The 111839-nt window shown below is 36.6% G+C and overlaps 5 protein-coding genes and 2 long non-coding RNA genes across 8 annotated transcripts; 3 read left to right on the top strand and 4 right to left on the bottom strand.

Annotated features, from left to right (window-relative positions):
- The first annotated feature begins 4092 nt into the window (after nt 1–4092).
- On the top strand, nt 4093–10386 carry LOC120339510 (coiled-coil domain-containing protein 6-like). Its single transcript, XM_039407654.2, has 6 exons — nt 4093–4416; nt 4938–5093; nt 5772–5906; nt 6653–6751; nt 7219–7365; nt 7880–10386. Exons 1-6 carry the CDS (start codon nt 4198–4200, stop codon nt 8387–8389), a joined length of 1266 nt encoding a protein of 421 aa, XP_039263588.1. The 5' UTR covers nt 4093–4197; the 3' UTR covers nt 8390–10386.
- A 1184-nt stretch (nt 10387–11570) lies between these two features.
- LOC120339567 (cytosolic 10-formyltetrahydrofolate dehydrogenase-like) lies at nt 11571–37024 on the top strand. The gene is made up of 21 exons (XM_039407723.2): nt 11571–11717; nt 16356–16500; nt 17050–17126; nt 17779–17936; nt 18992–19059; nt 19898–19995; nt 20272–20463; nt 21087–21221; nt 21571–21782; nt 22569–22659; nt 23756–23929; nt 24838–24965; nt 25279–25398; nt 25817–25918; nt 27146–27275; nt 28105–28262; nt 28716–28815; nt 30172–30344; nt 31655–31852; nt 32299–32498; nt 34132–37024. The coding sequence occupies exons 1-21, from the start codon at nt 11670–11672 to the stop codon at nt 34185–34187; spliced, it is 2763 nt and encodes a 920-aa protein (XP_039263657.2). The 5' UTR covers nt 11571–11669; the 3' UTR covers nt 34188–37024.
- A 357-nt stretch (nt 37025–37381) lies between these two features.
- On the bottom strand, nt 37382–43733 carry LOC120340095 (uncharacterized). The gene is made up of 6 exons (XM_078116133.1): nt 43539–43733; nt 42479–42552; nt 42380–42395; nt 41164–41499; nt 40578–40786; nt 37382–39960 (listed from the first exon to the last, which is right to left on the bottom strand). The coding sequence occupies exons 1-6, from the start codon at nt 43585–43587 to the stop codon at nt 39763–39765; spliced, it is 882 nt and encodes a 293-aa protein (XP_077972259.1). The 5' UTR covers nt 43588–43733; the 3' UTR covers nt 37382–39762.
- Nucleotides 43734–45755: 2022 nt separating this feature from the next.
- On the bottom strand, nt 45756–70004 carry LOC120338785 (uncharacterized). Its single transcript, XM_039406734.2, has 19 exons — nt 69737–70004; nt 66432–66492; nt 63971–64093; nt 60897–63699; nt 58631–60646; nt 58474–58535; nt 58092–58244; nt 56535–56642; nt 55498–55583; nt 54926–55057; nt 53814–53987; nt 52527–52623; nt 51820–52001; nt 50840–50921; nt 49737–49910; nt 48820–49014; nt 47857–48030; nt 46800–46952; nt 45756–46238 (listed from the first exon to the last, which is right to left on the bottom strand). Exons 1-19 carry the CDS (start codon nt 69817–69819, stop codon nt 46005–46007), a joined length of 7092 nt encoding a protein of 2363 aa, XP_039262668.2. The 5' UTR covers nt 69820–70004; the 3' UTR covers nt 45756–46004.
- Nucleotides 70005–81985: 11981 nt separating this feature from the next.
- On the bottom strand, nt 81986–84549 carry LOC120339623 (dehydrogenase/reductase SDR family member 13-like). The gene has a single exon (XM_039407790.2). It carries the CDS (start codon nt 84463–84465, stop codon nt 83497–83499), a length of 969 nt encoding a protein of 322 aa, XP_039263724.2. The 5' UTR covers nt 84466–84549; the 3' UTR covers nt 81986–83496.
- Nucleotides 84550–87611: 3062 nt separating this feature from the next.
- Nucleotides 87612–91516, bottom strand: LOC144427331 (uncharacterized). 2 transcript variants are annotated; one of them, XR_013477890.1, is made up of 3 exons: nt 90881–91516; nt 89207–89434; nt 87612–88753 (listed from the first exon to the last, which is right to left on the bottom strand). It is a non-coding gene; the product is annotated as an uncharacterized LOC144427331 (long non-coding RNA). The 2 variants fall into 2 exon arrangements; XR_013477889.1 differs by having other exon boundaries at nt 90719–91516.
- Nucleotides 91517–98830: 7314 nt separating this feature from the next.
- Nucleotides 98831–107619, top strand: LOC144427275 (uncharacterized). The gene is made up of 3 exons (XR_013477839.1): nt 98831–98983; nt 99621–99832; nt 104051–107619. It is a non-coding gene; the product is annotated as an uncharacterized LOC144427275 (long non-coding RNA).
- The last annotated feature ends 4220 nt before the right edge of the window (nt 107620–111839 follow it).

Genomic DNA, 111839 nt, shown 5'->3' on the forward strand with positions numbered 1-111839 from the left:
ACAACTAATTAAGACACAATTTGCTGAGGACGCCTAAACCATCTCGACTAAGTTAAAATACACGATAAGAAAATATTTTCAATCAAAAACGTCCTCAAAGTCTTAGAAGTTCTTCAAGTCGGCGTTTATCGAAATTCTTTCATGTCAGCTGTAATATATTGCCGAACCACACATGGACGACGACGCTAGGATATGTGCGCCATATCCGGGATTAATATAAACGCGAAATATATTTGAAGTTTGCGATATTTGAATTCGATTTGGATATCCCTGCATTAAATTAGTCAGTTTTTAGTTTTTTTCCCCAAAATTAGTTGTAAATCAATTATTTTAATTGTCATTATGTCTTCCGGTGAGCTTCAGTTTAGTTTAGAATTTTTCTGGGGTTAGGGTCGGTAAAAGGTCCATTCGCAAGAAGTGCATTTTGTTTTTAGTCTTGACAAATTCACCCAACGAGCAAGGCGCGGCACGAGGGAAACACTGGAATTTAATAAAGCCATGTTTCACTATCCACGAGGCGCAAAGCGAGGGAAACGTTGAAAATAATTAACAGCTTTTCGTTAGCAATTCGCTGGAATGTAATGAACGGCGTTTTGCTACCCACGAGGTGCAAGACATAGCGAAGCGGCGTTAATGAACGAGGGCAAGGTAAGGGAAAGGCTGTGATTTAATCGATTGCGTCTCCCTTTTAACCACGAGCAATTTATCGTGTTTCAGCGGGGCGACACCTAGTGGCGTTGCAACTTACGTCGTGGTTGCACTGTGTAAATTCCGGTCGGACCCCCCCCGTTGAAAACTGCCTGGTTGCGCCACTGGGCACACTATACAAATCGGGTGACATTGTCCAGTTTTAGAGAAACCATTTTCAGGGTTGTCCAAAACGAATCGAATATTCGAATGTATTCGAATATCAAAGTATTCGAAAACCTTTTCGGCTGATTTTCGAATAATTCCGAATAGTAGCCACTTTTCGCCGTAAACGTGGTGTTTCATTTTACGGGAATATTCAAACGACTTTTTACGCTGTCTCGCGTATTGTAATGACGATGAAATAGAATCGGCATTTTGATTGTTTATATCCTGTGCGACCGTACGTCGCATAGTGTTGCGACATATTTGCACGTTTGCGGGGGTGGACATTGCCGACATTCGTCTACGAGGCTTTTAATTTACAAATTCATTTCCATTACGTCAAAAATTCGTCTAATGAGTGGCTTTTCTAGGCGGGGTGGGGGCGTCTAATTGTGAAAGTATGTTTATTTTATTTCGATGTGGCCTGCTTATTATTCGCATGAGTCTTCTCAAACATGATTTGTGTAACCTTATATTTGGGTCTTAGGGTCTGACAATCATGATATTTAATCGCAGGCCGGTTATCGTTACTTTAAAGAGTAACACGGCCACCGAGATAAAGTGATTTATGACCCTTTCGTTTTGCCGATTCAGCAGAACACGAAAAGGACAGGAAAACACAGCTGTGAAATAACCCGTGGACGTACAGTGTATTACTTATCACAGTTCAAAATTATTTCAACATTCGGGTTAATAGGTTGTCCAAAATGATTGCCGCTTTACAACTTAAATTTACCGCTCAATTGTTAAATATAGTTAAATGATCTGGTTCTAAACATATAAAATTATTAGCGCATATTAGCATAACTGAACAACAGGAACACAATTTTTTTACCCGTCTTATTGGAGGCATATATGGAAAAACCCCTTTTTTGAGTGCTAAAAATAGACATCTTCCTATTTGCCATGTGGACTTATTAGCCGGGAAATACGGTATTTATAGCCGTAATTGTTACGTATCCAATAAATCGTCACAAGTTGGAAAAACAAGTCGATTTATTAGAAAATAATTTCTGGCAAATAATTTTGATAACGATAGTTAAAAGTATCGATCCTTTACCAAGATGATTTTTGTTGCGCAAAATAATCCAATCCATGACTGGTAACAGCATTTATTAAAATGTCATGCTGTATTAATTTGATTCTGTTCAACGTAACTCATGGTTGTATCGACAATCTGTGGACATAAAATGTGTGGTGAACTGACCGATATTATTAAATATTGATTCCTATTTTCATATTGATAAAATAATGAAAGTATTAATACCAAATACCACGGGTATTTGTGGACATGAAATATGTAGTAAACTGCCCAATTATAATTAATTTCTGATTCGTATTTACAAAATAATAAAACTATATTTCTAAAATGCAACGGCGATCTGTGGCCTTAAAATGTGTGGTAAACTGCCCGATTTACCAACATTTGAGTTATGATAATAGAATTAAATTAACACGATAAGGCATTTCAAATAGAGGTATCGGTCATGGATTCGAATATTTTGCGCAGCACAAATTCATTCTAGTGAAAAAATCCATACTTTTAAATACAAACCAATGGCAACTATTATCCAAATTAGTTCCCAAAATGCGGGATAAAGTATAAATTATTTTCAGACGTGTGACTATTTTTTCGTGAGTACGAAAATAAGAATCAAAAACTAATTATATTCGGTACAATATCATGGCAATCTGTGGACATAAATTGTGTGGCAAACTCGCGATTAATATTAATTTTTTGATCCTTTTTTTCGTATTTACAAAATACAACGGCGATCTGTGAACTTAGAATGTGTGATAAACTACCCGATTATAATAGTTTTTGATTCCTATTTATAAAATAATAAAAGTATTATTACTCAAACATACAACGGCGATCTGCGGACTTAAAATGTGTGGTAAAGTTCCCGAATATAATTAATTTTTGATTCGCATTTTTGTACTCACAAAAAAATTGTCACAAGTCAGAAAAATAACTCATACTTTATCCCGCTTATCGGCAAATAATTTGGATAATGGTTGGTGTTTAATTAAAAGTATGGGCGTTTTACTAGGATGATTTTGTGTTGCGCAAATATTCAAATCCATCACCGATACCACTATTGCCGTATTAATTTAATTCTGTTAACATGACTCATGGTATATGAAATATATACTGCAATAATCTGCAAATATGAAATGCCTGGTAATAAAGCTAGGTTGTAACTTCTAGATAGCAGTTATTCCATTGCTTATTGTATGGAAATTCCTATGTACATTTAGATAAGCTTCAATTAGTGGATTTTATTTTCGAAGTATTCGAAATTTCATATTCGAAAAAAATAATTTCGAATGTATTCGAAATAGTGAACTATTCGGTATTGGCCATCCCTGACCATTTTACAGATGATCAGACACCCCCTTCTTTGGGAGACGTCTGGACATTGTTGTCCCTCAATATCTGTAATAATACAGTATATTGAAGTTGCGCAAAATACTACATCATTGATTTCCTTGGGAAAAATAATCCGATTTACAGAGAAAAAAAAATTTACCGTAGCATTTGAGAGTTTTCAGCTAAAAACGGCAATTTTGGTCATGTGACAGCCGCGATTGAGTCAGATTGTTATTGAGACAAGCATGGCGCGATATGAAGCATATGACGTAGTCCCAGACGCTCCTCGTTTGTGAGACACATAGATTGTTTGTTTTATTGAGCCGAATAGAGGGAAATATTTGGAATTTGGATAGTGTGCTGTACTGAAATATGGATTCAAACTCTCTTGAGTCTGGCTGCTTTGGCCCCCCATGAAAAATTGGCAAATTTTATCTGTCGAATCACAGATGCACATCTCAAAATGTCAGTTGAATTCTCTTGGAAAAAAAGGTTTGACAATTAAGTACTGACTTTTTTTTAAATTGGTGTATTCGCTAAGAACTCTGGCCTGACCGAAATGTTTGGTGTGAAAGCGAATAAAAAAATTCAAATTTCGAGTTTCCTACTTTTCTTTCCAACATTTTGCTTTGATACTTCCCTCGTATACAATTACTATCTCAAATTTACTTATACCATTTTAAATTTAATCTAATTAGTAACATTAACTAGAAAATGAAATTAGCTACTTCTAGTTTTTCTTGAAAAAAACACGCGACCCAAGGAAATATCCTGGCGATCCAGTTTAGAGTTGAGGTCCATAGGTTGAAAAACACTAATCTATAACAAAACTTCGGAACCATGGTTTTTCAAATATTTGTGTTTCGAGTTTCTAACTTTTTGTTGTTTTCAAGGTGTGGTCATTCTGACCCAGTTTACTCAATTTGTTTATAATTTAACAACTGAAACCTTGAAATCAAGTCGACCACAAGATGTCAGAGTCTGAATCTGACACAGATGGGGGGAACCATGCGATCCTCGTTGCGAGAGTTGGTGCCATGACGAAAAAATGCGATGAGTTAAGCGTTCGAGTCTCGTCTCTGCAGCAAGAAAATCGAGTTTTAAAAATGGAGTTGGAAACGTACAAACTACGATGCAAAGCTCTGCAAGAAGAGAATAAAGCTTTGAGACAAGAAAGTGTTAACATTCAGGTGAGATTTGGTTCACGGTTCCTTTAAATCAGGGGTGTTCAACCTATCATGCAGGAGGGCCAGATACGAATAACTGGGTGAAACCGTGCGCCGCACCTTTATTTATTGGAATTACTCGTGCGTGACAGCCTGAATTAAATTAAAAACTTGTTTCACAGGCCACACTATTCAAAATTGGCACTTTTCTGCGGGTCGCTCAATTTTTCTCTGTGGGGCGCATTCGGGCCACAGGTTGCACACCCCTGCCCAAAATGAATAAAATACAAATTTCTGGGTTTTTTTACGGCCGCCCTGAGCCTTCAATTGGAAAAAAGACAAATTTGGAAAATCTAAGCAGGCTAAATACCCACCGAGCTATAACACAACATTTGTATATTGCTTTCGATTGGAGATCACTGAATAATCAGTAACTGGAACGAATACTAATCCTATACTTGACATAGAATGGTAACAGAATATGAGAGCATGGTTCGCCATCTCCTCTCCCTCCAGCGTATTTATGAAAATCCTCACTTTTCCAGGCGAGAGCCGAGCAAGAGGAAGAATTCATTTCCAACACATTGATGAAGAAGATTCATGAATTAAAGAAAGAGAAGGAAACATTGGTGAATAAGTATGAAACTGAGGAAGAATTCCTGACTAATGAATTACAGAAACAACTGAACCAACTCAGACAGGTGAGTGCTTGAGTAGGGAGAATCGATCACTGAATAGAGTGCATTCCTGAATGACTGGGGTCGTAACCGTACTAGAGTGTAAATCAAAGAGATTGAAAATAAGTGTAAACTGGGATTAGATAAAAGTTGATACTTTATACTGTATTTATTTTTCATGACGTTTACTCACACGCTTCAAGCTAAACATGGACCTGCACAAGAACATAATATGATATAGGCTACAAGGGGGTTTTATAAAAGGCAGAGATCTTTTGGCATCGCCTACCCAGTTTCTTTACACCCTGGGTGAATTGGCGGACATGGTACATTCTGGAATGATAATTTTGAAAATGAATCAAAAATTTATCTTGAAACAAAATCTCAAAATGTCACTTTTGGATTCCTTAGATAAAATTTTTTTTTTTTTCACTTTTATTTTAAGAAAGTTGATTTTAAGAAACATTCTTCAGTCACCCCAAGCCTTCCCCGTAACCCTGACCTGACCAAATTCTTCGGAGTGTGAGGCGCATAAAATTAGGTTCCAAGTTTCTGATTTCTCCTTTTCACACCAACTAGGGTGGTCATCCTGTTTATAAGCTAATTCTGCTTATAACTTTCAATTAAAAACTCATCATCAACATAAATTTACCGACCAGTAATTGAAAAAGTAAAAAATTTCCTTTTTTATTTCCTCCTCAGGACAAAGTAGAACTTGAGCAAACGCTGGAAAAAGAGCAAGAGAAGCAAGTTAATTCACTGATGAGAAAAATTGATAAATTAAAACGAGAAACGCAGAACAAACAATACAAACTCGAAGAATTAAGAAGAGAGAAGGTCAGTCATGATTTTATTTCTTGGTATACTTCGCTAGAAAGTCTGGGGGGGGGGGGGGGGGGTCGGCCATGCCAGAGATCTTTATTAACAACCTGTTTCCTATGGAATGTAAACTATGCAAAGTATTCAATAAACTAACACCTAATAGGCTTGTATAAACCACACACATAGGGCATTAAATCGTAGTGAAATGAAACTACGTTGGCTTGAAGTAATTTGGGTGTGGTCCACATTTTCGACATAAATTTGCTGAAAACAAGGTTTCGTACACTCACTCAGAAGTAAATAAGACTCATCTCACAAAGTTATAGGAGACCCAACTTTGAAATGGCAAGATTAACTCCCGCATTTGTATAGCTTAAGTAGTTTAAATGCCCCCCAAGAAGTATGTGTATTATTATGGAGAGAACTAATTTTGTTTGCCTACTTTACATCAAGTTGTGTAAAGGGACTGAAACCTATGGGCAGGGGATATATTCACTTGGCTAACATAGACAATCCCCAAACTCGTAATAGAACTAAAATGAGGAAAATTGGACTGAAATTATGGCCTAACCCTAACCTGCTACACACACTATCGTTTATATTGTGTTCATAAATAATTATTCTAATAACACTACAGAAAAATAGTTTTCAACGATAAAATACGTTTCCGCTTAAAAACATGGATTTAGGGCTTGGGCTTCAGGGCCTTCAGGGCTTCAATCTAGAGCACGTTTCTAACAAGGTTCCACTTTTCCTTACAGGTTGAACTTGAAAACACACTTGAGAAGGAGCAAGAGGGTTTAGTGAACAGACTCTGGAAGAAAATGGACAAATTGGAAACAGAGAAAAGACTTCTGCAGGTAAGTTGCAGCCCCTTTCATCGGCTCCTAAAATTAGTCTCTTGTGCCTCCTGCTCTTCTATGTAAAAAGTTTTTTTCTGCGTCTCTATGAGTCATTTTATGCGGTATGTTCAATAATAATAAGTCAAAAAATGAATGAGTTGCAGTTAAAGAATAAACAAATCACATTCAGTTTACTTTAAATTAATGTGATCGTCACAAATAGAACCTAGTGGAGACCTTTGCTCGTGGCCCTTGGGTAACTGCCCCTGGCCCAACAGTGCACTAGAGAACTGCCCCGTGGTCCCTCACTTATGGCCCCTGAGAGGAGCACTCTGCAGTTTCACCTGAAAACCACCCCATGGCCCCACAGCTAACCTTCCTGTGTCACCCTGATACCTGCATTGTGTCCCTCGAGTAATCCTGGTACAGACCCTCATTAAATTTCCAACTTTTGTTAAAACTTGAATTTTTCTCCACTTTTTCAGGAGAAACTGAACCAACCAATCAGTGCTCCTCCCTCACCTCGAGACTCAACCGTAGTTGACGAAGAGTTGAGTGAGAACCTTGCTGCTCACGTTCGATATTTGAAAAAAGAAGTTGAATGGCTGAGAAGACAACTCAAGTCCATGCAAGTAAGTTTGCAAGACAATTTTTTTAGGGGGCTTGGAGCTGAATCAAAAATAAAAATATTTGATAGATTTGATCTTGTCCGACTCATTTTGGATATTTACATTTTTTTATTGTTCAGATATTTACCTTCCATCCACGTACTTTCATCGTGTTTTTTTTTGAATAAAACATACTTTCGCCTTACTATCTGTTATTTGTAGCTTATTGTTAGCTAGTTATTTTTGAGGTGGGGTGCTTGAAAAATTGACAAAAGAAGTATTAGAAAGAAATGAAAGTGCAAAACTGTTGAATCACTCAATATAACTCAATTTTTGTTCAACTGTAAAAAAATAATTAATTTATTTTACAAGGGAAGACTTGTGTAAAAAAAGAAAAAACTACTATTAGTGTAATAAATATTGTAGGCAAAACCGGACTGGAAAAATTCGGGCCTCGAAATAGAATAGCCTCGCAGTGGCTGCTTACACAGAGCCTTGTTCTGAGTGAAACATGTAAAAATTCCTTCAAATTTTTTAGGAAGAGAAAAACTGCGCAACCAACATGCTTTTGACTGAAGAATTTAAACTACGGGAGGAAAACATCCGACTACAGAAGCAACTTGCGCTCGAACGGGAACGCAGAGAAGCATTATCGCGTCAACTTTCAGAGTCCGAGTCTAGTCTTGAAATGGATGAAGAGTCTAGATTGAGTCTCGATACACCGGGGGCATCGTTCATGGGGGGTGGGCTCGTACCCCCCGGTTCGGGAGGAGCATCAAGCTCATCAGCTGTTCGTCCACGAACTGTTTCGAGTCCGATTCCGTACTCGATGCAGACAGCTCGGCCGATATCGCCCGGCCTTGGTGCAATAGCGACATCAAGTGGTCAAGGAATGTTGGCGTTCACACCGCCATCTCCACTCAGTCGTAGCTCGACCATGAGCGCTGCGGTCCAATCATCATCAAAATCCCACTCGGGACAAGTTGCGAACAGATTTGTGAAACCGTCCCCCCCTCCCTCCCCAAAATCAAAAATGCATGAAGGATGAAAAATATTTGAAAACGGGATTCCCCTAGCGGGGGTACAAAGTATGAACTGTTTTCAAATGAAAAAAACATTTAAAGATACAAGTGTGAAATCCGTATGTTTGGTCCTCCCTCACAAAAATAAAAATCATGACCGAAAATGGGAAATCCCCCACCCAACATAGGTATTTACAATGATATTTTTTCCTCCTGTAGTGAATGGGTTGGCAATGTCAAACTGAAAAAATTTCTCTCCAAATTACCCAATTTTTTTCAAATCACCATATATGGTCGTTTCAAAATATTTTTGGGAAAAGTAATTTTTTTTGGCGTTTTTTGATTTGGTGTAAATAAATGTACATATTATTTTCTTTTGCCACTGTATACTGCATGGCTCGCGTTATGTATTATTTTTTTTTGATTGCTTAATTAATTGAAGCTCTTGTTAATTCATCAACATGTTCTTGACGAAATCGTTTCCTACACTCTGTGGCGTAACAAGGTGAGACATTTCAAATGCTTGTATCAGCCATGGATTGAAGATTTTGCAGAAAATAACATTATCAGCTTAATAAGAAGTCTGCTCTTTTAAAGAGCCGTGTGACCGTGGTGTCAAAATCGGTTGCACAGAAATTTCAGATTTTAAAAACTCCCTCCTAAAAATCCACTCTAAAACTGAAATCATAACATCTGGTAAATAAATGGAAGTTCCCATGACAAGTTACCATTCTAAGATTGGTATTATATATTCCATATCTTTGCTTTCATTTTCTAAATGTTCTATTTCCATTATTTCATTGGCATCTGTCGAGGATTGATGTGTTTTTGGTTCCCAAACCGCAGCCAACTATGGCCTGCTCAACGATCGAATATGGCCTGTCGAACTTGAGTGAGATATTCAACACTTGTTACTTCACCAATTGTTACATCATTATCACAGTTTAAGCACGTGTATATTCATAACAATCCATTTATATCGGTAACTTAATTATATGGTATCGGCCTCCTTCAGGTACTCCTCTCTCCTGACCCGTGAATGTCCTCTCGCTTCTAATTTTGGCCCTCGGTGTATCAACTTTGGGAACCTCTGGTTTAACTTGATAACTAAGGCTAGCAGACTCCGAGCTAGGACTAAAATAAAGGATAAAAATAAAGGACTAGTTTATGATATAGAAAGTTCTTGTATCAGTGATTATTTGCAGGCCAATCTGTACTGTGTGACTTTGGGCACGCAAAGAACAGGGTGCGCTTTCAATAGACTACCAGTCGAAAAAAATTTCCTCCCGAATCTCGAGAGGGAATCATATCAATGACATTTCTCAATAAGGCTGCTATAAAATTTTTCTCTTCTTTTTAAATTGTTTTAGTAATTTCCTATAAAAATTTTGGAGACGAAAAATGCAAAACCCTGATTTCACAGTCCAAGTTTGTCTCAGTCAACTTAATGTTTTCTGCAACAATTTTTTTTACTTTGCTATTTCCATGGGGGGTCTGACATTCAGATTTTGGGGAGTGGACCCTGGTGTTAGGAAGTCCTCGATAGAAAGTTTTTGTTACTTGATTATTTGCGGGCCGATTTGGAACATCAAACAAATCACGGGGTATGATTTCAACCAGCCAAAATTTTTTTTATTGCAAATCTGTTCTCACCTTTTCCAATAGGCTGCTATGGACTTAGCTGTATTTAATTGTCATTTATTCTTCTTGGGAGTATTTTATAAAAAAAATTGACATACTGGGAGGAAAAAATATGAATTTGATAGAAACATGCAAAACCCAAATTCCACAGTCCAATTTTGTCAACTTAATTTGTTTTCCGAGTTTCTGCATTTAATTTTTTTTACTTTGCTCACCACCATGGAGTCTGAAATTAAGATTTTGGAGACCCAGGTGTTAGGACGTCCTCGATGGAGCATTATGTTATTATTTGTTGTTTCCCGAAGTTTCACTTTTTCTTTTGTTTCTAATTCTTACTATTTTCTCTGCAACGGGATGTCAATAAAACGTGTTAAATTACTGATCTTTGTGAATCTTGGTTGCAAGTTGCCCTATCAGGAGATCTTTGTGCAGAGACTTGTTTTGAGGGGAAAAGCATATTTATAAACATGTTTGAGAAAACATCCAGACCTCCTGAAGTATGCTCACCAGGTTAGGGTTCAGGTTATGCGACATCTTGGTGCGCATACTCCAGTAGTACCAAAAATCCTGGTAGAGTTGAAAATTTAAGAGAATTCGGGTAGTCCAGTAGTATGTGTACCAGGGTTAAGCCATAATTTATTTCCGATTTTCGTTATTTTGGTTCTATTACGAGTTCAAGAACCGTCTGTGTTAGCCAAGTGAATATCCTATAGGTTCAAGTCCCTTTACACAACTTGATGTAAAAATATTGGTACATACACTTCTGGAGCGCCGAATTTGGATGGGAATGTGCTGACCCTACCTGGATTGGACTTTTCATGAGGAAAGCTGATTCACAATAGCTTAATCATATTGCGGACAAGTCTTTTAGTAGCCAAGCACAGGTTAAGGAATCAAGACAGGTGTTCAGTCTCTAACCCTACCTTAGCTCCCCAAGTTGAATCCCTCTCGCTACTCCTACCTGACCATATCGCCCCACCCCCCCGCGTCTTATTCCTCCCAGGATCCCTAAACTGACCATGTGTTCTCTCTCTGCTAACTTTTTCTAAATTCCTGACGTCTTTTCTCCCAAGTACACCGCCCCTAAACCTGCCACCATCCCACACACTAAGCCTACCTAAACCCTCCCGCCAACCCTACGTCTCACTCCTCCATCTATCCCTGCCCGAATTCTTCCTCCTTTCCAAACTATCCCATTTGTATCTATGGGCCACGCTCGGTCGCGGATAATTTCTGCGCTTGTTATGACCGATAGTAACCTCACACACCTCTATTTGTCGTCCTCGAGACCGGCCGAGGTGAAAGAGCAGGGTTAAAAATGAGACACTTTTTTATTCAAAAATTTGTATTCCAAACAATATAAGACATAAATTTGTCTAAGACTTATTTTGTGTGGAAAAAATAAAAATTACGCCAAAATTATTATTTTTGCCAAAAAAAATGAAGATTTCAATTTGGAGTAAAAATTTCTCATTTTAAACTCTGTACTACCCTTGAAATCTATTATTAGAAATGTATTCCGGTTTATCCACGAAAATATGTAATCATTGTCTTATCGCGACTTCTCAAAGTCTTGAAAGGTTCATTTATTGAATTTAACAAATAAAAGCGTTTTTGTTTATAGAGAATTTTAGTTTTATAATAAATTTAAATTTTATAAAAAAAATGCTTGGAGTTAGCCATATTTGCAAGCGATTCTTCTCCGGAAGTTCGGTGAGTACAAATTTTGTTTCAAAATTTAGGTTTTCGTCTTAATATTTGATCATTTTTCGTTAAATTTACCATTTTTGAAGTGTACTTTTACGGTACCTGTTGGTTTATTTCGTTAATGGTTTGTTTACATTGGTGTAGTGCGTTGTTTAATCAGAAAACTGCGTGTTGAGTTGAGAGTGTTGTTTTAGCCCGGGGGTATTGTAAGTAACTGGTGTTGCATATTCAATTAGTATTATTTAGAAAGATGTTGTCTTTGGGTTTGCTATTCTTGTAAGTTGGATGAGATTGACAATTTCTGAATTTGGAAGTCTTTGGGTTGTAATGTTAAGAATTAATATGCAATACTGCAGGAAATTTTATTTTCTTATTCTTTAAAATGCAAGTTTGCCAAAATATGATTCAGTGCCTGTAATTATAACTCTAGAAGTAGAGAGTACGGATAAGAGTTGAAAACAGTCACTGAGACTAGTTATATCAGTATATATAGTTCCCTTATACACGTTTTCTCAGCGCAAGGTCCCTGACTCTAATATGAAAGTATAAAGCGGTCTTTCGGTGGTGTGGCACATAACGCTACGCGTTAGAAATACGCTTGTCACCGCACTTCTGATGAATCTGCAGGGGTTTCTTCATCTTCGACTGGCTAACGAATCCCATACCCGATATGAAGTGGTAAACGGACAAGAGGCCGTGGTTCACCATTTATGATTAAAACTGATAGACGATTAAGCTGTTTAACAGTTTCAAGTTTGCTCAAGGAAGATCCTGAGCCATCAACTAAAAGTATAAAGAATACTAATAGAATACTAATAGTTAAAAAGTCCAGCAACCTTCTCTCACATAATCATCTCCTGCTAGTCAAGATATGTCTGTATGTGGTGTGAGGACCAGCCTATTTCTAGTGTTTTACACGATGCACCAACTGTCATTTCTCATCTTTTATTCTAATGTCTTTTTTACGTATTTATTTTATTTATTTTTTGGTTACCATATACTTTATCTGAAGCTTCTCTCTTTTTTTCTAATTTTATTAATGCCCTATGGTTGTGTGAGTGCGAGAGTGAATGATTTGATACAATAGTTTTAGGTGAGTGAACACGTACCACTTCCTTTTAGCAATACCTTCCATCTTATATTCTGTACATTTTAAACCTTATCCAATTTCTTTCCAAATAGCTCCCATGTAGTCTAGAACTCTCTTCTGCAATTAATTCAAAATATTCTAAACAGTGTTTGTCAAACTTTTCTCATCTCGACCCACTTGACTTGGCCGTATTTTTTTGAGTGATGTAGAAAAAAAAAATACTAAAAACCGACAATACATTTAATGAGACCAATGTGCTTGCATACTCTCACACAAAAGATCAAATCTCGGGTCTATTTCGGTGATGGTGGGTCTCAGTACTGGTTCCGAGACTTTCACATTTGATTGATATTTTTTTTCAACATACGTTTGATTTACTGCGACCCCCATTGAGCCTTTTCACGCCCCACCAGGGGGTCGGGACCCCCAGTTTGAAGAACCCTAGTCTAAAATATACACTTGGTTATATTCAGTGAATATGAGTCATAGTTATAAATTGTTAAACCAAATTTTTGGCTAACTTTGCTTCCAAACAAAAACTCACAATTCCTAAAATACACTTCAATCACAGAAGAGTGTTCGAGTCTGCAAACAGTTTTTATTTCAGATTCAATGTCTAAAATTACTCATTTTTCGCTAATATATGGGGTTCGCTTTGCAATTTTTTTTTTAATAATTGAAATAATATTAATAAAAAGGCGACATGAGTAAGCTAAAGAACATACAATCAAAATATCAGATAATCAAATCGCAGTCTATTTTTGTTAAATTATATGTGAATTGTACAACATTACCTCTACACATATTGCCTCTCTCTCCTTTTTCTGCTTTTTGAGGACTGCTCTGTTGCCGGCTATTGGGCACTTTGAGACCAGTGACATCATTATGTCTACGCATCCTATCTTTCTGTATTTTTTCGACCCCCTGAGGGCCACTCTGTGGCCCACTTGGTGGCCTTTTAGGCCCAGTTTGGGAAACCATGTTTTTATCTGACATCATTATCTTTACACAACGTATCTTCCTGTACTTTTTATTGCATTGTTTGCAGAGCAAACAGAAAGTCAGAGAAACAACCTTTATGCAAACATTGATTTCTAAAAATAAAGCAGTATCAGATATGTATTCACTCATGTTTTTGAGTGTTCTATTGAGTGTATTACAGTGAGTATAGGACATGCATTGAGCATGTGATGAGTGCATGGCTTATCATTTGATTGAGTTCTGAGTATGTTTAACTTGTCTGTTCATCGCTGAGTGTTTTATTGTGTGTATGGAGCCATGCCTTGAGCATGCGATGAGTGAATGTTTCTTATATGTTATAAGTTTTGAGTAACTTTTGTTTAACTTGGTATTTTTGAGTGTCTACTGCTGAGTGTATTGTCGGAGTAAAAGTCTGTATGTAGCCATACCTTGAGCATGTTGTGAGTGCATGGCTGATGATCTTTTAATAAGCTCTGAGTATGTCTGACTCACTTATTCTTCAGTGTATATCATTGAGAGTTAGTGATTGAAAATGTGTGCAAGGTCATGCGTTCAACATTTATTATAAGTTCTAAGTAACTCTCTTATTTAGTGTATTATTGTTGTTATTTTCTTAACTGAGATTTCATCATAGTTTGAAGCAATAATAATTTTAATAATAAGTAACGAAAAATCTCATTTACGCATAACATCTTTCCCAATTTTCACTCCTAATTTTGATCAACTTTTCTGAAGTATTTTTCTTAGCATTTCTTAGTATGCCTATGATATTTTTAATTCTCCTGTTTTAGTTTAGTGTATTGTGGTTGTCTCTATGCAATCAAGCTTTCAAGAGGATATAGGCGTGCTACGTATGGCTCCATTTAGTATAAGATAGCTATGTACAAAGTCGATTTTAAATTTCAAAGTCGAGTTTTTACTTTCATTTAGTAGGCTAGTACAAAGGTTGAGTGCAATTATGCTTGACTCTCTCATGGTTAAGTGTTTCTCTCAGATTCTGAGAGCACATTGAGTAAGTAGTGAGTCACTCAGTGCAAAGGTTAAGTGTGACCATGCATTGAGCATGTGATGAGTGCATGTTCTTTGTGAGTTTGGAACGTTTATCTACAACATTTGAGTGTTTTTCTCATATTCTTGACTGAGTGTATAGTGAGTGACTTAGTCCAAAGGTTTGTGATCATCTATTGAACATGTGCTTAGTGCATGTTATTTGTGACATTAGTTCATTCCTCTCTTATATTTGAGTGTTTACTCTTGTATTCTGAGAGCATTTTGAGTATAAATTTAGTCACTCAGCCCAAAGGTTTTATTTGAATGTGTGTTCAAGCTATGAAATGCTGAGAATAATAATCTCTTACTAAGTATAACATTAGGCATCATGTGTGGAGTGCATTCAGCATGTAAGGGCACTTGTCAAGCCCTTGTTTTGACGCTGTAACGTTTTGTGTAAAACTAAAATTTTGGCAAATGTTTTCTGCTGAAACATTTGTTTGGAGTTGCAATCTACGGCACTTAGGAAGTCATCAATCAATCAAAACAGTGTTTATTTTTAGCCCCGCGTATCGATTATACCGTGACCTAACAAGGCATGTATGATTAGTATACACATTCCATGCTCGATGGTTATGTACATAAACTGTGCTCTTATCAATGTGGATTTAGTCAAGTCATTCCCGTGTTGTTTTTGTGATCGCTCGGCTGTATCAGACGGAATATCGTTGCAGTAAAACCAAAGTAACTTATGTTACATTTCAAAGAAAAGAATTTTTTTGATCTACTGTTATTATGGATGGTCTGGGCTTTGAAGATGTACCTTTTTTAAATTTGATTTTAAGTAATTCAAGAGTGCACACTAACACAAATGTATTTCTATAATGTATCATCCGATCAAAAATCAAAATCAGACTTCCCCAGACAGAAATACACTCGTGTTGATGTGCAGCAGGACTCTTGAAGTGCATAGTATTGTGGTTTTATTCCTGCTACAGCTTCCTTGCATTAGGATGCACTAGCGCAAAGGCATTGAGGAAGGATTGGGATTTAGTCTCGCGTAATTAAGTAGTTTAAAGTTTCACTTATGTTCGTTTGGCTGTACATTTCTATAACGTCGAAGGTGTCATTAACTAATTTGTTTACTGCAACGATATAGTTTTAGAGTTATGTCAGTTTTAGTTTTGATTCTAGGTATTGTCTTTATATTCATTCTTATATTGGGTGTTAGAACCAAACCATCACAAAAATGTGATTTTTCCAATATCTTGAAATGTTATCTGAGCTTATTTTTCACATTCAGGATTTGTGTGCGACATTCGATGTTCTTGTAAACGCGAAAAACAATATTTAAAGGTCGCTATATTCGAATATTAAATTTAAATTGGACATCCCTGACCAAACCATTACAAAAATGCAATTTTTTTGAAGCCTTAAAATGTGAAGTGAGCTAATTTTTCATTTTCAGGATTTGTGCGTGACTTTCAATATCCTTATAAACACCTGAACCAGACCAAACCCTTACAAAATTCCAATTTTCTTGAAACGTTAAAATGTGACATCGGCTTATTTTCTTTTTCCAGCATTACTGGGCCAATAAGATGAAAATAGCTATTATCGGACAGTCCTTGTTTGGAGCGGAGACTTATTCTCTGCTGAGGAGTAACGGACACAAAGTAGTGGGAGTCTTCACAGTGCCTGATGTGGAAGGAAAAGCTGATCCGTTAGGTAAGTGCGACCTGCTAGTGCTGACATGAGCAATGTGACATAGACTGGGTAATTCAATCTGGCCGCCTGATGCTGCAACAACTGGACTAAAACTTTGATGTTTTAGCTTAAAAATAGCTCAAGGAATTTGTTGAAATTGTGATGAAATCTGGTTCTGTTTTCCACTTTCGCTTTTGTAACACTGTAAATATTGTTTATAAAATGTAACTTCACATTGAATGTGACGTAATTTAAATCTTACATCACACTTACATGGCCCGCTGTCTAGGTGGGCAAAATTTTTGGCCCCTGCTCCAAAAACCTTGCCTACCCCTGCTGGGGGAGAGGGGGTTAATTTTTTCCTTGACAAGAATAAATGAAGTAATTAGTAGGACTGGGCATTTCGATCAAAATTGATAATAATAAATTATTTGAATTGGTTCAGACCAAAATTCCATATTGCTTCATCTTATTTTTTTTGTCTGCTGAAGCTCGAATTCTCAATTTTTTTATTAGAACCCTATTTTTACTATGCAGTTCTGACATATATTCTGACGTTATTTCTTACAGCCTCAGCAGCTGAGAAAGACGGAGTTCCAGTTTTCAAATTCAAAAGGTGGAGATTAAAAGGCCAACCTATACCCGAGGTGAGCTTTGCATTAGATTTGAATTTATGTTGCCAAAAGTGATGATACATTTTCACTAACCCAATAGTACTAAATTATTCCACACACATACACACACATACATACAACCACAGAGATATGCCTTAAAATACCCTCTTAGCCTCAAAGCAGGCCGCATGTTTTTTACATGTTATTTGTATTGCACGATGTTGGTTACTTGACCACATTTATCATTCTCTGTGGTTTGACTACCAAAGCCCCACTCATCAATAATAACAGTACTCTGATAATCAAAATGCTAGAACTTTAAATGTATAATTAGTACATAACTATCACTCACACACAAATAGAATCAATAGTCATGGGACATTTACTGTACATTTATTAAACAGCAATGCTCATAATAACTGTGAACAGAAAGAAACGAATGTTAATATATGCATGTAATGGGGATAATTATATAATTGGATACTATAGCTGCTTGATAACCAGCTTTGGTTCCCTGCGGCAACCCTGCTCCTGTGAAATTTTTAATATTTCTTTGAACTTTGCTTGTTATTTTTTTAATGGATGGAAAAAATAAACTTGACTTTGATAAAATAAAATAACACAAGAAATGAAATTATTTGTCACACCATACTAATTGTTGCCAAATTGGTCTCTTGTTACCTAGGTTGTTGAAAAATACAGTGCAGTCGGTGCAGAGTTGAACGTTTTGCCTTTCTGCAGCCAATTCATTCCAATGAATGTCATAGATCACCCAAAGCATGGCTCGATCATATATCATCCTTCCATTCTACCAAGGCACAGAGGTGCATCAGCTATAAATTGGTGAGTGATGTCCTAGTGCAGGCTTTTTCCACCAAGTAACATGAGGTGCATATCATGCTTTGCAGCCAATTTAATTACGAAGGCGAATTTCTAAGACACAAGCCTATTCAACCTAATCAATTTGAGTTCGAGTTAACTGGTAAACTATTGCCTCAAAGCAGTTCTCAAACTTTTATAAATTGTTCTTCCCTTCCAAAGACTCTCAACACTTGTGATCCGCGCTCTTCTAAACCAGGCGTTCGCAATAGGAGGACCACGAGTCACAACCTGGTAGTGTGGCCACATTCAAGTTTTTCCCCATCAAGCATAAAATTCTAATCTGACAGTTTATGTTTGAAAAGTTGCTCACTTGGGTAAAAATACATCATTTTTTTGTCGCTCTTTTCGCTGCGGTAAATCTATCGTTTTTGCACAGTGCCTTTATTACCGTAAGGCTAAGCAATAGCCACACTCTCCTCTCTCTTTTTTACCGCATGGATAAACTAAATTTTTTGTGTGGTCTGGCTAGATGTCTAAAGTTGGTTATATGGCCCACTGACAAAAAATGTTGCACCCCCCTGATTTGAACCCTTTATGGGTCATCCGTCCCTCGGGTCCAAACTCAATCAATGAGTTATTTTCATCAGTTGTTAGTTGGTGACAAGTTGGGGTGTTTTTTTTTAGACTTGAGTCCTCCATAAGTGTTGGCTAAAGTAAAGTCAGCCAATGATCCAAGTTTGCTCATCCTCCGGCGGTCTGTAATTTTTCCAAGATATGATTTTCCTTTACTTACAAGCAAGTGCAGCTGATACACCATCTCGATTCTATAAGGTATCTGTAGATCTGTGCTCACCTGTAATTCACCTCAGAGAGTGAGTGCTCAGCTCAGATGAATCACCTTTACTTCTGAGTGAATGCCCCTAAATTTTCTAAGATATGAGTGTCATTTATTTCTTGAGCATGATGCACAACATGTCTCAGCAGCTTATAACTTCTGAGTGCTGATCACTTTGCATTGAGAAGATTCCCCTAAAAATATGATTGATTCTTATATTCCCATGTTATATGCTTTACAGGACACTGATGTCTGGAGACAAGAAAGCTGGTTTCACCATATTCTGGGCAGATGATGGACTTGATACAGGTATGGGATTACTGACTGGGCTATTTGAATAAGCATTTATTTTGAAGGTTCAACACAAACATACAAAGCTTTGGGCATCACCAAAATGAACTTTTATATCTGAGTGATTAATATTCGCAATTGTTCTCAACTGACTGTTAGTTCATCCATATGCACTGATTGTAAGAATAATCAAAACGGCCATATTGAGTGTTTTTTGAAGTAATCGCGTGCCAAACTACTATTTCCTTCTGCTTTTTTGTCAATAGATGTGTATACACCGACGGTAAGGGATGCGTAGCAAGAGCTAAAACCCCTATATTGAGTTATTGATCGGTGTAGCATGGGTACTCCCGAAGTATGTGTACCAGGTTACAATCGGTCATAATTTCATTTCGATTTTCCTTATTTTGTTCTATTACGAGTTCGAGACTGTCTGTGTTAGCCAAGTGAATATACCCCCTGCCTATAGGATTCAGTCCGTTTACACAATTTGATGTAAAGTAGGCGAACAATAGTGAGACACACACTTTGCCGTAGCTAACTGTATCTAACCACCGCTTTTTTCTCTCCGACTTTGTCTCATATTCAATGACTGCAAATTATATTGTAGCAAGAATCGAAATGGCTATATTGTGTTGCCATTAAAGTAAGCCTAAATACCGCTGCTCTATTTCTCTGTCTTAGTGTTGGTGGATTCTTATGCACAAACTGCAAGGATGTTGTAGCAAGAATCGTAATTGCTATAATGGAGCATTTCAAAAGCCTTGAATCACGATTTCTCAGATTTTATTCTGTAACATTGTTGTAAACTGCCGAGACCCAAGACCAAGTTCATAATATCTCTCATTTCATTCAGGTCCGATTCTACTCCAACGAGAATGCGACGTCAAAACAAACGACACATTAGACGACGTTTACAATAGATTCCTGTACCCCGAAGGAATAAAAGCCATGGTATGTTGCGCTCAGCTCTAAAATAAGTTTTTGATTAAACTACCCTGTTTCCGTATGTTTGATGATTCAATCAACATTTCTCTTTAACTTGGCCTTTAATTTATTCATTCTCATGTATAACAACATATAATTTGTTTATCCCCTAAATTAATTTTGAAGTCAAGTATAAGTTGCATCATTATCAGAAACTCGCCCCGGGCAGCTGAAAAGTTTGGCACGCCCCCTTGTAGGGGGCGGGGATGTTTTATCCAATAAAAACTTAAATTTCTTTTTCAGTCCGAAGCAGTCCAACTCATAGCAGATGACAAAGCTCCAAGAATCACTCAACCGGAAGAAGGGGCTACTTATGAGGGAATAATGCGAAAAAGTAATGCTCAAATTAAATTTGACCAATCAGCAGTCGATATTCATAACTTCATCAGAGGAAATGATAAAGTACCGGGAGCATGGGCGATGGTGGAAGGGCAGGTTTGTGGTCAAATAAGCTATTGATATGTAGCAACGTATGACGATAGTATTTTGCAACATTTTCTGTGTTTATTCTCAATTTTTGGACGTTCTGAACTCTGTTCAAAGTTCTCAGGAGAGAGCCTGCTTGAGCAAAGATGTAGGACAGATACTATTTTTGCGCCATTTTTTATTAGTGTTTTATGTTTGCTTTAAACCCATGGTGTGCAACATTTTTTGTGGGTGGGCCATATAACCAACTTCACGCCAAAAAATTTAGTTTTTCTATGTACGCAACGAATAGATGAAAATTTGCACAATGCAAAGGCTTATTACACACAGCAAAACTGTGAACGATATAACGAAGCGCCGAAAAAAAAATTATTATGTACCTTTACCCATGTGAGTGCCTCTTCAAACATAAACTGTTGGATTATGATTTATGCTTGATTGGGAAAATATTTTGATGTTGACAAAAGCCATTCTAAATGACTTGACAGGCCAGGTTATGGCCTGCCGGCCACCTGTTGCACATCCTGGCTTTGAACGAAAGCAAGGATGCACTCTTATATGCTTCTATACTGTAGTTTGGGAGAGGATATTTCTGGTCCATCAGAGACCTTTGACATGACAATTTTTTTCAGAAAATCACATTCTATGGTTCAACGCTCCACCGTAGCAAACTTCCTACTGGTCAAGAGGTCAAAGTTGAGGGAATGGAGCGACCCGCGATCATTCATAAGAACGGAATGATATTGTTCGGAAGTGACAGAAAGAAGGTTGGTACCATGCATCTAAAAGAAATAACTGGCTAAATAAATCTCATACACGACATGGTTTGGTATGTGTATGAGAGGCCGTGGTTTGTTGTATGATTGAGCCATCTTATCACCTTCCTGACTTCCAGAGATAAATGTGTTAACCGTATCCATATGGTGGTTTAGTTATTGCTGGTCGGTTACGGCTTCCTCCACCATCAAGTCCATGCTTCCGAAAACAAATAACTAACTAATCCCATACCCGATCTGGAATGGTAACCGGACGAGAGGCCGTGGTTCGCCATATGATTAAGCCGTCTTATCGACTTTCCTCCCCCCTGGATAAATATGTAAATCCTATCCTTGTCAGGTCAATGTGAAAAACCTTCAATACGAAGATGGTCATATGAGACCGGCGTCAAAGTTTGGCCACGACGACATTTCCGAGACTCTTGCTCTTACTGGTGAAGAAGAGACCATGGCAGCTACAGTTAAAGATTCATGGCATGGCATTTTAAACCGTGACATTACTAATGATACTGATTTCTTCAAGTGTGGTGCCGGATCTATGGATGTTGTCAGGTATATATGTGGCATGGCATATAATAGTTGCGACATCATAATTAAATGTGTGATATTTTGACATGTTTTGTGGCACCAGTTCGAGTTAATAATTGTTGAATCATAATTATAAATGTGACATTCTGATATATTTTGTGGCACCAGTTAGAGTAAATAGTTGTGGAATCATAAATAAAGATGTGACATTTTGATTGAAAATGTGGCACCAGCTAGAGTTAATAGTTGTGGAATCATAAATAAAGATGTGACATTTTGATAGAATTTGTGGCACCAGCTAGGGATCTTTAATTTTCCTCCTCAGATTTATGCATCATGCAATTATCATCTATTGCCATCTTTCTCTCAGAATTACGTACGAGAGGATTGATGAACGCCTCAACGCCATAAGGTGGCTCACATAACCATACTTGACATGGACTAGTAACCAGACGAAAGACGGTGGTTTGCCATATAGGACAGGATTTAAATATTCATCCTGAGGAGAGGAAAGCCTATAAGACGGCTTAATCATATCGCGAACCACGACCTCTTGTTCGGTTATCAGTCCATCTCGGGTACAGGGTTAGTTAGTGAACACTCGAACCCACGCAGGGTAATCAGAGGTGCGGTGGCGAGCATATTCTTAAGGCTTAGCACAATGCGCCACACTGTATAACTTGTCTTATTGGCTTTACGCACAAGGTATATTTATGAATATTTAAACCTATGATTAAGTCGTCTTTTCAGCTTTTCCCTTTTCCGGTATAAATATAAAAACCCCGTTTTTATTTTTATATTTTTTTCCAGGCTCGTAGAAGATGTCCGACAGAAAACCGGGGTTGTTATGAAGAATGAAGACGTTTACATGGCAACTACGTTCGGGGAGTTTGTTCAAAAGGTGAATCATCATACATAATTTTACCAATGGTTCTCAAACTTTTCAAGCCGCGCCTCCTTTTTGAAACTTGTCTTGCAACCATCTCAAAAATAACTAGCTAACAATGAGCTACAAATAACGGATAGTAAGGCGAAAGTATGTTTTAATCAAAAAACACGTTAAAAATATGTGGATGGAATCCCAATCTCAGAACAATAAAGAAATAGGGTGCTCCCGAAGTATGCGAACCAAGATGGCGGACATCGGAACGTAACAGGTTAGGGTTAGGCGATAATTTTTTTCCAATTTTCTTTATTTTAGTCCTATTATCAGTTCGAAGACTAGCCAAGAGCCTCCCGTAGAATTTATACCTAAAATTATGGCCTAACCCTAACCTATTACACATATTACGTTCCGATGTCCGCCATCTTGGTTCGCATACTTCGGGAGTCCCAGAAATAGCTTCAAGCCTCCTTAAAAAATTGTCTTTATCCCCCTTGTGCCCCACATTTGAGAACCACTGATGCATACAGCTTCAGTACATGTGAGATGAGTGTGTGAAGCTCGCATTGAGAAAAATGATTCGCATTTTTGAAAATAATCCAGTGATGTATGTTGGATAGGAGATCTATTCATCTCACGGGGAAACTGCTTAATCTCATATGGCAACCACGGCCTCACCACCAGTCCATGTCGGGTATTGTATTAGTTGGACAGTTATTTGTTCCAGATGCATGGTGGACGAAGATAGAGACGATAATCACCCAGCAAGGCCACTATAAGGCAAGGAGTACAGCACTCCTCTTTGCATATATTTATGCCCCAGAGTTTTTGAACTTGCGAACCCGCGCAGTGTTATCAGAGATAGGAGGGCAGTCGTACTCCAAATGCTTAATATAAGGACTGTTGAAATTTTTCATCAACCTATGATAGTATTTTGCGGTTCCAAGATGCAACATCTTACATGCTGACATGACGAACAGCTTGTCACATGACACTGAGAAAAAAAACATAAGAAGAAAATCATTGCATTTTTACAGACTTTGTGATATTTGAGCATTTGCTCTCACGTTTCACTGTGCCTATTTATTTGTACGTACCTATTTTTATTTTGCAGATGGTTCGAGTCTTCAGAGGTCTAGAAGAAGAAGAAGCGTTAGAAGTTGATTATGCAATCGCCAAAGCTCACGGGATGGAACTGAAGATGCCTCATCAGCTGTTCATCCACAACCAGTTCTTGGATTCCTCAGATGGAGTTGAATATGACACTATCAACCCTGCTGATGAATCAGTAAGTTAAGCCTATACTATGCTGATGAATCAGTAAGTTGAGCCTAGACTATGCTGATGAATCAGTAAGTTGAGCCTATACTATGCTGATGAATCAGTAAGTTGAGCCTAGACTATGGTGATGAATCAGTAAGTTGAGCCTAGACTATGCTGATAAATCAGTAAGTTGAGCCTATACTATGCTGATGAATCAGTAAGTTGAGCTTAGGCCTGCTGATAAATCAGTAAGTTGAGCCTGTCCTGCTGATGAATCAGTAAGTTAAGCCTATACTATGCTGATGAATCAGTAAGTTAAGCCTATACTATGCTGATGAATCAGTAAGTTGAGCCTAGGCCTGCTGATGAATCAGTAAGTTAAGCCTATACTATGCTGATGAATCTGTGAGTTATGCCTGGCCTATTGATAAATCAGTATGCTAAGCCTAGGCCTGCTGATGAATCACTATGCAAAGCCTAGGCTTGCTGATGAATCAGTAAGTTAAGTCTAGATCTGCTGATCAGTAAGTGAGGGTCTAGACCAGAGGTGTAATAAAAAGTTGCGTGCTGACCAGACTAGACAAACGCACAAGGCGAAAGAAAGTGCCTTAATTATGTAGTGCATGTAAGATTGGTTGAAAATCAGAAATTTATGGCAGCAGCAGGCTGGCTAGATTGAATCACCCAATGGGCCAGATAAGGCCTGCGAGCCGTAGTTTGCATATGCCAAGCCTGGACCATGCTGAAGAATTAGTAAGTTAGGCCCTAGACGCTGCTGAATAGTAGGTCAAGCCAGCAATCCTCTCGCACATAATTGTCAGGATATGCCTGCGAACCCCCGCAAGGTAATCAATGATGCGATGGCAAACGTATTCTCATCGCTCATCATGATACTATTACATGAATTCTGAAAACTAAATTTATATCATCCAGGTTATCTGCAAAGTATCGAAAGCTACTGTAGAAGATGTTGATGACGCAGTAGAAGCTGCTAAGGAGGCTTTCTATAACGGACCTTGGTCTACGATGAATCCGAGGGATAAAGGAACGCTAATGTTTAGGTGAGTTGGTCTGTTTCTATCAATCTAAACAGAGGGTACTCCCGTAGTATGTGTACCAAGTCAGGATTAAACCATAATTTTTATTCCGATTTTCCTTATTTTAGTTCTATCACGAGTTTGGGACTATCTGTGTTAGCCTCTTGTCCATAGTCATCCCTTTACAAAACTTGATGTAAAGTAGGCGAACAAAATTAGTGATATTGGTACACACACTTCTGGAGCACCGAACACAGATGATTCTCCTTTACTTCTGAGTAAGTGCATATGACATTACTTCAAGCCCTACTAAAATATAAATTTTTCTCACCCCCAGGCTGGCAGACTTGATGGAGAAACACCAGGAAGAATTGGCTGCTATAGAATCACTAGACTCGGGTGCGGTATATACTCTGGCACTGAAAACACACGTTGGGATGTCTATACAGACGTTCAGGTAAGGGGATTGGTAAACGAACTGGTGGAAAGGAGAGTTGATATGATGATGCATTACCATGGTGCCTGGTTCAATGTGGAAATTTATGTTCATCTCGGGAAATTGTGTGTCTATATCACACAGAAAAATGTTGGGTTAATTGTATTCAAACTTTAGGAGATGACTTATTTCTTAATCAGCTGTGTTGCTGATAAAGTGATGAATCTGCTCTTATCAGTAACCAATAAAAAAACATCATCTGTATCTTCTTGTCAGTTCAATTGTATTTTTTCTAGATAACAGACCATCAGTGCACAGATAATTAAGGGATACTTGCTGGTTGTATGATAAAATAATCTTTCTTGTAACAACTTTCGCTTTTCTGATCAGTAATCCAATTTTTATCAGTAAAATAACAGACTGATAATCTTCATTTCAGATATTTTGCTGGTTGGTGTGATAAGATCCATGGCAAAACCATTCCAATCAACCACGCCCATCCCAACAGGAATCTCACATATACAAAGAGAGAACCAATAGGGTAAGTAGATGATAGATTCTCACCCCCCTTTTTCAAGGATGAGAAAATTGCTAGCGTCATCCAACCCTTATTGTGCGGTGGGCACGTATACGTACCAATGACAAAACTCGCTAGATCGCGGCGGGTACTTTAAATTAGCCATTGTTTTATGTAGCAATCGGTCGCAAACTGTTGGTCTAGTTTTTCTGGGTTTTAGTTTATTGATAAGAAGTCTTCTTCGAGATTAACATAATCAACGATAAATCTCGCTTTCGTTTACGATAAGTCTCGCGGCGGAACGAGGGAGTGTTTTTGAAATTTATGCAAATTTTAGTGTTTTTTGGGGGGTAATAGAAGACATATTATCCTTTCCATCTACCAAAGTATTTCGAGTTAGATCACGAAATTGCTACAGCAACATTATTCTATTGTTTGCCAACCACGAAGCGGTAACAGTAAAGGATTTAGCAAATATTTCTATTTTTTATCACGGTTTGAAGTTTCAACTCCCATGAAAAAAAAATGTCCTTTTTCTATCCGGTTTGTGACTCAGAACACCACTTTTAAAAAAACTTTTTTTATTAATCGCCAATTGCAAGCTCTTTAAATAAGCTTTCCAACGAGCCGTCAGTGGGCAGCAGAGGATCATTAGTTTTTCGTTAGTCGATCAATTAGTTGTGGGGGTACAAATGCATAAAATCGGCGTAGCAAATACGATTATTTAATAAAATATAAAAATCGCATGGAAAGGTTAAGTAGGCCTAATTATAAAATAGGATTTTTGGGCTCTCCAGAAGTGTGTGTGCCAATATGAGTTACCAATCAAGTTGGGTAATGGGACTAAAACCTATGGCAGGGGGTGTATTCACTTGGCTAACACAGACAGTCCCCCGTAATGTAACTAAAATATGGAAAATCGGAATGAAATTATGGCCTAATCCCAACCTGGTACACATACTACCGGATTAACGACTTTTGTATCAACCCCAGGGAGAGAAAAGAAAAAGGTGATGAGATAGGGTGATAATTGTGCGATAGAAATTTCAGCTTCTCCTGCTCTATTTATCTGCCTACTCAACATCGAGTTTGCACTCAGAACAAGTCTCCAAACAAAGTTTCATTTATTCAATTTTCTGTTTTTTGAAGTCTGTGCAATTGTCATATTCCAGTAGTTGCCATAGCGGCCACTTAATTCTCCTTGTTTTCTCTCAGAACAAGTCTACTCAAACAAATACCTTCATTTTTCAGAGTGTGTGCGATAGTCATACCATGGAACTACCCTCTTATGATGTTGGCTTGGAAAATGGCTTCATGTCTGGCTGCAGGCAACACCATGGTTCTCAAGCCGGCTCAAGTCACTCCTCTCACTGCATTGAAGGTTTGAACATCTTTTATTACTTTTCATTAAGTACAAAATAACGATTAAAGTAACCTTACTTTAAGAAACTTGCGTATATTGCTGACATATACATCGAGGCTTTCAAAACTTGGGGTCTTGACGCCGCAGAGGGCATTCAACAAATTTTAGGGGTCACAAAGAAAACACCAATTTCACACAAAGTACTTTATCTGTTCCTTTTTAGACTTATTCGAAACACAATTATTAAAACTTGTGCAAAACATAAATCTCACGATTTCGAGAAAATACATAGGATCAGAGAAGCGGTGCGCTTGCATAAAAATGCAAACTTTGATAGTAGGATCCGATAAGTTGCACGATACTTGGAACAAGGGAGTCGCGAGTTAACAATTTGGCGAGCCCTGATATACATGATCATAACAGGGATATTCAATTTGGAATTGAAAATAATATTATTTTATTAATCATTTAAATGGCATCTTCAATATCATTATGAAAAATAGTAATTATTTTGAAAAAATAATATTTTTAATTGCGTAATAAATATATCTAAAAATTATAAGTGTCCAGTCTTCACAAACACAATTGTTAAATTTAACAACTCACATCTGGGCAGGCCCGGAAGGGAGTTGCATTGGTTGCAGTGATGTAAGGCCGGTCCCATTGTTACATGCGTCTGAAACGAATAACAACTGGTGAACTATTTTTATACCCGACATGGACTGGTGGCCTGATGAGAGTTTGTGGTTCAGGATTAAGCTATCTTATCAGTTTTTCTTTCCTCTGAAAAAGGCATGACAATCCAACTTTTTCCTTAAAATTTCCTTACTTTATTTTCTCCTTACAGTTTGCAGAGCTCGTAGTCGAGGCAGGATTTCCTCCTGGTGTCATCAACATCCTACCGGGAGCCGGGAGCAATATTGGACAAAGAATGGCCGATCATCCTGATATTAGGAAACTTGGTTTCACTGGCTCAACTCCTATCGGGAAACAGATAATGAAAAGGTAGATTAGATAAGGTTTTATCTGTACTGGTTGATGGGAAAGATGATAAGACCAGTTGAATTTTACAGCAAACAATGTTGTATGGATAATTAGGATATTTTACTACATTTTTCCCAAACTTTTTGGGCCGCGGAACCCTGTGTTAGAATTTTATTTTTGACAGCCTCTTATTCTATGCCACATCAATTCTTGTACTTAACAAGCGAGAAAGATTAATTTTCCATTTGCAACACAAATGATATATGACTTGTATTTTGTCATCATATTGGTAATAGATAAAAATACTATCTCACACATCTTTCTGATTGGCCTTTCTGACAGCAAATTTCGTCTGCAACGTTCTCACAAAAAGATGCAATGGCTTTGAATTAAAGATTAAGATCGACCAGACTCCGCGTCTCACCGCTCTAGAGCATCTCTTTCCATTTGCTAACGCTGTGTATTTTCATTCAGTGCTGCCCTCAGTAACCTGAAAAAAGTTTCACTTGAACTTGGGGGGAAATCCCCTCTGATTATTTTCAACGATTGTGATTTGGACAAAGCTGTCAGATCGGTGAGTGGGTTTTATGGTTGTACGATAGGATAGAAATACCTGAAATAAAGAAGAAGATGATTTTTTTTTATCTTTATCAGGCTTTGATGGTGGATTGAGATATACCATATTTGCTCGTTTTGTAGCCCGGGCCCATATTTTTTTAACCAACTCACTAACCGGGCCCTTATTCAAGCACGGGCGCTTGTTATTTTTGAAGTAAAATTATACACAAAATATATTGTCATTTCCAGTTCTCAAGTATGATTTAAACGAGAATAACAAAAATTTTGACTTTTAGACGCCTAAGGCGTGAGTGTTATCTACCAGCGCTTGAAATTCAACAAAAGCGCTTGATATTTCCTATTGTTCTCTACCACTGAAAAATCAGCTTTTACATCGGGCGGGTATTCAAGCACCGGCCCTTATTTATTTTTATGTTCTGTTCACACGTGCGGCTATTCAAACGGGCCCTTAATCAAGATCGGGCGGTAAAACTAGTTATACGGTAATTGATTAGCGTAAAGTTTCCCAATTGGGTAGGGATTCATCTCAAGAAGGAATATGTAAGGGGCTACAGCATACACTTGTTCTGTATTGCCTTTTCAATCTAATACACCACGGTGAAGTGGAGACATGGGATATGAAACAGAGATGTGTAGTAAATAAGCCTAAGGTTTTAAACCAGTGGTTCCTAACCTCTTCTCTAGTTTTATTCCTTTCGTTTATTTTCCTCTCTCACTGGGCATGGAAACTATGTACTTTATTTATTCAATCTTTAATGGATCCTTATCTAGTGCAAGTCGCACTTCAGATTTTGTACAGTCTAGACCAGTGGTTTCCAAACTTTTAGAGTTGGGACCCACTATTTTTTACCACAGCTTATGGCGACTTATTTAACTTTAATAAATTAATAAAACATTGATGGAGGAAACAATTTTTGTTCTCAAATTGAATTTTCAGTGAAGCTAGTGAGAAAGATGAGATTGTTTCTTGTTATTTTCCATTATAGACTTGACATTTATTTCAATTTCAGATAGTTTTAGACGTGAAAAATTGAAAAGTTGCAGTTTATTTTGAAATTTGCTTTGCCACCGATCCTAATAACCAGTATAATTAATCAAAGCTTTCCACATCTTGTCACGACCCACTGAGATTTCTCTTGCTACCCATAGTTTGGGAACCGCTGGTTTAGATAGTTTATAATGTATGCACAAATAAGTTTTATAGAAACAATATAAAACCGAAGAATATCAGAAATACCACAGCAAATACAAAAAAAATATCTTTAAAAACTGAAAAATTTCTCATTGGGGAGGGAATCCCGCATGGTTGGAAATGTTTAAGAGTAATATTGTATTTTCAATTTATTTCCAGGGCATGAGTTCCGTTTTCTTCAACAAAGGTGAAAATTGTATCGCAGCGGGACGTTTGTTTGTCGAAGAATCGATTCACGATGAATTCATTCGCAGAATTATCGAAGAAATAAAGAAAATGAAAATCGGTGATCCACTAGATGCCAGCACAGACCACGGACCTCAGAACCATAAGTACGTTTTCTACAAATAATTCAAAGACTAAATTTTTTTCTATGCAATTCCCCATTCCAAGCTATTTTTTACTAAACTGGGGAGTGAAATATCAGTGTTGGCTGGGGGATTACCCATTCCAAGCTATTTTTTACTAAACTGGGGAGTGAAATATCAGTGTTGGCTGGGGGATTACCCATTCCAAGCTATTTTTTACTAAACTGGGGAGTGAAATATCGGTGTTGGCTGGGGATTACCCATTCCAAGCTATTTTTTACTAAACTGGGGAGTGAAATTTGATGTTGGCTGGGGGATTACCCATTCCAAGCTATTTTTTACTAAACTGGGGAGTGAAATATTGATGTTGGCTGGGGGATTACCCATTCCAAGCTATTTTTTACTAAACTGGGGAGTGAAATATCGGTGTTGGCTGGGGGATTACCCATTCCAAGCTATTTTTTACTAAACTGGGGAGTGAAATATCAGTGTTGGCTGGGGGATTACCCATTCCAAGCTATTTTTTACTAAACTGGGGAGTGAAATATTGATGTTGGCTGGGGGATTACCCATTCCAAGCTATTTTTTACTAAACTGGGGAGGGAAATATCGGTGTTGGCTGGGGGATTACCCATTCCAAGCTATTTTTTACTAAACTGGGGAGGGAAAATTCAATTCAAATGACAATTCTTGCGAGGTGATTCCCATTTTGAGTCATGTTTTTTATTTAGTTCAGAGAAAAAGAGCAAATATACATATTCCTCCCAAGCACTGCCAGGCCAGTAGTTTGTCAGCCATTATTTGTTTGTTCGTAACCCTAATGCAATATTCCAGAGACTTGTGGAACCCGTGCAATAGTTTAATTGTCTTTTATTGCCTGAAATTTTTTAATTTATACAAAAGGAAACCTTATACTGACCAATAATGATCAATAATAGTAAACTTGATAAGTATTCGATTATGTTTGAACAACATACATATATCGGATTTTAATAGGAGCTTGTGAACCCCTGAACTATACTGGTAGTATCGAAGGGGGCCGCAAGCCCCTGGTTGAAATTCACTGCGTTAGAATTTTTATGCTTTAACTATGCTGCTATTGCTGATTGAATATCTCTGGATCTAATCCTCAAAAATCCCTCTTTTCAGGGCCCATTTCATCAAAAGCCCTGCAAATTTTTCTGACTTTGCTAACCTAAATATCCCTCGTTCCAGTGATATATAGACTTGGTACCCTAAATATCCCTCGATCCAGGGGTATATAGACTTGTAACATAAGTATCCCTCGATCCAGGGGTACATAACCTCGTTAATCTAAAAGTTCCTTTTTCCAGGGCCCACCTTCTCAAACTTGTAGAGTATTGCGATACAGGAGTGAAGGAGGGGGCTGAACTCGTCTACGGAGGGAAACGTTGTGATCGACCTGGTCTGTTCATGGAGCCGTCTGTTCTAATCAACGTTCACGACCATATGTACGTCGCGAAAGAGGAATCGTTTGGTCCTGTCATGGTTGTCTCAAAGTTTAAAGATGGGTGAGTTGTTAGTTTTGAGGGTGATTGTGTCTCCATATGCAGTAGAACAGCCTTGTTCGGGGTGAAAAATGGTCACTCTCGAAGTATGTGAACCAAGATGACAGACACCGGAACGTAGTATGTGTACCAGGTTAGGGTTAGGCCATAATTTCAGGTACAAATACTACGGGAGTCACTTGCCTAGTCTCTGAACTCGTAATAGAACTAAATGAGGGAAAATTGGAATACAATTATGGTGAAGCTATGATAAATGCCGGCAAAAGCTGACATGCAAATTTCTGAGATTGTTGCGTGTTGTTGTGAAAAATCGCACAGAACTGGTTTTTCATGTATGACAGTTTGAGAAGGTGAAAGGAGTAGCTTGTCCGGGACCTTGTTCTGATCTACTAACACTCAATTCATTTGCGTGATATTTGGCTGAAGTTTTATCGATTTATTCTATTCAGTGACATCGAGGGCGTCCTAAAAAGTGCCAACGACTCGGAGTACGGTCTCGCATCGGGCGTTTTCACCAACGATATTTCTAAAGCAATGTACGTCAGCGATAAACTTGACGCGGGAACGGTCTTCATCAACACTTATAATAAAACTGATGTTGCAGCGCCCTTCGGTGGATTCAAACAATCTGGTTTTGGAAAAGATTTGGGTGAGTTATTTTCTTTTATCTATCACATGGCGAACCACGGCCTCTGTCTGGTTACCAGTCGATGTCGAGTATGAGATTAGTTAGCCAGATATTTGTTTTAGAAGCATGACTTGATGGTGAAGGAAGTTGTGACCGACCAACGATTACGTAAACCACCTTACAACAGCGAGGAGTCCGGCAATCCTCTCTCACATATTATTCCCTCACAAGGTTTAGACTTGCCAATGGCAATTAGAATGTATCCAACGCTTCAGCACAGAGGTTTCCAAAATCCTAAAATACCTCCCTTTCAGAGACTCTTGCGTCTTCTCGCTCTTGAATTTAAAACACCTAGATTTCCCATTTCCACCAGTTATTTCGTATCACACTTGAAAAAATATTAAAAAGACAAACTGAGGCAAATAAATAAATGCATTACAGTTGAAGAATCAAACAAATTGAACTCAATTTACTTTAAATTATTGCTGCCCTTGTAAATGCTTGTGGCCTAGTGCAGGGCTACTCAACTGGCGGACCGCGGTCCAAATCCGGGCCTTTCGACCATTTAATTTGGGACGCGTCTGCTCATATCGACACCTCAAAACCAAACAGTGCTAAGTCCAATTTTCCAAAAAATGACATTTTTCAATAGCTGATTTTCCTGGACTTAGCTCTACATTTTGGTCTATTTGCCTTATCTCTAGATCTCAAGACAGCTATGGACATAACCCTCCTTTGCTGTGTCTACTATAGTGGACTTAGCTCTGGATAACTGCATTGTAAGTTGGGGCTAAGTCCGTTTTTTGGACATAGCTCCTCTCAAAAAATATGATACAAAGCGCTAAGTCCATACCAGCCTCTATAATAACATAATAAAGGGGCCCTAAGTCCAACAAAATTGTTCCTGGTCCAGAAAATTGAGAGCCAAAAAGGGTTGAGTCCAAAAAAAAAAAAACCAAAAAAAAATTGGGCGGAGCACAAATTTTTTTATACCATCTAAATATGGCCTTCATTGTAACTTTGGTGGACCATAAAAACTAGACATCCTCGATATAAGGTATTAGAGAAATAAAAAAAAGAAACAAAAAAAACACGTTTTTTGCGTTTTTCTCAAAACTAGAAAAATGGACTTAGCCCAATTTGGATTTCATGCGTCGATATATTTTGGCAATATAAGTTTTAAAGTTTTCAGATGACTTTGATACGATTTAAATACGCAGCTACCGATGTGCAACATTTGTGTCCATATTTGTGAGCCATTCATTGCTCTTGTATTTAATTTAATATTGCATTTGAAGTCTCGTTTATTCAATGAAATAAATTTTCTGCAATGTCCGGACCCCAGTAATTTTAAAGTTTTTTAAAACGGACTTTTGGTGAAAATAGTTGAGTAGCCCTGGCCTAGTGAATCAGCCTGTGTTCCCCTTATTCGGCCTAGTTTGATGAAACCTGGTACATTCGAATCTTGTAGGAATTGCTGGACTTCTCACTGCCGCTGGTTGGTTACAGCTTCCCCGTCATGGACTGGTAATCGGAGGCTGTGGTATGCCATATGAATAAGCTGTCTTATCACCTGGAATAAAAAAATGATAACTTGTCCTTATTTATCTTTGGAATAAAAAAATGATAACTTGTCCTTATTTATTCATTTCAGGTGAAGAGGCTCTCAATGAATATTTGAAGACCAAAGCTGTCACTGTTGAATATTAGCAGACATTCAGCCATTTTTAGTCCAATTCCAAATACCTTTGAAACCGTTAATCATAAAAGTTGAGCAATATTTTCCAACTTTGCTGGACTCTGTAGAGACTTGTAGTGGAGACTATATAAAGAAGAGAGTGTAGCCGCCATTTTGAGTCTATTTTTTCTACTTCAATTAACTCTGCGGCCATTTATAGTCCATTTCGTCTTCCGGTTCTGACCACCCAATGCAGAGCAGGGGTTTTCAACCTTTATTTTTTCGAGTAATCTTTGAAACATTTCTAACATAAAATTAACTTCTCTATTGTCCATCCCAGTGGGCTGTTGTAAGTCAGTGGTTTTCAAACTTTTCAAGACGAGACCCCATTTCAAAAAATTATTACGTATAAGCACTCGCAACCCCAAGGTATATATGTACACTACAGACAAGAAAACAACATCTAATAAATTGGAAAAAGTATTAAAAAAAACAAAATCGAATCTCATATTTAATCAGTAAGAAGAATGCTTCTCTCGCCGATTGGTAATACATCACACCCACAATAGAATATTAACATAGGAAGACAACACCGGACACATGGTGACCCCACTTGGGGTCGTGACCCTCGCATTGGTGACCACTGCTGTGAGTGATATACTAAATGATGGACCAGTCTACCCAGTGGTTTTCAACCGGTGGTTCTGTGAAACCCTAAGACAGGGTGGTTCAAACCTAGGCCCGCTTTATTATCGGTGTCCCGCGTGACATTCGGAGAGTAATCAAAAGATCGCATTTTGTGTTGTTTCGTAATAAAATTAATCAGAAAAATCTTTTGACATATTGTTACATCAATAATGTCACTGAATTGACTAGTGTTATGGCTAGCTGAGGCAACTAGCAAAGTTGAATGATGTGCTTGGCAGTCTAAATTATTATCTGGCTTTCTATCTTTTTGGTCTGGAATATATGCTAACAATATAGGCATTATAGAAAACTAAAAATCGAATGCGGATTCTATTAGCCTGGGATGGCTATGGTTGATAACTATGTGTTCGCACAATAAAAGTGTTTGTTTTGTATTGCACTGTTTACCTATTCTTAGCACTATTGTGGCCCGCGAACGGTGCAAAAATAATTTTGTGGCCCGCGAAGCCGACAACCTTTGACCACCCTGCCCTAAGATCTGTTAGTACAGTCCAGGGGACCTGTGAGTTTGTATTCAAATCTGAGAGCCTATTATATGGATATTGATTAAATGCAATCAACTGCACGGGAATGATGAAATAATGAGTGTGTATCACTCATCTTCAAGTATTTAGCGTCGAATTGTTTCACTTTTTTGCATATTTTATGGTGACAAATATATATAATAATTAGTTGCACAGGGGATCCTCAAGCCTCTGGATCGTTTCATTGGGTTATTCTCCACCAAAATGGTTGAAAATCACTGAGCTAAGGCATTCTCCCGCAGTGGAAGCTTTCGAATTTCACAACTAAGGACATAGTAATAGGCTATGTGGCCATGTTTGGTCTCGTCAGAGGTGGTCAAAGTATTTTTTCAAAGACTGCATTCAGGAAATCTTTTCTGCAAACGGACACATTGTTAAAAGGACTTACCGTAATTCTAGAAGTCTATATCATGTAGTTGCCTTTGTTCAAAAAGTATTTATGAAGTATGACATGAATGATCTAGATATGATAAACATAATTAGATGTTTTAAATAGTTTGAAAATAAATCTTAATGTAGTTTAAAATTTTTCACTAAGAGCCTGCACAAAAATGGTTTGGCCTTAGTTTGCCATCCCTAAGCCAAGTACTTTCTTGCTCCCAAAATTTACATTCACTTAATAGTTAACTAAATTATGTGAAATTTTCTCAATTTTGTAGGGAACAGTAATAAAACTAAGCTCAATTAATTTGAATATGATCTCGGGGGAGGGGAAAGCTGATATGACAACTCAATCATGACTTTCCGCATAACTGGATGAATGTGACGTGATTGAGCCTTCTTATCGTCTCCACTCTACCCGAGATAAATGCAAAAATTCTATGTTTGAGCTGTCTTATCAGATTTCATATTCCCAGGGATAAATACCAAGTCCTTTCCGATTTATGAGCAAAGCCATGCTTTCAATGAGTTCTGTCAAACTTTATTATTATTCCTAGTCTTGGTTGTGCCTTTGCCTACTTTCACTGTTTAATTATTGCTTAAGCCGCTCAGTTTTCTTTTTTGTGTGAAAAGTAGTAAAGTGGAATTGTCTAAATCAGTGTTCTTCAAACTTTTCTTTCATCGCACACCCACTTGGCACGGCCCAATTTTTTGTGACTTTAATAAACTAAAATAATGAAAAATTCAATGATTTCAAAGATATAAAAAAATAATAAAACTAATGAGACCGATATGATTGGATCTTGGGTCGATTTCGGTGTAGTGGGTATTAGCACTGGTTTCAAATCTGGTTAATATTTTGTTCTAACACAAATCAGAGTCAAAAAAAAGATTTTACCACAGACTTTTTGAGCCCTTTTGTTTCTCTTTTAATATAACATTCTAGATATTGTAGTTTCATTATAGTATGTAGCAATTTATTAGTTGTACCTAGAGCTCGGCATTTTGAATCAATCAGTGAATTATTCGAATCGATTAGAACCAAAATTTTGAATATTCAACAAATTATTTGACTAAAATGTGACAGGAGTTTGAAAATCAAAAATATTTGTAATATGTACTCAAAACACGCTTTATAATAATATATATAACATTAGCAGTATATCATGGCGGTACTTTGTCATATTTGCTATTTCTTATTAGCTTTGTTGTGTGTTTTCTGATGCCTCGTGGAAATATTATGCGACATGACAACATTGCAGTTTATTTGTCTTAAGGGAAAATGGTTCAAAAATTTAGACCAAACCCCCTCAACTCAACAAATCGTGAAAGGCATGAGGGGTCACAACCTTATTTCAAAATCTTCTCTTTGCTTATTTTGAAACTTATTTGTTCAGATTTTAATGAATCTATGCGCACTCCTGTTTTTTTTTTTGTACAGGTTAAGCGGCAAGTCGGACCCCCCCGTTTTTGATTTTGTACAGTTCGAGTAGTAGTTATAAAATGTGCATGAATAAGTATTATAGTAATACTACACAGAATACAAAGAACCCCCCCCCCAAAAAAAAAAAAACGGCTAAAATCCTCGCTGGTTGGGGAACGTCAGTGTAGCTTCTTTTTTAGAAATAGCTTTCCTTATTCGAGATGAAATGTGTGTCATCAGCGAAAAATTAACTTTCTTCCTAAAACAAGCGAAAACCTTAAAAGTTACCAAAAAAGCTAGAGTGCTGGCTTTTACCACGGCCTGAGTTTACTTTTTTAAAGCTCCCAGAATACACCGGTAGGTAAGGTTTTGAAATACAATTTTATTGTCGAAAAATATTAATAATTAGAAACACAACTAACAAATAAAATACCTGATAATGGAAATCACAATAATTCACACACAATAGGAATAAAATGTAAATGGAAAGACAATTTTATTCACACAATGAAAAAATAATATTCCTGCACTGATAAAGTTTAAACTATTTTGCACAAATTAAATTTGTTCCGATAGTGGGGGTGATTAGAAAAATGAAAAACTTGCTTATTTCGGAGCAAACAATGCTGTAATTGGGTTCATAAAAAGTTAAAAGATTGAATTGTCATATTTTGACAGCCAAGGGCGTCTACGGATAAATATAAAACTTGCGTATTCCAAACAAGCACAATGCTGTAACCGAGTTCAACTTGAATGTGTTTTATTTTTATTAGAAACAAAATTTCTAATTTCATGAAAATCAAAAATACGCCAAAATGAAAACAAAAGTATCAAATCAGACCCAAAAGTTGAGTTGGATATTCGTGAAAGATATCGCAGCAAAAAAACAAAATTAATGCGGTTATTTTATCTGGGAGAAATATCCATCCAAATATATGGGCTCAACACCTGATATGGAGCCTAAAACATTGATAATGGGGCTCTTAGACTTAATGAAATAAATGTGAAAACAATGCTCGAAATATATCAGTGAAGAACAGTTATCATTTGTACTGCTGTTACTGGAAGTGATCTGGAAACGTTCGGTTCGTTAAAAACGTGAAACAATATATTTCCATCCCAGCCAAAGATGTTTACTTTGTAATTTTTTTAATTTGTTTTATAGTAATTTTGGTTTCGAGTTTTATGAATGAATCTAATTTGCATAAAATGAGTAAAATGACGAACTTTACTAAGTCCAGGGCTGCGGAGTCGGACATGTTCCAACTAGAGCCGGAGTCTAAGATCTGAATTTGTCATGATTGCAGACTTTCAATAGTTATATAATAAGTCTAAACTTACATATTAGTTCCAAAAGTATCAAATTTACTGATAGATAGATAGATGGATAAACAGAGGTTTATTCATCATCCAGTCATAGCCAACAAATCAAACACAAATAACAAAATTTAATAAGTAGAAGAAGGATAATAATCGACTAACAACGGAATTGATAGGAGGTTGGAAGGATCATACGGTCACTAAATCAAAACAACTCTCCTGGCATAGAAAAAGGTTGACAGATTACATTTTATATTATACCAATTATAAAACATTTTATCTTGTTGTAACTAATAATCAAGCAACAAAAGTAGTGTGACACATATTGAAACGAATTTGAAACAGAAGCGGCAAGAAAAAGCGTTTAATTTTATATCACACAAAATAAAAACTTACAAACAGAAAAATTATGAATCAGTACTTATTCAGAAAAGACTGGAAATTTCTTTTAGGTTTTCGTTAATATCGTTCCAAATTCTCACACCCTGGTACTTTATGGAATTTTGGGCCAGCGAGGATGAAAATCGTGGTACAAATAATCCTCCCTTTCGAGATGAGCGAGTACCATATGTATGTGCATTTTTTGTTGTAACAAAATATTGTTGTATTATGCAAGGGGCAGTGCTATTTACCGCTTGATACATGAGCCTTCCCCGAAAGTTTGTTCAAAAACTGCTGTTGTGGATTCACATCGCTGAGCAAAACGAATGTTGTCTTCACTTTTAGCCACATTCATCATGAAGTAAATTACAAAATAGTATATGAATTATTAAAACTATTCTAATAGTAATCTGTAAACCTTAAACAGTGACTGAACTTTCAAAACTTGGAATTAGAAACAGCTTACATTCGCTAAAGTGTTCGTTTGGTCAAAATTTGAGTTTTTCGGAACTTAAGTCTAAATTTTCATCACGGGGAATCGGGAGTCGATTGTGGATTTGCTCAACTTCACTGTCCAGACAAAATAGGACGAATATCTGAAGGATTTTCATACTTGAAATTTTTAAAATGTTTATGAAGTTACTGATTCTAAGCCATTATTTTATGAAGTATCAAACCATTTTACACTTCATAAAATGAAGCAAATCACAAACATTTCAATATACTTCATCATCCACTCGGTTTTATTGAAATTTCTACCCAAGAAAAGTCAGACAAACGGCAAGAAAGATTTGAATGGCCAAAAATTACTTTTAAATTCAAGTAGTTTCACAGTTTTTTGGTTTATCAATCATTCAATGGACAGAGTTACTATTCATTTTCACAGATGGCTCCGTTATATCCCCAGGAAGGAAGATAATTAAAAATCCCTTGACGTTTGTTTTCTGGGTCTCGGTCGACACCAACAACAACAGTTGTCAGCAATGAATAGGGATTCGGATAATCAGGAAACCAAACCTCAGTTGGCAGAGATATAGCTTGACCCGTCGTTGAATACAGCTGACCGTTCTGTCGAGATAAAATATATATTTTCAGAAATGTAGCAATACCAAATGTGAATTCAAGAATAAGTGTGCTCGCCATCTGTAAATTATGACGTCACTGTAAATTATGACGTCACTGATAATACCCAGTCATCTATAAATGGTGACGTCACTGATCATACTCAGTCATCTGTAAATGATGACGTCAGATGACGTCACTGATCTTACTCAGTCATCTGTAAATGATGACGTCACTGATCATGCTTTGCCGTATATAAATGATGACGTCACTGATCATACTTAACCATTTATAAATGATGACGTCACTGATCATACTTAGCCATATATAAATGATGACGTCACTGATCATACTTAGCCAACTGTAAATGATGACGTCACTGATCATACTTAGCCTTTTATAAATAATGACTCACTGATCATACTTAGCCAACTGTAAATGATGACGTCACTGATCATACTTAGCCAACTGTAAATGATGACGTCACTGATCATGCTCAGCCATCTTTAAATGATTTCATCATTTATCATACTAAGTAATTTTGGAAACACCAGTTGTCAGAAACACAATAAAAATATATTTAATTCATGTAAGGCCACATAAGCAACCCAGACTCCGCCCACCTTGTAAGTCATTCCCGTACGAACCCAAATCCATGACCATTCATCAGGAATCATTGATCGTAAATAATCTCGAAGCAGGTTGTAGTGTGTGATGTCATAAATATTAGCCAGTTTGTTTTCGCAAAGAGATTTAGCGACGCTGAATGTGACGTTCTTCGTGTTATAAACGATAGCTCGAAAACATTTTGAATTGTAAACCACGCCACAGTCTAAAAACAAATTGGTAAGTGACTTAGAACTATTTTTTATTCATTTTTATACATGTTATTCGCCTCAACTCAAACGAATTTTCCAATCAGCAATATATTTACAGTTATACTGGGCAAGGGGAATCGCGCGGAACCAAGACTTGTTATCGAGCAGCGACACCCAAGGTTCTAATATCTAATTCACGAGGTTAGGTGCTGCTAAATTTCAAAAAGTTCGGAATCTCTTTTGCTTGACATTTCATGGGAGAGGTGGAGGATATAAAACTAGAAATGTGAGAACAACACACGCCCGTGCTTAACACAGACCGCCTAACTCGTAGTGTCGCTAAACAAACTACTAAGCTTTCCTCTCATTCAGGGTGAACAAAAAATCTAACCTGTGGTCGTAGTCGACTCCTGGAACGATCTAGTGGAAGCAATAGAAGTGATTGATCGAGTTGTGAACACGTTTTCAATCACAGTCGTTGTTGTGACGTCAAGATCTTTCTCTGTGCGGTAGCTAGATGACGTAACGGCTTTCGTGATGTCATCACCTTTAGTAGTGGCAACGAAAGTCGTGCCATCCAGATCATTTGGAGTTGTTGCGTCAAACTTGGCGACTTGGGTTGAATAAACCTCGTTGCCATGGGAAACTTCGGTTGTTATGGTAACCTCATCGATCTGTTTGTCCAGTAACGCGTTTTCCAGCTTTTCAACCAATTTTTCTCTCAACTCTGTGCAAAATAAAAATTACGTGTTTTTCAATTTTTACTTTACTGTTGAGTACAGTATTCCACGAACCATAAGGCACACAGCCAATAAATCGCTTAGATTTGTGTTTTATCCTCACATAAGTCGCTGATCGAAATAGCTCATTCGCTATATATATATACTCATTATTGACAACTTTTAAATTCCGGTTTTTAAAAACTAAATCCCAATCGTGAATATGAGATAAATGTTTTATGAAATCAGAATATCTTAAAAAAAATATCTTAATCAGGGCAACCTACGGCCCGCGGGCCAAATCCGTCTCGTTGGGTAATTCAATCTGGCCCGCTTGATGTTGCCACAACCGAAATAAAACCAAATTTTGATGTTTTAGCGTAAAATAGCTCTAGAATTTTATTGAGATTGCGATTAAATTAGTTTTGGCAAGAGGCTCATTGTTTCCCACTTTTGCTTCTGTAACACTGTAAATATTGTTCATAAAATGTATCTTTCCACGTCACACTTACATGGCCCAACCAGACTAGGTGGGCGAAATATTTGGCCCCTGGTTCAAAAACCCAGCCCATCCCGTTCTAAGTCTAAGACCAATTACACACAGTGAAAAAAAAAAATGTTCGTTCTTTTACCTAAATTTCCTTTTGACATGTCAGAAAATCACCTTAATATAACCCGATTCGTCTTGGAATTATACGATAATTTGATGATTTATAGACTTATACGATAATTTATAAATTGGAAAATTTGTTGTATTTTCTTTCTATGTGCATAATTCTTCAAGATAGATTATCTGAAAGATTTTAAATTCCACAAATCACAAAGTTGCCTATCTCTAAATTTACTTTATTAGTCAGAAATAACGTAGTGGGTTAACCCGTAACTCACCTTTCTCATTTTTTGCCTGAAAAATAAAACAATAAAGTTGAGTCAGCTATAAAAGAGTTAATGATCACCAAAATAAGCTTGGTATACATAATTACTCACCGTGATCGTTTTCTCATAGTGGTATGGCTTCATCATTGCACTGCCTCTGAATTGAACTCTCACAGAAACATCAACTGGAAATGCAAAAATGGAATAATTTCAGCTAATTGTTGAACAAGGATGGAGAAATAAATTTTAGCATTGTACGTTATGTGTAATTACATCAAACAAGGAATTGCCGACGGGCGACGACCCAATACACCAGAAAATTGAATTTATAGAGTCTTCCACGAGCCATGTTATTAAATACTCCGAAGAATTCAAAAATAGTACTCCCACTTTGAGCAATTCAAGAATAAGACTTGAATCATGGCTATTGAATATGAGAATACAATTTTGAGTAAAATTTAATTTTAAAAATAGAACTTTGAATGACTTGAAAATGCGGGTCCAACTCTGGATAACAATGTCTCTGTTCATTAAAGAAGTAAAAAAAAATTTTGTTTCAATCTTTTACCTAAATTTCCTCTTGACATGTAACTTCAGAAAATTACCTTAATACTTTTGAAATTTCGATTTTGTGAAAATGGGCTATGGGGTTCCCTCCAAATCGTTTTTTGTGATATAAAATAGAGTAAACTTTCATTACCACCACAAATATCAACTGAACGCAACCGACGCTCATTCGCATTCCTAGAACATCCTGGCAAAAACTATCAATGATAAAACGAGAATATCGGTCGGAGACCGAAGACTTATCGATCGGAGGTTAGGGGATCCCCCAAAACAGCGCTCTTACTCTTACCATAGTGACACCGTGTGTCCCATCACTAATTAATTAATAACTCGCTAATTATATGACATAATTTATCGAAAATCGATAGGCTTCTGTTCCGAACTATGATGAATGCACATGCAAAATTTGGAGTAGATTCAACTTCGCTTTCATGAGATATCGCGTAACATACGAAAGTGTCTAACAGACAGACAAACAAACAGACAAATACCTATCTACATACTTACCGATCTTAAGATCGATAAGTAACAAACAGACAAATACCTATCAACATACTTACCGATCAAGATCGATAAGTAACAAGATCGATAAGTAACAATTCACCTGTCGTGCCAAATCCAATGCACATTAACAGCAGCTTGAAGGCTTCCATTGCAGATTGGTTTTATACTAGAAGCTCGAAATTACTCTCCTCCCCAGTGGTTGCAAGTAATTCTTTTAGCTATACTATGTCCACTGAAAGATATATCTAAGTAAACATAGCCTAATAACTTTATAATATTGCGACTCTAAATGAAAGCCTAAGTAAAAATAAAATACTACTCTTGTCGCCGCTTCCTACTTCCACACTGTCAAAAAGTTTGTAATTTCAATGTCATTCCCGTGTAATATGCAAGTTTATCAAGGAATCATTTATGGCCAATGAATCTATGTTAGTGTTCATATTATTTTGTCATAGACCGTAATGTGTACTATAGTGTGACATCACAGTTGTTAATTACTTCCGCGTATGAATTGCAACCGACGAACACTCATTAATTTGAACGCTCGATCTAATCATACTGAGCGTTTGGACCAGAATGCCCTTTCATTGCGGATTCCCGTTTCCGTTAGCAGATTCAACTACATGCAGGCGGATTGCTGGACTCCTCTTCGTGTGATCCAATTTCTGGATTAACCATTAATTAGGCAATATAAGCACATGGTTAGAGCATTAGGCAAACGTGGAGCCAAAGAAAATAAATAGACGAATTCCTAATGGTTCCTCATTGTTAATCAATAATTCTAGTTGGCCAGACGATTCAGAAATCCATATTGTCCAGATTGAAATACGTTTTTCTTCCATTTTTTTCATCAATATGAAACCTCATCATAAGTGTGTGTAGGCATGTGAACTCTTCAAAAAACATAGAAATGAATCATACCTTGTCCCATTATAATTTTATATGTATAGCCTTAAGCCAAAGTCACAATGCTTTTATTATTTTGGTATGTACTATATTATAGAGCACCAAATTCCTTATTATTTATTGCATCAGGCTCTGGTAGTTCCCATAAACGTTGACTCATACAACTTCTTTATCGCCAACAAATGCCTGCAACAATAAAAGTGAACTATTCCTATACTCTACCTAAAGAGATAACCTGATATACCATGTATTGTTGTATGATTTACCGACTATCATACTCATAGATAGTGAAATCCTAAACACTAATATTTACTAGGGATGGGACGAGTCCTGCATTACAAAGATTCGACGAATCAAAGACTCGAATCCTCCAGTCCGTGACGTCACAATATGAAATCATTAAAACACGTTTTTGACCATGCTACAGCATCGTGCGCTCACAAACATACGTAGTAGCTCATAATGTTTGCCTAATGGTCACGTGCGCAAATGGTAGAGAAACGCCACTCGTCGTCAATACAATGTGGTACATCTGCTTGCAATTTAGTGAGTAGTTCCTGTAAACCTATTAAAACTGTCCATGCTTTCCATTGCTCCCTTTTTAGCAAAAGAATTGCACGTAATAAACTTGATTTAAAAGAGGTATTGATAAGATTCCCTATTGGGTTGATCCAGAGCATGTCTCATTTTTACGCGAATCAAAAACTAAAAAATATTGCGCTAACACATATTCTATTATGTACCACATGTATACCAAAAAGGATAGATAGTTTGAAGGCGACTGGCGCAACATCATTGTTATAAGCGATCAATAGTTTTTAACTTGCATTATATTATCTGGATATCTGTCGTCGTTTTATTAGGGTTGTTTGTAATACACACGAGGGATATTGTTACAGATCTAACCTTGAATTTTAACTAGTTAAGGTATGTAGTGGGATTTATAGAAGCAAAAGTTCAAATATAGGCGTAAATTAGTAAAATCAGAATTGATTATAGACTCGGTAAAAATGATGTGGACTCGAAATCAAATCAGAGTACAAAAAATGCGTGGATTCGACTCGAATCCGCGTCTGGATCCCGGCCCATCCCTAATATTTACCAACGTATGTCATGACCTAAGCTGCACCAACTTCACATAAATTGCCGTACTGGTTCTGAATCTTTCAAATTAGATCGATGTTTTTTTTTTAAAAGGTATTGATTTTAAAAAGATTTTAACGCAATCCCCATTTACACCGTTTAGTGGCCTATACCCAGTTAGAAGAGGCCTGCTGAAACCATTCTTTAAATAACCCTTTACCGCAACCCTCATTGAAATATTTTGTGACCCTTTTAGGGGAGAGAACCCCAGTTTGAAGCTTCCTGCTCGAAGCAACCTTTCATTCGACCACAGATACAAAAACACATGTTCAATCCATGAAGCAAAAGAATCTTTAAAGCAAAAAAAAACAATCAAAAGCAGTTAAAGTTCTCATTTTTCGCTAAAATATAAAAAAATAGAAATACAGAAATCTGTTTAAATAGTTCCCTGACAAAAACAATTATGATGGCATACGCGCATGTCATGATCATTGTGACACAAACAAAAGAAATCAATTGTGAAACCCCAAAGAATCATTGTGACAACACAAAAACACAGTCACAAAGAATTGTGATATCATCGCTTTCCTGCCATTCCAATTATTTTATTTTTCAAAACTTCAGCGATGTCACCATCAAGTTTTTTGAACTTTAAACTTTGACCCTTGACCTCTTCACGACCTTTAACCTCATCGTCAGCATCATTGTAGGATAGGTTAACATCAACCTCTGAGTCACTGGATTGCTCCAAACTGTTATCGATTATTTCTTCATGCACCGGAGCCGAGCGTAAATATTTGAAAATTGAGGCCTGCAGAGAAGAAATTGTAATTTGAGCAATTATCCTTAAGAAGAGAAAGTCAATGAATTTATTTAAAATGCAATGACCCATGACCTCTTGTCACGGAATATTTTGAAATATTGATAAATTTAATTCTAGGCGTAGTCATCTGGCATGAGCAGAGCGACGGATATTCGAACATCAGACTTCGTAAGAATATTTATTCTAACCCTAAGGCGAGTGTGCCAAAATTGGTGTTACAGCAAATGCCGACAAATAATACAGTAACTGTAACTCAACTTTTGGCCCGCTCTGTATATCAGGGGTCGGCAACTTACGGCCCGCGGAGTAATGTAATCCACCCCGCGATTCTCATCTTCGAATTTATTGTGATACATGTGTGGACTAAATTATATTATAACCTTACAAGTATAAAATTCACAATTACTCGTTTAATGAGCCTATAATTTAATTATAATTATACAAATGGCAACAAACAGAGAAAAGTTGATGCTAAGTGCAAAGGGTTCAATCATCAATTGGGCCTAAAATATTCAAATGGCATTTTATAAGTAGTTAAAATAATATTACCTTATTCTTCTTTGGAGCTTTTTGAATGAGTAATCGCACATTCTTCGTGAATAAACTGAGTTCATATTTTACTTGTGACTTGTAGATGGCCCCATTGTCTCGTATTCGCTTGTTCATTGTTCGCAGAATTGTACTGAGGCGCTCTAGCACAGCCTGGTGGATGAAATTGAGATTAGTTTATGGAAGATTTATTCAGGCTTAATTCAATCATCACGCGTTGAGTTCAAGGCAGGTATAAGTATGCTTGACTCATTACCGCATTCAGGATTTACATATTTATCCCAAATGAGAGGGAAGGTGATAGGACGGCTCAATCATATGACGAACCACGGCCTCTCGCCCGGTTACCTGTCCATGTCGAGTATGGAATTAATTAGACAGTTATTTGTTTTCGAAAGCATCAACTCGATGGTGGGGGAAGTCGTAACTGACCGGCGGTTACGTGAGCCACCCTATGACAACCAGGAGTCCGCATTATCGCTCATGGTGGGTGCAGTGGCGAGGGTGTTCCTAACCTTCAGCAAGACGCGCCACAGCGTCGAGGATATAACGGAACATAAGGTGCTGTAACTTTTTTATTGTAATGAGCCCTGCAGACACTTAACTACTCAAAAATAGCGGTGACCGTACATTTGAACCCATGTACATTTGAACCCATGCGTATATCCACGGGTTCAATCTATATGCGGGTGCTAAAACCCATGGGTTAGGGTTAGTATGGGTTCAACTATCCGTGAAACAAAAAAAATTCCATAGGTGCAATAGTCATGGGTTCAAATGTACGTGGGTTCAAATGTAATGGAACCAAAAAAAGCATATATCAATCAGACAGTTCGGTGAGAATTCACACACAATATGAAACATGCTCCATCAATTAATCCAATCTTACAAATACGATCTAAAAAAACGGCAGAATCAACTGACAATTGGTGAACGAATTAAAAACAAGATGGCGGCAATTTGAAATTTTCAGTCTGAACTGATTTCAAAAATTGAATATTCGATTCGAAATGCCCTATAAATGAATTAAACAAGCTTTATTTGTAATAAATCTCACCAGTACAGTCCTGTTCTTGCACTCATCTCCAATGCAGATGTTGAGCAGAGGTAGCAGTAGGCTGAGGTGATGGTACGATCTCTTCTGGCTTCCGATTGGTTCAGCAGATTCGTCAGGTAACAACAATAATTCAATGTTTTCAGGGTTCAGGTGGTCCACGATGTCAACTAGAGCCTGAAATATATCATTAGTGGTTGGATAAAGCTCATAGTGGCAGAATATTATGACCTCTCCTAGCGTGTCATCACATATACATGGCTGCTTGTACCGAGCCTTATATAGAGTGAAATAAGAAATGATTAGAGGTATAGAGCTTACATGAACAAACTACAGCCTGCATGCCAAATCCGGCCCGTTGGGTAATTCAATCTGGCCCGCCTGATGCTGCCACGACCAAACTTGAACCAAATTTTGCTGTTTCAGCTAAAAAATAGCTCAATGAATTTGTTGTGATTGCGATTAAATTTTGTTTTGGCACGAGGCTTATTGTTTTCCATTTTTGCTTTTGTAACATTGTAAATGTTGTTCATAAAATGTAACTTTTTTCGTCACACTTACATGGCTCGCCAGTCTGGCTGGGCAAAATTGTTGGCCCTGGGTCAAAAAACCTTGCCTCCCCCCCTTGATATAGAATTTGAATGTTTCAAGTCCAGCATTAGCAAATGTTTACTGACACTTCTCACGAGTTACATCAAATTACTCAAGCATGCCAGGGTTTTCATATTTTTTAGTTTTTCATCCAATTTGCAGACCAGGTTCCAAATTTGAGTTTGCGACCTGCGACAGACTATTGCTGTTGGAGTCATCAAGGAAACTACCAGAAAGGCCGGGAATGTGGATGAAACCAAGGCAGCAGCTGAGGCCAATAAAAAGAAAACAGGAGCAAAGAAGTGAGCATTTGGCGCCCATCAATAGCCTAAACCTAAACTCTCATATCCCTGAAATGTCAACAAATAATCAAACCTCAAGATCCGCATAATTATCCAGAACGGCTGTCCTGCTTTCCTCTCCGAAGACGTGAATCCTCAAAGTTGCAAAAGATATCAGCTTGCTTAGTTCATGCAAACGATCGCCATGGAAACGGATTTTTTCTGCAATATCAGCAACAACGTTCAACTGAGGATAGAGCTCAACTAGACGTCGAGTTATGGTGTATTTCTATAATGAGAAAAATACACAAATGATGTCTGTCGTGAACCAGTGGTCGGCAAAATTAATATACAACTGGGCCAAATATACATATTTCCGGTAGCGCGCGGGTCGCAATTATTCCTGTCTATTAACAATCGTCACATTAACTTCCAATTCTGATGCATCTGCCATTCCTGATGTGTTTCCCCAAAAATAGGACCTAGTCAATAACGCAAATTTTTTTTGACCTAGTCGATATCGAGAAATCTCTCCTACAGGTTTTAAATGATTACTTATTTATGTTTAGCAGTTATTTTAAATAGAAACGTGTTATTTATAATTGAATGGATATCGGTTTTCACATTTTGTATATTTGAAAATCTCACAATTCTCTAACTTGTAATTTTATTTTTGACAAATATAAATGAAAGATATCCACGCTAAATAAGCCCTAGTGTTATTATCTGAAGGAAAATTAAAATAAGACCCTTATTTTCTGGGAAAGCCAGTATTTCTGTGATAATTACAACTAACGGTAGGCAAGTTTGCAAGTAAATTAACAACTAATATTCGCTAGAATATGCTGTAAAACAGCCATTGTTACAACATACATCCGCAGATAATATACTTATGAGCAATTTTGTTTTAAAACATTCATCATCTCTGAGCAAAGTTACAAGTGATCACCAAAATGCCGAAAGCAATTGAGATAATATATGATTATAAATGATTTTCATGTCAACACTTACAGCAGATTGCCAGTTCTTCAATCCTCGTATCAGAATCTCCAACATCTCCTCGATGTCGCCCAACCAATGGATCAGTTTCTCATCTTGCATCAGCAGAAGAAGAAAAACCGCAAAGTCTGATTTCTGGTGAGACGTGAGCGTTAATGGATGAACATGGATTGTTGTGCTCAGGACCTGTGGAAGAGAATTGGGATTTAGAGACACATACACACAATGAGGGCACAAATAGATACAATGTGTGTGCACATACACACAATGAAGACACAAATATACACAATGTGTGTGCACATACACACAATGAGAACTACACATAGACACAATGAGGGTACACATACACACAATGAAGACACAAATATATACAATGTGTGTGCACATACACACAATGAGAACTACACATAGACACAATGAGGGTACACATACACACAATGAAGATACAAATAAACGCAATGAGGTATACATGACCTAACAGCGGTACACATAGAAACATGGAATCCCCAACACCATTGAGTGGTTTATTAAGTGATGGTAAGTTCTAGCCACCACTCAAGGCTAAGTATTCCTCTGCCTTCTCTGATATCTGAATTATGTTGTTGGTTTAGTGCTTATAAACATGAATATGTAATCCCATCTTGTGTTGAGTAAAAGTCCTCAAAACCTTCATTGCTAGTCAAATCGAGTCATGGACAATCATTGAGTCTCATTAGTGCCCAGTTCATAATGAGTCAGAATCCTGGTATTTAGATCTGTGCTTCTCAACTTTTTCATTCCGTGACCCACTTTTATTGTTATTTTTCATGCGACCCACGATGAAATGTGGATATATGAGAAAACAGACAATGTGTCCCCTTGTGATTTAGTATTACTGCAAAACTTGATCTTGCATATTGAATACTACCAGATCAAATCTAATAATGACGCATAATTCTAATTGTTACGTAATGATAATACCTCAATTTCCCGATCTAATAGAAAACTGTATGACCACTGATTTAGATGACTAGGGTCACTTTGAGCCTTTGATAAATTGTAACTCGAGTCCAACTCAAGTCGAGTCAATAACTCGAGCCCCCCCCCCCCCAAAAAAAATTCAAGAATGCACGAACCTTTACTATTCCCATCAAGCTCTTTGATGTTTTTCTTCGTCTTCTCTTCAGACAATTCTCACATATGGAAGAGTCAATGGGTCTGCAATACAGAATTGTTTATCTTAGGACACATAAACAATGTGAGGGGAATTACAAGAAAAAAGCACACAAGCAATCAGCTCACATAGAATAAGGACACATAGACAAACAATTTGAATGCAATTAGAAGGTAAATTGTGGGACACATACTGCAATCGACTCACATAGAATAAGGAAACATTGGGAGCAATTAGAAGGGCAACACATAGACAGAAAATGTGGGAGCAATTAGAAGTCCACATACTGCAATAAGCTCATATAAAATAAGGATACGTGGAAAATTTGGGAGCAATTAGAAGGAATATTGAGGTACACATACTGTAATCAGCTCACATAGAGACACGTAGACAACTTGGGAGCAATAAGCAGGAAATTCGAGGCACACACACTGTAATCAGCTCACATAGAATCAGGGCACATAGACATAAATAAGAATGCACACAGATGTAATAACAATTGGGATGACACAAGTAGGGAAACTTATACATTTAGGGAAATTAGCTGTTTTATATGCAACATATTAGCACAAACAATGCAGTGTGAATTTGGAAAAAGCACTAAACCATAGGTTTTCAACCAGGGTTCCGCAAATTTACATTCAAAAGTGAGAGTCTACATTATCATATGCATATGAAATATGAAGAAACATATCTTAGGCCATTGCTATAAAACCGTTTTGGATGGAAATTAAGCAAATTTAATAATGAATTCAGGCATTAGTCTTATTATACGGACAGTTTATGTGGAGCCTTGCTTGGAGCAGAGCAATGATTCAAGAATTTTACTATCAGTTGGGATTACATGACATAAAGATCATTTCGTTTTGCCAGAACTTCAACAACCATATTGAGTGCCCGTTAGAAGATAGGGCTCACCAAAGCGAAACCAACTGCACTTACTCTTCTTTTATTACTTTTTCCGCATTTTTATTTGAGCTGAATATTCTTGATTCGATTCCTGCTGAAGTCAACGCAGTTTTCAAACTTGAGTAATTGAAAGGTGATTGTTTGAAATCTCTCTCCCTGAGACTCGACTGGATTGCACGTTGAATTATGTCGGGATTCGGATGACAATGCATAATCTGAAACATAAAGATGGTTTAATAATACGACGACCTCTTGTTTTGCAACCTGTCGGGTATGGAAATATTTTATTGTCTAAGATATGCAGATTTGAAATTTAGAAGTTATTTTTCAATACTTGGATAACAGTTAATATATCAGCCTATGTGGCAAATGTGACCTCTCGTTTGGTTACCAGTCCATATAGGTATGGTATGAATATATTTTATTATTCGAGATATGCAGACTTGAAATTTATTAAATAAATTTTTATACTTAGATAAAAGTTGATAAAACGGCCAAATCATATAGTGAACCACGGCCTTCCGTCCAGTTACCAGTCACCAATATATCACCAACCAATCTCAAAATGTTGAACTTCGCGTTATGGACCTGGCTGACAATTTCGAACCGCCCACAAAATAACAGATCCCCGGTCAGAATGAAACACTGTATTCACCATATAACAGTCTCTCACAGATCAGCGGCTTCCTGTTCAGAGCCAAAACTTTGTTCAGCATTTACTATATAACAGACAAACCCACCTCTAACAGCCATTGGTAAGTCTGCATCCTCGTATCAGACTCGCTGAGAAGAGACGAGAGGAACTGAAGTTGTTGCTTCACGTTTGAACCTTTGATGCTGAAAAAGGTAATGAGACTCATGATTAGGGCTGCCATAGCGTCCTTTTATTCTGAAATTTGTTCTTTTTGACACGAGTCCTTATTTTTGATACATTTCAGAGGTAGCGTTTCTTAAACCAGAGTACTTAGATTGGTCAATTTGAATGATTGATTTAATAGACGTGATGTTTTATAACCTTATTGATTGCTACGCACATTCATAACGCAAGTGAAAGTGACATAGAAGTGAGCTGCAGCAAGATGGAACAAATAGTTTTTAGGAAAAAAGAACTGCTGGAGCAAATCCTATCAAGTGTGATTAGACACGGTCGCTTTGGCATGAATACACTTCGTTCTTTGCTATATTATTATGTTTCCCTGATGTCCTTATTACTTATCGATTTCAATCGATGAGTATGTTGATAGGTATTTGTCTGTATGTCTGTCTGTCTGCTAGATGCACTTGATATCTCACGAAAGCGAGATTGTGAATCTGCTCCGGATTTTGCATGTGCATTCATCATATGTCGGACCAAAAGCCTATTAATTTTGGATGAATTATGTCGTTTAATTAGCGAGTTATTAATTAATTAGTGATCAAGTGATCTAGATTTTTGTAAAGCGAGAGAATTTTGAGATCCGCCGAGTGTGTGTGTGCGATGCGCACTGCGCAAGTTACAAGAGCGGATGAATCGAAACCGCAGTTTCTGTTTTGGGGGATCCCCTAACTCTCGATCGATAAGTCTTCGGTTTCCAACCGATATTCTCGTTTTTGGGTTAATGTCGATGGCAGTCCTGTTCATAGTGCTGAGTTTGACTAATGAGGTACTTCAATTTGTGTTGTGTTAAGTTTAGATGCCATTTGGCGAGTCGTCAAAGTGTCGCAATGGACGTTTCTTCGACGCTTGTCCCCGGATAAATTCCCCCTATACTTCACTATAGCAAAATTTGTTACGCCTATTTTGAAGAGTGGATGCTATTTTTGAAAAAACTTTTGAACAAGCTTATTCTGGAAGTTCAAAACCATCATTTTTTTGAAATATTAACCAATGTAGTGATAGCTAATTTAAGCCTAGTCTATCAGAGTTTTTCAGGACTAATTTTTATTCCTTTATTTACAACTAATTTTGGGAAACACAATTGAAAACTGACAAATATCACACAAAACCACTTGGTACATGAAAAGAGCTTTGAGCATGCCAAGCTAACCTCATCACAACTTTTCTTGTCTGTGGCGACAATGCTTGAAATGATTTGTGTGAAAACCAGCTCTGTAGTACCATCGAGTGATGACAACAATCCAATCTCGTACTCCTAAATATCTTGCTGCATGCTGACAAGCGAGGCAACGTTCCCCAGTCTTTCTTCATCAGGTTTATGGCTCTGTTGTGAGAAATAATAAATGATTTAGAAGCCTAGAAAAATAGTAAATGATTCAAATCCATGAGAATTAAGAATGATAAATATTGATGAATAAATTGAAAGTTTCAGAAAGTAATACATGATCCGAGAATAAAGAATTATGTTTAAATTTTGTAAAAAATAGTAAACGAGAATATCGGTCAGAGACCGAAGACTTATCGATCAAAGGTTAGGGGATCCCCCAAAACAGCGCTCTTACTCTACAGTGACACCTTGTGTCCCATCACTAATTAATTACTAACTCGATAATTATACGACATAATTCGCCAAAAATCAATAGGCTTCTGGTCCGAGATAAGATGAATGCACATGCAAAATCTGGAGCAGATTCAATCTCGCTTTCGTGAGATATCGCGTGCATCTAACAGACAAACAGACATACAGACAGTCAAATACCTATCAACATACTTACCGATTAAAATCGATAAGTAATGATAAAAGTCTCGAAAATTAATATATGATTTGAAAAGTATAATAATAATAAATGATATAAAATAGAATAATGATAATCATTGTTATAAGTCTTATAAGTGAATGGTGGTTTGAGGTAATTAATTATTTTTTGAGTTTGTCAAAAAAAACTATTTGATATCACATGGAGAGTTATATGAGAAAGCTTGGCAACTGTGAAGTTAACAACCGATGAAAGACTGAAAGACGATACTCAAATATAAGAACACAAAGGCCAAAACAAAGTAGTACTTGTATGCAATTTGTCACAGCAAGCTACTGCTACAAAGAGAGTGATTTTTGATTTTGATGACATCATCGCAACATGGAACAATAGTCAACAATGTGTGAATCATTTTTATTTTTAATTGCGGGTCACGCTCACTTTTGTTTGAGAACCACTGCTTTGCATTAACATCAACTTTAGTAAAGTTATGAAGCAGATATACCTTTGAGTGTCTTCATCACATTCTGTATGTTTCGAACCGGCTTCCCCTCGTTCAGCCCTTTCCAGCGTTTCCCTGAATCCTCCTTTCTTTAATTCAGAAAGAAGAATTCTTTCCATTTTGTCAACTTCATGACTGAAAAATTAGAACGATATTCTCATAAAATTTGTGCGGGAGTTGATATTTTCTCGAATGTAAATGAGCAACAGAAATTCTCTGCTTTTTTATATTTTGCGAAATCCAACTCAACTCAACTTCTTGGAGGGGTAAAAGAGTAAAATTTTGTCAAAATATTTTTCCCTAAAAATGATCCCATGTGTCATATAAAGTGTTCCCATGCGCCACATAACATTATGCCTATAATATTCGCGTTCCTGTAAAATAAAACAGTAAAACTTGTCTGTTTGAAAATGAATAATTTTTCAAAAAAATTTCCGAAAAACAACAACGGCAATTTAGGGAAACAATCCTTGTGCAATATCTATATCTAAAAATAACGAAAGATCCAGACATTGCCATCACCCCTCCCCAGCTGTGCCACTGTATAATAAATTATAAAAACACAATAATCTTACTCTTTCTTTTTCTGCCGAACAAGTTTTTTCAACGATGCTCCGTGATGTTTGTAGCTTCTTGAGAAAGCTGTGTCGTTCAGTATTGCCTGCAATAAGAGAAAAATTTTGTGAGTAAAAACACATGCACTCACCTGGAAGTTAAGGTCATTTATCTCTGAGCAAAGTTACAGACACTCACTCAGAAGTAAAAAAAGACTAATTTCTGAGCAAAGTTATGCACACTCACTCAGAAGTAAAGGAGACGCATATCTGAGCAAAGTACAGACACTCACTCAGAAGTAAAGGAGACTGACTCATCTCTGAGCAAAACTATAAACACTCACACAGAAGTAAAGGAGACTCATCTCTGAGCAAAGTTACGGACACTCACTCAGAAGTAAAGGAGACGCATATCTGAGCAAAGTTACGGGCACTCACTCAGAAGTAAAAAAGACTAATTTCTGATAAAAGTTAAGCGCACTCACTCAGAAGTAATGTAGACTCATCTCTGAGCAAAGTACAGACACTCACTCAGAAGTAAAGGAGACTCATCTCTGAGCAAAGTACAGACACTCACTTAGATGTAATGGAGACTCATCTCTGAGCAAAGTTACGGGCACTCACTCAGAAGTAAAAAAGACTAATTTCTGAGAAAAGTTAGGCGCACTCACTCAGAAGTAAAGGAGATGCATATCTGAGCAAAGTACAGACACTCACTCATAGGTAAAGGAGACTCATCTCTGAGCAAAGTTACAGGCACTCACTCAGAAGTAAAAAAGACTAATTTCTGAGAAAAGTTAGGCACACTCACTCAAAAGTGAAGGAGACTCATCTCTGAGCAAAGTTACGGGCACTCACTCAGAAGTAAAGGAGACTGACTCATCTCTGAGCAAAACTATAAACACTCACTCAGAAGTAAAGGAGACTGACTCATCTCTGAGCAAAGTTATAAACACTCACACAGAAGTGAGGGAGACTCATCTCTGAGCAAGACACATGCAAACATTGAGAGAGATAGTTATGATGGCGAATTCATTGAAATTTAAAGAAACACTCACAGTATAAGAACGTTGATTCCTCAATGTTTTGATGGTTTCCGTACTTCGGTTCCGCTTCCTTGGGTTTCTGGGAGACCTAGGGGCTGCTCGCGATAGTTCATCCAGGTCCTGCAACAAAAATAAATAGAAAATGAAGTCCGCAAACACAGTTGCAATTCACGAAGTTACTCCTGGCCAAGCAACTCGCAAGGCAACTAGCAATAATTCTGGTATTTTCCCGGGCTGGTTAGAAAAGCCAAAGCGGTTTTTTTATTATATCAATGTGAATATACTTTATAGCATAATCAATTCATTTTTCTACATCACAACCTTCGCATAAAAGATATTATCGCCCTCTATGTGGGGAAAGTAGTTTGCGGCCTACTGTACCGAATTACCAACAAAAGAGCATGAAGTCGAAAGCAACATGGTTGCTAGCCCGAGAATGAGTAATCGTTCCAAACTAAAGATTTGAAAGCAGTCAAGTTGAGTCACAAGTCTAGCACCACCAAGTGAGGTAAAATGTTGACCGGAGTCCAATATTAGAAGCAGAAGGATATTAGCGAGCAGGGAGAGTGGAGCGCCATAATCGGTACGCATAATTTAGATTCCAGTAGAATTTTTTAAAATATACAAATGCTTAAAATGTGATAATGACGTAACAATTGGACGTATCTAGAACACAAAAAAGTCAAAACATAGTGTCAAACTATTTCACATAAGTTGGGCGGGCGTTTTAAATCGTAATTAGCCCACGAACAACAGTTTCAGGGGTTGTGGAATTGATTGAAAAAAAAATTTGTTGTTGCCCGCATCATTTTGGATATTTACATTTCTATATGGTTTAGAGATTACAGAAAGCTGTTGTGACAAATTTTCTTCGTTTTTAAAAGTTCATTTATTTCCTTATTTACGTTCCATGGACATATTTTCAACATTTTTTTAAATAAAACATACTTTCGCCTTACTATATGTGATTTGTAGCTTATTGTTAGCTAGTTAGGTGAGGTGCCCGAAACCTGAACCAATGAGTGGAGCCTCCTGAACACTGTTTGATAGTAATGGAAGCTACATAAACCACCATAGGGCTCATAGTTATTCCTTAGCCCAGGGGTCGGCAACCTTTTGTCGCTCGCGGGCCAAAATAAGGGTTGCAAGTCATCGGCGGGCCGCACATATTTTTAAAAAAAGTTAAAAACCGAACAAATGGTACTTTTTATAATAAAAATCAAGCAGTGATACATCTCTCGAATAGGATATAGATTTATTTCCTCATTGCATTGCTTTTTCGGCGCCATAGAATTCTTTGTACTTAGCATCAACTTTTCTGCGTTTTGTTGCCATTTGTCTAATTATAATTAAACTATAGGCTCATTAAACGAGTAATTGTGAATTTTATACTCGTAAGATTATAATATAATTTAGTCTACACGCGTCTCACAGTGAATTATGTAACGTGAAAAATATAATCGTCAAAACAGCTGTTTTGTTACTATAATTCAGTGAAGCTTCGCGGACCGAATCTGGCCGGCGGGCCGTAGGTTGCCGATCCCTGCCTTAGCCTTAAAAAGCACTTACTCTGATCAACTGCGAACCATCTAATGAGTCATGGGTGGGCGACTCCATCAGTGATTGGTTAAACTGGTCACCCGCCCCTCTTGTCATCAGCGAATGACTAAGCAGCTGTGACATCATCTTCTCTGTTCGCTCTATATTGTTGAGTGTCGGGCTCTGGAAAGAAATATTAAAATTCTTTACTAAATTTTCACGAATCAAGGTGTCAGTGCTGCCCCTGAGTAGGTTTGTGAATTGTGATCAGGTTTGTCCAAAACGAATCGAATATTCGAATATCAAACTTGGACTTTTCAAAATTTTCAAAGTATGAAACAACATTTGTCACAAAGAATCTGATTATTTATGAGAATTTACTTAGGGCAACTATAAAATCTCTTATACAAACCTCCATAAATTTTCTTCTTTTTCTTGGCGTTTCAGTCAATTCAGGAAGTTCATCAAGGCAATCTTGAAAAAGAGAATAAATTTTACTGAAATTGGTCAGTCAGGAGTATCGTATTTTGGAGCTTTCCTCTCCCCCTCAATAAATAAAAAAGTCTTACCAGTTTCAACATTTTCCAATTGGTCACTTTCTTTTTGTCTGATGGCAGATATTTTATCTTCGATTAAAAATTCTGGTAAATCATCATTCATTTCGAGCTCTTCATTGCGGAATAATTCATCATCCGTGACGTTACTCCTACTGTCATCATCAAAAAATTGACTGATATCGAACATGGAAGTCTTGAACATGCTTTCAGTGGAATTGTCTTTTAATTTTGAACCCTGTGTTGACTTCTCAGGCGTGACTGTTGTGATATCAGGTTCAGGAATAATGTTTTGCGAATTAATTATCAATTCTGACTCCTGTGAGATTTCTTCGGATAAATTATCATCAGAGTTTGAGCTCTGCGAATAAACTTCCGGAGTTAAAATATCTTCAATGTATTCAGAACTGGCATTATTGTCAAATTCAATTGGGGGATCTGTGCCTCTTTCCATGGCATAAGTGCCATCTTCTGAGGCACCTGTTTTGTTATTCGTGGCATGTTTAATTTGTTTGGGCATCGTATGTTCTTTTTGTGCTGTTGTTTGAATATTAGCTTGTATGACATCAGTGTCAGTAGTTTTATCTTTTATGGCATCAGTGTTAAAATCGGTGGAATCAGTATTGATGCCTTCATCACCCACTTCCAATGCCTTCTCAAGAGCGTCTGTAACTTGATCAATTACTTTCTGGGATTCTGTGAGCAAGCTTTCCGGTGATTTTTCAGTTGAATTCATCCCTTTCCTGGCTTCTGTTTCATCCAATTCTTGTTTTTCAGTGGCTGAAATCGCCTCATTCAATGCGTTAGAAACTTGAACAAAAATATCATCCGCATCTATTGGCTGCATATCCAAGCCGATGTCTTCTATGGATTTCACGATTTCAGCTGGTGAAATGCTCCCGTGAGCCACCGGCTCATGAAATTCATCTTGTGAATTTTTCAAATTCACCGATTCTCCTTTCTCTGATGTTAAATTTTCATCAGCGCTCACAAAATCTTCACCTTGTTCACATAAACTGGCCACGTGAATTGTTCCGCATTTATCACACAGTACTATTTCAGAAGCGGTGATGGTGTCAATTTTTGAGATATTGTCGCGATCTGGTGTATTGTCCGTTGCTGTTTCATATACGTCATCATCAGTCTCTGAAACATTGCTATTTGTACCATAAGCTTCAATATTTGTCTCACAAGCTTTGTGAATTTTCCCACGAGCTTCGTGATCTTTTTGATTTGTCTCACAAGCTTCGCGATTTGTCTCATCGACAATTTGGGAAACAAATATGACATCATCGTCTACTTCACTCAAAGTTAGGTCTATGACATCACCTTTAATGACATCGTTAGATGTCATGTTGTTTTGGTTCACATTTTTTCTCAGAGTGGCTTCTGAGGCTTGAGGCAACTTTATCACTGTTGATCTATCTTTGTTTTTTAATTCATGGGACAAGTTAACTTTGACCTGTGACCCCAAAATGATCTCTTCCTCCTTCAAAGTCGAGGCAATCTGCAATGCTTGAGGAAACATTGAACGTTTAGCTGCACTCGATGATGAAGAAATTTGTTGTTCACGCAATGTTTGTCGAAGATCTCTTTTTGAAAAGTTATTCGCGGTTTTATCTACTGAACTGCCATCTTTAGCAGAAGCACTGGTGTTCTTCATTGTTGCGGGGTGTTGGGTTACAGCATCATCCCTGGTTTGAAGGATTTCTTTTGTAATTTGACTCATGCTATCATTTTTATTATCTTCCGCGTCCCTATTTTGAGACATTATTGACTCTTTGTTCCTCCTTCGTTTTTTTTTACTGGCACTGTCTTCACTAATGACTCCTGGTATCAGATCCTCATTTCCATCAATTGTGTTACTTTTCTGAGAATCGAAAGTCGAATTCGTCTCTTTTAGCGACTTCTCTGCGTTCGCTTTCAACATCTTAGTGAGAGGATGGTCTGGACCCTCCCGCAGCATCGAACGATGGGTGATGGCGCCTGAGGTCGGCGACACAAACAACGCTCGTCTTGACAGTGGGGAACCTGAGAAACAAAATACATATTTCAGCAAATTGAGCAAATTTTCTTTGAAGTATATAAAGGGTGTCAATAAAGTACTTTTACAATTTCAATTTTGTTATGGAGTCAGTTTTTAATATCTTACCCAGGTTTGTTGTATTTTAATCAGTAATTGTGTGTTTTTACTTTATTTAATACATCTGTGAGAGCCAAATGGTATTGATTGGAAAAAATTTTAGGACTTTATGGAAACCCTATTATTGATAATACTCACAATCTCCAAGTCTCCTCTCTCTCGATTTCTTTTTCGCGTCTAAGAGGACGCTGTCAATCAAAGAAGACATTTTTGCTTCATCTCTTTCCAAGTCTAGACTTGTGCGCAAACGTTTCGGAGTCGACATACTAATAGCAGCATCATCAAGTAAACGTTTACGATATCTCGGTTTTAAAATTGGACTTGGATTCTCAAGTGACAACAATGTTTCAGATCTTTCCAGCTTTGCTTGATTTTTCGAAGGAAGAAATGAATTTTCCGATAATGAGGGGACGTTTCTGCAATTTTTTGATGAAACTATTTGTTTATCACTCAATGTTTTGTTTCTGGGAGCCTCTGGTGAAATCTGGCTAGTTTCTGGTACCAAAGTGTCATTTCCTTGCTTGGCAGAATTGAAACCATCATTTTTCTGGTTTAATGATTCTGGTGATGCCTTCGCGGTTGAAGAAGTCTCGATTGAATTTTCCCTTGAACTAACCGAAAGTTTGAAAAAATCTGAAAAATCTGACGCGTCGGATTCGGATGAGCGAGCAGAATTCTGTCTACCTTGACGTATTTTATTCAATGCCGCAGACTTTGGTGTGGATTTTTGTCGCCAATTTAGGATTCGTTCAAAATTTTCATCAGTGGATAACTTTTTTTGCGACCCCCTCATTGGGGGGTCTAACGGGACATTGTTGCTCACATCTGTGAAGACTGGGATCCTACTCATACTGTTCATGTTGGTCTTTGCGTTGACTTCTTTTATGAAGTCGTCGATTATTTTGTCTCCAATATCTTTCTGGGAGAGATTTTTCGACCTTTTGCCCCCACTGCCACTATGTGAGGATTTCTTTTCGCTGCTACTGTTTGACGTTGTTCTTTTTAATGTTGTTTTCATGATCTTACTGTCTGTGTATGGTTTCATTCGATCGATTCCAGGAAGTATTCTTGGGGACTCCAATTTTCCATCTTGAGATTCAAGCTTTTGACCTTGGTAAGACGCATCAGATTTTTGACTTTGAGATTCCAGTATTTGACCTTGCGACAAAGTTTTTCGAACCTGAGATGAAGAATCAGAATTTTGACCTTGAGATTCTAGTCTTCGACCTTGCGACAAAGTTTTTTGAACCTGAGATGAAGAATCAGATTTTTGACCTTGAGATGCCCGCTTTTGACCTTGAGGGGAAAAATCAGATTTTTGACCCTGGGATTCCATTATTTGACCTTGCGACAAAGTTTTTTGACCCTGAGATGAAGAATCAGATTTTTGACCTTGAGATGAAGTTCTTTGACCTTGAGAGGACAAATTAGACTTTTGACTTTGTGACTCAAATTTTTTACTTCGAGATGAAGATTTTTGATTCTGAGATGAAGACTGAAATTTTTGACCTTGAGAATCCCACTTTTGACCTTGAGAAGAAGATTCGAATTTACGAGCTTGAGATGATGGTTTCAATTTTTGACCTTGAAGTGCAGATTTTTCAGTTTGAAATGATGATACGGAAATCTGACCTTGAGATAGAGAAAATTCGTATATTTGACTTTGAAAAGAAGATTTTTGACCTTGAGATGACCTTTTGTCATTCTCCTGTCCTTGATAGTTGTGTTTTTTGTTCATAAGATGAGGTATGAGAGATATAGATTCATTTAATTGACCTTCAGGTTTAACTAATTGACTATGAAGTTGATCTGAACGACCTTGGGAATTACTCAGATGACCTTGTAAGAACACATTGTCATTTTGTGACATTGTAGTTTCATTCTTCAATCTTTCAATTGAAGAAAACAAGTTCTTTGGTTCTGTTGAAGGTACCTGACCTTGAGAATTTAGCGAACGACCTTCATGTGATGAAATATTTACGATGTCGTGGTTCACTGACTTAATCAGATTATGATTTCTATCTTTTCCTTTGTATGGGTGGAGCGAGTGTTGCCTGGAGTCAATTCGGCGTTGTTCGGAGTCGTCTTTATGATGATTTTTTGCAGCGGAGTGATGTCTGATATCATTCTTCTCCTCATCGTCAAGCAGTAATTGCAAACGATCCAGAAATGAGTCTCCAGGAGAGTTTTTTATTGCTTCATTTTCACTCCCCTGTTTAGTAGATGGGGAACACCCCATATATGCAATACCATATTTGTCTTTGAGAGGGGTGGTGGAAGTTGAATTGGAGTTTTTCATTTTTTGGGGGGTGATAGTTTTTTCAACCATTCTCATATAGTCTTCCTTTACTTTGACAGGATCACAAATAATTGGTTTTCGAATTGGTGGCCTTTTCTCCCTCTCTGTAGTTTGTAGAAAGTCTCTGGCTTCCCTTGGAGGTTGAGAAGTCGCAACTTTAGGAGCGTTTTGGGTTTCAACGGCTTTTGCGGATTGCATAATAGTTTTGTCAGAGTCTGATGTTACTGGCACTAACTGGGCGATAGGAGTTTGCTTTGGAGTCGGTGAGGCAATTTCATTTTGAAAACTTTTTCTATGGGGGGTAATTGTCCCCGTTTTTGAGTTTGCCTTAACCCTAATCGTGGCTGTAGCCACTGTTACAGGTTTTGTAATACTTTTTGAAATAAATTTAAGAGGAGAGCCCACCGTAGTTGATTTTTTTGAAGTCATGGGTTCCGCCTTGGATCGAGCATCTGGGATCTCTAGCGGACCAGTTCGCCAGACTGCTGATTTGCGGACTTCTGCAGATATAACGCTCAACTTTTGGGGAGAGCTTTGAGACAATGGCTGCTCAACTTGACCTTTATGACCTTGAGACATTGGGGTTTGCCCTTGAGAATGACCTTGCTCACTTGCGAGAATTGTTGATGAACGAGGAGATTCCTAAAAACAAATGGGCTACGGTTATTTCTCTCACTAATTTGCAAACAAGTCCAAACAATTATGTGTACCAATATATCCACTTGGCTAACACAGATAGTTCTCTTGTAATAGAACTAAAACAAGGAAAATAGGAATAAAATTAGTAGTACATATACTACGGGAGTACTCAATACTCCCTCCTATGTATAGTCATTAAAGACTCATTATCATAACAGTGGCGGCATATAAATGTTTCCAATGCTTCGAGCAAACTGGTAATAACATTGGTTACCTCTTCCTCAGTATCTGAAATCACGATGACATCATCAGCGCTGGTTGACATCCTTGACGATAGTTTGGCAGGTTCCAGTGTTGCCAGATTCCCACCTGCATTTTTATGGACTTTTCTGTGATGCTGGAATAAGAGAATAGGAGTATGAACCAAAATTCTGGCAAGTGTAGGAATTGCTTTGGAATTGTTCTTTAGGATAGATTAGGTCAGTGGTTCCCGACTTTTTATTTTCAGACAACCCAAATAAATTTTTTTTTTTATAAAATCTCGCGACCCAAGGATATCTAATTGCTAAATGTGATTCACTAAAAAACAATCATATTTATATGGCATGTATTTTCCTAAAAATTATCTCCAAGTGCGATTACAAGCAAGTTTTTGAAATTGCGGCATTGGTTCACTCAATCAGCAAAGTCGATGCTGCCAAGTTTTTACTTTGCGATACTTCCCACATATACAATTACTATTGAGCAACAGTTCAATACTAAATATAATCTACAATTTACAAGAAAATGAAATCGGCAACTTTTAAGTGTTTGTTGGAAAAACAAGCGAACCAAGATGATTTTCAAATGAAGTAGGGAAAAATAAAACACTACACGAGACTGGTGTGTCCTTAGCATGAATATATTTGACTATGGTTGGTCTTTGATCTAACTAAGCCAGCGGTTCGGACCCTATGGGTCGCCTAAAAATCTTCTTTGTATTAAATTATATTAAATGCTATGTAATAATGACTGTTTTATATTAGTCGTTTAATCTTGCGCCAACAAAAACACTGCATGCCATTTAGCATGTAATGTACGGTAAGTATATCCTTAGGTCGCAAAATTTTAAACAATTTAATTTTAAAAAGTTTGAGTTGTTTGATGAAAAGATTGGGAGCCACTGCCCAGGGATACCACCAGCATAGTCCAGAGGTTCCCCTAGTTTCCATACAAACTGGAAAGTCTATAACAGACATGGGCGAACTACAGCCCGAGGGGCCAAATCCGGCCCGTTGGGTAATTCAATTTTGCGCCGCCTGATGCTGTCACAACCAAACTAAAACCAAATTTTGCAGTTTTACCGAAGAATAGCTCAAGAAATTTGTTGGGATTGCGATCAAATTGAGTTTTGGCCTGAGGCTTTTCCACTTTTGCTTTTGTAACTCTGTAAATATTGTCCATTAAATGTAACTTTTTCGTCATACTTACATGGCCCGCCAGTCTAGATGGGCCAAACTTTTGGCCCCCGGTCTGAAAACCTTTCCCAACCCTGGCCTATAATATTATAATATGTTCCATGTTCCACTCCATTAGAAGATTAGAAACCACTGTTCCTAATGCACAATTCTGTGAAAATCGCCGGGCGCTTATTTATTTTTAGCAAGTGTGAACAAGCTATTTCCCTCAATTCTCAGTGATAATTTTAAAAAGGGAAACGTCCAGAAGCAAAAAGAGGAAATACGTCATTATGTCGATGCATAAATGATTGAATATTACACATATTGTATTCATTATGAATGTTTTATTGTTATTTATTGCAAATGCTGTGTATATGAATCAATACATTCGTTTTACATTTCTATGTCGTTTACTTTTTGTAGTGTCTGTCTCTATTGTTACATAACAATACTAAACAGTAAACACTACTTGTTGCAATTTATTCAACTGCTGAACCGAGTTTAGCGAACATGAGTAATTTTGGAGCATTTCAGATGAGAAAGAAGAGATGACCTTTTGACTTTATTACTTAGGCTTATATGTTTACAAACTTATTAAGTAAAGTACACATTAACAATCACAAAATTAATTTTATTTAAGAGCAGCATTTTTTTTTGTGTAAGTGTGCCGTGAGTTTTTTTGCCTGATAATTTGGCAACGCACGAATAAAAAATTTGGGAATCGCTGCAGAAGCATGTGAAAGATAATTATATGAGAGATGATCGCTGGACTTCTTGTTGCCGTAAGAAGGTTCATGCTATACTCAATACGGCCTGGTAACAGGGCGAGCAGCAATGGTTTGCCATATGATCAAATAATTATATCAGCTTACTTCTCCCATATATAAATATTGGGTTCTATCACATGTTTAAACGTATTATCAGCTTTCCCATCCACAAAATAAATATAAAAATACAAAATACAGAAGTGCTCCCCTTTAATTAAAATAAAACAGCAAAAATGTGGCCCTACTATACAAGCTGTGTTACATCTTCATGTACTGAATAGCTAAAATCAATTGGGATATTATTTCCCAACAACACAACAAAACTATCCATATGTATACTTAGTATCCAATTATTCTCACTCACAAAGTAACCTGATAGGTTTCGATTTTGGATCTCTCTCACACCTTATTTTATTAAGAATCAGGCACCACTTTCACTTTGCAAATAAAGTATAGCCTTATTATTATTAAGGTATGCTTGAAAGCAATGGAGCATGGCTTACAAAATGCAGAGTTAAAATCAACTTACATTTGCTTTGAATCTTTCACTGGGTGGTGTAGGGACAGTATACTTTGTTATGACGTTGAATCTGAAAATAAAAAGCAAAAATATTTTTCCGGTCTGAATAGTATGAATGGAATATGATGCAGGAAAATATATCCCAATGTAATAAAAATTATTAGAAATACTACTTTTGAACATGCTAAATCTTTCCCCCTAAAAAAATGAAATTTCTCTAGAAACGCCGATCACAACTTTGCTCTTTGTTTAGAGCTATTTCTTACAAAATAAATGTAGGAATATATAACAATTCTCTCAATACGGACACATTCGGACAATACAATATACAAATCGAACAACAATTGTTTAATTTGAATACTTTTCACTTAGGTAAACCCAATAATAGAATAAAAATCAAATCTTCAACTTCTAATACAGTAGAAAAATAAAATGAAATTCAATGTTCGTTCCAACTATTGCTTGTATGCATGTAAACACATAGAGACAGAACATTGCATTATTAAACTTAATACATTGTGTATGAGCACTTTCACTACTGGGTCATCGAGTCTACCAGATTGCATCACTAATTGCAATCCAAACATTTGACATTTTGAGCAAATCAGAAATCAAACAAATATGTTTCAAACAGTCAGATTTGAATGTCAAACACGGAACTACAAAATGAAGAAATTTGTGTTTCATTTGACGAGGGCATTTACCGTAGCGCTAATTTGATATTTTCATATTCATCCCAGAGGAAAATAAACAAGATGTTCATAACGTGAACCTGGGCCTCTAGAATACACAATTTGTCGGTCAGATTCTACATTTCGAATTTCTGGCTTCAGCCATGATAATTATTCTGTCAACTTGTATTTATTGGCATGCAAAGGAACCATCATAAATCAGACCATGCTTCCGAAAACAAATAACTAACTAATCCCATACACGACATGGAATGGTACCGGCCGAGGGGCAATGGTTTACCTTGTAAATCTTATCCTATCCTACTTCCGAATGACAACTAACTTTTCGACAATATCCATGTTTTTTGGTTTTATTTTCTTCTAGGTAGCTTACATGACAGTGATTCCCAAAAGACACTAGACCAGCGGTTCCCGAACTATGGGTCGCGATCCACTGGTGGGTCGCAAGAGGAATCTCAGTGGGTCGTGAAAAGATGTAGAAAGCTTTGATCAATTATACTGGTTATTAGGATCGGTGGCAAAGCAAATTTCAAAATAAACTGCAACTTTTCAATTTTTTTCGTCTAAAACTATCTGGAATTGAAATAAATGTCAAGTCTATAATGGAAAATAGCAAGAAACAAGCTTATCTTTCTCACTAGCTTCACTAGTCAAAATTTATTTTTGTTGAATCAAATCTCAAATACTTGGGAAGGTTTGCATTTGTATAGCACAGCGGTTCCCAACCAAGTGCCGGGGATAGCTGCAATAATTTGCTAAGCGCGTCCCGAAAATTAACAGAATTGTGTTGAGCATAATTACGGCAATATACAATTGAATATATTACCTTTTGTATTTATTATGAATGTTTTATAGTTACTTATTTGAAATGCTGTGTATATGAATCAATTAATCCATTTCACCTTTCTATGTCGTTTACTTTCTGTTATGCATAGTGTTCCGTTACAAAAAATTTGAGTTTGAGTTAAAGGCAGCATTTTTTTTCTGTGTAACCGCGATTTTCACCCCTCAAGATTTGGCAATGCGTGAATGAAAAAATTGGGAACCACAAGTATAAGATTTTTATCATGATGAGTCCTTCATGCAAATAAAATAATAAAAACATAAAATCCATCACTCAGACAGTTCGTTGAGTATTCGCCGAAAATAAGAAACATGTATCAAAAACAACTCATTTAAAAAAAAATCATTATGTCAGAATTGAAAATATATATTTCGAAAATATGGCTTCAATAAAATAAAATAGAGTGGGATTCAGGGGCGCAGCCAGGACAACGGAGGGGTTACGGTGAAATTAAAACAGTGCACCAAAAGTGCAATTCACGATGACATAATGCGTTTAATAAACTAAAAAGTATGGTCAATCACAGCGAAATTTCAGTTACGTGTAGCCCGCCTATATTTGCCTGACGGTGTTGGGTGAATATTTTGCAAGTCCTATTTCAAACATCGACCATTAATATGTAGTCAGAAACTACCAGCATTTAGAAATAAAATATTAAAAATCGCGAAAATTAATTCTAGAGAGAACTATAACTCACAGATGTCAGTAGCGTCATAATGGTTTATATGTATAAAAACACGCTCGCATGTAGCGCCAATCAAATGCCTGAAATGTGAAACTATTACTTGGAATTTATTGTTAATGAAGTTGATTTTTTATTGCCATCCAATGATTATTTACATGCCCCGCGATTAGTGGCGGACAAAATTGAATGTTTCGGACAGAATTGTGAGTTCACATCGGCGAAGATGTTTGTGAGTTCACATCAGCGAAGATGTTAATAAACAACTATTAAGGAGTGCATTCACAACACAAATTAATTTAATTCTGATTTTTATCTTCTGTGTAGGATTTGTATCACAGTTTGTAAAAAAAGGTCCCAATTTTAAGCGAACAATATTATCATTTCTGACCCCGGGATGCGATATTTGTGAAGCGAATAGTTGACATTTTTATGCTTTCAATTTTATATCGTGTCCGTGTTACAAAAACGGTGTTGACATGCTTTATACAAAATTAGGAATTGAAAAATACAACGCGAAAAGGCAAGGAAATTTTCTTTATCGCTTTCATCGTTTCTACCTGTTAGCAATAGCTGTCGGTAAATTCTTCTGTCTGCGCCCCTGGTGGGATTAACCCTGACCTTTAAGAGGACAAAACAAAAACAAAGATGGCAGCGACATATAGTTCTCGATTCTAAATGCCAAGATCTACCAAAGTCTAAAATGGAAGAAAACTGATCAGTGATGGGTTAACATTAACACGGATTAACAGATGTACAGAGGCCACTAATCGTCTTAGGTTAGGTTGAGATAGGTTTTGAACAATAACGATAATAAACAAAAAGTAAGGTTAATAATGGATCGAATTTTCAGTGCCTAAATGTGGAAGAAGTAAAGAGAACGCTAATACTTTTATTTCTCTTCAAGTTTTTTCAGAATCATACGAGGTATATGAAGAATTCACCAACATTTCCGGTGTTTTTTTCAATTCAAAAAAATGTCCCGAACCTAACCAAACCTAAGACAATAGTCTAGAACCAACTAATAGTTGAGACTCTTAGTAGTGTTCCTAACATAACCAAACAAAATAGAAAAAAATAGTACCAAAATTCTTACCCCTTCAGATATGAATCAGTGATATTCTTCTTTTTTTTATCGACAGAATATTTCCCAGGTTCTACCTTTACTTGAAAAGACATTTCTGGTAAGTTATGCTGTCACATGCTTAATAACAGTCATTTATAGTTTAATATCTGAAGTTTTTAAATATATTCCAAAAACTTTACATCCAATTTGATTCACAGATTTATAGAATATCCATGGTTGCATGAAAGCTGATGATATCTTCATAAACATTAACAAATTCCAGAAAAGCTGAGTCTAGGCTAAAGTAGATAAAATAGAAATTTGATTCAAATGATGAAATGGGGGGGGGGGGGGGGGGGTATTTGAGTAGTTTTTGACCTTTGAAAACATGAAAAATCTGTGTGAGACAAACACATAGGATGAAATTAAACATGAGAAATTGTATTACTAAATGATGAATATCGCAGAACATGGCACAGGAATACCATTAGCTTGTTGGCGCAGAAAATAACGAAAAAGCCTGAATACTAAGTTGGAATCTCCTAAACAGTGTCACGAAATAATTTCGAAAATACATTTTCAGTACTTCTTCATAGAAAGGATAGGGAGAGAAAAAAACGACTCAAAATCGGACTCTCAGTCATGTTGTTACTATTTTTATGCACAAAAAATAATAGACTGATATGTAGTACCAAGCATGAAAGTAAACTCTCACTTGCTTGAATTAATGGATGTGATAGTATTGTGAGTTCGATAAAAACTCTCCATAATCGTTTAAACTGTTGAATACAGAAACAAAAGGCTATTGAAGCAAAAAGTCCCAACGACATACAAAAATTCCATATTCTCGTTCCCAAACTGGTCTGGTAACCAGACGAAAGGCCATTGCTCACCGAAATACAGTTTTTCCCCAGCTAAATACTGAAATAAACAAATCCTGTTTAATTGCACAATATTTCATGCACAACGAAATTAAAACTGAATATATTAGACATTACTTTTTCCATTTTTCATCTTGAGCCGAAACATGCAGTTGGGAATTATAATCCCTTTCTGACTTAAGATCCTGAATTCTCGTAACTTTAACTATACCATTTGGCAATGCACTGCGGGGCAACAAGGTTGTTATTTGATTTCAACGCTTTGAACATGGTACAGAAAAAACATTAAGTGAATAAAAACATGTATTGTTTGATAATACTGTAATATAATATATTGAGAAGGGCGACATAAACGTCTCATTGTAACACAGCAATAGAAGGTGCGTGTCTGCCATAATTTCAAGTTCAATATGGCGATTGTTCGCAGGCAGAAATGAATGCGGCCCGCAAGCTACCGGAAATGTGTATATGCGGCCCGCGAGTACAAAAAGTTCGCCGACCACTGGCAGACCAGCAGACTGGTCTACACAATGTGGTAACTTATGTGCGTAAGTGTGTGAATTAATTTAATACTGGTTCTTTTCTGCTTTTAGGTACCGGTACGGTACCTGTTGACAAGTGTTGGTACAAGTACCGTACCGGTACCGGTACTGGTACCGGTATCTAACCTCTTTGGACTATTTTCTCTATTTCTTGATAGGATTTCCCTCCATTCTATCGGACATTTATTTAATAAACTACTTCTCCTGAACGTACTCATTGTAATATTTTGTAATTGCGGATAAATTACTGCTGTACCGGTACTGGTAATCCTAATCGCACTCAACTTCAACCTACTTTAGAGGGTCCGTGATTTCCGGAGCCTCGAACAACCGACTTCTGTTTCAACGTTTGGGAACACTACTTTCACTATTTTTACCGAATGTAACTGAAATATATAATACGATTTACCCCACAGCTTGCCCGCTTATCATACGCCAGTGCTATTAAACACACAAAAGAATCAAATATCATTTATACGTCACCACAATATAAACTTATCATATTAAAAACAAAAATTATAATTATTCATTGATATTAAAACTAGGAATAAAAAACTCAGATACAATACAACGATACAATTTATTTCGTCACCGTAAAAACACAACACTCAATAAAAAAAAAAATCATATTACAGAAATGCCTGGAAAACGAGCAAAACCAACAATGAAGTTTATAACGTGTAATGCACATTAGGAACGCATACTACAAGTTTAAAAAATGACAAAGAAATTAGTGTATTGGATCGTTACAGTCATGTCAACGCATTTAGGCAAGGATAGGATAAAATTTACATAATTATCTCAGGGGAGAGGGAAGGCGATAAAACGGCTTAATCATATGGCGAATCACGGCCTCTCGTCCGCTTACCAGTCCATGTCAGGTATGGGATTAGTTAGACAGTTATTTGTTTTCGGAAGCATGGACTTGTTCGTGCAGGAAGCCGTAACCACCGACCAGCGATTACGTGAATCACCCTACGGCGGCGAGGAGTCAAGCAATCCTCTCCCACTTACAAATCCCCGCATAAGATTCGAATTTCGAACCTGCGGACCCTCGCAGGGTAATCAAGAGGTGAGGTGGCGAGCGTATTCCTAATGCTTATCATGGTGAGACACACCGCCGCGTCACTAATCGCTATTCAAAAAACATCTTTCAAAATTTTTTTGCGGGGTGGAGGGGAGTTGAGGTGGTGCCCTGGCCTTGGGCTAGCAATTGTGCATGTGATTCAAGGAAGTGCAAAACGCAGCAAACGAACGCTGGTACATGCGTAGGCTACTTGTTACGTAAAAATATTTGAAGGCAGTCCAATTGTTTCAGATAAGAACTACTACCAATCAAGTTTCTATAGATTTAGATTTTAGGATAAACATTTTTGCTTTGAATAAAAGTATTGATGTATTACTATCACAGAGGTGTCCTTTATTCTGATCACTTGCTTGTATTGCTCATGAGAATCCGAACTTTAAATCCAATAGTCCAAATTCTTATTTTGGTCTGAAGTTGTTCAACCGTATATATTTACGGTTCAACTCTTTACGGCTTAAGTCAGTTATTGGACACGTTTAGTGGCCATAACGATCGTTTCAAAATTTTGTTGTTATTGTTATTTGTCTCCGTCTCCATTTGAAAAAAATCGCTTTTCTCTTTGAATACTGGACCAATTGCTTTGATATTTTCAGTGGTTAAAGATAAAATTTTTCTCCAAAAGGCAATTACTTTTTTTTTCGCTATGACGTCATCAAAATTATTGCCACTGGGTGGCGCTACGTATCCATATATTTGAGCATAGCTCTCTTGTAGTTCTAAAATTAGACTCACTAGATCAGCGTTCCTAAACTTTTTCGGCCACAGAACACTTTATATCTCACATCGCGGAACACCAAAAAATAAAAGGGTAAAATTGATAAAAAAAAAACGGTGTAATGTAGCGGTTTCTTATGCATTCGCCGTTGCGAGTTGCCAAATGCGCCGCAAAAACTAACAGAATTGTTAAACAAACCTTAAATATGATTGAATATTCTACATATTGCATTTATCATAAATGTTTTATTGTTTCTTAATTTAAATGCTGTGTATATGAATCAATAAATTCATTTTACCTATCTATGTCTTTTACTTTCCATTAGGTAGTGTTTACCTCGAATGTTATTTCTAATGGAGATAGAAGCACTTGCTGCAATTTCGCGAGCTGCAGACCTACAGTTTATTTATCTGCTGAATCGAGTTTCGCAAACAAGAGTATTTTTTTCAGCATTTCAAAGTAAAACCAGGCGGAGATGGAGGAAGAAGAGTTCACATTTTGCTTTTATTCTTTAGTTTAGACGTACTAATTGTTTGCCGATAGCAAAACCAAAAAGATTGCTGTAAACTTGATACAGTAATGAACTTAACAGTCAAAAAACTAGGTCGACGGTTAACGAAAATACCACCTTAGTCCGCTTTAGGCCGACCGCGACCCAAAATTAAACGGTCAGTTGGGCGATAACTTCACGATCCGTAGATCGCCATGGCGACCAATTCAGACGTATTTTTGATTCCCTCTCCACGGAACAATCGGAAGACTCCCGCGGAGCACAGTTTGGGAATCGCTGCACTAGATGTTTGTATAGTTCGATTTGCAAAGTTTTAACCTAAAAGTCTTTTATTTCCTCTTCCAATATAACGCCCACACGGGTGTCGCTGATCGATAACCAGTAATGGTGTCTCGCGCCTCCCGTCACCCTGAAGTACTATTTTCATTTTTAGGCATTGTTTATTCATAAAGTTTAGCATGTGAAAAAATAAATTACTGATTACTGCACTTGACGGTGAGAAAAGGTAAAAGGATAAATAAGACAGATAAACCATAAATAAATTATATTTATCCAGAGTAAGAAGAATAACGATAAGACGGATATGTGAATTCTATCATACTCATCATATGGCGAGGTATTTTTTGTTTTAGATGTATGAACTTGAAGGTGGAGGAAGCCGTAACCGACCAGCTGTTAGATGAAACGGTTCCCGTACATTTGAACCCACGTACATCTGAACCCACGACGATTGAACCTGCATACTATTGCACCTATGGAATTTTTTTTTACGGATATTTGAACCCATACTAACCCTAATCCATGGGTTTTAGCACCCGCATATAGATTGAACCCGCGGATATACACATGGGTTCAAATGTACGGTCACCAGATGAAACACCCTAAGACGGCGATGATTCATTCCATCAATACTCATGCGGATGGCCATCCAAACCTGCGCGGAGCAAGGATTATCCCATGACGCTCAGGACGTTGTTCCCTGTCTCGGGTTCGGAAGGGTATGGATTGGTAGCGAATTTGAAGTTTTGACCAAATCGCATTTTAAAATAGTTTGATTTTAACTACCAAAACTAAAAATGAACATAAGGCACAATTAGAACCGTACAAACAAAAAGCATACCTTGCAAATCCAGACCAAAGGACGTTCTAATCAGTTTTTCAAGGAAACTATATAAAGCAGGGGTGGGCTTGGGCAACATACGGCGCGCTGACTGTATCCAACCACACTCTGTTATGTGGTCCGACGCATCATTCCTGAAAGTTGACGATTGCTCTACTCTCATCGCACTGTCAGTGCGAGCTGGTGAAATAAACAATTGCTTTAGTGAACAAACAATTGCGTTGGCACACTTGTTAAACAAACAATATAAGCATAAGGTCAAAGCAGAGAGCGTTGTAAATATTTCTTCCCCACTACTGTTATCAGTTATATTTAGATTCTAAATATAATTAGATTTTAGAAATTAAATTCTATATTAAGTTTTATTGACCATGGAATATCCCAAGAAACGTAAAGTTGACAGAGAGAGTCGAGCATTTGACAAAGATTGGATACCAAAGTATTTTTTGTAATAATCCGGCCCGCCGAGGACTTCATTTTCCCACATCCGGCCCGCCGACTAGAAAAGTTGCCCACCCCTGATATAAAGCCTCTAGTTATATTGAAATTGCTTCCCGGGAAATATTGTGGTATTTTCGGTATCTTTTCTTGTGTGTGGTTTGGTAATGTCGCTTAAAATTATATTCTTTCGTAACAAATATTATTTGAAAACACACCAGACACTGGGAATCAACGTTGATATCATTTTTTCTACACTTATTGTATGATGAATTTTTTACTTGGAGCGTGAGCAGGCCTAGTGTTACCTTCAAAACAACAACCAATTTCGTCTGAGTTGGGACTTCGGACCTAGATGAAAAAATAAACTGGATTGCGCGGCGCCAAGTCAGCTCTGCGGTTTGTCACTGCTGTCACATGGCCAACGCTTGAAATTAGAGGAGTGTTGAAAATAAAGGCACAAAACGTCTCTTCAAATGAGGAGTTACTTGACTAGAGATCATCTCATCGAATAGTCAGAGTTTCCCGAACTTTTTTGAGCCGCGGACCCCTGTTTGTGGATAATACTTTTTACGGACCCCCATCCTATACCGATTTATGTTCGTAACCAGGGAGGAAGGATAATGTTCCATTTGGATTTAAAACACAACAACACAAACGACATTTATGTGACGGATCAATTTGTGACAAGCAAACTCGTAGGTCCGACTCTACGACAACGAATTTATAGTTCTACATATATTTTGACGAAATTAAACTCAGGAAAGTCTGAATCGAAATACAAAATAACGTTAAATATTGGTCGGCTAACGTCAATTCGATAAAATGATGATCTATTTGCACCCCGATATTCGGACTATCGGTAGTAATTGAACATGTGGAACTAATAAAATTGTGTATACTTGAATAGTCTCGCACAATAAACTAGCCTCTTCCTTGCTGCAACGGGGCTCAAATGACCTTGACAAAGTCGCACAAGTTCTCTACTGGTGATAACTCAATAACGCACACAATCAATTATTGCCGACAATATAGCTCAGTGACAGAGATCTACCTCACAGACGCTGAAAGTAACGATCGTCTGCACAGGGGGTGTGCAAAGTACGGCCCGCGGGCCAGATTCGGCTCGCGAGGGAAAATTGTGCGATCCGCGGAAAAGTGCCTATTTTGAATGATGTGCGGCCAACTAAACTAGTTTTTAGTTTAGTTTGATCTGGTGTCTTTTGCGTTCAAAAGCTTATATTCAAGTCTGATTTATCTTCTATGCATTTGACGTTACAAAGTCCTAACAGCGAAGCGAACAACGCGATTTACAAAGCTGTCACTTGCCGAGCAGCGAACAATTGAAAGAAAAAGGCGGAAAAGACGCTAATGAATTTGTAAGAACGGGCAATTAAAATTTAGGCAATTTGAAAATCAGTTTTAACATTAAGAGATACAAGAGCTAAATGAGCTTTGGTCCCTGCCTATCAGTTGATTTTGTTTAAATCTAATCTAGAATAGGATTTGACAGCAAAGAATTTGGAAACGAATCTTGGCGTATTATATCGAAAACATCTCAACTAAGGGAACTTCCCACATTTGTAAAAAGTCATTGCTTCAAATATGGCACTTTTCGATTACATATTTTTCTCTAAAATGGGTGTCATATCGAATTGCTAGCACTTCCATTTAAGCAAATTTGGATAAAAGTAGTCGGGAAAAGAATCCAGCAGCAAATTTCTCACTGAATTCATTTAAATTGGGTGTGACAATATATATATTTGAATTACAGTTTTAAAAAATTTATGCGTTTTCTGCAAGTACCCTTCTAATGATGACGACATGGGATCAATAAAAAAAAGACACTATTTTGTGCCTGCAACTAATAGAAAGCCTATGTTAAATGAAGGGCGGGCCGCAGTTTTACCCAGTTATTGATATTTGGCCCGCCTGCGAAAAAGGTTGCAAACGCCTGGTCTACATTTACGACAACTTGTTCACTCCCATTGTTAAGGAATCGTAACAATTACAATTTGCGATTGGTTTAACTTAAAACTTTATCTCGTTTATGAATTTCTATGTAACAGTGCATAAATGTATATATTTCAGACTCTTAATATCGCTGCGGACCCCCTGTGACGTCGTCACGGACCCTAGTTTGGGAAACACTGGGATAGAGCCATGCTGCACAAGACAATTCATTCTCCTTTTACCGATCACAGTAGCCTACGTCATTCCCATATAGCCATCGTCTTAACGTTTATAGATACAACAATGACATTCCGTGATTTTAACAAACATCAATCCCGACATCGGGATTAGGAAAAGGACTATTCTCAGTTGGAAAAGTTTAAACATAAATCAAAATTATTCTACTAATAAATATAAATATCTGCCAATGGTTTGGTAGTTTACGCTAAAATTGTTCTGCGGGTCGCACGGAATGTCGCAGTTTGGACCACCCTGAGTTACGTGGTGGACGAAATGATTCCTTGTATGTCTGTATGTTACAGTATGGCATTCTTAATCACCCTTAAGTCGCTACCTTGTAGTCTATTTTTTGTCGGGAAAGTTCTGCTTGTAAAAAATCACCATACACCACGCAGGGATGCATGATTACGAATTACGTTTAACAGGGTGGTCCGAGGTTGAAGGGCTACAAGAACTTCCGAAGAGGTCTCGCGGGCCGCAGTCGAAGAAAACGCAGAAGTGATCAAAACATCGCGAGGTCGCTAAATTTATTTAAGAACGAGAGTTTGCAGTTCTAATTAGTATTATAAGGAAGATATCTAAAGCCTTGAGTTATTTTAAAATTGCTTCTCGAGAAATACCGTTGTATTTTCGGGACCTTTTCTCGTGTTTGGTTTTGTAATGTCGCTTAAACTTGACTATGACTATGACAGATATTACTTCAGATTCAGATATTTTATTTCGTCGTGCATGAAACATTGTCAACAAATAATAATAAATTCAAATAAATCAAAAACACACAATGTTTCGCAATTGACGAGGAGTCGCGAAAGACTATTAAGTCATCGTGTCAGCGACACATCAGACACTGTGGTTTAATTAGGTTGTTGTGGGTAAGGAAATACGTTTACTCTCAGTTTACTTCGGTCACTTTTTTTCTACACTGATTGTATGATGCATTTATTACTTGTAGCGTGAGCAGGCCTAGTGCTACCGTCAAAAAACAACCAAGTCCGTCCAAGTTGGGACTTCGGACCTAGATGAAAAAATAAACTGGATCGTGCGGCGCCAAGTCAGCTGTGCGGTTCGTCACTGCTGTCACATGGCCAACGCTTGAAAACAGAGGAGTGTTTTGACTAAAATAAAGGCACAAAACGTCTTTCCGAATGAGGAGTTACTTGAGGCTAGCTCATATCACGGCTTGGTCATGTCTGCACAAGACAATTCATTCTCCTTTTACCGATCACAGGACGTCATTCCCATATAGCCACCGTCTTGACGTTTACAGATACAACAATGACATTCCGTGAAAACACCAATATCGACATCGGGATCAAGAAAATGACTATTCCCAGTTGGAATATTATGAAAGTGAATCAAAATTGTTCTGCTAATAAATACAAATATCTGCCAATGGTTTAGTAGTGTACGCTAAAATTGTTCCGCGGGTCACATGGAACGTATCGGTGGGCCGCAGTTTGGACCACCCTCACCTATAATAATAAACATCGTCCCTCGTTTTCACGGAAGCTTTATTCGCGAAAAATGAACTAGGCCGTTCTGTAGCCTTTATAATAATATTATTGTTATTGTGTAGTGAAGGCTGATGTAAGAGGTCCGATCCTTAGCTTGATTTCTATTGCACCCTCTTTCTGAGATTGCCTGATCTCCACTCCCAATAAAGAATGCAAAGATGTCAGAATTCACCAGCACACAATTGATATTTTATTGCCAACTTGATCGACATATTTCTACAGTATCTTGCGGATAAATACTGTTACTTCCTGTCTTGACTTTTATCTTTTTAATACAAACTATGACGTGCTTATATATATTAATTTGAGACCCTAATTTAATGTTCTATCAAGCACGGCATGAGCTTTAATTTATATTGTCCGATCAAACCAATATGTTTCGTCTTCGGGCTATGGTCTGCGATGTGAATGACGCACAACAACTGAGAATTGTTATGACCAACTGGTTTTGTCCTAATTCAGCGAATTTGAGTTAAACCCGATTTACAGCTACTAATACTAGTTTTGCCCGAATTACCGAAACTCAATCAACTTGATATTATTGTGCCTACAGTTCCATTACCCTAGAACCCACGACAATTGCACCTGCTTACTATTGCAACTATAGAAATTTTATTTTTACGGATATTTGAACCCATACTAACTCTAACGCATGGATTTTAGCACTCCCATATAGATTGAACCCGCGGATATACGGGTGCAAATGTATGGGCTCAAATGTACGGTCACCGAACGAGAAATCCATGTGTCTAAGACAAAATCGGCACAAAACTCAAAAATAGGCACAATAAGCGAATCGTTGCTTCATAGAACGTGAGATAAAAAATAAGCAAAAATCTTAGAAATAAGCACGATATGGTAATCCTGTCTATAACAGGTTTCTTGCTCCACCTGACATTTTGAAACAACCAATCCAACTTCACCAAAGGCAGACCCGGGTGTGTCGCAAAAGGGCTTCATCGGGTTCGTAATAAAATTGTTCTCGTCACTAACTTATGTTAAAACAAAATATCGATCAAATTTGGACCAGTACTGAGACCCTCCGTCACCGGAATGAAGGCAAGATTTGATATTTTCTTCGAAAATATACGTCGTGTATACGTAAAAATTAATACAGTAAAACAATCACTCGTATTGAACAAATTAAAAAAAAAACAGAATGGGTGGGACGGGCGATCATGTTAATATTTTCAGCATTTTTTCTATGGGATAATACGTTGTCAGGAACAGGTCGGTCTCATTAAAGTATTTTTTCAAATATTTTCTGTAATATAAAATTTTATATGTTTTTCATTTAGTTGTGCCGTTCAGCCGTTGTGCAGACATATAACAATACACCCAAAGAGTGGCTTTGGCAACAATAGTAAAACGATCCAGAAGGCCATTTAGTGCCCAATAACAAGAAAATGGGCCTCAAATAAACGGACACCTAGTCTAAATCGAAGTGCTCTTCGTATGTGATCTACCCGCGTCTATTAATCTCCGAGTTTCGCGAAGTGTCGAATCGAAAAGCAGTAACACCTGACAGATCAAAACCCTTGAAACATAAAAATATAGCAAAATTTTCATGAAATATCAGATACCATAGGATTTATAGAAAATTCAAGAATAAAAAAGAGTATTAACCTTCTAGCAAAAAATGCAACTTTTAACCACGGAAAATGGCGAAGATTCATAGGTTCAGGGGGTGTGCGAAGTGCGGGCCAAATGCGGCCACAAGGAAAAACTGTTCGGTCCGTTGAGAAGCGCCTATCTTGAAACGGGGTGCCCGCGAAACGAGTTTTTAGTTTAATTATTCTGGTACGTACGAGCAATTCCAATCCTTTTGTGTCGCAAAGCCTTTACCAATGCCTGAGTGTCACTGAATACCAACAACAACATAATAACAAAACGATTCATAGAATCATTTCGTGTCCAGTAACTAAAAAGCGATGCTCAAATATATGAACACGAAATCTAAATCAAAGTACTTTTCGCACCACCATATGGTTAATACGTCCTATCAGTTTCTCAAAATGATAACTTATCATAAGAGGTTCAAGATAAATTACCTAAGCTTACAGACCAGATTTTAAGGGTGAGGATAAAAATGATAACTTATCGTTAGAAGTTCAAGATAAATTACCTAAGCTTACAGACCAGATTTTAAGGGTGAGGATAAAAATGATAACTTATCGTTAGAGGTTCAAGATAAATTACCTAAGCTTACAGACCAGATTTTAAGGGTGAGGATAAAAATGATAACTTATCGTTAGAGGTTCAAGATAAATTACCTAAGCTTACAGACCAGATTTTAAGGGTGAGGATAAAAATGATAACTTATCGTTAGAGGTTCAAGATAAATTACCTAAGCTTACAGACCAGATTTTAAGGGTGAGGATAAAAATGATAACTTATCGTTAGAGGTTCAAGATAAATTATCTAAGCTTACAGACCAGATTTTAAGGGTGAGGATAAAAATGATAACTTATCGTTAGAGGTTCAAGATAAATTACCTAAGCTTACAGACCAGATTTTAAGGGTGAGGATAAAAATGATAACTTATCGTTAGAGGTTCAAGATAAATTATCTAAGCTTACAGACCAGATTTTAAGGGTGAGGATAAAAATGATAACTTATCGTTAGAGGTTCAAGATAAATTACCTAAGCTTACAGACCAGATTTTAAGGGTGAGGATAAAAATGATAACTTATCATTAGAGGTTCAAGATAAATTATCTAAGCTTACAGACCAGATTTTAAGGGTGAGGATAAAAATGATAACTTATCGTTAGAGGTTCAAGATAAATTACCTAAGCTTACAGACCAGATTTTAAGGGTGAGGATAAAAATGATAACTTATCGTTAGAGGTTCAAGATAAATTACCTAAGCTTACAGACCAGATTTTAAGGGTGAGGATAAAAATGATAACTTATCGTTAGAGGTTCAAGATAAATTATCTAAGCTTACAGACCAGATTTTAAGGGTGAGGATAAAAATGATAACTTATCGTTAGAGGTTCAAGATAAATTACCTAAGCTTACAGACCAGATTTTAAGGGTGAGGATAAAAATGATAACTTATCGTTAGAGGTTCAAGATAAATTATCTAAGCTTACAGACCAGATTTTAAACAATTTTCAGACAGACTTGAGTTGATAGGCATACTCACACCGCTACCCGATCGTACCAAGTTACATATAAATAACACTTAGCGGTAACCAGACAAGAGACCATGGTTCGTCATGTGATTAAACAGTTTTATTAACTTTCTTCTCCCAATAAATAAAATTAAAGAAGTTCTTATCAGATAACCTTTCCTGTTATAGGTGCGGCCAATCTATCAATTGCAACTGGTGTGCACTCCATTTATATTTGCAGGAAAGAAAAATTCAATAACATAAAATAGGAATATTTTGCTCAAAGTTGGAACTTGGCAATGACTGCATATTTAGCTTAACAAATGATTAAATGTAGAAGAATGAAGAAATCTGATTAGTGGAATAAGGCAATAAAATTTAAGACAAGTTAAAAAATGTGTACGTGAGGAAAACTTCAGTATTGCATAAACAAGGGTTACATGTTCCATTTGCTCTCGCTCATGAAATTAATACAAACACATATATATCTCAGGCCCTGTGATAGCATTTATGTCAAATAATAAAAATTTACTAGATAAATTAAAGGTGTTCAAGAGTCTTCTTACGCACGAAAACAAATATGTTGGTTACTAACAGGACTCTTGAAGCACATAGAATAGTTGTCTTTATTCAAACATTACATGCATATGAATCCACCGGGATATGAATCCCCCACTCACAGAAAGACAATATCACAATTTACAAGATTTTCGAAGAAATACCTCACAAGATTCAAGTCATGGCGTCACTGTGACTTGTATTTAGATTTTTCATTCAAACAAACTTATAAAATCTACTATGAATCATAGTTAACTTGTGACTCAAGAGAGCAATGATTCTGTCTCTTTTATATTGTTGCAACTATGACAGTTTGATATTCGCATAAATAAAATGGTCACGAGCTTCAATGACCTTCACACAAATATATATAACTTGGGTACTGCGTTTTTATAAAAATTTTCGAAATTTTTGGTGGAAATAAGATTGCTCTCTTTCTCTGCATTGGACTAGAGTTTACACTCTGGAATAAACTGAGCAAGCAATGAACAAGGACGTTTAGTTACTCTAATAAACATAACCGGCCTGGATCAGCCTGTTTGTTGACAGGGCCTTGTTCGACTTCATTTATATTTAATAGAGAAATATATTCAATAAAATAGGAATATTTGCTCAAAGTTTGAACGTGAAAAAGACTGCATAATTAGCTTAACTAATGATAAAATATATATGAATGAAAAAAATCTGATTAATTAAATGAGGCAATAAAACCTGAGACAAGGTAAAAAATGTGTAATTAAGAAAAACCTCAGTATTGCAGAAAATAAGTACTGTGAAAATAGGATTAAATGCAATATCATAAAATGGATTCAAACACATATAGGCTACATATCTCGTGCTGCATGTTCACCACAGTAAGGGTTTAAGAGATACAAATCACTATTTAAACATGCAATTCGACTAATTGGTATAGAACAGGGGATACCAAACTTTTTCGACCGCAGGCCGGATATGACTCAAACTGTGTTGAAACGGGCCGGACAAATGTTTTTGTCAATGCAATAAATTCCCAAAAGCTGGGAAAGCCATCCAATAGCTATGCGAAAGGCCTTCGTTTGCAATTTGTTGGCTTTTCTCTACCTGGAATAAAAATACTGTCATTGAATATCTCAGTCAATACAGCCCTGTCATATGTTCCAACCGATCCCATAACTTTCTGGCAACGGTGGGGTCCTTAGCATGGGGCCAAAGGTCATTCAACTTCATATCAGCATAATAACCTCCACTCTGCAACCCATCTTCCATACAGCAGTAAAGCACAGTTTGACAACAATAAAAAGGGGGTCGGGATGTGAGTGCAAATGTTAGAAACCTCATGAAAGTATGGAATTTGCTTTTATGTGAATATCCAGCCCCAAGAGTTGTTGAACCCACGGTTCCAGGGTGCAAAGCGTACGCTGTAATCCCATTGCATTGTGGGTCATTTGCTCTCAAGCGTTTATTTAATTCCGTTGTTATATAAATCACCATCAATTTTGTTGCACCGTATTGTGCTAAAACGTTCCGCATGGTTGCATTTTCCCCCAGGGTCACATCAAGGTTACTCAAATCTAATTCCGCCATTAAATATACATCTGATGCAACATTTACAATTCTGACAGGATTTTGGAAAGAAGTTTCCTTCAAAACTGGCAACAATAAGTTTGTGAGTAGAAAAGGTCCAAGTACGTTGATTGACAACATTTCTCCATGTCCATTCTGTGACATCATAGATGAAATAACACCAGCATTGTTTACTAAACAATCCAATCTTTCTTCTTTTTCTATAAATTCCTGAACAAATCTTCGGACATCATCCAGATCACTGAGATCCAACTTCATATAGTACACATGACTATTCCCACTTTTTAATTTTATTTCGCCGACACTTTTCTGGCCTTTTTCTTCCCCACGTGATGCTATGATTACTCTTGCCCCTCGCTTTGCGATTTCAATAGCTGTAGCTTTTCCAAGACCACTACTGCCCCCGGTGATGAGGAATGTTTTCCCGTTTAATTGAATGTCGGTTTTATACACAGAACCAAACCTTTTATATCTTATCCAAATCAAAAGTAGCAAAACTAATAGTATTGTCCAAAGCATTATGCAGTTATGGCATGATCTGAATAAAAAGATTTTAGAAACAATAGTCTACCACTGATGATATTCATGGGTATCTAGTTAAGAAAAGTTAATAAAGAGACTTGAGAAAAAGGAATAGGGGGGTTACATATTTAACCCGAGAAGAGGAAAGTGGATAAGATGGCTTAGGCATATGGCGAACCACGGCTTCTCGTGCGGTTACCAATCCATGTTGGGTATGGGATTATTTGTTTTCGGAAGCATGAATTCAATCGTGGAAGAAGCGATTAGTGGTTATGTGAACCGACCAGTGGTTACGTAAACCACCCTACAGCGGAGAGGAGTCCAGCAATCTTCTTGCACGTAACTATCTTCGCAAGGGATTTGTAACTGCGCAACCATCAGTGTTGCGGTGGTGAGCGTATTCCTAGCGCTTAGAATGATGCGCCACACTGGACGAATTGAGTGTTGTTTTCAGCCACCCATCAAGCTCCAAACCCATTCAGGTTAATGCTAGACACCGTACGGTATGTCACAGTACTGCAGTAACACAAATTTTGGAGTATAGACTAATATAATAATTCCACTATACGACTATACTGTGATAATAGTCTGTTGGTAAATCATATGATTTTACTTTGGAAAACCTGCTGCTTTATCTTTTTCAAAAACGCCCATTTCAGCAAGTGCAGTTTTAAGTATTTTGTGGCGTCTAGAGATGCTGCAAAACCATGGCGAGATTTCCAAACCATGACCGATATGAACAAACCCACGGCGACTGACTTTTTAAAACAAAACAAGACTGACACGGCATGTCGGCTGTAATAGCAGGGCTGCCCCTGATGGTGATAAATATTGGGTAAGTTGGAACGCTTTTATTATGAATACAATTTTAATGTATTTGGGGTTAGGGTTTAAGTAGATATAATTCTTCATGATAAACTAAAATATTGTACATGACTCTGTAAATATATAATGGTAATAGCGCCATAAAACCATGGCAAGAGACGCCGCGGTACCGATACGTTCGTGGCAGGAGCTGCCATTAAGTGGTACCGGTACCTTAAGAACTGCGCCTTCAAGTTAGTCTGACGTGCAGCAGTTATAACTTATAAATACCGGTAGGCGGTAGGTAGCGCAAAGTAGAACATCACAAACTAACTCAGACATCACTCTGTTACGCTTCGTTCGAACACGATCAGCAAATTTCTCAGTCATAGTATATTACTGTATGCTTCTCTCAAAACACAAACTTTAACCAATGTCCCTCTAAAACACAGACTGGAAGCAACACAAAACGCTACTGCTCACCATACCCCGCCCGACACTTGCAGGGCACGATTGCCGCAAACAGAAAATGCACAATTTCCGTGTCCTTGCTCAATAGTGCCACAAGTGGTTAAACTTTCCAGAACAAAAAAGGACGCTCCAGAAGTTAGTGCACCAAGATAGATTATCATTATACGCTTTGTTGCTTTTACAAGACAAATAAACATACATACATAAACTGGCAGACACCGGAACGTCGTATGTGTACCAGGTTAGAGTTAGGCCTTAATTTTATTTCAATTTTAGTTCTATTACGAGTTAGGTGACTAGCCAAGTGACTCCCGTGGTATTTGTACCTAAAATTATGGCGCCTAACCCCAACTTGATACAGATACGACGTTCTTGGTGCACATACTTCTGGAGTACCCAAAAAAGTTTATTTGCCCTAACATAGACTTCTTGTTTATATATCTAGAAGCGGCAACGGTACATCTATAACCGTAAATATATACTACTACTAGATGTCCAACTCCGCTCGCCGTATAATAAACAAACAAAGGCGATGTTGCACCTCCAGGTGGCGGGCGTCTCGGTTGGTTTTGTTCAGACAAGATGTTCAACGACGACGACGCTCCTGCATCACAGCTCGAAAACTAGCCCTGTTCATTGATGACTGATCGAAGTATTTGCTGAAGGACGAAGATATTCGATAAAAATGAACAAATAATTGTGAAAATGAAGACATAGTCTGTCTTGCAAATGACCAAGATGATGTGACAACTTTCTTGTCGAAAGAAAGCAAGGCATTAAAAATGCGATGCATTGCAAAAAATGTCAGTCAGATGTAGGTAAAGTGGTGACGAAAATGAATACTTTGCACTGAATATAAAAAAAAAAAACGCTTAGTAGCACAGCATTTTGGTCTCACTCCATCCCAAGTATTGTAGCTTTCACAGAAGTTTTTTTTCCACTTGACCTATGATCAGGGCTGCCACAACGTCCTTATTTTTAGGATTTGTCCTTATTTTGAAGGTCTTTGTATTAGGAAATGTTTTTGTCCTTATTTCTAAGAAACATCTTTATTTTGACGTGTGTCCTTATTTTTGACTTTATAAATGAATATATCAGTAAATTAAACTTCGAATTTAGTTTAGAACTGGAACCTCATAAGAGATAAAACGAGAATATCGGTCAGAGACCGAAGACTTATCGATCGAAAGTTAGGGGATCCCCCAAAACAGAAACTGCAGTCTCGATTCGAAAAATTCTGCAAACCCGAACTGGATTGTTTTGATTAGTTTTCAGCCAATATCAAAAATGTAGGAAAAAATAGCCAACTATCCATGTCGTCGTCGAAATACTACTCGAGGAAATACTTTTATGTAGAATTCTGCAAATCCGAACTGGATTGTTTCGATTAGTTTCCAGCCAATAGCCTATTTTCCAATCCTATATTTTGTGTCAAATACAACGGCGCTAACCCGGATTGCGACGGCTATTCAAACACAGCCTAGCGATATTTTGGTGAGGAATTCTGCAACCCCGAACCTGATAGAGGGATATGGACATTGCTTAAACTTAAAAGAGTAATTATAAGTAACGAGATACGATCTCGCAGCGAGTATCCTTCGCTCTGACTCAATAGCGTGGAAAACTTGCGCATCGCGACGACGCTAAAGTTACAAGAGAGATATGGACAATGCTTAAAGATTAATCACGAGATACGATCTAGCGGTGTGTATCCTTCGCTCTGACTCACCAGCGTGAAAACTTGTGCATCGGGCACGCACACACACATTCAGCGCGTCTCAAAATCTCTCGCTTCATCACTAATTAATTAATAACTCGCTAATTATACGACATAATTCATCCATAATCAATAGACTTCTGGTCCGAGAAATTATGAATGCACATGCAAAATTTGGAGCAGATTCAACCACGCCTTCGTGAGATATCGCGTGCATCTAACAGACATATAGACAAATACCTATCAACATACTTACCGATTAAAATCGATAAGTAATGAGTAAACGTAAAAAATTTGCTGTGATGATTATGAGAAAGAATTCAACGACGTCGAACGAAACGAAGGGCCAGTGATTTGCGCACTGCAGCTTTTGTGAATGTAACAACAATCTGGAATGCAGAGGTAGAGCAGCAATTTCTGTTAATAATGCAACCCAGAATCACAAGGCTCTGCTCAAGAAATTAATCAAACCAATCTATAAATAACTTTTTTAAGAGTCAATGATTATACAAAGGCTATCTCAACACATGCAAGCAGCTGAAATTTATTTCCATCATCACATCATTGAACATCCGACACTAGATATAAAAGAAAAATATTTTCAAATCATTCATGAGCGAAAACCTATTAAACAATGTAACTGAATGTCGAGATGTAACAACACTACTTGAGAAAGTATTCAAAAAGTTTGAGCAAATGTATACGCAAAGTACTGCAGCCAAAATAATAACAACAAGATGGACAATAGGACTCATGGAATACGAAACCAATTGAAGAAACACAGCAGCTAGAACGAAGATTAGGATGAATGTGATTAAAGTCAAGTTTCCGTACTCCTGAAGTATGCGTACCAAGAAAGGAGGACACCGGAACGTAGTAGGCTATGTGTACCACGTTAGGGTTAAGCCAAGATGTCCTTAATTTAGTTCTATCACGAGTTCAGGGACTAACCAAGTGAGTTTCGTAGTATTTGTACCTAAAAGTATGGCCTAACCTGGTACACATACTATGTTCCGTTGTCCGTCATCTTGGTACACGTATTTCTGGAGTACCCAAGTTTTTTTCTCAATAATCCATAGTAATACAAATTTTTATTTTAATTACTAATGTGAATAAACACTGAATATCGAGTTATATTAAAAGTGGTATTGATGTTTTTTAAGGCTTTGGGAGTGGTTCTTAGCTGGAGTAAAAAGGCAATTTAGGTTCTATCACGTGGACATTGCTACATATTTCTTTTTCTTTGCTGCTTTTCAATCAACTGGAGCACCGATGGATTCCCAGCCCCGCGACCTGAAAAATATGCAGCTTTTAAACTGAAAATCCGTTGGCGATTCATTCAATATTTAGGGTGAGGCCCTACGGGCATAGCTGAAGATTTTGAAGGGGAGGGGTCTGAAATCTTTAATTGATAAGTTAGACCAAAACACCTAGCAGGTCTGATCGCAAATGTTAGTTTATAATAGTCCCGATGGTCTAACTCTAAAAAGTGAAAAAGTCACGAAAAATTTATATGTATGATATAGTAAAACAATTTAGAAGACTTTTATCTCACACTTAAAGGGATGACTGAATGACAGATGTTTGGTCTAATATGGTATATCACATGTTGAAGGCACCAGTATTTGGAGGCCTTCATATGCTGGAGAAGCAATGAAAGGTGTTGTTTTTTAAATATGACTACAGAATGTGTTGCATGTAGCTGTAGAGCATTTATTATTTTTTTTAAATCCTTGAGCTAATCACCTGTTGTAGACTTCCAGTGTGTAAAATAATTTATGAAATTTTAGCTGATCTACTGCAGTCTTTTGTCTCCAGATGTTTCAGAGAGTAGTAGTAGATTTCCTTTTTTGAGGGAAGCCACGTCAGTAGTGCTGTTGCATATGTCAAAAAAGATATTTTGCAGTTTGTAAAACTTGGCGTTGCTTCAAACTCAGACATCTCCGAAATCCTAGCAACAGATGCAGAAAGAACCTATAAAGAAAAATTTCCCCGGTTCATCTGTTAATGACCTGAATACTGTTGGTAATTTTATAAATAATAATCATGATTTATGATCTGAAAATACACATATCTCTTATCAAAATTTACATTTCTTGACAAATCATTACTGTATTGGGTACCTATAGGACCATTTACAACAGGGGTGGCCAACCTTTCACATACCATGCGCCACGTTTTAAACATAATGTTTCAGATGCGCCGTAAATCTCTTGTATTCCCACGCCTAATGTCCGCTTCTTGTTGAAATTATATAAATTTATAATACACACACATATATACACACGTATATGTAGTTTTTACAATTTACAACTTCACATGAATAGAAATTAAGCAAGGAAGTATAATAAATAAAACTGATCAATTTTATTCAAGTACCGCCTTTATGAGACTTTTGCTGCTGTTTTACTTTCGCCAGTTTTTTTATTCTTGGAGTTCTATTTTGTGAAAGAGTTTTTTCACAAACAATGCCCAACGGTTTTCTTGACGAACCTGCAATAAATAACAACTCATTTTCCCATTGTTCATTAAATTCACGCTTACTATCAGTTTCCGCCTTCCTTTTTTAATTTTCTTTGGCACTGTGTTGGGTAACAAAATATATAAAAGCAAAGCTTAATGCTTAAATCTTGAAAAGTACACAACTGCAAATGTTTACAAACAAAAATCAACCTTAATACATGCCTTTACACACACAAGAAGAAACTTTACCAATTTAGTTTACAGAAAACCACTCATTTAGAGAATTACCGAATCACTGAATAATGAATTTCAATGACAGCCGCATATATATAGTTACCTCAACGAAAATTCTCGTATCCACGCAAAAATTCGAGCAATTTACGATAAACAGATTACGATTGATTACGAAACAGGGAATCATTGTGACGCCATGCTTCAAATAAAAACTACAGCCTTCCTGAAAGTAGGAGAAAAACGCATTCTGTCTTATGAGCATTGCGCAATAAAGCTGTTTTAACAACGAAGAGAAATAGGTACGATCAAGAAGTAAAGCTAGGCGTAATATTGTGACAACAGGCCTTTAGTATCAATATTTAAACTTCATTTATTTTCCTGTTAAAGATGCAATGCGCCACCTCCAATCATGCAATGCGCCACGTTTGGCGCATGCGCCATAGGTTGGTCACCTCTGATTTACAACTTACTCTTTTTTATGCTGAACAATCGTAGCACAAAGCGGCTCTCTACTAGACTACATCTACTCATGGGAGCTTTAACGTGAATTTAAAATCTTACTGTCAATGTGCTTTCGAGTGCTGAACCGGTCCTAGGGTCTTCCCACTCAATTAATTGTTCCTCTATTTTGTTTTGTAATCTGCATTCTATCAGTTCTATAGTCAAGTATATCGTGTAATATTCCATGTGCACAACTAACTTGAATATTTATAAGTCACTCACTTAATCTTGACGCGAGTCAAAACACAGAAAAACGCAGGAAGTCGCACGATGATTTTCGAAGCAATAATAATCTGTCAGCACCAAATCCAGCGCGTCGGCGAATTCAACATCGGGAGAAATTTCCGGAGTTACACGGGGTTGCTATAACTCATCCATTTTCCATTCTGATCAGTAAATAACTCGTATTCCTGATTTGTGTTTCGTTGGTTTCACTATAATTTATGTGTAGATCAAATAATCCAACTTCCAATTGTCTCCAGTGACGTTCTTGGGCGGTCCACAAGTGTGTGTACCAATATGGAAGTAACTAAGTTTGTTCGCCTATTTTACATCAAGTTGTGTAAAGGGAATGGATTCCATGGACATGGGGTATATTCAGTGGTGGAATTCAGCCGATTCGCACCGTTTCTATAGAACCATCCCACGGAATTCTATGAGATCAGCGAACCGGTTAGCATTACTAGATACTGTCAATGACTTTTTATAACACCGGAACCGGGTGAAAAATATGACTTTTGTGATTGTACCGGCTGGCAAAGAAATTGAATCCCACAACTGGGCATATTCACTTGGCTAACACAGACAGTCCCCGAACTCGTAGTAGAACTAAAATAAATATGTAAATCCTATCCTATCCCTGAAATAAGGAAAATCGGAAATAAATTATGACCTAACTTTAACCTGGTACACTTAGGCTACTACGGAAGTACCCGTTTTTGTACCCGCAACAATATCAAAACCCAATAAATCCGTCTAACATACTTTTTAAAAATGATGCTCCTAATTCTCCAGACGACTAAAGCGCTTGCCAAGGGACACGCATTTGCAATTTTCGATATAAACATCACGTGCTAATCACGCTTGGAGCGCATGTTGCAAACACCAAGAAGCTGATTGGTGCGTTTTTCTACTATTGTGACATATGAAAAGACGGAGACTTGGATAAAACACGGTGCCAGAAACGCAGAATTATTGGTATAGATCAATCATAAAGTGTCCAGTTTGCAGATAATTGCACAATTTACGTAAAAAATCTTTTATTTTATGTGTTTCACCCTTTTCAAATATTAGATGATAAGATAAGTTCAAACATAACAGATTAACAAGTATGAGGGAATTTTTCAAGTTGACAATGAATCTGGCAACCCGTAAGTATACTCAAAATTGTCAAAAATTGGCGGGGAATCGTTCTAATATTGTGGTGTTTAGGTGGTCCCTGAACTCGTGATAGAACTAAAATAAGGAAAATCGGAAGAAAATTCTGGCCTAACACTAATCCACACTTCAGGAGTACCGGCTTTCCCAGGGTCTAATTATGAAAATCCTGTAAATGTACGGTATGTTTTTTTGTTAATGGTATTAAAGCACAGTGTAAAAGTAAGACCTTTTTTTCATATAAAATAAGCATTCTAGACTCCAGAGCAGGTATATCCAACCTTTTTAATGTCACGGCCTCTTTCAAATGAAGAAATTCATTGCGGGCCTTGGATTGCACAAAGCTTTTGCGAATATCGGAACACGATATGCACACATTTTTACGCAGTGACTAAATTTCAGAAGTTTTATTTAACGCAAAAAAGCCAGCAGCAGAGATATTGTACAATACATCTTTTATTTTACTGTGGCGATAAGGATGATCAAAGCCTACATGTCAAATTGACTACACGGTTGACTGTAAATGAAATAATCAATAAACAATCACAAGATGAGGGCGGAATGAAAATGCATAAACCGAAGGTTAATAAAAAATAAACTTACATATGATAACGCTCAAGGCCTAATCCGACAAGAATTTACAGAAAACGTCTACGATTACGTTATTGGAATAAAAATAGTAACTAAATTCAGAAAGCAGTTAATAGGAATGAAATATAAAAAATACATAAAAAATTGAAGCAATAAATGACGACGATGGTCAAAGGGGCCCCGGCTACGATACCATCACCACAGTTCTACCTAACGAGACCAAATGCCACCCACACGCTAGGTCGGTAGAGAAGATATTGCGAAAATACCCCACACCACGGAACCCTTAAGAAGATAGGCAAGAATCACCGACGACGCGTAAAGTCGAAATGCAAGAGCCATGCGCGACACGTCAGGTGCAGTAAACCCCGCAAAATACGCATCAAAATTAGGCATCATTATAGCTGAGCCCGACTGTAACACAATGATAAATAGCGTTCAAAATATAATAAACTGAAAAGAAACTTCTATAGCTGACACTACATGAAAGATGATAATCATAATGAATTGAATTTGGGTTGCAAATTTATTCCTATAATTTTTCTCGGCCAATGATCACACAATATCTTTCGATTTTGTTGAGCAAAACTCGCGGTCCTTCGAGAAATAAAAAAAACATCAATGTCGATCAGAGCGCAAGATGTGGTACATGTGATAACGAGAACCGATATTGGGATGTAGATGGCCGGAACAAACAAACCAAAATCATGAAACACATCTTGCCCTTTACGAATTTAAAATTTACGACTCGTTGTAAACGGAGGTTGAATATAACAGTCTGAAATAGACAAATCGTCCATATCAGTGCTAACTAGAAGTATATTGAAAGCGAGGTCTCGAAAATTTTCCTTCAGTCGTGTCTCTCGCGCGTTTGAACGACGAAGTATAAATTTTTTATGGAAGGTGTCAATTGTGGCTCAAATTTGTGGGAGACATCGGGTTAAGTATAGTTAAGCGGGTCACTCGGAACTCTTCGGCGGGCCATGGGATGGACGACCCTGCTATAGAGTAACTATTTCATACAAGTATAATTCATTTTTGTGAGTGTGCAGCAAGACTACTGATTCGCACAGAACTGTTTTAAAGCGGCAAAATCGTTTACGAGAATGAATTGATCTTTCAGCAACATACTTGCAGGATAATGAACGAACTAACTTTCAACTCATAGTGGATAAATTCCTTTAAAACCGTGGTTTCAACAAATGAAAATTTTCATTTACACAATGCTCATGGTCCGTTAAATTTTGCAATGTCCGAACTGAAATAACTGCCTTGAATTTTGGATGAAATATTAGATCTCATAAGATTCATAGAAAGTTTAGGAATAAATAAAAGTAATAGCCTTCTGTCAAAAATATCAATCTTCAACTACTGTAAAATTTAAAGCAAATGGTGCAGTATTCGAAGAGAAAAGCGATTTTATAATGATGAAGACGAAAATTAACAAGAACATCAACAAAATATAAAACGATCCACTCACGTGTCCAAAAATAACAAGTAGAATACAACAAACGAGCTTGTGACAAATGTTACTCTGAACGCATGTAACTAATAATCTACTGTACAATGAACAACCATAATAAATAAAAGTGAACAACAACAAAGGAAGAAAAATATAACAAAAGCATTCCATGCCCTGGCGTTTCAACGTCAGTATTAATCAATTGCCAAGATTGCTTGTTTTCAAAGTTTTCAAACCTGATGCTGCAAAACAATTCATGTTTCACGAGAATGTATGTTTCGACAATGTGGACCTAATGACGCTTCTAATTACTAGGTTTTTAACACTATTTCTACACATTTCACCCGAATTTGGCTTTTTGATGCTAAAAGTTCGATATCTTGTGTGGGGCGATTGCGAATCCGGATGGTTCCATTCAAAGATAACCATTGGTTAGCTACCAATTTTCTATTACAGAATGCTAGAATTGAATCCCAAATCTTGTTCTATTTGCAGTTAATTTATAAATTATGTGAACACTCTTTCAGATTTTGGGTTTTTCTGAATGATTTAGAAGTCAATTTGTGGCAAATTTAATGTTAAATTCATCATTTGTAATATCGGATAAGAGTTAGATATTTGTGAAACATGTGGAAAGTGTTTTGTAGCTATGAGGAAGTTGAATAGACATATGGAAACAAGCTGAAGGCTACAAAACTCTTCCCACATATTTCACATAAATGTGCTTTTTTTTGTCAGTGTAGACTTCTCGATGCTGTTTCATTGATTTGCAGTAGCATGTAATTTTGAATTTATACGCGAAATCAAACAGATGAAAACCTATAGTATCTTGAAATATGTGAGAAGGTTTTCACAGTAGCAGGAAGAATGAAATGGCACTCGCAATGGAGGAAGCCGTAATCTAGTAAATTTTGTGGCAAACTTATCATGTAATTCAATAATTATCAAAATTCATACCGAAGAAAGGTTGTATTATTGTGAAACATGTGGAAAGTTTTGTATATATTTGAATGTTAAATAGACACATAGAAGCCATCTGCAGGCCACAAACTCTTTCCACATATTCCACAAGAGTGTGTTTTTGCCAATAAGTACTCTCTACGTCTAATGCTCCTTCAGATTACATACATGACAAGTGTACAGTGTTTTACCAGAACAGGCTCTTATGTTTTTTTTTATTGCATGTGATTCTACATAGTTTTCTCAACTTATCTCATACGAGTACCGTGATATTGAACGTGTTCCTATTTGATGCTGCAAAACTCCACATATTTCACAAGAGTGTGGTTCGCTAGTGTGAACTCTCCTATGCTACTTCAAGTAACTGAATCAAAAAACATTTCCATATGAGTATGCTACTTTGCCAGAATGGGTCATGTGTTTATGTGTAGATCCGAAAATGTACTTTGGACGACAAAAAGCCATATTATTGAATGATGCTACAGCGCTAGGATAAAACTACACAAAAATGTGTCAGAGAATTTTGTCATAGATATTTAAATGATGCCAATATATTGGGAATGTTCGTTTTCTCCCTGACGCTGGGTAATACAAATATAGGCCCCGTTTCAAATCAGGCTTGGTGTTTGACGTATTTAGCTACTAAGGATTAGGAATTACGTATTTATCCCGTGGGTAAGGAAGGCCGCTAAGACAGCATAATCATATGAGGATTAGGAACCACGGCCTCCAAACACTGATACTATAACGAGAGAGAGAGAATTTTATTCATAGGTTTGTCATAAACTGAAAATGTTTACAAATTGCATGAACTTTATATATATATATATATATGTTTATTTGTGATTTTTACAAACTCGCACTCCAAAAATGTTAATACTTACAAGTATACTTACCGATAAGTTTTAGCAGACTACACTATACACTTTGGTAGACGACACTATGGAACAAAAGAAATTGAGAATGCTTGTCAGTAGATGAATTAAATGAACTTAACGACCCACGTTGCTGGGCATCTGCATCACTTTTTATATTTTGTCCAGTCAGCAATTTTGCTGTGTTGCACTCATCGAGGCATCATATCCTTATCACTAAATGTCATTAATTCGCCATCCATCCGAAATAAATCATGATGGTTCTCCTCATTCCTCTAGCTCAGGGGTGGCCTTTCACATACCATGCGCCACGTTTTAAACATAATGTTTCAGATGCGCCGTAAATCTCTTGTATTCCCACGCCTAATGTCCGCTTCTTGTTGAAATTATATAAATTTATAATACACACACATATATACACGCGTATATGTAGTTTTTACAATTTACAACTTCACATGAATAGAAATTAAGCAAGGAAGTATAATAAATAAAACTGATCAATTTTATTTAAGTACCGCCTTTATGAGACTTTTGCTGCTGTTTTATTTTCGCCAGTTTTTTCATTCTTGGAGTTAAGTTTGTTACTGAGAGGAGCAGTGCATTCTTCAAATTTCAATCTGGAAGTCTTGACCTCGCTTTGCTTTTAATTAGTTTCACGGCAGAATGTTCCGCCAGAAATGTCGTTCCGAAACAGGCCTTTAGTATCAATATCTACTCTACCCTCGATTCTAATTGGCCTTTGCTAATCAGCTGTTTGGCTTAGCGTCGCGTGATTTTACTCCAGGCTTTTTCGAGATTAGTACTTGCGTCACAGCAAGCGATTTTACGCTTCGCTTCTGTTGACAACGGTCATTTGAAGTTTGGATGAAAAAGGTGGTATTTAGGGGTCATTTTCAGCATGTTGTGGGTTGATTTATAATAAATTTTTTAGGCTTGGGCAATTCAACTGGTTGTTCAATGGTTATTGGGAGATATTTGGGAAGTCTGGGCAATGGAAAATCCATGTTTCAAGCTGATAAATGACGATTTTCTATCTTTCCAAAAGTTCTGAACTTTTTACTTCAGTAGGGAAAAAATAGTAAATTTTACTAATTTTTGCTAATGTCTAGAATGAATGTCATAAAGTCCGTCCAAAAGCTAACGTCGATAATCGCCTGTTGTTTCTAATTCCAACAAGCCGTAAGTGGGCGACGTGGAGTAAGGAGAATAGATTTTAGGTATAATCAAAAGTCACCATGTAAATCGCAAAAAAACGGCTTGGCGTGGAGAAGCCAAGTGCAATTAACAATTTTGGCATGAAAAGGGTTGAAGATGCAATGCGCCACCTCTAATCATGCAATGTGCAACGTTTGGCGCATGCGCCATAGGTTGGCCACCCCTGCTCTAGCTCCTCTTGCTATAGGGGAATGTGTATTTCAAGTTAATTCTCTGAAATATCTGATTCTGAATCTTAAGAATACAAAGTTATCTATATGAAAACGCTTTTATGCGTAAAAACCATCGCCTCAAGATGCCGCTGCAGAGCAATAATTCACCTTGTTATTTTTCGAAATCAGGGAATTCCCCTGTATATTATTTCAAGTTTTAGCTTGACTTTTTATAGTGGATTAAAAATTATTGGCAGAAGCTGCAGGCTTGAGAATAAAAATTTCAAAATGAATAGGGTTGAAGAGTTTGAATACGTTAGACCTCGGAAGCGAAATAAAAGCACTTCAGGTCAAATAGATATTCAAAATACTCAAACAAGAGAAGTAGAAGAGCCAGTTATTTTATCAATAATTATTGTGAATTGATAGATATCAGGATATGTTTATTCAGAAATATTTTCACCCCCAAAAAAAAAGGAACTAACTCAAACTGGAGAAAATCAGAAAAATTGCTACACGTCATGATATGTACGGTACATTACACAAAAATTCAACTAAAATTGGCAATATGAACTTTTCTTGAAAAAATGAAAAAATAATAAACTGGTTTTATTATGAGAATGGACAATGTGTGTTTTGCAATGAAAGTCATGAATCCTGTATGCATTTATTTTGTTACTGTGAATGGGTCTTAGACTTTTAGCAGTGGTGCTATATAAGAGGAAACAATTTCATCATATTTATATCTAATAACGTTCAAAGTTTATCGGAATTATTGATTATCATTTGTGGAAAATCAGCTATATGGCGAATTAGAAGTAGTTTTAAATATGAACCAAATGCAATGTAACATGTAGGCTAGTTTAAAATGTAAGCTTATGTGTGTGATCAAATTAATGACAAATATCGATGGGCAAAAGTTACTTCATGAAGAAATCTACAAAATCGACAGTGATTTGAACATAACTTGAACTGATTTTAACAATTTTTAAGCACATTAGAAGATTGTTTCAATGTTCTATGAATGAATGGTATATATAGGTTTGCATTCAGATACAAACATAGGCAGAAAATAGTAGTTGCATGTTTTTGAAATCTCATATTTCCATGCTAATATAAATTAAATTAAAATTTTATCTATATTGGAATAATGTTCCAGAATGTGGACAATGTTCAATTCAAATGTATCTATATTCAACACTGGATTATTAATGGAGTATATCACCTCTGATTGGATAATGAATTATGTTTTTTAATATTACGATATTAATCGGAATTCAATATGTGCAATTGTCCTCTGATAAAAACTATCAAAACCAGGAATTAACATAACACTTGATGTATTTGGACAAAAACCAAAAATGTATCCAACAATTCTATATTGGCACTGGAATTCAATTCGATAAAAAAAAGTAGTTTTGGCATTGGCCTGAAAATGTTATTTTTGGTTTCATAGCTTGCGAGGATACTATGTTAATCATATGTAGGTATTTGTACTAATGGTAAACAGTGTATTATTGATATTCTTCCCAGTGATCAATATAATATTTCTAAATAGTTCAGTCTTAAAGTTAAGTTACTGCTTTAACAACCCTTGAGGACTCAACATCCATTAAGTGTATTTTGTACCGGTAAAATGTCATATTCTGCATGCGTATTTGTTTTCCTGACAGATGTTGAAGTGCCGGCAAAGGTAATTTACTGTACCATTTTGGTTTATTTATTGGGTTATATCATTATGATAGGGACATAGGGATATTAAATTATCTCTTGGTGGAACTTGCTCATGAGTGTGTACTTCTGTCAGGTATCTTGGTATTTTTATTGGCTATGGTCTGACTGGCGATGGGCAATATAGAACAATCCACCATTCTAGAATATTTAAATCTAATCCGGAATACTGAATCCTATTCTATTTTTATTGTTATTCAAATGTGAGAATTCTATCACCACATTGCTGGATTAAAATTACCGGTAAACAAAATTGTAAATGTATAACTGTCTTTGTATTTAATTGGAAATGTCTTGAGTTTTAGATATTATTCGATACTAAACAGCCATTCTTCAAGACAATAAAATTCAATCATTTTACCTTGAACTGTTTTCTGTTCATATCTGTACCGGTATATTTTACCTCATTTACCTCATATATTACCTCATTTCCTATGCAAAATCTTGTTTTTCTGTTCGTAACCTCTTTTCATTTATGTGTGCTTTGGTTTAAATCTATCTAAAGATGAAAGTAAAGATGAAAGACACAAAAATTTAATAACAAGTCTTTGCCATGAGGTGCTGTCTTTTCATTCTGTCTGATGTCTGCTGCTTTACAGGTTTATTTGGGGCAAACACGAGTTATTCGAATGAGATCATTTAACGCGAGAGAAAACATTCATCTTCGATTAATACATTAGAAACCTGGAATACATAGATCAAAAGTTGGCGCCAAACTTGGCGAAACCGAATCCTATTATTGGATCCTTGTGGATTCTAATACTTTGGGATTTGAATCCCCCGAATGCAAATATCGAAACTGCACACCAGTGTTCACTATTAGCGCACTTTTTTGCGAAAATTGCGAAGCACTTTCGCAACTTTTTTTAGGGACTGCGAAATAGCACTTTTTTCCGATTTTGAAGAGAAATAGCACTTTTTTCCGATTTTGAATGGATTAAAAATTCAAAGTTAACAAATATTTTCGAGTATTAAGTTGACAAATGACTCTAACTCAATTCTGCATATCATAACGATATTTACCGGAATTCTAACCTAAGAGATGCAGACATAGGAGATAAAGCTTTTGCATTAACCGCAAAATTCTTGTTTATAATATGATTATTATACAAGCACTGATTCCGCTTCTCCCGCAAAAAACGCTCCCCGGGCGTTTCTTTGAAGGAGAGTGGTCATGTGACTATCAATGATATCGATGAATTCAAAATGACTATAAAAGTGTTAGTAACGTGTTATAGTCACTTTGGATGAATTGTGACGAAACTGCACGATTTCCAAATCAGACGAAACTTTTAGCAGCATGTCACAGATTTGCAAAATCAACAAATTCACAAAATACCATTAAGTGCCATTTTATTGTAATCACAATGTTGAAAGGACGTGGCATTTTCCGGAATTTTGCGATATTTACAACTATTTCTCATTGATATGCGAGGACGGCTGGGCAAAATTCAATATTTTTTTGAATCGAATATTTATAGGAGTACCGAATAAACGTGGTGGAAACATTAAAAAATCGGCAACAAAGCCTTTTTAACTGGTTAATTCCGTTATAATCGCTAATTGTTCTTGTCACCGATCGTTTTGGCGGCGATATCTAGGTTTTGGGTAATCTATATTCCCGCCTATATCTATATTGATTTGAAACAGTGATTGAATAATTCGGCTATAAAGGCATTTCTGCGTGGTCATAAGACGAGATGACGTTAATGAACAGCCCTTCTTTTACAGGATATTTTACGTATGCGACTTAATGCTAAAAAAATTGGGCTCGGGTGCTTTTTTTTTCGAGTGCTCGAGTGCCTAATAGAGGTCAGGCGCTAATTGTAACTAATTCCCTCAAGTTTCAACGTGTTTTCAACAAAACAATACCCCGGCGATAATTATAGCTGAAATGTTACCGAGCAATTCACAATTTTATTTATGGAATTTGCAAATTCACCAGTTTCTTGACGATTTTGATATTGTCACGCCCTAATTATTAGTGCAAAAAATACTCCCCTTCTTCCGCGGCGGTTTGACGGGTTCTTTGTTCCATTCTTTAGAAAGTTCTGACACAGGGGATATAGAATACTGAATCGGGAGGGTTGAATCCCTGTCCACTTACTGGTGATTTTCCGTTTTAAAATGCGTGAAACATTCTCTATTTTAAATTAAATGACGTTTCGCGGGCTAGAGTTCTCCCCGAAAATGATGTGTTCCAGACGTTAGTTAGACGATAGATAAAACATTAGATTAATAATTTTCGTGACGCCCCGTTTTCGAAAATACAAAGTTATATCGTAAAAAATTACACCCGGTATCCGAAAATACAGTTGTATCTCGAAAAATGTGTTTTGTTACATTTAAAATAAAACATTTTTGGGATTAATTTAGATCATATTTTACTTTTCACGACACCCGTTTCCGAAAATACAAGGTTATATGGCGAAAATGTGTTTTGTTACATTTAAAATAAAACATTTTTGCGATTAATTTAGATCATAATTTACTTTTCAGGACACCCGTTTTCGAAAATAAAAGGTTATATCGCAAAATGTGTTTTGTTACATTTAAAATAAAACATATTTGCGATTAATTTAGATCAAATTTTACCTTTCACGGCAACCCGTTTCCGAAAATACAAAGTTATATCACAAAAAAATGCGTTTTGGTACATTTATTTTGCATTCCCAATAAAATACATATTTTCCCTAATTAAGATCGTCGATGAATCTGTTCCTGTCGTTCAAGCTCGACACACGTTTGGACGAGTGTGGGGTGGTTTTTTGGTCGACGATAAATTAAAAAGTTGCCACACGTTATTTGTATAACGATAATAACTGAAAATTAAGGTTTTATAATAGAAGTGAATTTGTCTCAAGATGGTATTTCACGATTCCGGCCCACAGAAAATAAACACGCTGACAGGCTTGGTTATAATTGATATTCGTTTAATTTATTTTACACTATTAATAAACGCGCCACACCAATTGCGACCATATAAATTGCAGTCGCATCGGTATGGACTGTATGTTTTTGGCGCTCTCACATTTATAATAATTTTCAACAAAACAAAGCCCCGACGGTCATTAAAACTGAATTCGTTACCGAATAATTCACAATTTTATTTAAGGAATTTGCAATTTCAAGATCTCACTCGACGATTTTGATGATGTCATGCCGTAATTATTACTGCTTAAATGCCTCAAAATACAACAAATGTAATCATTTTCGACGATAACAGGCGCAACAATTCGTAAACGAACCGTTATAACGAAATTCGCGATTGATTTTACTATTCTCTTGTTTACAATTTTAACATCCCGCCGGCCATGTATGGTCGAATAAAATGTTCACATATTCGAAACATGACCCGGCCAAGGATGGAAGGGATTCCTAAAAAGCTAATAGAAAGTACATACGCGAGGGTATGATATTAATATCGAGAATATTTGTGAGCATATCACAGGACGGAAATATTTTGCACCCGGCTGTTTGTTGGCAGAACAACGATACGCTAAAGTTAATTGATCGAATACAGGGAAGTATTTATTTATCATCTCACTTGCGAACATCGAGGTTTTGGCGGAATTGTACGATCATGTTGTCTTTCTTAAATAATAACTTTTTCAATAAATGTTCATTTTACTTTTGCGTCTTTATTATATGTCGGGTTTTCATTTATTTTAAATTCGAAATTGTCCGAAATACTCCAACAGGTGTATAGGTACAATAATAATAGTACTTACCAGGGAAGTTTAATACACACGATGTGTAAAGGGCGTCGTAACTCCCGTTTATTAATTCTAATTTTTTTTACATTCTGCTTAAAAAACAACGGCAGTCATCTCACGTAAATCTCGCGACCAAATCTTTTTTGTTTTGTATGGCATCGTCTTGGCGACGAATTTATTGCCGACTGAATTTTAATTGTGTTTTAGGATAAGTTATTTTCTGTTTGTTGGTTTCTAAACTTTACAAACTTGGGTAGCAATTACTATTAATGTGAGATTTGTGCATATGAACGATTGAATATCGCGACTGGATGTCCGATATCTGAGAATGCGTAATTCTCTTTCAACATTAATTTTCAGGATATCAGCGTTCAGGATATCAAAGAGTGCTATTTATGAATGCTGAAAGTACATGACATTACTAAACATTTTGCCAATATATGATGTTTTCTGCCCGATTTAAACTAACTCGCACGCAAACCAAGGCATGTCGACATTTAAAAATTACTTGTCTTTGGGTAAGCTCTGAAATAGTATAATATAAATGTAAATGAGAAATTAGGTCACGCTAGCTCACGAAACGGGAGGATTTTCAAAGTGATGTTGTGTAATATTTCGGAGAAAAAAGTTTGGAAGGAAAGTAGGTCAACCTATCTCCTAAAGCAGGGGAGTATCTTGTGTAATATTTCGGAGGGAACGTAGGTTAACTTATCTTTTAAAACAGCGGGTGGCGACTTTCAAAGTGGTTCAAAATCACAAATTAATAAGTATCAGATTAGGTTTAGGGATAAATCGAAAAGTTGAATTTCCAGCGCACCTAACCCTAATTAGTTGATTGCTACTTATATTTGGGGGGAGGGGTTGCGGGGATTATTTTGCACCGGATTTGTACAAACGATCCACCCTGTAACTAATATGGTTTCCAGCCTGCCTCGTGTCTGTTAGATGGAAGGAGTAACAAGTGTGAAAGTCTTTGCTGTTTACGCGAGTAAGGACACGGTGATACATTGCATGAAAGTTTTGTCCGCGGCAGGTGTTAGCAGATGTCATTTCGTTGCGATGAATTCGCTTGTTTTAATTAAACATGAATTCGCTTAAAGGGAACTGGGTTAACGAAAAGGCTCCTCCTTAATTTATAATATTAACCGGAGGAGCGCTTTTTCGAGTATCTATGCCGTTTTAAATGGGCCATATGAAAGGCTAGGGCACCTAACTTGTTAAAATCGGCAAAAGCACTTTCGCACTTTTTTTTTCGACTGCGAAACACTTTCGCACTCGTAATTTGCTTAGAGTTAACACTGCTGCACACCTAGGTATGACATGGCAAGAACATCTCTATCTTTTTTCTAGTAAGCTGTCAACAGATATCTGAATTTTAATCAGGCTCAAAAATTACTGTATGTGCCGTTGAGTGTTTTAAGAAATGTTTATTTTGCAATTTTCAATTCTTGTATTTAATATGGTATAGCCAATGTGGTTAGGCACATGAGGGCTGTCAGGACTATCTCAAATGTTCGCTTGCAAACTAGAATTAGTCCACTCAATAAAAAATTAAATATTTTGAAACTGAATGACTTTTTTTACCATGAAACACGCAAAATTATGCATAAATTTTCCTCTGGCAGTTTACCTGAAATGCTTGCGTCATATTTCACCAATTGCAGAAGCCAATATTAGTATCAAACACGATCCTCGTCAAAAAATTCGGTACATCCGCAGTATGTTTACCAGGTTAGGGTTAGGCCATAATTCCATTCCGATTTTCTTCATCTAGTTCTATTACGAGTTTGAGGACTGTCTGTGTTGGCCAAGTGAACATACCCCTTGCCCCTATGCTTCCTTTTTTCAAACTAACTTCTTTTTTTCAAACTAATTCTTTACCATTTGCTTATTTTCTTGTAGCACTTGCCTTTACATTATTATTTGTATTGTGAATATACACTTTATTCAAATATATTTGGTGGTAATCTAGTCATAGGATTATTTTTCATTTCTTTTTCAGTGATTATTTGGCTGCAATGGGTGGTGGCTGACTTCGATGACCTTTGGTCGAATCGCCATCTACCAGTCTAAACCAAAATAATTGCTTTATAATTTGTTATTTTATATCTATTTGTATTTTGGTTGACAAAACTAGTAAACTCTATCTATTGCAACCTGCAATATTTTGTTGTACAGTTATTTTCTTTCACTAGTTGGCGCTATAGGCCAGTTTATCAAATGCTTTGTTTACGCCCATGATCATTCTGTAGAAGTGAGGTCAGCAGACCACATGCTGCAGGGTTCTGCAAAATGGGTTGTTTTGGCATTGGCCTGAGAATGTTATTTTGTGTTTTATTCCTAATGAGAGACTACTAGGTTAAATATATGTAGGTATTTGTACTAATAGTAAACAGTGTATTATTAATCTCCTCAGTGTTCTATATAATATTGGTTTATGGCTAATGCGTAGGTTGATAGAGTTAATTATACAAATCCTAGCAATGTGAATATGAAAATTAAGAAGTCCCTTATATAACGAATGTAATATAGGAAAGAATAGGCAACATTCCAGTTTCTAAAACGACTTGAAATAATATATAACAGCTTGTGAATTTTTATCACTGTGATGTGATCCATAGTATTAAAAATTTTAGATATTAAATTTTTTTCTCCATAATTAATGCTAATAACTAAATACTGCACTGTAAATTCATATCGGAACCACCTGATAGATATAAATGGAATATTATGAACAGTATAATCAATGGACTATAATGAAATAAATCTGCTGTTACTGTGAATTTTTTATTTTGTATGCTTATTTATTGCTGTGTTTGTAAACATTTGTTTTGTAGCATTATCTTGGGATTGGTGTGTATTGGATCTTCGTGAATTGAATACTAATATTTAGCAACAATCATGATAGTAGTGTGTGGAGATTGGAGAATCCGCTATCTGGAATTTATACGAATTTGATGGAATGGGTATATTTTTAATCAGTAATAATAACAAAGATTTAATGTAAAAATATATGGACATGAAAAGTATTTTCTTGGAAGATGGAAGATTGGCAGACTGATTTTTTGTTTGAGAAGTCTTTAAGGTCACATAAACAAACATACTCTTACATGCTTTAATCTGGCATTTTTCAATCATGGATTTCTAGTTTTTGGAAAATTTACTTGGTATTTGCATGTCGTATTACTAATATCGTTTAGTTGCTAAAAATATTGTGATAAATATATAATATGTGGATACATTATAAACTATCCAACTGTATCAAAGCCAGATTGCAGGTTACACGCTTCACTAGCTAATGATCCATTATGAAAAAAACAACAAATGATAATTGAGTATTTACACATAGAGCGATAGAAATAAAGAGTTTCAACTGAGGCAAAAACTAGAAAAAAAACATAAAAAAGGCATTTCATGGTGAATGGTGACGCAAAAAAAAAACAATGTTGGGTATCTAGCAGCGACACCTGTGATAAAAATCTAACTTTGCCACAAGTAGAATAGAAAGAAGTCGAACAAAGTAAAGGCGTGAGAATTGTTTTATAATTAATACTGATTGAGAATATTATGCAAATGAAATCTAGGATTCTCATAAACTTCTAATTATTTAATATTATATGATATATAAATGATAAATCCATTTATCTCATAAATATAATTGTAGTTACTTTCTCTATTTATAGCAGGCGGTTTGCGTTAGCTGATAATTTTTTAGTCCCGCAGAAAATGGCCTCTCGTCTGATTACCAGTTCATGTTGAATATGTAAATAATGCAAGGAATCATAACTCCATTTTGTATCCTGCTCAGTACCTGGTTGCTTTTTTGTAGTGAAATATTACGAATGTAAAGGTGGGGTTTGTCTGGAAATGAATATTTTAATATGTCGTATCTTTTTCTTTTGACGATATTTTTTTATATTGGACGGCTGACTTTTCATTTGTGTGACCTTGTAGTTATTAGCATGACAAGGATTTAGTTTGATCAATTTTTGTTATTCAGACTGTTATATCGGAACCAGTGATTATGGATGATTGAACCAATAATAGTTTTTTATATTTCCTGAAGGATCATTTCCTTCTGTCGAAATTTTTCAGAGTAAAATATCTTACGTCTTCTGCAAAATCTTTTATTTAGCTTATTGGGGAATAAAATAATTTCAGAGAATTAGAAACTAAACTGTTTGCCAATAATGTCCAAAATTACCTGAATACCTAAATTGATTCAATAGTTATTTTTTCATATTGTAGATTCAAGGGTTTAGGAATATTTATGGATAGTTGAAAGAATCGTCATTTTAAGCAATTGAATTCTCATTGTTTAGAGTCAATTATTTATGATTTCCAATATATAGTATGTTAAAATTCTTACAGACTGAATATACCTCTACAAAACATTCCAAATAGTGAGCTGTAGATTTTGACAATTCCTGCTGTTTGAATATATTAAGGGTATCTTCTTCATTCATATTAGATCAGTGATATGTATCTCGTAATTAACTTATCTTTTATGAAGAAACTGTTTATTTATGAAATTTCTGGAGAAATATATTATCATCAAGTTGCCCAAGACAAGCAGAGAATAAAACCTTTTGAGTCACGATAACACATGCGTATTAGACTACATACCTGACCAAGCACGAAGTGCGAATCACTTCTCGCTTCAACTCAAATGGCCATGTTTGATCAAATACAGTTTACCACTGGCCAATGACCAATTCTCGCCCATCCGTGCCTCAGTCTAACAGTCACTTTTGGAGTTCCTGAATGTTCAGAAAGTGAATATTTTTAGACAAATATTGTTTAGCAGCAGTACTCAGTTGAACTAAGTTTTATCAAATTCAATTTGTCACAAATTTTGTCAAATTCAATTTATTTTACTCGTGGTATTTCTTCCCCACAAGCATATTCGTTTAACTTTAATTACTGTGAGATGGCAGTATGGCACTTATGATTTTGTCTTATTTGTACCTTACCATGCTTTGAGCAAACCTGTTCAATGAAATAGGCTTAACTTAATCAGCCAATTATTGACTTTGAACTGTCTTCAGTTATTTGTCTTCTGTCTTTCACAGTGATGGGATCCATGAACCTGTCTTTTGAGTCCAAGCCCCCATTATTAGAGGCCAATGTATGGCCTTATAATTATTCTAGTATTAAGAAAAAAGAAAGACAAGAGAAGGCTACACAATGACAGTAGTTGTTCATTTCTAATTCACTGCTTTTGTAACGCTCAATCTAATAGTGAGTCGTTCATTCATTAGTACTAAATAAAATTAATGGCCATAAAACGAATATGTGTGGAAAGTATTAGCCAACAAAACATAAAATGTTACCGTAATTAATACTTTTCAATAATTTTTACATAGATGTGAAATTTCATAATGTGTAATAATACAAATTTACATAAATAAATGTATAATATTGGGCTCCAGTATGAGTACAATTATGGAGGTAGCAATAACTAATTTTACTAGCAATTGAGAGTTCCTACTTTTGAGAGACCGCATACTACGGGAGTACCCTTCAAGGCTATGTTCATAATACATACATGCTGTGGTTATTTTATTGCCTCAAAAGCCCTAATCCCACAATAAATATATCTTGGATATACATGAGATAACTAATTATGTTATAATAAGGTTACCGGTAAGTAATATTACTGCAGCAGAAGTTTAGGTCGGCTGACTACCGGGATTAAAAAATACAAGGCAGGATCATTTGAAGTCATAGCTAGGTTGGTTTCGTGGGCAAGATCCCGGAATATATATTCACCTCCTGTTTGCAGAAGGATTTAGTGTTGTTCCCTGGGCTTTGCTGTTGCTTAACATGGGTGGATAAAGCATTTTTAGCGTCATATTTGTTGTTTTTGAATGATGGAAATAAATATGACATATACTGGTAATGAGTTGAGTTGTAAACTGGTTTGAAGAAAATGTATTCAATTGTGATGTTTCTATTTTGAACAAATTCATTTCCTGTATCCATGTAATGATCTTGCAAAGAAGCAGTCAACAAAGTTTCCAAATTTGATTGTAACTGATTTTGATATAGAAGAGAATTTTTCTAATTATATGCTTGCAGCAACAAGTAACAGCAGGCCATTCACATAAATAACGACCATTCCAGGGGCCATCCCATACCTGTCACTCTGAATAAAGTTATGTAAATATCTGCAAGTAATTTCCACATATCAGGAGTGAAAGTTGTAAAGATACTCCAATGAGATGAAAAAATATTTTTGAAAAAAAAATGTTCGTTCATAAGCCTGGTTGCGAGGTTTCAATGAATCAATTCCAAAAAAGTACCTGAAAGAAGAATTACTATAAAAATTCACATAATAGAATAATTCATGAGACATTTTATGCAATGTAAGAAAAGAAATACAGCAAGAAGGGCTTGTGCCTTGTTGTGCCTAACGTTAGACAAAAGTGAAAGTTCAAGAATGAGGCATTTATAAAGGTTAGTAACATTTAACAAGTTTGTACTGTGGATGGGTGAGAAAAAAGGAAAATATCCCATTTCCGAAGCATTGCACTTTGGAGTATATATAAAAATCTAATAGTATCTATAATTATTAACTTTCCCAACTACAGAAACCTGGTTATTCAAAGTTAAATTCACATCAATTATAAGATGTTGATAGGATTCGCTGAGATTTGCATGTATTGCAATATTTTCGGCCAGTAAGTGATGCTTTCGATCAAACAATTTTAGAGAACATGGTTTTATGCACTGGGGAATACATCATTCTTGTCAATGAGCACACTTGTGTTTCTCCTACCTGTGTAAAAACCATAACTGACATGGGCAAACTTCGGCCAGTGGGCCAAATTATTCAGCCCATTGAGTAATTCATTCTAGCCTGCCTGATGCTGCCACATCTGCACTAAAACCAAATTTTGAGGTTTTAGCTAGGAAAAAGCTCATGAGTGTGCCCGAGATATCGATATTTCTCACTAGAAGTTGTTTCCCATATGTACATATTTAAAGATAATATGATAAAAATCATGAAAATTAATTTTGAGCGAGAAGTACAATTTACGAATATCAGATATGACGTTAAAACTTAATTGTTGTGTTTAATTTTACTAGAGTGGTTTGGACTACCCTCCATACCCAATGATAATACCCAAAACGCATAACGGTTTCAAATCTCTTTCTATCAGAATTCACAATTGCGAGGATTTGACGTTATCATCGTACATATTACCAGCTTTTTTATTTCTATGAAATAAATTTGAAATGAGGTTTTGGTTCGAAAGGTTAATTGACGAATAACTCTGAAAAGTGATCCAAGAGTCTTGCTGCACACTAACACAAATATATTTCTGTAACGTTTTGTCTATTGACCAAATCATTAGTATAACTCTGAAAAGCCATTGAAGTATATAATTCTGCTGCCATGCATCGTGTTGTTGAAAATATTATTTTATAAATAGCTCAGTAATCTAATACATGGATTGACTCAATTTCCTGTCCCATATATTCCCATCTATAGATTCGATGCGTTTGAGCGAAACCTGACACGTAAGGAAATGAGTTGCAGTTTACGCTCAATCACACTATGTATAGTGACAAATATTTCAAGCATACAGTAATTTAGTTTACTATATATTTGTGAATGTGAAATGTCTGAATATATATGTCAGGTGGGACTGGGAAACATTTGTTAACAGGAAATATAAATGGAATTTTCTTCTTGTGTGAAATACAAAATTTGACATAATATATCATTATAGTAGACAACTAACACATTGTTAGTTTTCTAATCGAACAAATCTAAACCCTGGTTAACATAAGGTACGAGAATATCATTCAATCACAAAAAAGATATTTAGTAGAAAACCAATTTGTATTTATTAGGTTATAACAATACCCATACAATAGAGAAAGCCTAGCATCTTTACTACCAGAGTTTATTTATTAGTAGAATTAGAGGAAATGTTAGGGCAACATGAAAAATCATAAATCGAATTGTAAATAATAAAAGCAGTCTAGTGAATATTGGACTGACTGATTTTGTTGGTGCAATAATTGGTTATTTGCTGATAAACTGAAATGTCAAACCAACTCAATGCACATTTTTCTAACATAGGAATTTTGAACCAGACATGGAGCAATAAATATCCTGAAAATTGGAAAGCTATCGGTTCGGATGTTATAACGAATTTCTTTCTTGAGCATATTGCGGATATCATGTAGCTTATTGGCAACTTTATGCGACGCTGTTTGCTATTTTTCCTGATATTCTAAAATTTACAGAAATCACGCTAATCTTTAAATCTGGTGATAAAGACAAGAACTGAAAATTATCTAACTATTTCCATTATTTCTAGTCTCTTTAATATCCGTTTGCTCTCTTTCAGTCTCTTATTCAGTATGGTCTGGTTGCATGGGGATATTCGGTTATTAGCAAGTTGTCAAAAAGCTTATGAGTTTGACAAAATAAACCTGTAACGTTATTAGTCAATTCCTGACCTTGTACTAGTTGTACTTTATTTGCCTCGAATGCTACCAGCATAACTACCCTAGATTTCAATCTATTGTAAGTATATTGACTCCGGACTTTATACGTAATGCTCAACTCTCTCTCCAAATTTATTTTTTGAAACGTAAAGGTAAAACTGGCAGAACAGCATCAAATGATATATGCACTAAAAAATTTCCCAATTCTAAAGAACATGAGAAATATTGTTTTTCAGCAAAATTACAGCAACATCCCACTTGAGCGTTTATGTTGCGGTAATTTTGTGATATTGCAAGGTAGCAACAAGTGATTTTGTGATGGTTTTGGCCACCACTGATTTTCCTATCTGTTTTCTTTATTGTTATTTCACCACGTTCCTCTATATTTCTCACTAACATTAAGGTTAGGCCAATTTAACTTATCCTACCATACACAGAAAATAATTAGTGGTGGGATGATAACAACATAAGACCGTTCATCCTAAAGTGAGCGAAAGTGGATACTAGAAGATGTGTACTAGAGATTTATCTTATGCAATCTTTTACAAAATTGGAATTCACTTAGCTTATATTATATTACCGATATATATATATAAAATTTTAATAATATTTCATTTTTTATATTATTGAACTTTA

This window comes from Styela clava, chromosome 9, assembly GCF_964204865.1.
Source record: "Styela clava chromosome 9, kaStyClav1.hap1.2, whole genome shotgun sequence".
NCBI classification, from domain to species: Eukaryota; Metazoa; Chordata; class Ascidiacea; order Stolidobranchia; family Styelidae; genus Styela; species Styela clava.

Excerpts from the sequence above, each read along its gene's own strand:
- LOC120340095 (XM_078116133.1), bottom strand. The coding sequence starts at position 43,587 with ATGGAAGCCTTCAAGCTGCTGTTAATGTGCATTGGATTTGGCACGACA. Across the intron at positions 42,553-43,538 it reads CATTGGATTTGGCACGACAG|TTGATGTTTCTGTGAGAGTT; the intron begins GTGAATTGTTAC and ends TTGCATTTCCAG. Across the intron at positions 40,787-41,163 it reads GGAGTCGACTACGACCACAG|ACTGTGGCGTGGTTTACAAT; the intron begins GTTAGATTTTTT and ends ATTTGTTTTTAG.
- LOC120339567 (XM_039407723.2), top strand. The coding sequence starts at position 11,670 with ATGCTTGGAGTTAGCCATATTTGCAAGCGATTCTTCTCCGGAAGTTCG. Across the intron at positions 20,464-21,086 it reads GGGCGATGGTGGAAGGGCAG|AAAATCACATTCTATGGTTC; the intron begins GTTTGTGGTCAA and ends AATTTTTTTCAG. Across the intron at positions 25,399-25,816 it reads ATGTCTATACAGACGTTCAG|ATATTTTGCTGGTTGGTGTG; the intron begins GTAAGGGGATTG and ends TCTTCATTTCAG.
- LOC120338785 (XM_039406734.2), bottom strand. The coding sequence starts at position 69,819 with ATGTCTTTTCAAGTAAAGGTAGAACCTGGGAAATATTCTGTCGATAAA. Across the intron at positions 60,647-60,896 it reads AGAGAGGAGACTTGGAGATT|GTTCCCCACTGTCAAGACGA; the intron begins GTGAGTATTATC and ends TTTGTTTCTCAG. Across the intron at positions 50,922-51,819 it reads GAAAAAGTAATAAAAGAAGA|ACCCATTGACTCTTCCATAT; the intron begins GTAAGTGCAGTT and ends TCTGTATTGCAG.
- LOC120339510 (XM_039407654.2), top strand. The coding sequence starts at position 4,198 with ATGTCAGAGTCTGAATCTGACACAGATGGGGGGAACCATGCGATCCTC. Across the intron at positions 5,907-6,652 it reads AAGAATTAAGAAGAGAGAAG|GTTGAACTTGAAAACACACT; the intron begins GTCAGTCATGAT and ends TTTTCCTTACAG. Across the intron at positions 6,752-7,218 it reads CAGAGAAAAGACTTCTGCAG|GAGAAACTGAACCAACCAAT; the intron begins GTAAGTTGCAGC and ends CCACTTTTTCAG.
- LOC120339623 (XM_039407790.2), bottom strand. The coding sequence starts at position 84,465 with ATGCTTTGGACAATACTATTAGTTTTGCTACTTTTGATTTGGATAAGA.